The sequence below is a fragment of the Oryzias latipes genome, chromosome 16 (assembly GCF_002234675.1).
Source record: "Oryzias latipes chromosome 16, ASM223467v1".
Lineage (NCBI taxonomy): Eukaryota > Metazoa > Chordata > Actinopteri > Beloniformes > Adrianichthyidae > Oryzias > Oryzias latipes.
The window spans coordinates 5,782,216-5,904,111 of NC_019874.2; the positions used below are offsets into that span (position 1 = coordinate 5,782,216).

The 121,896-nt window shown below is 41.2% G+C and overlaps 4 protein-coding genes across 14 annotated transcripts; 3 read left to right on the top strand and 1 right to left on the bottom strand.

Moving 5' to 3' along the window:
* Positions 1–13,270: 13,270 nt before the first annotated feature.
* On the top strand, positions 13,271–85,148 carry LOC101162865 (neurocalcin-delta A). Of its 7 annotated transcripts, XM_020709932.2 has the most exons (7): positions 41,914–42,162; positions 44,974–45,096; positions 55,770–55,903; positions 73,862–74,272; positions 82,301–82,406; positions 82,764–82,883; positions 83,650–85,148. In XM_020709932.2, exons 4-6 carry the CDS (start codon positions 73,895–73,897, stop codon positions 82,859–82,861), a joined length of 582 nt encoding a protein of 193 aa, XP_020565591.1. In that variant the 5' UTR covers positions 41,914–42,162; positions 44,974–45,096; positions 55,770–55,903; positions 73,862–73,894; the 3' UTR covers positions 82,862–82,883; positions 83,650–85,148. The 7 variants fall into 7 exon arrangements, with proteins under 7 accessions (XP_011483179.1, XP_011483181.1, XP_023819862.1 ...); XM_011484877.3 differs by lacking the exons at positions 41,914–42,162; positions 44,974–45,096 and adding an exon at positions 13,271–13,379; XM_011484879.3 differs by lacking the exons at positions 41,914–42,162; positions 44,974–45,096 and adding an exon at positions 13,343–13,591.
* Positions 85,149–89,313: 4,165 nt separating this feature from the next.
* Positions 89,314–103,665, bottom strand: LOC101162866 (grainyhead-like protein 2 homolog). Of its 3 annotated transcripts, none has more exons than XM_011484881.3 (15): positions 103,345–103,665; positions 102,686–102,872; positions 102,159–102,602; positions 101,983–102,038; positions 100,791–101,040; positions 100,601–100,712; positions 99,688–99,782; positions 92,004–92,162; positions 91,857–91,914; positions 91,487–91,626; positions 91,368–91,405; positions 91,116–91,198; positions 90,951–91,036; positions 90,740–90,804; positions 89,314–90,447 (listed from the first exon to the last, which is right to left on the bottom strand). In XM_011484881.3, exons 1-15 carry the CDS (start codon positions 103,356–103,358, stop codon positions 90,333–90,335), a joined length of 1,902 nt encoding a protein of 633 aa, XP_011483183.1. In that variant the 5' UTR covers positions 103,359–103,665; the 3' UTR covers positions 89,314–90,332. The 3 variants fall into 3 exon arrangements, with proteins under 3 accessions (XP_011483183.1, XP_020565596.1, XP_011483182.1); XM_020709937.2 differs by having other exon boundaries at positions 91,116–91,195; positions 102,686–102,875; XM_011484880.3 differs by having other exon boundaries at positions 102,686–102,875.
* Positions 103,666–103,756: 91 nt separating this feature from the next.
* On the top strand, positions 103,757–108,003 carry LOC101163270 (zinc finger protein 706). 3 transcript variants are annotated; one of them, XM_023963845.1, is made up of 3 exons: positions 103,757–104,059; positions 105,435–105,583; positions 106,882–108,003. In XM_023963845.1, the coding sequence occupies exons 2-3, from the start codon at positions 105,449–105,451 to the stop codon at positions 106,975–106,977; spliced, it is 231 nt and encodes a 76-aa protein (XP_023819613.1). In that variant the 5' UTR covers positions 103,757–104,059; positions 105,435–105,448; the 3' UTR covers positions 106,978–108,003. The 3 variants fall into 3 exon arrangements, with proteins under 3 accessions (XP_023819613.1, XP_004077663.2, XP_020565598.1); XM_004077615.3 differs by lacking the exon at positions 103,757–104,059 and adding an exon at positions 104,593–104,721; XM_020709939.1 differs by lacking the exon at positions 103,757–104,059 and adding an exon at positions 104,631–104,739.
* A 6,783-nt stretch (positions 108,004–114,786) lies between these two features.
* LOC101163516 (14-3-3 protein zeta) lies at positions 114,787–121,694 on the top strand. Its single transcript, XM_004077616.2, has 6 exons — positions 114,787–114,939; positions 116,309–116,623; positions 118,973–119,096; positions 119,995–120,158; positions 120,311–120,406; positions 120,687–121,694. Exons 2-6 carry the CDS (start codon positions 116,321–116,323, stop codon positions 120,741–120,743), a joined length of 744 nt encoding a protein of 247 aa, XP_004077664.1. The 5' UTR covers positions 114,787–114,939; positions 116,309–116,320; the 3' UTR covers positions 120,744–121,694.
* Positions 121,695–121,896: the final 202 nt, after the last annotated feature.

The window sequence follows — 121,896 nt, forward strand, 5'->3', positions numbered from 1 at the left end:
TCTATGTTTCCATGTTTACTTTCATGCATATCTAGCTTGTCTCTGTCAGCTGCAGAGATAAACTCCTCTGCTGAAGCGTGTGAAGCTGAACTGGATAGGTACGCAGCATTTTCTAGAGGAGCTGAAGATATGTTTGTGCGATTTGCAGCAACAAAGATCTTGATATTTTGAGGTGCATATAATAATAATGGATTGAATCTAGCCACAGGGGTTGCAAGCCAGTTGCCTCTGTGCCGGTCCCAAGCCCGGATAAATAGAGAGGGTTGCGTCAGGAAGGGCATCCGGCGTAAAAATTGCCAAAATAACCATGCGAATCATCCACAACACTTTAGACATACCGGATCAGTCGGGGCCCGGGTTAACAACGACCGCCACCGATGCTGTTAACCTACAGGGTGTCGGTGGAAATTTGACTACTGTTGGTCGAAGAAAGAGGGGAGGCAGAAGGGTCCGTGGCCAGAGAGAGAAGGGAAAAGGCAGGAACATAGGTTTGAGAATAGGGACTCTTAACGTTGGCACAATGACAGGGAAAGGCAGAGAACTGGCAGACATGATGGAGAGAAGGAAGGTAGATGTACTGTGTGTGCAGGAGACAAGGTGGAAGGGCAGCAAGGCACGTAGTATTGGAGGAGGATACAAACTGTTCTATCATGGTGTTGATAGGAAGAGAAACGGGGTAGGTGTGATTCTGAAGGGGGAGTTTGTAAACAGTGTTCTAGAGGTGAAAAGAGTCTCAGACAGGATGATGAGCCTAAAGTTAGAAATTGAAGGGGTGATGGTGAATGTAGTCAGTGGGTATGCGCCACAGGTTGGCTGTGAGTTAGAAGTGAAGGAGAGATTCTGGAGTGAGTTGGATGAGGTCATAGAGAGTTTTCCCAGAGGAGAGAGAGTTGTTATTGGAGCAGACTTTAATGGCCATGTTGGTGAGGGCAACAGAGGTGATGAGGAGGTGATGGGCAGGTTTGGTGTGAAGGAAAGGAATCTGGAGGGACAGATGGTGGTGGACTTTGCGAAGAGGATGGAAATGGCTGTAGTCAACACTTACTTCCAGAAGAGAGAGGAACATAGAGTGACATACAGAAGTGGAGGTAGGAGTACTCAGGTGGACTACATCCTATGTAGACGAGGTCATTTGAGAGAGGTTAAAGACTGCAAAGTGGTGGTAGGAGAGAGTGTAGCCAGACAGCACCGCATGGTGGTGTGTAAGATGACTCTGGAGGTCAGGAAGAAGAAGAGAGGGAAAACAGAAAAGAAGACCAAGTGGTGGAAGCTACAGAATGAAGAAACTTGTGAGGAATTTAGGCAGAAGTTGAGACAGGTTCTGGGTGGTCAGGATGAGCTTCCAGATGACTGGGAAACTACAGCAGAGATTATCAGGGAAACAGGTAGGAAGGTGCTTGGTGTGTCATCTGGAAAGAGGAAAGACGGTAAAGACACTTGGTGGTGGAATGAGGAAATACAGGAATGCGTCCAGAGGAAGAGGTTGGCTAAAAGGAAGTGGGATGTAGAAAGGACTGAGGAAGGTAGACAGGAGTACAAGGAAGCGCAGCGTAGAGTGAAGAGAGAGGTGGCAAAGGCCAAACAGAAAGCTTACGATGAGCTATATGACAGGTTAGACACAAAGGAAGGAGAAAAGGACTTGTTCAGGCTAGCCAGACAGAGAGACAGAGATGGGAAGGACGTGCAACAGATAAGGGTGATTAAGGACAGAGATGGAAAGGTGCTAACAACCCAGGAGAGTGTACAGAAAAGATGGAAGGAGTATTTTGAGGAGCTGATGAACGTGGAAAATGACAGGGAAAGAAGGGAGGAAGATGTGGTTGTTGTGGAGCAGGAAGTAGCAGAGATTGGAAAGGAGGAGGTTAGGAAGGCTCTGAAAAGGATGAAGAGCGGAAAGGCCGTTGGTCCTGATGACGTACCTGTGGAGGTATGGAAGTGCTTAGGAGAGACAGCAGTGGAATTTCTAACGAAGTTGTTCAATAGGATTCTAGAGAGTAAGAAGATGCCTGAGGAATGGAGGAGAAGCGTTCTGGTTCCGATCTTTAAGAACAAGGGTGACACGCAGTACTGCAGCAACTATAGAGGAATAAAGTTGATGAGCTACACAATGAAGCTGTGGGAAAGAGTAGTGGAAGCCAGGCTTAGGAAGAAGGTGGAGATCTGTGAGCAGCAGTATGGTTTCATGCCCCGTAAGAGCACCACTGATGCCATTTTTGCTTTGAGAATGTTGATGGAAAAGTACAGAGAAGGTCAGAAGGAGCTGCATTGTGTGTTCGTAGATTTAGAGAAGGCGTATGACAGGGTGCCGAGGGAGGAGCTGTGGTACTGTATGAGGTCGTCTGGAGTGGCAGAGAAGTATGTCAGAGTAATTCAGGACATGTATGAGAGAAGTATGACGGTGGTGAGATGTGCTGTAGGTCAGACAGAGGAGTTCAAGGTGGAGGTGGGACTACACCAAGGATCAGCTTTGAGTCCTTTTTTGTTTGCTATGCTGATGGACAGGCTGACAGACGAGGTAAGACAGGAATCTCCCTGGACAATAATGTTTGCGGATGACATTGTAATTTGCAGTGAGAGTAGAGAGCAGGTGGAGGAACAGCTAGAGAGGTGGAGGTTTGCTCTGGAAAGAAGAGGCATGAAGGCCAGTCGTAGTAAGACAGAATACATGTGTCTGAACGAGAGGGATCAAGGTAGAAGCGTTATGTTACAGGGGGCTGAGGTGAAGAAGGTGCAGGAGTTTAAGTACTTGGGGTCAACAGTTCAGTGTGATGGGGAGTGTGGAAAAGAGGTGAAGAGGCGAGTGCAGGCAGGTTGGAGCGGGTGGAGGAAAGTGTCAGGAGTGTTGTGTGACAGAAGAGTGTCAGCAAGACTCAAAGGAAAGGTGTACAAGACAGTGGTGAGACCAGCTCTGCTCTATGGGTTAGAGACGGTAGCAGTGAGACAGAGACAAGAGGCTGAGATGGAGGTAGCGGAGATGAAGATGTTGAGGTTCTCCTTAGGAGTGACCAGGTTAGACAGGATAAGGAACGAGTACATCAGAGGGACGGCTCATGTTGCCTGTGTTAGCGACAAAGTCAGAGAAGCCAGACTGAGATGGTTTGGACATGTTCAGAGGAGGGATAGTGGATATATTGGTAGAAGGATGTTGGAGATGGAGCTGCCTGGCAGGAGGGCAAGAGGACGGCCAAAGAGGAGATACATGGATGTCTTAACAGAGGACATGAAGTTGGCTAATGTTAGGGTAGAAGATGTCCATGATAAAGTGAGGTGGAAAAGGATGATTCGCTGTGGCGACCCCTGATGGGAAAAGCCGAAAGAGAAAGAAGATAATAATAATGGATTGGATTTATCTGCGCTTTTCAAGACACCCAAAGCGCTTACATTGTGTCCATTATTCATTCACTCCTCATTCATACTTGGTGATGGTAAGCTACGGTTGTAGCCACAGCTGCCCTGGGGCAGACTGACAGAGGCGTGGCTGCCATTTCGCGCCTACGGCCCCTCTGACCATCACCGGGATCATTCATACACATTCACACACCAGTGGAGCCACTCTGGAGGCAAGTAGAGTGAAGTGTCTTGCAGGACACAACGACATTTTGGCTGGTGGGAGCGGGGATTGAACCGCCAACCCTTCGATCATTGGACGACCCGCTCAACCACCTGAGCCACTGTCGCCCCAAATATGATCTGTTAGGTGCAAATGTTGTTATTTTATTGTTTGGTATTTCAGTAACATTTGAATTTATTGGGAGTAAAAGGGCAGAAAATTACTTGGAAGTAGATCCAGTCACTAATTGGACCCATTTAAAAGCTAAATGAGAAATATAGACAAACATGGTAAATGACCTCATTTTTTACCACCTGTTGCAATGTTCACAAAAATGTTTTTCAGGTTTGTTGATTTATTTTTCTTCTCAACAGAGTCAAAGCTGTCTAAGGCTTGTCAAACAGCCACTACATTTTGCATGGAAATAAATTGGTCATACGTGAATATACGGGGGAAAAGTGAGAAAGTTGTGGTCTTTACGTGAAATTTTTTCAGATGCATCATGAATGAACACCGTTAAAACCACAGAAGAAGTAAGAATAAACCACGCAAAGAACCCGTAAATCAATGAACATGAACTGTGCATGGTTAAGGCACTGTTTATGAGCAATTCATTAGTGATTCGTGCCTCAATTACGTCATTTGAATGGAATATGTGCGCCGTAAACGCGTTACAAAGCATACATTGATGGTAAATGGATGAAAAGTCAGGTAGACATACGTGAGACGGTCGTGGAAAGCCGCAAATGTATGTATATGCATCTCCCAAAAAGATTTATGTAATAACTGCGTATAAACTATGCAACATACGCATAAACCGCATCATTCAAACATTTCCGAATTACGTATATCACGCATATATCACGAAAGACCGAAATTTTATCTGTGTAAAATTAACAAAATATACGTAGTGGCTTCTTTTCAAGTTACTCTGTAGAAAATAGTTTTTACAGTTTTTACAAAATATTTTATTATTTTTAGTCATGTTAGCAGGTTTGGCCTTCAAACATAAATGTCTGGTGCTGAAACAAAGAATAAAGCATTTGACTTACAAAACAACATTTAATTTCTTTACACATGAAGGAATATTTAACTTGTAACTATGTTTAACCCATTCAAGCCTGAACTTATTTCCATCATTTAAAAAACATTCTCCTGTGTTTTGTAACCCTTGTGCTATCTGAGATGACCCCACCCTTGCATTGACGTGTTCTCCCTACCATGACAAAGGTGGATAAAGGTGGAAAGATTTCATGTAATCCATGGACACCAGTGAAGATCACAAATAATTGAAGAAAAAAGGTTCAGAGCACTGTCTAGTGGGTCTAGATGACCCAACTCCCAATGTTAAAGTGCCTAGGATAGCACTGGTAGATACTGGTAAATTAAGTGGATTCAATGGAAAGTTGCAAATTGTTGACCTACGGCATGAAGGGGTTAAATGTTTGCGACTGAACCCTTCACTGGTTCCTGTGACTGGGTCAAGGGATTCACACTCTCCTGTGTGTGGGGAATACTGAAACTTGAAGTATCAACTTAATAACATGTTTGCATTCAAAGCTATTAGAAGTTATGTTTCATTTTAGCACAATCTTTTACCTTAAAAGCAAAAACAGGTAAGGAAACGTTGGGCTGAACAAGGAAGAAAAGGGTTTTGTGTTCTTTTGCATCCAGGTAGAAATATAGAGTCCAATTTAGGTTCTATTCAGTCTCCATAGCGCAGTCCACATCCACACACACTTACACACACTTACAAACACACACTTAGTCTGCACTTGTCCTCTGTGCTCCCCATGGGTCTCTGTTAAAATTGACCTTCTCTGCCTTTCATCACAGGAAAATATCACCCTGAAAGAATAATAAGGCCACCAGACACATTAATTAGAGAGCCTCTATTTAGATCGATGTCTGGGAGAAGAAAAAACACACAGAGAGGGAATCTACGGGAATTAAAAATATGCAATATGAAAATAACTGCTCACTATTTTTCTTAATCTTAGAGATGAGTCCTCTGTATATTGCATATGCATCTTACTTAGTGTGATCTTTCATTTTAGATGTTTGTGTGTGGGGGGGGAGGGTCTTTTAACATCTTCACCTGCAAATGCAGTATTTTTTTTTCTTCATCTCAGGACAAAGACGATGATTTTTGAGGCGGCTGCTTTGGTTTGTCTGTCCTCCCTGCTTCCCGTCTTCTCCCTGTCAGAACAGTCTAAGGTTCTGTTTGATCGTTGGCTCTCTCCTGCAGCGACACTTTACCAGATCAGTTTCAGGAAGCTCAGTCAGCTTCTGTCAGGAGGTCCTAAAGTGACTCCTCATCTGCAGGCCGAGCATAAACCACAGCAGGTGATCCCCTTCCCCTGGTTTGGTTTGGTTGTCTGCTTCTCTTCTAGTCAGAGGTTAAAAATGTCACACAGGTTTGATTTAATCTTTAAAGCACATTTTTGGAAAAAAGGTTTTGGAGTTTTTTGAACATTCCTCAGAATCCGGACAACGTTTTTGTTTTTGCATGGTGTGTACATGTGTGTAACACATAGACAGTAACATAATGGTTACCAAGGCTACAGACAGTTGTGTTTTACTGCAGAGAACAACCGACTTCATCAACCCTAAAACCCTGCAGGCTCAATGGGGTCCAGCATCTTCCGGATTTCCCTCCTTCTTCTGCCAAACACAGATACGTAACTCAGCCGCTCAGACAAGCTCCTTCTGAACCTTAATAGGTCTTTAGTTCACAGCAACATTGACTGTCTGCAGGTTGTTTTAGGTGTTTGCAGCTGCAAGATGACATGTTTTACGATTGTTCCTGATGTGTATCCAAGTAAAAGTCGCAATAAAGAGAATGCAGCAGAAACCTCCACCAACAAGAAGCTGCAAACAACAGGTTGGTGTAGCCTCAAGACCAAGACTCTGAAGACTTTGATGTTCTGAGCAGGAGGATCATTCTGTGGTAAAACATCCACAAGTTAACAGCCAACGAAAGCTTGAACCGCATATTTTAACAGCTAAACCTTTGATTTTCCTGTCTGTGTTTATGACTATGAATAATCCATCTTCATCTCTCAGGGTCACTGGAGCCAACCAGCTCCTGTTGGGTAAAGGCGGGGTACACCATGAACAGGTCACCAGTCACACACATGCTCGCTTAGGGACACATTAGAGTCACCAATTAACCTAGGAAGCCATTTTTAAGCAGAGGGAGGAAAACCAGAGTGGCTGGAGAAAACCCTCACATACACAAAGAGAACATGTAAACTCCACAGAGAAAGAATGTAGACAAAATTTGAACCAGCACCACCACACCACTGTGAGGCGAAAGCACTACCCACCACACCGCCATGCAGCCCACCATGATTATGGTCCAGAAATAAACATCTACATGGCACTCCTGTTGTTATAAATAAAGTAGAGTTGAAGTAAAGCTGATGTACTTCAATTTGTTGAGCAGCAGTTCTAAGTTCTAGTTTGCTTTAGACACAAAAAACAAAATCAGTCATCACAGCTAAAAATAATGTTTAACAGCAGAACAAAACCTTCAGAGGAAAACTGCAGGTTATATTAAAACCGTCTTTAACCAATGTTTGTCAAAAAACAATTAAGGCATGTGTCGAATTCACACACACACAAAAAGAAACTGTCCTCGGATCCATTAAACACCCTCCACTTGAGGAGAAGCAAAGCAGCAGCTGATGTTTGAGGCCTTTCTGCCAATCCATGGTTAAAGATCTGCTGTTGTGTGGACTCCTCTCTGATTATTAATAATAATAATATTAATGGATTAGATTTATCTGCGCAATTCCAGATGCTCAAAGCGGCATTATTCTTTCCCTCCTCAATCATGCTTAGTGATGACAGTTCACACCTCTGACCGTCACCGGGACATTCGTGCACATTTACACACCAGTGGAGCCACACTGGTTGGGGGGTTGTGCTGTTCAAGCTTATTAAGAAAAGTCCAAAGTAGTGGACCACAATCTCCCTTTAATCTCGGGTGCCAGATGGTATTCTGCTGTTCACCTTTTTGGCATATCAGGGGTCGCCACAGGTGGTTTGGCAGAGAGATTCACAACCCTGTCTTTCATCCGGGTTGGTAACCTGCACAGGGAAGCCAGACTTGGGTGAGGCAGTAGAGTGAAGGTGTGTGTTTAACAGGGATGTGCTTTGTTTTTTATCATCAGAACATGGGTGGGGTATCCACTCCAGTTATTAGATGGAAATGAAGGTGCATCACAGTTTAAAAGGGTTTTCTTTGTGTTTGTTTCAGCAATTCTGCAATGTTAGAAAATGGCTGATTATTCCACTTAATCACAATTTTACCTACAAATTCCCCTTATTGGTCCACCTTTTTACAGTGACTAAGACAGAAAAGTAAACAGTCAAAGTAAAGGATTACAAAAAGGTTGAAGGTTTTAAAATATGAGATTGTTCCCGACAAATTTAAATCAGTAAAAGAAAATCTTCTCCCGAGAAAAAAAAATAAGAAACCCTTAGAAAGACTTTAGACTTTCACACACACCTGTCTGAAGAATACTGGCATTCTGAAAAGTGTCTGTACATTCGAATTTTCATTAAAAATAATTCTTTTTAACCAGCAAATGGTCCACAAAGGCAGATACTTGCTTTTATTTCTTGTCTGTTCCTTAGTTCTCTTTATCCAGTGTCATACCATAAAAGACCCGTTTGCTCAGATGTGTAATGTGTTGGATTTTCAGAGGCAGAGGCGTCTAAATTCAGACTGTGTTTCCCGCCTGGCTTTGACATTTTCCTTCATGGAAAACAAAGGACAGGAGCTGCTCAGCCTCAGATCTGTGTGTCACTCACTCACGGCGCGATTACAGCAGGAATTATCCTATTTACAAAAGACCTTTCCATGATGAAGCTCAATCTTTTGTGCTTCAGAGTTTGATAAAACCCAACATTGACAAGATGCCGTCAATAAATGTCAAAACCCATTTGACGGACAGGGGAACGATTCCAAAGCAAGTTAGGAACTGAAATAAAAAAGGTCAAAGCACACGTGATCCTGGGCTTCCATCTTTGATGGAAAACAAACTCGTTAGAACAGCTGCCTAGCACTTTTCATGACTTTTTTCTTCAGATCCAGAAAGCTTTTTAAATATGTTAATGAGGAAGTTGTGTGTTTGACAGGAAACAGGAGGTTAAAGTGTACCTCGGCTCTCATTTATCTCTTTACCGTGAAGACTGAGGGAACGTTTAACAAGCCATCCTCTGGTTTGGACCTTTTCCTGGCTCCGTGCCTCGCGAGTGTAATTTGGATGAGTACAGCTTGCTTGCCTTTGGGCTCATTAACAGCAATATAAACAGTAATTACTGTGATCACCTAATTATTTCATTTAAGAATGGTGCAGCGCCTAAAAGGCAAATCATTTCTAAAGATTACAACATTACAGAGAATTTGTTGTCATAATTAGTCATTTCATGTTCCTAAACCCGGCCCGAATGATGAAAACTTTATTTGTCTTGCACATTTATGCTTTTAATATTGCAGTTGTTTTGCCCCCCTCCCTGTCTGATGACATCTCTGCTGCAGTTGGGCTCTGCTGTCCTGATAAACCTAATCCTCCCCTCTGGACACAACCGCTTCATCGCTCTGCATTTGATCACCAAGCGCTCCTCCATAATGGAATTCTCTGCCGTCATTCTGCACGTTTTGTTAGGGCGCAGAAATGTCATTTGGTCCTCAATTGTCCATTAATTGTATCTGTGCTATTGTCCATTTAACTGTGATTAACAGTAATTAAGACCGAACTGACAGAAAGTGGATTTATTGTCACTCCGGACAAAAGAGCTGGTGAATTGTGAAATTTCTGCTTTTCCTTTTTCCAGCGCGTCCCACAGCGAAAGCCTTCCAAAATACAGTCCAACAGAGAGCACCAGCTGTGTCTCAGGATAACTGCTGGCTATTGTTTTTACCCGATTAGATCCAGTTCTACAGATAACTTACAGCCAAAGTCCCTCAATTGGATGCCCCTTTACGCATAGATTCACTTCAACTTTTTCATGTCACATTTGACCTTTATTCATGCTTACACAGCCTCTTTGTCTTCTGTTTTTGACCCTCATTTTATTAAACTAAAACTATTTCAACCGGTGACAAAAAATAAATAATTTTTCTTTTTGTATTTCAAAGCAGTGCAGCTCATGTTTAAAGAGTCTCAGAGTTAAAAACTATTGTTGTTACGTTTTCAAATCAAAAGTCTATTTTTACAATTAAAATAAAATATAATATAATATAATATTTTACTAATACACCAACAGTGTGTAAAAAGAAAGATTCATCCATATTTCTATGGACAATTTGCAATTTTTTCTGCATATTGATGACTTATGAACAGGAATTATAGTTGTTGTGTTTTAAATCTAATGAAACAGTTGGAGTTAGAGTAAGAAAAAAACAGTATTTACAAAGCTTATTAAAATGATGCAAAAAGGGCTTTTCAGAAAAAGAGAAGTAAAACAGACCTGAGAGTTTAAATGTCTGAACAGAAGAGCAGAAATGGCCACAGATTTCTGTCACATTAGTAATTTCTGCTCTAAAAATCCAAAAAATATTTGAAGCACTGCAGATTTCTGTTGACTTGTACCTTTCCTGTGCCATCATCACTTTCAGCAAAAAGAAAGCCTGTCAGTACGAACCTGTTTTTCTGAGCAAACCACAGACAGAAGACACGCAGAGATGCATTCAGGGGACAGGGCTCTGTCGCCACCTAGTGGTGTCCCACAAAAGAAAGACCAGACAGGTTGAACTCATCAATAGATCACTAAAAAGTAATTGGTAATTATATAGCCCTTTTATGACTTCTTTGAAGGTCTTTGGGCCTTCTAAGACCTATTCTCCCATGCACACATACATTCACACACTGATGGCGGCTCCACTGGAAAACTCTGGAGCCAACCAGGATTATATAAGTTCGCTTCCTTCCACTCCCTTTCAAGCAATACTTAATTTTACGTCTAATTATACTAAGTTTGATTAGTTATTGTATGAATGTATAACTGATGATTGTATTGTTTTTGAGTATTATTCCTATTTGATTGCTTGAAATAAACCATTTCAAATAAAAAAAAAATTCAAATCAAATGTGGGGTTCAGTGTCTTGCCCAAGGACACTTGGACACATGGGCGGAAAAAGGCGGGAACCAAACCTGCAATCTTCCAACCAGGGGTCAACAGTGAACCAAATCCCTGCAGTCCAGGACACAGTAAACATCTAAAACAAGAGCACACAGCTGAGATGGAAGGTTTGAGCGGAACGTCTGCGTTTTGCATCATCTCAGAAACTCCCAGCAACGATTTCTGACATGAAGCTGTCAGAAGCGTCAAAACGTTTTCACCCCAAATATGTCATTTTTAAAAAGAGCTCCCACACAAACAGCACTGGCAGACTAAGAATTGTTAGAGACATGAATAATGAACATGGTCCACTTTATTTACAGACTCAAACTTTGAACCAATTAAAACTTGCTGCGAGCCGCATGAACCAAATATCAAGATATAAAGGTCTGGATATTTACTAAACACAAATGCACCTTGAGTTGTGCTGTGACAAAAACTTCTTCTACTTGTTTCCTTCGATAAAATTGGATTAAAACTGTTTCGTATAGACTGGTTTCAACAAAACTAAGCATTGTCAGGGAAACAGGATGGTCAACAGCACCCACTGAACGTGGGTTAAGGACCCACTCCAATGAAAATTGTTCTTTTGACGTTTTTAACATGTTCTTGTGGCTTTTTTCTGATGATGGAGAACATATACAGTACAGACCAAAGGTTTGGACACACCTTCCCATTCTGGGAAGGTGTGGGAGAGCGTGTAAACAAAGGGTTGATGGAAAATGGACGCAGGCTTCCTTTCCACCAGCAGTCCCGCCCACAACTCAGAGGTGAATTTCTAATGAACTCCTGCCGCTCTCCAGAAACTATGTCCTAGAAAATGACAAAGGTCTTTTATTTTTGCAAATTAATTGCATAATTATAATTAAAAGACCACTGGGAACACTTGAAAATGAATCAAAAGATGATACAAGTGGATCTTTAACTTAACACAAACATCTGTTTGGCCTCCTAAAGTTCCTTTGGTAGGAAGAATGTTCCTTAATGACCAAAAGAATTTGCAGTTCAAGTCCAAGCAAACAGAACGCCATTGGGGGACCTTTCTGTGTGGAGTTTGCATGTTCTCCCCGTGCATTTGTGGGTTTTCTCCGGGGACTCCAGCTTCCTCCCACCATCATAAACATGCTAGGATAGAATGTGACTTGTGTGGCCCTGCGACAGACTGGCGACCTGTCCAGGATGTACCCTGCCCTCGCCCACGAGTGGCCAGGATAGGCTCCAGTAGCACTGGAAAGGGACTAAATGGGTTTAGAAGATGAATGAATAACTGTAGTTGACATGTATAACTTTATGAGCATTTAATAATGAATAATATTTGACCTTTTATGTTAAGCTAGATTAAATGTTGACAGAGGTTTTCTTTTCCCAGACAGGCATTTTTTCATTTTATTTCTGGTCTTCAAATGCAAATTTAACAGTACTTCATCTTCTAAATCCATTTTGTCCGTTTTGGGGTCACGGGGCTGCTGGAGCCTATCCCACTTGTGCGCGAAGGCACGGGACCTCCTGGACAGGTCGCCAGTCTGTAGCAGGGCCACAATCACACACCCATTCACACTCACACTCACACCTAGAAACAATTTAGAATAACCAATAAACCTATGAAGCATGTTTTTAGACGGTGGGAGGAAGCTGGAGTCCCCAGGAAAAAAACATGCATGCACAGGAAGAACATGCAAACTCCACACAGAAAAGTCCCCCATTGGTGTTCTTTGAACTGGCAAGAGCGCTAACCACTGCTCCACTGTGCAGCCCATTCACAGTATTGTTGTTTTAACCCTTGTGCTATCTTAGATGACCCCACCCTTACTTTGACGTGTTATTCTTACCATGACAAAGGTGGATAAAGGTGGAAAGAGTTCATGTAATCCATGGACACCAGTGAAGATCACAAATCACTAAATAAAAAGGGTCAGGGCACTGTCTAGTGGGTCTAGATGACCCAACTCCCAACGTTAAATTGCCTATGATAGCACAAGGGTTACAAAGAGAAAAAAAGGTCTTTGGATATATTTATGAAATATGTAAAGAAATGAAAAAGTATGCTATTGCAAAAAAAAATCAATTAAATAATTATTTGCATTTAATATCATTATCAGGGTTCAAAGAACGCAGGCTGAATGCTGGCCCCACACATTTACACATCACTAAATCTGGTCTTCTTTGCCAAAAGTTAGAACACCTCTGATGTAGAGACTCTGCCTGTCTGACTGTTTTATTACCACTTACTTTATTTTACATCCAGAAATGGCATTTTTATCATCTGTCCACTGGGCGGCGCAAAGAATCAACGGTAGAAAATAACGTCACGCAGATCGTGCCTGAAGAAGAGCATCAGACAGAGCCTCACTCTGCTTTTTATTCCAGCCAACTACAATTTATGTGAACACGAAAACATATATTAATAACCCCAAAAAATCTAAGCTCTGACAGACAAATAAAAAAGGAGTTTTGTTATCTAATAATGCAAATGTTACGGATAATGGGTATTCGTTGTCGCTGTTTTTCTTGTTTGAGCAGTAACGCATTTTTTAAACACGAGTCACCCCTCTTCCCGCGCAGAACGTTTACTGTGCGTTCCTCTGCACGCACTGACACTTGTGGGTGCGTGAAGCGTAGCGCTGGTCATCAGTTTGCTGATTTCCAGGTGAACGAAGAGCCGCGGCGTCCTCCCCGACAGGCAAACGGCTGCAGGTGAGCAGCGTGTCTCCGTCCGAACCGCTATTGTCGCATTTACGGCTGCTGGGACAAACCAGTGTCGAACCACTTGAAGAAGTTGCAACTGTAAAACGAAAGCGGCCGTAAAAACACGGTTGTTGGTTGATTCCGTCTACCCTGACAGACAGAGCATCCTGGTGGACAGCCGTCAACTTCCACTAACCCTGCACGTGAGCTGACGAAGCCAGGTGTGTTTTACTTTAACACACCGTGGTAATACATGTTACTACACTGACACATTTGCACACATTTGGCTCGTTCTTCAGAGCTTTGGTGAATTCACCTCTGAAAGCATCGAGTCTTTGAGAGGCATTTTCTGCTGGGTGAAGGTGGAGGGGGTTTGCAGGTAAAGCCCGAGGTCCCAGGTCATCCCTGCAGCCAGATGTTGAGCCTGAGGTCACAGGTCATTCCTGCAGCCAGATGTTGAGCTTAAGGTCACAGGTCATCCCTGCAGGCAGATGTTGAGCCTGAGGTCACAGGTCATTCCTGCAGCCAGATGTTGAGCTTAAGGTCACAGGTCATCCCTGCAGCCAGATGTTGAGCCTGAGGTCACAGGTCTTTCCTGCAGCCAGATGTTGAGCTTAAGGTCACAGGTCATCCCTGCAGGCAGATGTTGAGCTTAAGGTCACAGGTCATCCCTGCAGGCAGATGTTGAGCTTAAGGTCACAGGTCATCCCTGCAGCCAGATGTTGAGCCTGAGGTCACAGGTCTTTCCTGCAGCCAGATGTTGAGCTTAAGGTCACAGGTCATCCCTGCAGGCAGATGTTGAGCCTGAGGTCACAGGTCATTCCTGCAGCCAGATGTTGAGCTTAAGGTCACAGGTCATCCCTGCAGCCAGATGTTGAGCCTGAGGTCACAGGTCTTTCCTGCAGCCAGATGTTGAGCTTAAGGTCACAGGTCATCCCTGCAGGCAGATGTTGAGCTTAAGGTCACAGGTCATCCCTGCAGCCAGATGTTGAGCCTGAGGTCACAGGTCTTTCCTGCAGCCAGATGTTGAGCTTAAGGTCACAGGTCATCCCTGCAGGCAGATGTTGAGCCTGAGGTCACAGGTCATTCCTGCAGCCAGATGTTGAGCTTAAGGTCACAGGTCATCCCTGCAGCCAGATGTTGAGCCTGAGGTCACAGGTCTTTCCTGCAGCCAGATGTTGAGCTTAAGGTCACAGGTCATCCCTGCAGGCAGATGTTGAGCTTAAGGTCACAGGTCATCCCTGCAGGCAGATGTTGAGCTTAAGGTCACAGGTCATCCCTGCAGCCAGATGTTGAGCCTGAGGTCACAGGTCTTTCCTGCAGCCAGATGTTGAGCTTAAGGTCACAGGTCATCCCTGCAGGCAGATGTTGAGCTTAAGGTCACAGGTCATCCCTGCAGCCAGATGTTGAGCCTGAGTTCACAGGTCATCCCTGCAGGCAGATGTTGAGCCTGAGGTCACAGGTCATTCCTGCAGCCAGATGTTGAGCCTGAGGTCACAGGTCATCCCTGCAGCCAGATGCAGAAATGTCACATTTGTTCTCTTTACACAGACAGATACAGCTGCAGCAGGTAGACTCCAGTCAACAATAGAGGAAGTACAGAAGAATCTGCTCTGACCACCAGGGAGCACTGACAGCTCAGAAAGTCCAGACCTCTTTGGGTTCATCTGGTTGCTACAGCATTAGCCAGAGGAAAAACGTAAACTTACTGTTGTGGATAAAATGATCAGAACTGATTAAACCTAAGAAATCACAATAAAACTTATTGTCCTGCTGTCAAACAGATTATTGATATGATCATTTTCATCAACGTTATTCAGAATAGATTTGCAGGATTCATTTCATCTTAAATTGACTTCGACAATAGCTTGCTGTCATTTGTTTTTTTAAATATTATTTTTTTAAACGTTTAATCAGGATTGTGTAGCCTTGCTACAGACTGCTGACCTGTCCAGAGTGTACCCCACCCTCGCCCAACAGTAGCCGGGATAGGCTCCGGCATCCCCGTGACCCCTAAAGAGATACAGTGAGTTAAGAAAATTGATAGATGGAACATTTAATCAGACAAGCATCTCCAACTCTGATAGAAGTTGAGAGGAAATAATACATTTGTTATGTGACAGCAGGAGAGTTTTTGTGAAATGTCCCTGTTCTTTTCACCTCTCGATCTGGTACTGGCTGCTCGGTGACAGCTGGCTTAGCATCATCGGAGCGAGCAGGGAAGCTCTCGTGCTGACGGCCTGCTTTGGGTTCCTCAGTGAAGCGTGTGTGATTGGTCCGTTACCTGCTCCTGTCAGCAGACAGGCAGGTCAACAAGTAAGACGAATTTTGAAAATGTAATGCCTGCTTAAAGTACTTTAATCTTTTTTCAGGATAAACTTTATTTATGCAGCAAGAACAGAAAAACCTGACTTTTAGCTTGTGTGCCAGAAGCAATATTAATATCAGGGGCGGAGCTACAGGGGGAGACAAAAAGCGTTGCCCCCCCCCCATTTTGAGTCACTAATAGTATCAGCATTTTATTTTACCAAAAAAGACTTCATCACTATCAGAAATGGTCTAAGAAGCTCTCAGATCAAAAAAAAGTTGCAAGAGGAACCGCATAAATGTACCTGCTGATAAGAGCAGTGTATCTGTATGTATATCTTAACATCAATGTATTGTTGAGATGAATAACTAACAAAAATCCAGATCAGCTGGATCTCTGCCTAACAGTTACAGAAGCAGACCTCCCTCTGTCACATTTGGTGTCACAGACATGAGGTCTGATAAGCTATTGCTCCACCCAGTTACACCCCAAGCCCCACCCTCTGTTCTCCAGTTGGAAGTTAACCTTGAAATATCAAATGTTACAGTTTCTCAAGTGGCCACTGGAGGCTGGTTCCAAAGTTAGGCAGTTTCTCCTCAGCTGTCATGTTAAAAGTCCAGTTTTACAGCAAAAGGACCCCCATTCACAACCCAGACCTTATTTTCAATTCAATTTGAAATTGTATAGCCCAAATTCACAACAACAGTCGGCTTCGTATAAATTAAAAAGTTAAACATAAAATCAAAAGGATCATGAATACATAGAATATAATAGGTAAATACTAAATTAAACAAACAAACGGACTATACTAAACTGGACATCCCTGCCCTTAGACCCCCCTTCGCGGTAAGGAAAAACTAAAAAAAATGGATCCCGAAAAAAACCAAGAAACCTCAGGGGTGCCCACATGAAGGAGGGATCCTCCCCCAGGACGGACGGGCGATTTACCAGAACTCATAGAGAAGAACTAACTCATCTAACCCTACAACTACAAAGTCCAGCAGACGAGCTTCATCCAGATGGAGTTGGGGGGACGGTCGGGGGCGCGAGTCGAGCCGGAGACAGGAACCACAGCCAGGTGTAGGAGCAGTAGTAGAGGCGAGCCAGAGACGAGGTACAGGAACACGGATGAGCCAACTGCAATCTGGAAGCACTCCCACGGTTGTGATGGAAACCATGGGTTGTGATGGAATCTTCACATTTTAGATTTTTCTGACTGTATTCACTTCTTATTCACAATTTTCTAGATTTTCAAAATGTCGTACTATATAAAGCAGCTCATGTCTGAAGTATGTGGTGGGAACTCTAATAAGCAGGTGTTGGGAGTGTTTGATTGGGGTTTGTGTGATTGACAGCTTTCTCTGATGATTGTGTAACCAATAGATAGTTGGTTTTCTTCTTTCTCTGGGATCTGACCGCAATAAGAAAGCTTCAAGAATAAGCAGATTATTACCTCTGAATTACCATTGTCCTAACAACAGACATTTTACACTTCAATCACAGCAAACAAAATCCTTTAGGATTACTGGACGGCCCAAATGTTAGTGCTGAGCAGAATGACAGCTGAAGTTCAACCAGGGTAGAAAGTAAAGAACCACTTGTGGGCTTGTTTGGTTGTTTTTTCTGTGTGTATGTGTGGCTCATCTTCCCTACCAAACACGAACACAGTGTGGGAAACAGTGTCTCTATTTGTCCTTCGGTTTTCCCAGGAAGGATAGACAGGATTGTTTGCATTCCTTGCTGAAACCAAGGACACCGCTTCAGCACAGCCTACTGAAGCCCCCACTCCCAGAAGAATGTGAGTGAGTCAAATTACTGGCAGATTTTTTTTGTTTTTTCACTCATCAATCAAAGCGTGTTCACTGGCACTGGCAGACTACCTACCTCAGGACATGACGTGATGGTCGGAACAATAACGGAGAACGATGATTGTTTGTCAGTGGTCAGCGAAGGATGAAATAACCTGAAATCCTTCATCCCTGACGCACAAACTTTCAGTCAAATGTAACATTCAGCCTCTAGTATTTACTGCTTCATGTGAATACCAGCGATCCTTCCCTCTCCGACTAAATATCCCTGTTTTCTACAGTCACCTGCTAAAGCAGGAGAATATCTTCAACTTCAGCTCTCTCTGGCCTGTGTGTTTATGTAGATGACAGAACTGCATCTACAGCTTTTGCAAAGGCTGCATTACAGTTAATGTAAGTAAAAAGACCTTTAAGTAAAAGTGCTGTGTATTGGACCTGAACTGGGCCTCTGAAGCTCAGTCAGCCTCTCAGACCAGGAAACTGCAGTCCTTGAAATACTGTTTCCTCAGATGACTGTGAATGAGGGACTTCTATTTTGAACTTGACAAACACTTAACAGTGGATGTGTGTAGTAAATCTCCTTCTTTGGTTTTGAACTAAAACTTTTTTGTGTGTACAAAAAGGTACTGATGATGGTGCTGGTTCTAAGGCAGACCAGAGTTATCTGTAGTTTTTTACACCCAGCCAGATAAAGCTGAAGGAAGCGTGGGGAGTGATGTGTGAGGAGAAGCTCTCCATTTGCAGATTGGTTTGATGCCACCATGACTCTTCATGGCTTTGCACCACCCATCTGCCTGAGGTGTTACATTATCTGAATGTGTAATGTGTTTCCCATAAAGCCTTTTGGATTTCTTTTAAAACCTCTTATTGATTACATCAGTATTTTTGTGCAAACTCTCCAGCTAGGTGATGTTGGCAGCAGTAGGAGCAGTATGAAATGTTTAACTTCATATCTTAATATTTATACTTTGTGATTGACATGGTTATTCTTTGTATAAATTTTACCTATCCTCTCAAGTTCATCATGTTTAATTTTAGATTTGGCTCTAAGTCTGTGATCTGTCCTTCAGTGGACCTATGCTAGAAGACTCAGTAGAGGTCGGGGTAAGGCTACTACTATATTTGATTTGCAATTTTATCCTCTACAGTCATGCCACAGTGCAATATTAATCGTGTAATATGATTAGAATGAGTCATAAAGCATTACAGCATTAAATTAAAACATAAACTGCTCTCCAGTACAGTATGAGTGAATGCACAATTCAGATACTAATAACAAAACAAAGTGTAATGCAGATTTTATCTTTGGGATCATGGTAATTCTGAGAGATTACACTCTGCTTTTACTGGAATAAGTCTAGTTAAATGTAACTGACACTGCCAATGTGTTCTATGACTAAATAAATGCATTAATAAAAAAATCCTAATAGTTTTTAATACAACAATGATATAAACTGGTCAATCTCAGTAATAAAATTGGCGGCTTGTAAATATCTTATTTTGTTAAAAAGGTTGAACTCCAGAACAACCCAGATGTTTAAGAAGGTTTCTAAACAATAACTTCATAATGTAACCACGTTTCTGTATTGTGACATCTTTACACACTGCTACTTTCAGATCTGACTAAAGAATTACAGAGCTGGGCATACCTAAGACAAGCATTACAACCAGTGTGGTTGCAACTGAGGCTGACCCATTGCTCCACTTCAAAGGACATGTCTCTAAGATGCGGTGCTTTGTTGTCTCGCTAAAAACCAACTGCAAATCACGATTAGCAAAGTTTATTTCCTGTGTTTTCCTGATTTAATCATCCTATGACAGGTTATGTGTCTTGAGGCAGGATGCAGAACCTCACTTAATGCTCTATAGTGTGGTAGTGGGTCAGGCAGTTTGTGTAAATGTATTACACCACTTATTTAGGGTTTGGGTAACGGGGGCTAATGTCTCAGTAAATAAGCTCAGAGGGAATACAAATGGCTTCCTAGGTCATCCAAGAGATATGACCTCTCCATCATGTCCTGGATCTGTTGCATGGATGTACCTCGGGGGGCATGTCCATAATGCCTGACTATGAAGAGATCTTTTCACTAAAGTCCTAAAGTCTTCTCCGTGTGGAAGATGTAGAAGTGTGAAAGATGTCTCACACTGCCCTGGGCCTTCAGGGGCCTCATCTGTAAGGGATTTGTTAGTTGCCCTGTGAAGCAACCCTCCTTTCCAACACCCACTATCTGATCTAGAAGTTTAACACCAGGTGATGAACACCAGAAAGCTTAGCCTACCCTTTCTTCACCTCATTCAACAGTGATGTGATGATGTGAATACAAAATCCATCCTTGAGCTGTAGACAAGAAAAAGATAGTTCTGGATCTTTTTGTGGGTTCTGATCATGGAGCCTGTTCCCCCCAATCACCCCGCTTGCCATGTGCCAGTTGTTGTGTGCAGTGAAGTCCCCCAGCAGAATGATAAAGTCTTCAGAGGGTGGACCCCACTTCAAACTAAAGTTAGCACCAAAACTAATGAATTAAATAGTCTCAGTCTGGTGTATGCTTCACAGTTTTCACATACCAGCAGGTCTTAACCTAAAATTAAAAAAGAGAGTAAAACGGAAAACAACCACAAGGATTTACTTGCATCTTATGTGTTTAAAGAAAAGTGAGAAGAAAAGCACCAATTCCATGTTCAACTTGGTAGCAGTTTCCCATCAGCAGGGAGCACATCACGACTGTCAGTGTGTTAGGCAGATGACTGAGGACTTGTGTGACAAGTCCTGACAACTGTAGAGAAAAGACAGACTGAAACAGCCCAAGAGCAACAGAACAAGTTCAGGAATAGAACTGTAGCCACATGCTAGGAATGACCAACTACTGTCAAACGACACAGATAGGAAACGTTTCTAAAACCATCATTTATCTAACAAAAGTAAAGGTACAAGTGAAAAACTTAAAACAGTGCTTAATTTGTTAGATTATTGAAGGTCAGTTAAAGTTAGGGGTTGCCAATCAAAGTCCCTCAGTTTAAATTACCACCAACAGACTTTTATAAATGCAGGAGGCTCTGAAGCAAACTTTAGGGGTTAATGGGTTAATTAATGTTTTCTGAAATTTAAATGAGAACTATTTCATATCGATTGATTTGTTTGAGTCTACATCTATATATAATAAAAGAAGCACATTCTTACTGCGATGTTAAAATTTGGAGCCATTCCCCATTCCTGGGATGATTGAAACATGTTCAAGTTTGCAGAGAAGTGTGCAGGATAAAAGAACAGGTGGGAAGTTTTTTCTGCAAGGACAATCTTATGAAACAAACAGTCAGTGGGCTGCAAAGCGGGACAGCAAGAGGGACCAAGAACAGGGGCTTCATGTGGGAGTTTACCAAAGTAAATACGAAAGGAAGGTAACAGCAGCCTCAGACCAGTTTTATTGAGCAGATGAGCGAATGAGCAAGCAGGCATGTCTCTTCCAGACACCCACACTGCCTGGGCAGTTGTCCAAGGGTCACAGCAGAAAAGCATTGTTACGTCTTCGGCTGTTTTCTATCACAGCATTACCCTGTTTGTCTCAGTATTTCTTGAAACATTCAGTTCTGAGATGTTACATCAGTGTTCTTTGGTTTGCAAATATCTTTAGCCATTCCTGTGCAGCGAACAGCCCTTTACTTAAAATGATTCTGCAGTTTCTCGGGCTAGCTGCTGTTGGAGTATGACATTTATGTAAGTAGGGGCATTATTTCACCGATAATGGAGGAGCTGAGTGACCTGATGATTAACTTGATTTTAACTGGTCAGACATACAACACATAATTGTGGCTTGTTTCAGAGAGGGTATTTGTGAGTCAGGCCCTTTGAAATATAACTATTTACATTGAATTCCAGATTGATCTACAAAAAACCTGTCGTAAGAGCAGTGTTTACTGGTTGCATAGATTTGTCTTTTGATTCAACAGCAGAAGGCTTATTTACCTTTAAAGTGACACAGTCTAAGAATATCTAGAAATATGTCTAACAGGTCAGTGGAGAAAAGTCCAACAGTCAATTTTAAAAATTAAATCCAGAGAGAGACTAAGAGGACAGATTTATGAAAGGAAAATTCCTTCTAACTAATTAGTGAATATTATAAATGAGCCAATTAAACAATGTTTCCTTCTGTTTATTGTTGGTTTGTTTTGCGGGAGCAAAGAGCTTTAGAAAAAGTGTTGTATCATCACAGATGTAACAGGAAATGATTCCTGATAAAATGTGAATCTGCGAGTTACACAATCAACCTGCTTATTTAAAACGGGTTACATGACATCTACAAAGCCACAATACACAAACAATACAGATGTTGAATCTCACTCTGGTTTTGCTGAGTTATATTTGAATCTCCTGCCTTTTCCTACCTATAATATTATGGAATTGCGTTGCCATGGCACCAGTGAAGGGTTTAGGTTTCCCTTGTGTGACATTTTATTCAGAGGCAGCATGGGCTCTACAGACTCAATGTCTGTCAGTATCTCTCTGCATGCATTTGCTTTGTCCCCTCCTTTCTCTGCTGCACTCAGACTGAAGCCATGTGTCTCCACAGGGGGGTTGCCACTTCTTCAGAGCCTTTCAGACACTGAAAACTCCCATGCTGCATTCTTTATTAAAAGTCTAAAAGTATTAAACATAAAGGCAACAATCCTACAAAGTAAAAAAACTACTGTTGTCAGTTGCTGTTGGCCCGTTTCAATGAGTCTGAGATGATGTCATTTGATGGAATGAAATTTCTACAAGGGCTGGCTTCAGTCAAGTTTTTTTTTTGTTCTATTATTAGTTTTGTTGTAGCAATTTTCTCCTTATTCGAGTAACTTTTAAGCCAGAATTTGCATTCCATGTATGGTCAACAGACAGGCCAACCACTAGGTCATTAATATTTGTTTTGGTCACAAGTGGTGTGTGAAATATGCTCAGGCCTAGGACAGTCTGTGGTGTCACTCTTCGTACAGTGTTGTCTGTGGGAGAATGAAAACACCATCGTGCGTAAACACCAGTGCTTCTGCTTTCACTCACGGGGCTATAAAAATTCAGCCGAGCCGGAGCCGCTCTCACCGACCAGGAACAAAGCAGCCCCCTTTAATTAAAAGGCGTACGTTGTTGTACTGTCATTGTTAAAAATATACACTTATGATCAGCCAAAACAACAATTTGGTTTTTGGAATGGAGGTGTTATTAGTGTTTTGATATTTAAAGTCCCACTCCGATCATCTTGTGATCTATTGTCAAAGCATTCCCAGTGGTCTTTTAGTTATGATTATGCCGGTTTGAGGCAAAATTAAAAAATAATGTCATTTTCCTGGACATAGTTTCTGCAGAGCGGCAGGAGTATATCAGAAATTCCCCTCTGAGTTGTTGGCGTCGATTAAGCCAGCGCTCATTTCCCATAATGCCTTTGTTTACACACTCTTCTGCTAACTTACAACCAACATTACCAATACCAGAGCTACCAGACGTACAGTTTTGAACCGGATACCAGTTGAGACGAGAAAAACAAAGACGTTCATAGATTTATGTGTCTGAAAGTGGATGATCAGAATGGAGCAGAGCAGGGAGCCTGTGGCCTGCTGTTTGTAGTTTGCACATAACAAACTACAATCCGTTTGCACATTATTCCATTCTTTCCGGCATTATTTTTTCATCTGCTCCTGATTCACAACAATTTGAATAAAGAATTACTCAGAGGCAAAAAAAATAATCTGAATTTTTTTATATATGTCCTTCATCGTGAGAAATATGCTACAAGAACATGTTAAAAACAACAAAAACACAATTTCCAAAGTGGGTCTTTGACTGAATTGTGTTGATTTGTAAATAAATTTGAGTAATAAGACCTCTTATGAGAAAAACAAAAATACTGTGAAAAGATAATATGCACGTGATGTTTGTTTATTGCTTGGTAATGTTTGCAGTACAACTTTGAATGTTACGTTTCGTTCGCAGTTTTGAAGAGGGAGAGGAAGGTTTCAGACTGCAAACGAAATTCAGCCTGAATAAACTAAATATCAGTGAAAAAACAAATGAGAAGTTTTGAGTATTTGAGAAAAAGTTAATATAGTTGGCAAAACTGGCAGAAGACCAGAGCAAGGAGGAGACAAAACTGAAAGAAAAAGGAAAATTGTTTTTCATTAACCAAAGAAGACAGGCAGTGCAACAGAAAATAAATCCCTATGATCCAATATTGAAAAAGATGCCCCCAAAACTTTAGGGTTTGACCTGCAAGAGCTGATTACAGAGCAAGATTTCTTCTTAAAAAAACCTGAAAAACACACATACTGTATAAATATATATCTCATCCAAACATTTGCTCAGTGAGGCCTATTTATGATAACAAAGATTTATTGGCATCTTTAAACTTAAGACATTCCCATATATAAAAAATACTTAAAAGAAGAATTTATTTTATTTTAAATTCTGACACTGTGTCCCCTGCTGCAGTAAAGCCCCCTCTCCCTGGGGACAGACAGAGCGGCGGCTTTCTCCTGCCACAGTGCCGGACAGTAAGTCTTCAAACTGGATCACAGAGACATGGATGTAGTGCTGAGAGCACCTGCCATTCACACACTGAATGATCTCATGAACTCAGACACGGAGACGTGCGCAGCTCATCGAGTCTTTTGTAGATCTCTTTAAAGTAAATAAACCTAAAGTCCCTTCATCCGTGTCCTTCATGATGAGGTTGAGAAAATCCTTTGACTGTAGCTCCTCCCCCACGCGGTGGTAGCGTAAGGTCCATTAAAACACTTATGAACCAGCCTCAAGCAGCAGCTTAGACACATCTTAAAACATAGACAATGGACATGGTTGTGACGCGCAAATCGCGTTTGGTGTGAATGCAAAATTGTAAAGGAGTTGTGCTGTAAACTTGGTTTGCAGTTTGTTTTATTGTGGTTGTTGTTATACGTCAAGCTGTTTAGAACAATTATAGTGCACACACAGGATTTTACCTAAATACTGAAATGTTTAGCAATTACACCAAATGCGTTCTGGACCACTATAAGAAAAAATGTTGAAAAAACGCTAATGCAGGCCAGTTCTTTGATCAGCCTCTTTGTTTGTGCAGATAAAGTGATCCCTCGCTATAACACGGGTTAATCTGATTGTGACTGTAAAGTGCTTTTGGCCTTCTTAGATGGTAGTAAAGTGCTATAAAAAATACACTACTTTGTGCTGGGCGATATAGAATTTTCTATCACAACGTAGGTTTGTCATATCAGGCAAAAATATATATCACAATGTAATCCCAATAACTATATTTGTCCGATTTGAACACTTTGCTCATAATAGTAATGTGTAATCATCAGCAGGTTGTTTAGATTGAAATATTTATTATCTATCATACTTTAAACATAACAGATGCACTGATGGAACATAATGCACGTTTTTTCAGATGACTGAGAAAAGGAATTTATTGACAAACTAAACAGACAATTAAAGCAAAAGCTTTTAAGTTTCAAGAGAACATAAATAAAAGAGAACACTAAACTGTTTGATCAGATCCATTTAAAAACAAAACATTAAAACCACAGATAAATTCTATTTTCAAGTTTTCCAGGACAAACAGAAAATTGAGAAACAGTTTTGTCAGCATCCTGTGAATAATCCAGGAACTAAAAGCAGATTCTCAGCATTTCTGCTGGTAGTTTTGACTGTTGCTGCTGACCTTTGTTGTTTTTGCTGGAGAATCATCCTTTATTTCAGTCTGAGATTGAACATGTTCGGAGGCTCTCAAATATTGTGATTAGCATCTTTATAAATCTTGAACCAATGTGTATTTATATATTTTACACATTGTTTTTGGTGCTACAGTTGTGCAATTTAGCTTTGCTACTGAACATTCTGAAACATTTTTGTTAGGTTTTGACTAATCAAAAAGTGTGTTTGTATCTTTTTTCATTGCTCTGCAGGACAATTTGAGCCTGAATTAAGTTTTCTCTGTGGTAGTTTTCTCACAGGACCTGGTCTGAAATGGAATTTTATCATATTTTGTAAGTGTTATTTTTGTCTTGAATGAGACTTCAAAAATCAGAAAAAACTCCACAAATTAAAAATTTCGTCTTGTTGAATCTTTCTTATCTAAAATTTATAGAGACACTTACATTTTCTTTTTACACTGGATTTTGCAAGGACCATGTTAGTGTGATAAACAGATTTTCCTTTAACTTTCCTACAAAGTCAAGATGAAAGCTAAAAATATCAACAAGGAAATATTTTTAGACATTAAACTGGATGCAGATTGAATCCACACAGCTACAACAAAATGTTGAGTAAATAGGCAGAGTCCAGCTAGTGTGAAAATCAAAGACACTGTAGAGTATGATGCTCTTTAAGGATATCCAATCTTAATCTGATTGGATATCAGTTAAAAAACCCAGTTTTCATAAATTTACAATGTTCAGGGACAGAATCCAAGGCTGCAGTAAACAAGGATTCTACTATGTTTGCAACAGTGAACCTGCTGTTCTTGAACACGACACACAAGCACCACCACCTTTTTGCTTCAGCAAGTTTTCTGTCTGGTTGGACGTGAACAAAGCAGTGATCCTCAGTGACAGTGTCAGGGATGTTGGTGTTGATGGAAAGGTCCGCTTGGTGATGGTTAAATATCGAGATCAACTTGACATTATAGAGAAACGGATTTGGAAATATCAGACTGAGTGCCGGGCATTTTATTAGTCCAGCTTCTACTCACTGTGCCTCTGCTGCTGTAAATTCTTGAGCCCGTTGGGTCCACTGGAATGAAAACAGCATCTGAGTATGCTGTACGAGCACCTGTCTGTAAAATAGCAGCCAGGCAGGACTGCATGTTACTGTATGTGTTTTTACAGCACACACCCTAGGCACTAAATTACACACAAACACACAATTGGAGCAAGACAAGATGCTGCATCTTTTGGGATAACTGTTGAGGCAGAATAACAATAAATAACAAATAACAATGATCTTGAATCTTGAATATTCACAAGTATCTAATATAAAACAAATTCATGTGGGTTGTGTAGGCTTTGTGCTGCTTTTGCTATGCAATAAATATGATGCAGCGTCTCACAATGACCTTTTGGAATCTTCTAGCTCTAAATAACAAATGTCAGGATGACCAATGTGAATGGTGGTCATCCATAAACTCACAGAACTGTAGTTATGTAATGTAACCCAGATCCATCTTTTTGCTTCAATAACATAAAATGTTTGTCCCTACGTTTCTTTCTCCTCTGTGTTCAGTGATGGACTTTTTAGCCTCTCCTTGGGTTCTTCTCCTTACAGAGTTTAACCTTCACCGTTGTTTCCTCCATATATAATGGTTTACCTTTTTTCACTGCATGCAATTTCTCCAGTTTAATCTTTATGCTTTTTTTTTAAACTGCACACAGTGTCGTGTGTCTTGATTGGCTGTAGAATATTGTCAATCAAGCTCCTCCGTGCCATGTTTCCTGTATACAGAATGCGTTCAGAGTTACCGTACATAAATCTTCATCTCAATCATATATTTGTTTTCATTCTGTAATCCTGGACTTATTTTTCTATGAAGGTTTGAAAACTGAAAAATGTTCATTACTCTATGAGAAAAGTTTATAAAATGTGTAGTGAAAAGTTTTAAAGTTTTCAAACAACAAAGTAATCCTACTTTGTGGCTTTCACCTATGGCAGGTTAATTTTAGAAAATAAATGCACTGAAAAAAGTTTGGAGTGGCATTTACTTAAAAAAGCCAGGACATTTTTCCACACAATAAGGGATTTTTTTACAGAGCACTCCAGGTGCCAGTGGTTAAAAAGGAAAAATATCTGATTAACCGTGCGCATGGTTAACTAATCTGTGCAAAAGATGTTTCTTTGTGGATCTTACTCATTTTTGTGTGTTATATTTTATGTAATTATTAGGTAATATTTTTAAATGATATATTAGTTAACATGAATTGGATTAAGTAAACATTTTTTGCTGTTCTATTAACTGATAATTCCATATTTTCCACCCAAAAATACTTGCAGCTTAAGTAATATTTGACAGACATTTTTGTTTAACATTAGAAATTGACTGCATGGATTACACCGATGTGTAGGAGGCAAGCATTTGTCACACTTCTGCAGTCCTCCAGAACTTCTGTCCCCTCAATGATGACTGACACGTACACAGGATCTGGGTTGTCTTGTGTCACATTGGGATGACCACGGGAATCTTCATCAAGTGATTACTGCAGTCCTCTTTCCCTGCTCGATGGCTGACATCCTGAGAAAATAAATAATCTGCAATTAGAAATATTTTTTTGTAGGATTTATATAGATAATTGAAATAATCATTACAGGGCCAAAAAAATCTTCTTTTTTTTTCAGTGTGGCAATGAACAAGGGAACCCTGTATATGCTTAGCACTCATTTGCCCTCTCCTTTTCTTGTATCATTGTCCGGTGGGAGAGAAGCTGAAACTGGCAGCTAACACCGTTATCTTGTGTTTTTCTTTTAAAATACAGTACCAGATCCACAATAAATTGAGTTTGTCTCCAAGTGTTCAACCTTTACCCAGCAAGACAGCTGTTGTTTGAACAGTGTTTAGTCCTTATGACTTACTGAACCTGTGTAAAGAAGTGACTGCCAGCACAAGAGCTGTCATCAAAGTAAAAAGTCTAAAGGTAGTCCCTTCCATGGGCTCAAAAGGCAAACTGCCCAAATATTAAAAAACTGACCTGTAAAACTCCAGCAACATTTGTGATGGGAATAGAAGACGGATGAATAGATGGACAGTTGTTGAAGAGTGTTCTTCTATAGTACCCATCTTCCATTTAACAGGATTTTCTTAATTGACGCCCTATAGCCAGCTAAGGGTGGTCCAGCTCCTTGAAGTGTTATATGCACAGCTAGATTTGTTCAAGAGACATCAGTAGAAGAAGGTTCCCTTTAGGACTGAGGAATATGTTTCAGGGGCAAGAACTCTTAGAGTCCTACTGGAGAGCTTGCCTGGATATTGGTGAAAATACATACAGAAGAACCCCTTCTGGCCAATTGACTAAAATACTTGATGCTATAAAACATCTGAAGAATTACATGTCTGTCTGTGAGTTAGAGCGAGAATTCCAAATTAGAAGATTAGAGTTAGTTTGGGTGAAATCAAGGGGGGGGGGGGCAAGAAAAATTATTTGTTGATCCCCTGGAGGGATTTAATCCAAATCATGCTTCGATGCATCACACATGGATGCCAGAGTCCCTGGAATGATGGGCAGCTCCCATCAGGTCTGCCCAAGCCTACTTCCTACTACACAGAAGCTTCAGGAGAAGATGTCACTCCACGAAGTGTAGAAAGTGATATGTAAAAATATCAAATTAGACTTGTGGCCAGATATTATTGCTATGAATCCACAAGTTTTCTGGAACAGCAGATGAAGGGCTGGGTATTGAGTTTGATACTTTTAAAAGCACCAAACTAATCCCCTTGGTATTATCAAGTATTGAAAGAATAATCATTTAATATCAAATTTTAACACACAGGGAAATCATTTTGTCAATGTAAGCGGAGTAGGAACAACAGCATGGTTGATTTAGGTGATGTTTAGTGGCAGGATGCCTCAAATAGACAACATTATTTTGGACTCTTTGGATTTAATTAAACCTGTGTGCACGGATATATTACTTTGGTAACACTTTGTCTCTTTTCTATCTGTTTCTTTGTGATATTGGTTCAAGGGAGAAGCCTGTGAAAAGAATTAAATCTTCAAAAAATAAAATGTGTTTTTTTTCTAAATGTTGACAACATTTCTGCAAAAAAGATAAAGTTGCATCTAACTAAGGGTATTGTAGTTCCCCCCTTACTGTATGTGATACCCAGTGGAATGTTTCATTGGGAGCTTGCAGCTCACTAATAGTGTTATTATTGGTTGATGTTGTTTCCCATGACTCTGAGATGAGCGGGAGGAAGCCCATTTTGATGTCCACACAGTTCCCAGGCCCTTAAATCCCTTCAAACTGCTGGACACAGTCAAACACGCACATGTACACTCACACACAAAAACATTCTCATATGTCATCCCCAAATATGTCTGTTTGGATTACAAATATTAAAGAGATACAGTAAATGGTTTGAACATCCCCTGCCCTTTGATTCCTGTGTTTTCTCTTAGTCATGAACAAGAACACAGGGATGGCATACTTTTAAACAATGTTCAGCTGCAGCTTGTCGAGTTTGAGAGATCCACCATATAAAACAAGGACACATTGCAACTGAATCATAATACAGGACTCATTTTAATAAACACAGTTTACATCAGTCTGAGGCTGTAAAACAATTAAACCTTCAAATAATAATATTTATTTCACAAAGTTTTTTGTTAAAAATTGTTGCCTAAAATACATCCTTGAACCGAAAATGTTTATCAAAATCACAACGATAGAAAATCACAGTCTGATTAAGCTACCACACAAACAATGTGTTTTTATTGAACATAACATACACAACTTCACAGGGCAGTAAAGCAAGTGATGATTGTTCCAGCCGTTTATCAGTTTTTGAGTCTCAGTTTTGGGTTCACTGAGCTACTGGAGCTGCAACAGCTACTGTTGGGCAAAGGCAGGGTACACACTGACCAGGTCACTAATGATTAGTCAAAGAAAAAAACCACAGCGCACCAACAACAGAACCTATTCTCAACTGTGAAATGTGGTGGAAGGGTCATCATGGTTTCTGGCTGCTTTGGCGTAAATGGTAAATGACGTATACTTATATAGCACTTTTCTACCTGCAAGGCCTAAAGCGCTTCACAGTCACAGACCCATTAACCCAGTCACACACACATTCACTCACATATTCACACACTGGTGGCGGCTCCGCTGCCAAACACAGGCGCCCGCCTACCACCTGAGGCAAGGTGGGGTTCAGTGTCTTTCCCAAGGACACATCGACTCATGGGCGTGCAAGGCGGGAATTGAACCTACAATGTTACGGTCATGGGGCAACTGCCCTACCTCTGCACCACGGCCTCAAGACCTGGATGAATTGCTGTCATTGCTGGAAAAATTAATTTCAAAGCTTATCAGGACATTTTGGAGGAAACTTAAAGCTATCTCTCTGCCAACCAAGGCTAAAAAGAAGATGGGTGATGTAAAAAGATAATGACTCAAAGCACAGCAAGAAGTCAACAGAAAAAGGGCTTCAGCAGAACAAATATAGAAAAATGAAAAATAAATTTAAAAAAATAGAGTGGCCCAGTTTGGAGTTCTGACCTCAGCCTGGTTGAGATGCTGTGGCATCACCTCAAGACAGCGATTCACACCAGACATCCTCAGAATCTTGCTGAAGTGAAACAGTTTTGCGAGAAGGAATGGTCTAAAATTCCTCCTGACCATTGTGCAGGTCTGAATTACAACTACGGGAAATGGTTGGTTAAAGTTATTGCTAAAAAAGGATGGTCAACAATTTATTAGCCTATCGAGTTGCTTATTTTACCCACCCTGCACAATGCAGAGTCACCAGTCTGTTGCTGGGCCATATAATTACTCCCACTTTAGAGATCCTAAATAATCTTTGAAGAATGTTTTTGGACTATGGTAAGAAGCCGGAATCCCTGGAGAACCCCCACGCACATGAGGAGAACATGCAAACTCCACATAGAAAAGTCCCAACTGGGGCTCGACCCAGGGCCTTCTCACTGTGAGGCGAGAGACTGCTTAAGGCTTAAGCATATTCTTAAAAGTAAATTCAGTTTTTCTTATTTTTTAATAAATATGTTTTTCTTTTTTTTTCTTATTACTTTTTAAAGTAAAAAATGGAAACAACAAAAATAATGCATTAACACTCGTGCCAAAAAAATCAAAACAACAGGCATAGCTATAAACATAGATAATGGCTATGAATACTACTGTATTGATGCAGCTGTAGTACCAGTAATAGAAAGAGCGAGTCATTGATTGAGTGAGTCATTGGTGAGGTGAAGATGCGTTTCCTTTGCCTCACATTTCCAACTCAGCTACTTAAAAAGATGTATAGTGGAAGAGAGTGGGCTTCGGTTAATCCTCTTAGTGAATTCAGCCAACCATCTGCCATAAAAAAACAACAGGCTGAGGCAGACTGGTCATTAGTCTTGTCTTATGCTTTCTGTTTATAGTTCTTGAATAACTGAGAAGAGAGTGGGCTGTAATACTGTTAAGTAACTTTTAAGACAGTTTGCCAGTCGTATAATTATGATTATTTTGTTGGCAATTTACAGTTTTTTACAAAGTCCTCCTTATTAAATTTAAAAGGAATGGATTTAAAAACATCTTCCTTTTATTAATGTGATTTGTAACAGAGACAGAAATTGTTACTGCTTAGGTTCACTAAAGGAGAGGACAGTTGGTGGCCATTTGTTCTGGTGCACCGGGGTTAATTTGGACAGTCACTGTCACATTTGCGACTATAACTGAAAATAAATGAGTCATGCTTTTCATCTAGAATTTAGTCTGATCTTCCTTCACTGTGATTAACATGAGTAGTGGACTTCTGGAGATGTCTGATAGTGCTCTGTGATTTCACCCAAATGGCTTTACTCAAAAGAAAAAGCAAATTGATCTGAAAAAAAACGACCTTTTGGTCTCGCTCTGTACAAAACATATGGTATGGGATGTCATGTGTCCTGACTGAAAATACCTCTAGTCATGTTTTGTGAAAGACTTCCTTAAATTTTCAAGTTTATGGTGCCCACCTACCAAAATACCCCCATCATGTCAGTCATCCTTTGGTCTTTTTGCTCTTCTCCTCGCTAAGAACACTATGGTCAGTTAGAGCTAACTATGCTGATGATGGTTTGTTCTGTTTGACAATGCTAGCTAGCTCACAGTAAATTCCAGTGGTCTTGTTCGTATTAGTCAGTGCTTTTGTTGGTGTCGGTAACTCTTGCCTTTGTTTGTAGTGTGTTGTGGAATGTTGATTCTTAGCTTAGTGCTGTCTGCAAACGTTTTCTCTCACTGTGGAAAGAAAAAAAAAGGTTGTTTGGACGTATAGTTCTACTTAACTCTGATCTGGACTTCTGACTGTAACAGAATTAGGTTGCCATCCAGACCATGGCAACCGGAAGCAGCTTAATGCACCATTACATACAAATACACCTGGACTACAGACAGCTTGTGAAGTGTAAGGGATTAGCCTACTAATACCTGGTGTTACCCTTTGGTCTCTCTCTAGCTCCCCAGACTGTTGCAAAGTGATTCAAGAACTCATTTGCTTTATCAGGGAGTGAGGAATTCCCATTCAGGGTTTGTTGGCTCTAAATGCCTGTGAACTTCAGATAAAAGGTGCAGCACTTCTATCTCTGATTGTGTCTCACATGCAGTCCTTGAGGTCTAGTGAATTTCTGAAGAGGTTATCAAAACCCTTGTTAACAGATGTCATTTCTTGATGTTGTATGTTTGCTCTTGATAGGCTGTGTTTCCTGGCTGCTATATTTCTTTAAAGTTGGGACACAGACTGTAGCAGTTGATGGGAATAATGGCTTTTACTATAACTGTAGTTTTCCCTGAGAAGCTCTGTCCGATAACAGTTGTGAAGGGGGTGTAGACAGCTGTGCAACACAAGCGTCACATCACTCAGCTGCAGCTGTTGGTGGTCTTCTGACACAATCAAACTAATTGATATAATGACTTTTTCATACAAATTTCTCTACTTCAAGTTCCTACTTTGTTAAATGTAACGTTGCTGTGGCAGTGGGTTCAAATGTGTGATGTTCAGCCAAAAGCTGTTAGGTAGCCTTGATCTGGGAACTACTTTAATGATGTTTTATGCCCCATAAACGAAACATTAAGGCTTAAACACACCTCTAAACTAATAGACTTGTGCAGCAAACATGTGCAGGCCCTATATGGTCCACTACAGATGCAGATGGAGGTACTGAGCAACCTGTCCTGTGTTGTTTTTAGTTTTACTTTAAAAATGAATCCAGAAAAGGTTTACTTTTTCTCTCTCAAATTCCAATCTGTACATTAGGATTTTTCACAAATTATACATTTAATTTGATTTCATTATGACTGCATTTAAAGCAGCTGTACTACAGAAAAAGTGCATATTATTGGGCTTATTTCTTTTACTATACATGTAATAAGAACTAAAACACTGATGGGTAAAGGAATTGGTTTTACTTCTGCACTGACTGCAGATGGGAAAACCTTCTTGGTTGTGAGTCTGTGGGTATTTAAGGTATTTCCTGTGAGTCTTTAGGGTTGAGGAGGGGGCCTACGGTGGCTTTTTTTTGCTTGCCATAAATAATCAGAATGATTTTGCTTAAAAAAACAAACCCAACAGAGTAGTTAGAGGAGAATGAAAATGTCACAAAGTTTCAATACTTCTCCAAATCTGAAAGACAGACTAGAACAAAAGCTGTTGATGTGGGTCGAATGTTCTCCAACAAAACATTTAAAGTTTTAAAAAACAAAATCAGTTTTATAGACTTAATTTTTGTAGAAGTAGTTTTCCTGTCATACCTTTTCATTGTACTGTATTTTTTAAAATAATTTTGAGTTTCCATTCAGTGTTCCAACCTTTTTCATTTCAAAACAGGGAGCTTGGAGATGCGGTTGTAGCTGGTTTTGGAGCAGAATGTGGTTTGATGGATTAGCTTCTTCGTTGAGGTGCATCTGGTCACTGCAGTTATGTAACACACTGCACAGATTTGCTCATTCATTTCAGAGATTTCTGATGTTAACCGTTGGCACACAACGGAAACTTTCTGGATTAACTGAGGGTGACCTGATGTTGACTCTGTGGCTCCAGCTGCTGTTGTCAAGAACGAGGTGCAGATGGAGGGAGAACAAGGGAAGAGGCAGCTGAAAAAAGAGTAAAAGCACAGCTGAGACATGAAAAAAAAAACACTGAACTCCAAAGAAACTCAAAAATTGAAGTAACTTAACAAGCAGGATCTCAAAGCGAAAGAAGCAAACCAAGGACTGTCAGCACTGAGAACTTGTTGGCACTGACACAAATAAACAACTCTAGTTGTGTAACACCAACATCTGTGTTACTGTTGTCATCACAAGTCATGTTTATTCCATGATCCCAGAAGCTCCCTGTATTTTTCCACAAGTTTCTTTTAGGGACAGTTATCAATTATGTAATAAAATGTAAAATAATTCAGGTGTTAACGGACTGATAAGTTCAAGAGCTATTTTGTGTGTTTGGCAAAACAAGTCTTAAAAAACATTGATTGAAATTTATTATATTTTTTATTGACAAATTCAAAATTGAAGGTGTAAACACAAAAGGATGAAGTTATGCTTATGAGACACAACACAGGGCAAACCAATAATGTTAACAGGGCGGCCATGGTACAGACGTAGAGTGGTCAGCATCTAATTGGAATTGCACAGTTTGGTTTCCTGGCTTTCCCATCCATGTCGCAAAGTGTCCTTGGGCAAGACACTGGACCTCACATTGCTTCTGTCCTGGTGGTTTTATGTTGGCCCCAGCAGAGCCACTATCAGTGGGTGAATAGGTGTGTGTACTTCAAGGAAGGTAGAAAAGCGCTATACAAGTATAAAACATTTACGTAATTTACGCTGCAGCATTCAAATTATTTTATTGTAAATGTTTTTAGTGCCATAGGACTCTTTTTGCTGGGGCACAGTTTGTTTTTAAACTTTCTTTCCAAAGAGTGCTGTTAAATTCTCTATATGAGTAAATCAAAAATAAAAATCATCTTTAATGCATGTATAATCTGTTTATTCGTTAACTGAACCAATTTTTGACCATTTAAATTCTTTCACGTTTTTTATTTAAAATTATTAGCAAGAAGACACATCTGTAGTCCCTGTCAATAGAGACATATGAGGGAAGTGGAACATGTGACGCTGCCATGTGCTGCTCAGCTTAACCAACTGCAAAAACTGCATCATCACCACATATGACAGAACCATTAGTCGTACTTGTTTCATAACCACAAGAAGCCTGTTTTTAGACTTTGTTGATACTTCTTAGTTATACTATTAAAGTTTGTGGACTAATGCAGCTGTAGATGTTTATTTTCTCGTAGCTACCACACACGTAATGGCTCACAAAAAAATCAACATGAGTTAACATTTCAACAGAGCCAAAGTATACCTTCAAAAGCATCCTGTTCAAAACTCTTCAAATAGAAATGATATATGCTGGTTCTGATGATGAGTACTTTTTGGATCCATTATTAGGTATGTGGTCTTAGTGTGAACATCATGAACCGGGGTAGTAGGGGGTAAAAAAAACACGTTTGGTCTTCGTTCTCATTTTGTCATGTTTAAAAAAAAAGCCACAATGTGTCTGTGCCACAGACTTTCCCTTTATGTGCTATGAACTGTTTGTGAAAAGAGTTACAACTGGAGTTTGCCTTGATATTGATGCGGTTGAAGCTGCAGAGGTAGACAGGGGCCGTCAATAAAGTATGCAAAAACACCTCAGAAAAGCATCAGTTTTCGAGTCCATTCCTTTTATCAGTTTCTCAGTAACTCACCATAAATAACCTCAAAAAACATCATGAATACTCATTATTGTTAAAAGGACTACAACTGATCTCAAAAAACAGAAGAAATGATATTGAAAGTTGGGTTTTCTGAAAAACAAAACAGTTGTATTAAAAATTGTACAATGTACAATTGTTAATACAACTAAAGATATAAAGATTTGTTTCAATTGTGGTTAAACTTAAAATGTGACTTATGAAACGGTCTTTTTGCACGCGCATGTGCACGCACACATGTACAATTGTACAATTTTATCAAAACATGTCTTTAAAAAAACCCAGACTTCGCTGCTTTGTGCCCAATATTCATTTTGAGATTGACTAACACACAAAGTAAATAAACAGTACATACTGGTCAATGTGACGGACACGTTGTGGCTTTTCAACTTTTAATTCCAGCTCATCTTATAGTTTTCATGAGCAGATGAGGTTAGTGCCCAGCCTGTTTAGTTTTTTGCTTTTGTACTTTCTAAAAATATTAAAACAAAAATCACAGAAATAAATTTTAAATTTTTATTTTTTTTATTATTTTTTAATACATAAATAGTAAGAACAAAGTTATATTTTATTGAATGCAATATGATTCGATGAGGTCTAAACCTTTTTAGCCCTGTGGCACTGGATGTTCCGTTTGTAATCTGTTGTTATCTAATACATCCAATCCAGATGTAGGGATTAAAATCCCAGCTCTCTGCACATAAGCCTACAGCTGTCACAAGTCCCTTTCATAGCCCTGTAAGAGAGATCCCGCTTTGCTCCTTCTCTTGTCATTCATGCTGGACCCTTAGATGACATCAAATGCCACCCTTGCCTGCTCGTTCATAGATCTGATATATATCTGAGAAAAAACAAGCACATTTTAAAACTTGTGCAAAATCTGGTTACAGTTAACTTACTTATTTGCGTCAGTGAAACGGGCATATTTTGCCTAACCCACAAAGAGGAGTAGTAGATGCAAATAGGTACATTTTATTTATTAAACATGATTGAGTATTGCAGTGGCTGTTGTGTCTATATCGTGCATGTCTGAAAAGTGTGTGCACACTGACTTGACACAGAAATGGCTGCAGTCAGTGTTACAAGGAGGAAGCTGTGAGACCACAAAAGATGACTGAAAGAAGAAGACATCTTCTCTGGTCAAGAAAATATTCTGAAATACCAGAGGGAAAGATTACGAACACATACTGTAAGGTATCACATGTCCATCATTGCCGGATTGTTTGTCTTCTGGATGACCTGGGCTGATATGGAACCAGTTAACTAAGGCGGACAGTTATATTATATTGCCAATGTCACATATGTAAAGGGTGTTTTTGTGCACAGTGCACTCCTCTCCGCCACCTCTCCTGCGCTCCTCTTCCTCTCCTGGCCTTAGCTGCTGGGCCCAGAGGTCAGCAAACATTCACACCCCTGTTGCTCCTAACTATCTTTTTTCAGAAATATTTTTAAATCATCCAGCAAAGCAGGCTCACGCACATATGCAATGTTCTCACATTTACCATGTTTAATGTTTAAAATTTGAAGACCCACCTTCATGAAAATTGTTTTTTTGATGTTTTTAATATGTTCTTGTGTTCTTATAATAGAAAACATATATAAAGAAAAATTAACCTTTGCTCAACTCTGATGCATCCACCTGCAGACAAATAAATCCATGAACGTCTTTGTTTTCCTCGTCTAAGCTGGAATCTGGATCAGAACTGTACGTCTGTATAGCTCCAATATTAGTCGCCATTTTTGTTGCTCCAGTGATATTAGGTTGGGGTTGTGAGGGGCTGTGAGCTAGTGGGAGAATGTCAAGAACGGGTTGATCAGCTCAGGCTTACACTGTGCCAGCAGACCCGCCCACAACTAAGAGGTGAATTTTTAATGGACTCCTGCCGCTCTGCAGAAACTATGTCTCAAAAAAATGTCTTTTTTTTTGGGCTAAAAACAGCATCATCATAATTAAAAGACCACTGATAAAACTTTCAGAATAGATCTAGAGAGGACTTTAATGAGTGGGACTTGTTTACAAGTTGTATTAACTTTAGAAATTTCAGAAAACTGTCACTATCTGGAGAATTTTATAACAGAACATCCTTACAGCATATTTTGTCTTCAGAGTGTGATGTTTAGCTCTTCCTTGTATGTCCCTCCTCTGCTTTCTGCAAAATATTTTCTTTTAATTTTTCAGCTTTGGATATAAACAGGTGTAAATTCAGAAAGGTCCCACCAGGCGTTTATATTGTTTGACAGTCATAAGTCAGGTGTCTAAAATGTGATCTTCATGGACATCAGGAGGTTATTTTCACTTTAGGGTATTGGGTAAAGCGCTGCATTGGCACGTCACCCCAAAAACAAATAATTTAGAAGTAACAACTTCATTTGACCACACGTTTTATTTTGTAAATAAATAAGCTTCCAAAAAGGATTCTGTTAAAATAGTTCATCGCAAAAAAACTCACTGCAGAGCTTGTTCTGTTTCATTATAGAGTTTCTGCAGTTTTTGAATATTTGACTTGTTTTAAGTCGCAGAATGTCCTGCCAGATTGTTGACTATTGAAAGATCTTAAATGGCAGTGGTGGACCTTGCATTGACTACCCGGGCTTTCAGTAGTGCTACGTCTGAATCCTTAACCCCTCATTAAACATTTTATAATGCATAAACGAGCTTTGCGTTGCACTTTGAAATTCCTGTAGCCAATATAAATCTAAATAAATGGAATGAACAAAACATTAAACAAATCTCGTTATGCAACTTCAGCCAGCAAAAAACACTGAAAATAACCACATACATTTGGAACAGTATTTATTATGATATTTATCATTTCACTTATCCAAAAATCAGATTGTTTGAAGATAAAATCCATCCTCCTCTCTTCCCTTAAAAACAGTTCGAACACCCTGTCATGTAGATCATGGTCTTCAGTTCCATCAAGAAGTCCTTTTCTATTCCATCAAGGCCAGTGCTGAGACTCGAGTCTGTCCAGTTGTGATTCTGCGTAGGTTTGAATTCACTTTAGAGCCAAAAATGTCCGCTTGACAGATGCAGTGGACACAGGGACGGTCAGAGCCAAACACACAAATCTGTACAGCTGCTTCATGATTCACTCAGATTTTTCTGAGGAAGGAAGTCAAGGAGATCAGTGGGAGATTTTCCTGCTAATTCATCCATGGCGGACATTACAGTCAGCTGTTTTCAACTGAGACAGATCAAAAAGTGCTCAGTGGCCCTGTGTCAAACTGTAGTCCTGAAACTTCTGTCCAATAAGAAGGACTGAATACTGTGACGTTGCCTAAGCCTGCTAGAAGGCCCTGCTGACACCAACTCGAAATCTGATTGGTTGAAAAAAATGAATGACCGACAATGATTTTGCATCACAAGACCTTCAGAACGGACAGTGCCTTCCTGGCAAATAAGGACAAAATATACTTAACACATGATTCAGATATTTTTAGGCTTTCAGAGAAGGCCTTGAAGGCCCTGATGGGCCACCACTGTCAAAAGGTCATCATCTTCAGTGGAACTGCACAAGCCGCACTCCACTGCGTGTGGCACTTTTCCCTCTTGAGTTGCATTTGTTACAACTCTGGCTTAAGTCCTTTTGCAGGACGTGTTTGTTTTTCAGAACAGCTTCTAAGGGGTTTCCTTGGACGACCAGCTTGTTTTCACTTCAATCCGTGCGGCTGCTTCCCAAGTTTTCAGGAGGAAGGAATTCCCTCTGATACCACTTACCCACCCTGCATCCTAGGAAAAAGTCTCACAATGCATGAGCTTGTTGAGTCAAATGCACTGACTCACCCCACACAAATGAGAAGGAGGATGTTTATGTTTTTACTTATTCATTATTTCATAATTTTCATTTTCACCAGGATCTCCAATGTTTTTCCTACTGAAAGCCAGTCACTGTGAAGTCCAGGTAATTAAAATTTAGTAGAGTAGTTATAAATTGGCTGACTGTTTAAAAATAAAAAATAAAAAAAAAGGAAAGAAACAGATGACATAATTATCAACCAGATGTCTCCTCCCTCTCTGATCTGTTCAATAATCCTTACCGGACTGCTGAGTCACCTAACCACCAGCTTTTCTGTCAATGCAACATCCTTGCTTGTTATATTTTTCTGCCCTCCTTTCTGATATCTCCGTTGTTATCTCAGCATTTATAATGATATTTATTTCAGCTACAAACTTCATCAAATGACTTTTTCCTGCACTTTGCCTTTGCCATCTGCCTTCGTGGTTCCTCCCACACTGTTCCACATACCCTTATTCACTGTGGTCTTGTGGGGGTGAGGGGGATTTTCACATGAGTGACCTAGCCCCCACTTCCCTCTCTGGGCCCCTCTGTGCCCCATTCAGCTGGCCAACAGATGCTTTTGAGATTTATACGAGCAGACTGCATCTGCAGCGCTGAGTGAGGGTGTGGAGGATGGGGCAGTGCCTCTGTGGCAGTGTTTCCCTCCCCCTGAGCACACCCCAGCCTCATGCAGGAAGTCTTCCCCAAAACGTCATTCAGCTGAAGTTCAGATCAAATTGTGTTTGGGTTCGTCTGATGGTTGCCAGCCTCGACACGGACTTTGGAGTGTCTTCCAGAGTGGAAGCCAAAGGCTGATGTGAACCATAAGAACTGGTTTTCTGTGTCCCTGAAGTCGTGTTTTAATCCTCACTCTCTCTTTGTTTTTTGTTAACTCATAGATATACATATCTTTTGATAGAATTGATGTTGTTTTGAACTCTTTGCATTATTTGGGCTAATGAAAATAAACACAATAAGATTACAAAAGATCACAAACATTTAGCCTTACAGTATTATTATTGTTTTTCCACCTGGAGCTTGTGCACATTCACACACGGATGGCCCCCCTATAACTTCATAATCATAATTAAAACACCACTGGGATTTTTTTTTTAAATTGTCATAGAGGGATTTTAAAGTCCCACTCCAGTCATATTTTGATCTATTATAAAAGCGTTGTTGTCACGCAGTGACCTGAACTTTATTTTCCATCAAGCTTTTGTTTACACACTCTCCTGCTAGCTTTCTCGCAACCCCAACCTAACATTAGCAGTGCAACAAAATTAGTGAGCAATAGTGGAGCTATCCATCCGTACAGTTTAGATCCAGATTCCAGCTCAGATGAGGAAAACAAAGACAAACATAGATCTATTTATCTGCAGGTAGAAGCATCTGAATACAAGAACAAAACACCATTTTCATTGGAGTGGGTCTTTAAACTGAGACCTGTGGCATCCTTCCTAGAAACATATACTGACCATGTGTTGTATTATTATTATTATTGACCCTTAACAATTCATGTTAACCACAACGTTTGTAGACTTGACTTTAAATTAGAGCTAAAAACTTCAGATTTGATTTCGGTTTATTTTGTATCCTCAAGTTTTTTGTTCACTTTGTGTTAACATCAGATGGAGGAAACTCCTAGAGAGTTGTTGTTGTTGTGTGAAAACCCCCTTTCTGACAGGACAGTGTCATGATAAGGTTTTGGTTTTAACATAGGTAATAAAAAAGATCCTTGTAGCACAGTGAGAGGACACCCTCAATAGGAAACCATGCAACATCTGGTGTATGGGTTGCAACCACAAGTTCAAAGGAGCAGATTGTCTCCTGCAAATTTGTTTTCTGATTGCACATGCTGCCTGTGAGGGAACAAACACAGGAAGCAGGAGCCGCTTTGCTCCCTCAGACCAGGTCTGTCGAAGTAGATGATGAGCTTGCCTCTTGACAGTGTCTTCACATAAAAATCCATGTGTGTTTGTCAGTTGACCTGTTGAAATGGTTGTGGTGCAGTGCCTGTTACCATGGCAACACTGGCTTCTCTGTCTCTGTTAGCGCCCCCCCTCTCGCTGTCTCGCCTCCACTCTTATTTCCCACACACAGAAAGAGCAAGATCATGTGACTCTGCTGACGTCATGTTGGAGGGAAGCAGGCAGGCGGAGTAGCGAGTTCTAAATACCCCCCCCCCCCCCCCCTGCTCAGACTATTAGAAATTGGGACCCTGTCAGCTGCAGCCAGCTCTCTTTTAGTGGTCACCCACTTGTGCTTCTCCCCCCACCCCCCCTGGGGTGTTCTTTCTTCCTCCCGCTCTTCCTCTAATCATTGTGTTTTGCTGCTGTCCCACTATTCTCGCCTGTTGCTTGTCCTGGTGCTGCTAACTTTGTTCAGAGGAACGCTGTGTGATGGGCTGCTGAGCCGCTTGTTGGTCGCTGCAAAGTGAGGTAAGCCTCCGGGGTTTTTCTTTGTGTGTGTGTGTGTTTTTGTGAGTGTGTTGTGGGCTTCAGCAGCCAGTGAATGTCTGTAACAAGTTCAAGCTGGATTGAGCGAGGCTTATATCATGTTTGGACCTCATAGTTGTGCAGGCAGAAATGGTTCAGGGCTTTTTTAATCCAAACTCTTCAACAATGCAGCACATTGGAATAAATCTAGCTGATAAGTGTAGCGATTTTTGTGGGAGGGTTTCGATGTTAGCCTCTTTTCAGAAGGAGCATTGCTTCATTGGTTTCAAACCCTCCACAGGAAGTAAGTGCATGGTGCAAAAGAAAAGAAGCAAAAACGCCCACAGTTTGGTGTGGTCTGTGATGTGTTGTGTAGCTCCACATGGCTTTTTCTCCCGAAGCATAGCTAATGCTGGAGGCAGCAGTGTGGGCAGGAGCTGCTGGCTCTGTTGGCTGGAGGGTTGTGGTCAGGAAGGGGGGCAGAGCAGCCACCACCTGCTCCCCTCAGAGGAGATGGGAAAGCTTCAGAGGTATGCACTGCACATTCTTAGTCTTGCCGTATCAAGATTTTTCCAACAAGTGAGTGTCTGGCTTCGCCTTTTCCTCCTTCCATGCCTTAGACAAAATTCCTCATCAGAACTTTCTCATTCCTCCCTCTTCCCGTTTTTTCTTCCTCCCTCCTCCGACTTGGTAAAAAGACAGGACAATGACATTCTCCAGGTCTCTGCCACAGATCAGAGCTCCTTTTTGGCATCATCCTCACAAAAGATTCTTACTATCAGATAAAAACAGAAAGCATCTATAGCTGGGTTTTCATGGACTATGAAATTGCGCTGATTGGATTTTCAATGATAAAATCGCCCAATCGGGTCGTGGCAGAAATTTGAATGTATTGTTCACATCTGTCGCCGTGTTTTTTATTGAAAAATCGCATACGTTGGTTTGTGTTTATTCGCATAATTATAATTTAATGGAAACAGTGTAATCAGGAACTTGTGGGGCGGTTTTTTATTTCTAGAATTTTGATGAAGTTTTCTGCATTTGTGTAGTAAAAACACAGCTTATGAGAGGTTCCTTTAACTCCTTCAGCATAGAAAACACAGAACAATCCTGTGTTGAGGGAGTGGAGCTCATTGTTACTCACAGAAGTCCCAGTGTTTAAAAATGAGCAAAATTGAGTTTATTTGGTGAACCAAACATACATATTTTATGATGTTAGTCACAAATGTTTAAGAGTTTTAAACATGAAGGTTTCATTCTGGACCAAATAGAAAGAAGGTTCTGGTCTAAAGAGACACGTTAGTGAAGAGTGTACTTAGCTAGTTTTGAATAAGCAGAATGGTCTTCCAAGCTGATTTATTCCATACCCAGAATATTTTCACCCTTTTTTATATATTATACATCTCTCTCACTGGGGGGATTGAGTTAAAAAATGAGAACAAAGCATGTTACATTCTGTGTTTAAATGTGTCTAGATTGGGGATTTGCATAAAACTTTGCATGGTCATTTTTTGTAGTTACATTACTCCTAATACAGTTGGAAAGCCTTTTATTTTCTTTTAATTAGTGTCACATTTGTAAGAAACATAAATTTGTTGAATAAAGAACTATTGTTGCGTGTTGCAACTTAAAGAAATTATCGAACTTTCTCTGCCAATGCCAAAAAGATGATGCCTAGTCACACTGCTCTTATGGGTGGAGTCAGGCTGTCTGCGGGTGAAAAATGAGCCAACCTGTATGGGGCACACAGGTGGCTCACATGAGATTTTATGACTGGTGACCACTCAGTAAGCCTGTAGAGCGAAAATGTACTTTTTTTTTCAGGTATGCTGACAGGTCGTAGAGAACACTTAAACAACACGTAAGGGTATAGTTGGTGAGACGTATGTCGTATCAATTTTTCTTTTCGTCACGCCCCCCCCCCCCCCCCCCCCCCCCAAAACACTGCACACTCTGCTAGGAGCCTTAATGCTCACATTCGCACACACATTGCTCGCTCTGATTCGACAATCATTGTAGTTTGTGCAGGGACCCTACGGGTGTCCTGCAGGCACCTATGTATCACCTGCACACCCGTGCGTAAAGCATTAGTGCACAGTCAGTAAGGATATAGTGCGCAAACCTTACTATTATACCATGGTTAGGGTGAATACTCGATTCTGATTGGCTGCTGGGTGTGCATTAAAAAGTGATATACCACAGGATAACCGCACGGTGAAAGAAGAAGTTCCGGTCACCTAGCTTAAATGTTTTGTATCACTGCGCCGGCTTCTTTACAACAACCTTTTACTTCATCATTTGGACAAAAACAAGCGGTAAGAGGTGAACTTTCTCTCTGAACTGATGCTTTATTCAACCCATCGGAAAGATCAGCATATATATATAATCTTATATAATCTCGATCCAAGTCAGAAAAAAAAAACAAGAATTAAGGACTAAAAACTGGTTAATATGTATTGCTTTTGTAAGTGACCATGGTATAATCGGGTTAATGGCCTTCGAAGTGTGCATTATCACTTTTTAATTACTTCCCGGAAGCAACTGTGTCGGACTGTTCAGGTTTCCACGGCTTGCGTTAAAAAGTGATAATGCTCACTTCATCGGCCATTAACCCTTACATGACTAATGAGTGCGGCTGAGTGCGTGCCACTTACATTATCCTTACAAATACTTCAAGATACATTTACCACATGCACAACAATGGTATGTTCCATTTTGTATGATGTGCCTTAAGGTGGCCGCACAAGCCTTAAAGGAACTGCAAGACACGTGCGTTCACCTTATGCAGCTTCTCCTCTCTTTGACCCTCAAAAGGTCTGGACAACCCAAAGACCCACATCACTTGTATGGATCAACCCACATACGGGCGCATCTAACTGAGGAATTATGTTGAGGCGGGCAGCAAAAGTGAGCGTTCTTTGTCATCACTTTTGTTAGGTAGGTTGTCTTCTTCAGATTTGCAGAACAATATGGCCGACAATGCTCTGCTTATAGACTTTAGAACAGACAGATTGCTGTCAGCCTCCAGGCTCTCAGTACTGTAGGAAGGCCTGCTATGACTGCCGTTTGTTTCTGTTGGTCCAGCAATGCGTGCGCTGGAACCTGAAAAATGGAAGTTCATGTTTCAGCTACGTATGAGTCAAGATTTTACTTTCAGCAACTGGACTGTAGCCTCAGTGTAGAGAAGACATACAGATAGCTCTGCTGACCAATGCACTGGAACTGTTTTTGCTGGAGACAACAATTACACAAAACATCTTTGAAAAATGTGGGAGTATCTAGTATAGAGTCTTGTGGTTGTTCCACTGGTGCTTCATTGAATGACCTTGAGTTACCTCAAGCTTCCTCCTATTGTGCATCAACAGTGTGTTTGCCGTTGAAGGTAAGTATGTGGCACATCACTGCTGCACTGTGTAATACAATGTTGTGATGATGGCATTAAAAAAACGTGTTGTTCCTACAACAGTTTGATGTGATAGTCTTAGTCGTCTGACATATTTGCTTGTTGTCGTCTGGTTTATGAGAGATTTTAATGAATCTGTCCCCTCCTTTACTCAGCAGTGTTTTTCAATAAGGAAGAGCAAACATCAGACCAGGAGATAGTGGGATTCTGACACACCCAGCAGTCACCTCCAGATATCTACTTACTCTAACTAATTACATGTTCACTGTTGTTCATAACATCAGGGCTCAGATTAGAAACTGTAAATTAGATTGTCATTTAGCTTTTTAATGTTTTTCTAATGAATGCCAGAATGGTCCATTTGGAACCAATAAAAGATTGAAAAGAATCAAGACAATGGTTTACAACTTTCCGCTTTTGTAAAGTCTGATGTGAAAATTTTGTTTGGTTTTTATTCAACTTTTTAACTTTTCAGATAAATGAATAAGCAGCTGACTGCCTTTGGAACAGGTAGAATGCAGAAAAGGTATCATTTAGACAAACACATTTTAGAGATCACTCAGCTTGTGTCTCTGGAGCACCCATTTCTTTCTGTAAAACTATTGATTAACATAAGGGGTGGTTATGTGGGCAGCATTTATCTAATACAGATCATGGAACGACAACAGAGCAAAGGGTCAAGTGTTTCAGACTCTTGGTGAATGGCCTTTATGGTAGCAGTGCAAAGGATATCTAATATTTCTCTCATTTAAAACGTTTTCTTTACAAATCTATTTATTAAAGAGTGGACTGGTGCTTTTTATATTTATTTATTTATCGGTAATCTTTGTTATTCCAGGAAGTCCCTTGAGATAAAATGTTTTTTTTTTTTTAGAGAGACCTTGCCAAGCGGCATTGGCACACACAAAAACAAACATGAAACATGAAATAAAACTAATGTAATATCAGCTCAAGAATAACATGTACACTCTTCAGTTACACTCTCAAAAAGCATTGTTTTAAGCAACTTAGAGAGATGTGTTCCTGCAGTCCCAGAGAGTTTTGAGCACTGTTCCATGACATAGTGTCTGTGGGCTGTGTCCTTCCTATCGTGTACTAATTGTGATCAGGGTGGTGTCACTTTATCTCATCATAGAATTTCTGCTCTTCACAGCAACGGAACATCCATTTGGGAGAAGTTTTGTTGTGACCTCTTCAATTCTAACTTCAGGGTGGGGGGTCAACTTGCTATTGAGTTAAAACTTTAAAGTTAATTTGCTCTGAGACAATACTGTGATGAGATCCTTGAATAGATGAGAATTTTCAAGACATACAATAGTGTCTCATGAAATGCTCAGGACTGGCCTCAAATATCCAGCAGCGTTTCCTGGATGCAGCAACAGTGCAGTAAAATGTCTTCCAACCCTATGATGACTCACTCCAATGAAAATCGTGTTTTTGTTGTTTTTAACATGTTCTTGTTGCATTTTTCTCATGACGGAAGACACATATAAAGAATTTCAGATTAAAATTAAATAAAGTATTTCTGTTTTCAAACTGTGGAAAATCAGGAGAAGATTAAAAAAATGCTGTTTGAAAAAGCTCTCAGTAGTGATAAAACAACTGAAAGAAGTGGACCACAAGCTCCCTGCTCTGCTCCATTCTGATGCATCCATTTACAGACAAATAGATTCATGTACATCTTTGTTTTCCTCGTCTGAACTGGTATCTTACTCAAAACTGTATGGCTGGATAGCTCCAATATTGCTCACCATTTATGTTGCACTGATAATGTTAGCCTGGGCTTGTGAGGGGCTTTAAGCTAGCGGTAGAGAAAGTCAACAAAGGGATGATGTGATATCACTCCTCAAAAGTGATTGTGAACATATATAGTTGTTTGTCTCTACATGTGGTCCTGTCGTGGAAAGACAAACTTTTCCGACTACCTTGCATTACCTTAACACTGCATCTTACATACGTTAGCTCTGTAATATATAATTGGACAGATCCTGTGTGATGTCACTCATAGAAAATGTCTTGCTTCCAGTTTCAAGTAAATAAAGTCAATTTTCCCAGATATGTCCTTCGCTGTATTGGAACCAGTCATCCTCAGTAATTGGTCCGTGTTGGTCTTGTCTACATTTCTATGGAAACCACTCTCTCCAATCAGAAGTGAGCATGTAAGAAAGCCACACCTACCACTTAAAGCGTGCTTCGGAGAATCTGTCAGTCAAACACTTTGAAAGTTCAATGCAAGACCACTTACTTTTATTGAGGCCTCTGACTGGTCAGTTTTTAACTTGAAAAACTTGCGCTACGGCAAAAATATCATGAAAAAAAATAGGATCAACTAGAAGATGTTAATAAAAGCTATGTTCTGACGAACATAATAACTGAGTAATAGCTGTTTATTTCTCTATAGACGTCTACGGGATTTTGGCCTTTTGGGACCAGCGGGTAGTTCCTATTTGGAATGCCGGGGAAAAAGGTTGTTCAGACCAGTTCATTATATACTGTCAATAGTATGTACTGTCTGCACATGTCCTTTCCCTAAAAGTTTGCTTTTATATAATAGGGACTTTATGTCAGCAACACTTTTAGATGAATATTACAGTTTCTGTTCCATTTCCCGCCTTTTTTCAAAGTCTTGGTCACATGCACATGTATGAGAGTTACCTGTACAGGTGCTGTGGGTTTTTGGAAGATCCAGGCTATGGAAAATTGTCGCTTAAGGCTTGTATAAAAATGTACTGTACCATTGTCATGTGGTAAGAGTATCATAAAGTATTTAGAAAGTGTTGCACACACTTATGGTGTACGGGTGATGCTATAGTACGGTGTTCTTACGACACACTCTAGTCGCTAGTAAGGCAGGAGTACTGGCTCCTTGCTAACTGTCTGCAAATGTTGCACGGACGGGGTTTGTAGGTGATAAGTAAGTACCCGTAGGATGTCCACACAAACTATACTGTTTCATTTCCTTTTTTCTAACAGTCAGGCTGCACGCAAAAAACACAAAAGGAGCATGCACTTATTACGTGAACAGCACTAACGGGCTCTGTTCCATTCCTCCTTGTGCAATGTGGAGGTTTCTGGAGGGGGGACGATAAAATAAATGAAGAATCGGTAATATCTGCCTGCGTCTCACCTACAGCAGCCTTACTTTACTCTCACTTGTTATTTACTGATGGACTGGAATGATGGACTGATCATTTTTTGCTGCATCACGTGTGTTGTTCACTGTGATGACACTTGGTCGTTTTTTCCAATTGGTATTTTCCAAGATCAATTAAAGCCAATTTGTTTCATTTTAACATAATTTTATAATGGTTTAGTTGGATTGATCTGGTTGGATTCTTCGATTAATCATTATACCCCCTGTATCCCCCCATCAGGGCAGTTGTTGCTGTGGCTTAAGAAAGCAAACAGTTTTGGCCTGTCATTGCTGCATGAACATTTTGTCATGGGAACATTTCTGAGTGTGTGTGCAATAGCCCACAGGCCCACACATGCTGACATTATTGTACTGGGCTGACATGCTCATTCCTTCATTTTCTGTGGTCTCACGTAACGCAGGTGAAAACTAACCTGAGGGTAGTTCATGTGAGGATGGATTTGTGGCCAAAGATTGAGATAAATAAAAGACTGGGTTGAAGTGAGAAATATATTCAGAACTGAGAAAAGACAGGCGCAGGCAGCTGATAGTGGTGGAGCACATTTGTTATCAGCTGTTGGAGCACTGAACTCCTTTATAAATTTTCTACTGAAATGTGGGAGGAAGATATTTCTTCTTTGTAGATACTAAGCTATTATCAGTAATTTTCTATGATGTAGGTATTAAATGGTTTCAACAGCTGGGTTTCGTCCAAACCTGGCATCCTTCCACAGCTCCACTCATGGTCAGGAGTGTTGAGGAGTTTGTTCATGTAGCTAAATAAAAATGCGTAGTATGATTCACAGTCTTTGTGGCAAGTGGTTCAATTTGAGATTGAAACTATGTAAGCTGATTCACATAAACACCAAGGTGTCAGTGTGAGTGCCACTCACATTTACTCACAGAGGTGGTAAACACTCTAAAAACCTGGCAGTTGAGTTGGGTTGAAAGGTATAACAAGTGAAGCATTCTAACTTATTTCAAATAGGCTCTCAGAACGGACAGAGTACATTTCTAAGCTTCACTTCTAGGCAGATGCTAAAACATGCATACAGAGAAGTGGAACAACTATGCATATTTTTAGCTGTAATAAAATAAAAAGACACACACTTGTAAATAGAAAAGAATGAGAAATGTACATCACAGACAGTTTCAACACTTAATTTTGGGAAGAATTTTTTGCGTTGAATTTCTTGACACAAGAGTCAACGGAGTATTGCTCTCATTAGAAACAAGCCCTCAATGATCTTTAGAGGAACTGCAACATTAGCAACCTTCAGGTTGGCTTCAAATCCGAGAAGGGAATGTTGGCACTTTGTACAACTGGTCCTGAAGAAGGAAGTGGTAAGAAGGGAAATGCTGCAACCAACATAATGCATGTTTTAAATTATGTTCAGTTAAATAAATTATTTCAGCACCAATTCACGATTAAAGGTGTCTCAAGTCTGATAGAACCCTGTTATATTTAAACATATATATTTATAAATTTTCAGAACATTTTATACCATTGATGTAACCTATGGCTATAACATTGATTAACATTATTTACATAAAATAATATACTTTGCTTATATTGATATAACCCATTGATATAACAATGTTACAAAGTAACATTTAAATATTTTTGGACAGTATAGACTGCGAATAACTTCGTTTTTATGGATTTCTATTTTAGAAACAAACCAAAAGGAAAGCTGACAATAAGAGCTTTCCAGATACAGCAGCATTTGCAAATACAAATTAACAAAAAGTATTTATTGAGTTTTGCTCTTGGATAGATATATCATAATTATTTATGTTTTTTGCTTTTACCATTACAGTGTGCCAAAAATGGTTTCAAATAGATCAAAAATGATTGGAGTGGACAAAGATAAATAAAATAGATCACATTTTCCTTTTGATTTTTCTAATTTATACACATCTTTTGACTCTGATAAACCTTCATAGTCCCTGGATTTCTGTTGAAATCAAAAACCCTCTTAATGTGGAACAGTTCCACAGTCTTTGGCTTTTTGGGTGCTTTTTATTTCTTTTTATAAAACAATGTGGTATCACAGGTTAAACAATTCAAAGCTAATTTGAGAATTGACAGTTTTCTGTATTAATCAATCTAGATATTTGAAATTTTTATTTTCACCAGTGAATCTGATTCCTGCTCATTTGCTACATGTGTGCTTGGAACTGAAGCCATTTTCTATTGTATTGATGCAAATGTATTTTGTTTGTGACTTAAAGGAAATAAATTGGTAGGAATAAAGCTATAGAAGGAAAATCCATCAGGAGGGTATTATTATTTCTCATCATAGATTTGTCATTGAACAAACTGCAGTGCTCCGAGTTGTTTTCTCCGGCTTGGCACTTGGAAGAGGACTGTCAAACAGTCGGCTTTATTTGGTCAACATGCAGAAGATCAAAACAGCGTGTCTGCTTTTTGCTTTAAGCAATCGTTTATTTGCAAATCACTAAACTCAATAATTGTGCAGCAAACACAGGAAGAACTCAAATTGTAAATAATATTGAGCTTCGGAATACAAACGTCATTTTCTATTGGCTTCCTCCACATGAATGTTCTGGAAGCTATGGCTGACGATTGCTCAGCATTTTCTATTATTCTGCTGCGATGTTAAAGAAGGGCTTCAGGTCTTGACGCATTGCTCCCCCTTCACTAAGGAACTCCAAAGAACTGCCTGCAGCTAAAAGGCTGTGCATAAAGTGACAGTCTGTGGTCTTTTTAAACAGAGGCTTGCCTGCAGACTCCCATGCATCGGTTTGGAGCAGTTATGAGAAACAGATGTTCTATTTTTAGTCGCAGGCTGGAATGCACACACGCTTTCATATCATGCTGGACAGTTCAGAAAAAGGAAGTCTTTTTCTGCTGCTTCCTGCTTTCTGGAGAACACGGCTGCAATAACTTGATTGACAGTCATGTATGATGGTCTTCATATTACTTTTGTTCACAGTCCTGTGAAACATGAGGTACAATTTATCATAAAGATGTTTAAACCTCTAAACAAGTATTTAATTTTTCTGTATCTTTAGTTTAAAGTAAATGCATGAATATATGAATGTCACTCCCAAGATACTCTTTTTTTTCTAATGATCCTTTTTCATTTCTAAACATTTTTCACGCCTTTAGAGTGCAAATACAAAATGTAATTTATTTTGGCAGATCTTTGACTTGTTTGAATAATGTACGCAGTTGCGCTAAGGCTCAATCATATTTGCCTCTTGTTTTGAGAGAATTACCTAAATAGTTCTGGGTTTCTTTTGCCAATGATGCCACTTGGAAAAAACACACAGTTGTTTGTTAATTTACACAAGATATCATTATCAATAAACAAAATGTGTCCAAAATAACTTTAGTCAAAGAGTAAAACATTTTTAAAACAAATAAAAACGTGCTCCAAAATTTCTTTATTCATTCCCGTGGTCCCGTCTGTGTTATAATGGAAAGTATTTTGAAAAAAATGAAATGTTCACTTGAAGCAGATCTGCTTAATGCAGCGCCAAACATTCATAGTAAACTTTCATAGTTTTTCATCACACAGAGGGCTGTTTGGATCCACATTTAACTACAGCTAACCAGCTTAGAATTCCTCAGAATTCCTTAGAGGTCTCTGACAAACAGGATGCATGTTTTTAGAGTGCAAGGAGACCAACTAGAAGTCACTTCTATTAATCATCCGTGAGCTGGAACTTCCTCTTGGAAACAGCAATCATACTTATCGCATACATATTTGTGTGTTTACAGCAACTGTTCTCAGCACCGAGAAGTTTCCCATCCACACAGATCTGGGCGTGAGGCGACACTGAAGCTGTTTTTACTGTTGTGTAGTTTTTTAAGGGTCTATATCACGTTTTTCTTTCAGAATAAACTATATTTATCATAATATATGTCAGGCGTCGGGGTCGTCCCCGCACACCTGCGTGATGATCCGGTCTTGCACACCTGTTCAACATCCAATCAGGGACCCTATTTAGTCCATCTGGCCCTCCAGCCATTGTCGGTTCGTCTGCCCTAATGAAGGACTCGCCGATCCAAGCCAAAGCCAAACTAAAGCCTACGCCAAAGCCCTCGCCAAGGCCAAAGCCGAAGTCTACGCTAAAATCTACGCCGAAACCCAAGCCAAATCCAAAGCCAAGCCAAGTCAAGCCAAAGCCAACGCCCACAGTCCACACCAAGCCAAGCCGACGCCCAAGCCAACGCCAAAGCCAACGTCCACTCCAAAGCCACCAGAACCGAAGCCACAAGAACCCAAGCCTCCAGATCAAAATTTCGCAAGAAACTCTGAATCCTCCTCCAAAGAACAAAAACCCAAAAGAACCAACACCAACACCAAAAATCCAACGCCCAACATCATCTGTTTCATCCTACAATAAAACTCACTAAATCAAACCAAGTCCTCGTCTGCCTTTTTGGGTCCAGCAACTCCAAACCTAACAATATATTGCTTTTGGCAGACTAAACAATTTTTTTAATGAAATGTCAGTTATTTTTCAAGTTTATTTCCAACCCAGAAATAAGACGACTCCATCTCCGAGGCTCCGCCTTTTTCCCCGTGAGGGTGCCTCCCATTTCATGACATCAACTCAGGCCTTGGCGGCGTGTCTGCGTTTCATCCACGAAAGCAAACTACGTCTGAACTTTAACAAAGCTGGATGTGCACATTGTTCATATAAAATGAAAGCGTTTGGCCGATCTCCACTAGCTCCATGGAGAAAGTTTGTTTGTGCGTTATCCTGGGGGCGGTGCTGGCAGCACAGACTCTTCCTGGAAGAAGCTGTTCTCACTGTTCTACCTCACAATGTGAGAACCCGCTCGTTTTAGTGGATTGGAAGGAGCTGGTGCTCAGAGTGCAGGTTTTTTTTTAAAATGCACCTATAAGCTCAAACAAGTTGATTTTCCATGATAATAGCCCTTAAAAACTGTTAATTACAGAAAGAAAGAGAAGATTTCCATTAGAAGGATCAGCGTAAGGGCCCAGCTGTGTCTGGGTGAATCTTGACTTTGTTATCAGGTAGAGCATTAGCAAACAATGTGTACTTGTGCACAAACTGTTGGTTTCCTGATTTCTTGTTTGTCTGACTGTTTGTTACACTAAAATGTTTTAGATCATCAAACACAGTCCTGGTTACCCCAGTCAAAGTACCCTGAATCCTTAATTGCTTCACACAGTGGTGTGTGAATGTGTGTGTGTTTGTGTGGGGAAATGTGCAGATGTGAGGCAGTGTGATAGCTTTTTGAACACAGATAGATAAAAAAGCGCACAACCTGTCCAAGCATGTAAATGGTGTTTATGATCAACTTTAGTGGTTGCCCTGTATATAATTAGCATTGGTTGTAATTAAACTATCATCAGACCCGGGACTGAGTCCACAGCATCTCCATTCTTGAATTCTCCTTAATGTTTCTTTGATTAAAAGCAGAATTGTATTCCATTCATCACTGCAGGTTTTCTGGCTACTGAAGCATAAAAACACTGAAACGCCACCACTAATATATTTGACTGACTGTCCGTGAAATGTTCTTCTTCCGAAATTATTTCTTTTAAGCACTTTTCAAAATGTTTGACTTGTTAGTCTATAGTCCGTCCCCCCACCCCCTCCAGAAAATCTTCAGAATCCTGAAGACGTATTCAAACCTTGCATGTCCAGTTTCTTTCCAATGGTAGATTGGCCTCCAGGCCTTTGGTTGTTGCTGTGGGGTCTTTTTTAACCTCTTGGATGAGTCATCACTGAAATCTTAAGGTCATTTTAGTCAGCTGATGCCTTCTGGGAAGATTCACTACTAGGTTTTGTCTTTTGTAGATAATGACTCTGCAATCTGCTGGAATCCAAAAACCTTGTAAAGATAGATCATTTTTTCCTGCCTGATTGATCACAGTTACTTTCTTACTTGTTCATCAATTCATCATCTTTTGATCAGCTTTACTGACTCATGCAGGCACAAATTAAAGGATTTCTTGTTTAATTACGGCAGTTGGTGTAGCCGGAGAAATTGACCTCAACTCTCCAACCGTGTGATAAAGTATAGATTCATGTTTTTGCTTTATCACGGTTAGGTTTTGCTTTTGTAATTTCCTCCTTCAGTTCTCTTCCTCACGTGTTGTGGTGCTGTTTATGAAGGACAGCAGATGGCCGTCCTTTTTGAGTCATGGTTCTGCTGAGGCTTTCTTCCCCTAAGGTTTTTCCCTCCATTTAGAGGGCGTTTTCCTCTCAGCTTTGCCTTCTGTTTGTTCAGTACAGGGATTTTAGCCAAAATCCTTTCATGTAATCTCTTGGTCACTTGTATACGTCATTAGTGCACAATTAGAATAATCTGTCTTTATGGGAATTATCTGCGCTTATATAGATTAGAAAATCATGATTAACAAAGCTTTGTCTGACATGTTCTTATTTTTTGCGTTTTGCTTTTTAGTTCCACTTTTACTTCCTGTCTTTTCTATTGTAAAGCTGAATATCTTTGTATGAATGTACTATAGATGTACTCGTAATATTAAATGGAAAACAATTTACTAACACCTTTTAGAGAGAATTGTTCTCCAAGACAGCAATGTAAAAACCTTTTAGTCATAGTCACTAAAATGTGTTCCTTACAATAAAATGATCACAAATGAGGAAGAAATTCCTTAAAACCAAGCCACAAAAAGGGCACACTTCTAAAGCTACTGTCACAAGTTAGATCATTAAACTGAATTTCAGATAATGGAGTTAAAGTAGTGTTCATTAAACTCAAACTTGTGGAAAGTTGGACATGTTTCTTTTGTTCATTGAGCTGCTGATTAAATTAGTACTTTTTGAAGGGGGTGCATTCATTTATGCTGAGCACTGTCGGCCCTTGATGTTGACGCTTGGGGGGTCGTAGTATTGTGTGTCCAGCAAAGCCCCACGCCTCACAGTGGGCCCTTCAGAGCTTCGTTAGCCTCTCAGGGGACCATCCGCTTCAAAAGAACCATTTGCTTAGTGGACTCTGATGTTGACGTCAAGTCTCATAAACTTCTGAACAGTTTTTGAAGTGGAGGAATGTGTCAGCTTATTGCCTTTCATAGAGAAATGTATTTTCTTGTGCTGCAGGTTGTAACCATCGTCTGAAGGCCCGCGCACACCGCACACAGACTGGCATGAGGCGTCATCTGAAGCTGGTCATCAGACGCCTGTAACACAGACACCACAAGCAGCACACATTTAGAGCTGAACTGTATTAATAGGTGAGTCATCTGTTTTATTTAGATTATAGATTCAAAAGAAAAATCTTTCTTTAAAATCATTTCAAAGTTTGGTTCATGATCGTTCAGGTTCAAGTTTTACTTCTTTTAGGGGTGTATTGGCCTTTTAATGCTAATGTCTTAAATCTATTGGGGGAAGGCTGAATATGTATCACTGAAATACTGGTAATACTTGGTGGTAACGAAAAGGCTGGAGGTAAAACACTGAAAAATCTTGATGCATCCATAAAACATTATATTATTATTATGCTGTGATAAATGTCAAGTGTCCGCTCTCCCCTTCAGCTGCAGCAAATGGACAGAAGTACAAAAAATGACAGTAAAACTGTGCTGTTAAATACAATGTGGTTAACTATCTTGATCCTCTTCAATGCTGCTGCACTTAAAACAAGATAAATTAGGCACATCGGGGAAACTATCTACGAAAAACATCTACAGCACTGGTCAGTGTGACGGCCACATCAAGCTTAACTATTGCCTTTTTGAATGCTGTGAATGAAGTCACAGATCACAGATTGCGTCTGCATCTTATTAGGAATTGAAGTAAAAATGCTGTTGGTCTCATTAGAATGACTATTTTCTTCCTAAAATGCTTTAATTAGTTGTAAGAATGAGAAGAAAAGAAATGTTGTGCTCACAGTGATGAAAAAGAGTAACCTTTAAGAAATATAGATTCTATTTTATGTTACATACAGTGATTTGGCCCTACAATAACATGACATGATTGGCTCATTGTTGATTTAAGTTTGAGACCCTTCTTCTAAATATTAGTCCTTTAGTACAAATTATGAATGACAATAAAAACTATAGAATATCAATAGAAACTAAGAAATAGAAATTGTAGTACATGTGAAATAACTTGTTTACAGCAGAAGCCTCCCAGTGTTTACTTGGTGTAATTACTTGTCTCTGGTCAGTTACACTGAACGAGCTTCAACCCTGAAGTCTAACCGTTTAGCTTTGGTTCTTTTTGTCATGTGACATTTATCCTGCTGTTATTTGATTTTCATTTTGTGGGATTTCTGTTGGAGCTGCACAGTGGCGTAGTGGTTAGCAGTCTCACCTCACTGTAAGAAAGTCCTGGTTCAAATCCTGTCTGAATTTTAACCAGGGCTACAAAAAGAGCTTTTATTTACACCACCAAAGCTGGGTTAAGACAATACTAAATGAAGATCACTGGAAACTCTTGTCTGAAAAAATGTGCAAATCAAAGACGTCTAGAAAATAATTACAAAGTAAATGTACACTCATTACACAGCCTTTTCTGTGAGGAGTTTGGATGGTCTCTTCATGGATGGTCTCTTCGGTTTTTTTCCAGACACTCTGGTTTCCTCCCACAGTCCAAAAAAATGCTTCGTAGGTTAATCAGTGACTCTAAAATGTCAGTGTGTGTTGTTGTGTATCTGTGTGACAGACTTGTGACCTGTTAGTGGTGGATCTTACCTTTGCCCAACAGTAGCTGGGATAGGCTCTAGCAGCCTTGTGACCCTGAAAGGGATTAAGCGTGTTCTGAAGTTGGATGGATGGAGAGAGATCTCGATTTTAAGGCTCAAGAACCTATTTTGTCATTGACAGCTGTGACTTCCATTTAAATTGACATTTGTCTTTGTTCTGCAGCTCCTCTGCTCAGTTCAGACTTATATTTGATTCAGTTAGCATTCTTAAAAATGAGAAAATTCATGCAGGATAAAATATTTCTAGCTAAAAATCATTTAATAATCAAAATACAAATACAGATGAGGAATAAGAGTTCAGCCTATGATGTGTGTTAAAGTTGATGAATGGCATGTCAGTTGATGTGTTGCCCATGTTTATGATATTGTTGTAACTTGGGCCAGCTCGGGAAGTTACTCATTCATGTTGTTTATATGTCTTTATTTTTAAGTTTGAACTCTGACTTTTCATCAAATTCCAGAACATTGGTTCCATCATGACCCCTGCAGTGCAATTTCTCTTTTTCCATGATGTTACTTCCTGTCTCTATATTTTGCTTTTGCCACGGTAATCATCTTGAGCTTATTTTTGTTCATCCCAGAGGTGTTTACCAGGCAGAAGCAGCTCTTCTGAAATCCCACATCATAGCTCATTTCTCCATGATTTCTACTTGGTATCATTTTTCCGTCTTCTACAGCTCGTCATTGTAAAGATTGTGCAGTTTTTGCAGCTGCTCTTACATTTTGCATTTAGTTTATGATCTACTTCTGCCAGAATTTACCAAGATCACGTGTCATTTTTCTGTGGAAATTCACATATCCAGTAGACACCACGTGTGAAGTTTGAAAGTCATGTAAAGTTTCCTTCTCTAAAATCAGTTCATTTAACATTTCTTCTTTAAAAATGCTTCTTTTCTTTATATTGCTATTTTATGCAAAAGTGAGAAAATCGTGTTTTTGTTGGAGTTGTGCAACAAAAATAAGAGTTCCGTTCTGGAGCAGATCAGTGTAGATCCTAGAGCTCAGCAGATGACAGCCTCCTTGGGATTTGCTGGAGATCAGCAGAAGGAGTTTTAGCAGCAGATTACAGAAACATAATAACTGCAATACGAGAGGCAGACATCTATTCTGTCTGCCCTGTTGGGAACCAGGAGTTAATAATTCAACCACTTATGCTGCTCCAGTGATCAAATGCCAAGCAGACAGAGCTCCCACCAGCGCAGCACAGACTGGGAGCAAAACAAATTAGACGCAATCTTAAGGGCATGTGGGGGTCATTTCTGTGGACAAAGAGGGCCAGAGATGTTGCTTGATCCACAGAGCTTTTAACATGATTGTGTTTGAGTCTTTAAAAATAAGGAAAAGATAAGGCATTGAAGCTCATTTGGTCGCATTCTGCAGCCGTGTAAGGAGCCATTATGAGCATGCATGCAGAAAATTTTACAGAGAAGGTCAATATTTGGATTTGTCACCTTTGAAGAGCAACAGTTGTAAAACTAGTTTGGTGCAGCATGTCGTTGCTGTGGCACAAACAGTCAAAATGACAATAAAATCCAACTTAAACCTCTTAAAAATGTCCTCCTAAGTTGGATAAATATCCAATTAATTTCCCCCCAACCTTAGTCTGCAGCAAAGATCGTATTTGGTCACAAACACTGTTTAAATTACACCAACTGAAACAAAGCTTTGCAGGTCTGTTGTTGTCCTCTGTTCTAAATGTTGGCTTTTCTCAAAAGGAGGATGTAGCTTAACTTGAAGATTCCCAGTACAGCTGAGGGTTTATAAGTCACCTGACCAACAAGGGCCCGCCTGCATCTTTACGATATAATAATGACAACATTTTAAGGTTTGCAGTAACTTTTCAGACTGTTGTACTGAAAAGTCAAAAGTCTTGTTCGTGTTAGAAGTTGCATAGTAGTTACTGGTTGTAGGGGTGGGCATACCGATCTAAAAGGTGAAGTATTGGTACTAGCGTGATGAAATCAATACTTTTGATACTTTCAATACTATTGGCACAGTTTTTCTGTACAGTAAAGAGCTTGAATTTGCTTACGGAGTTCATGCAAGAACCGTGTCTATCTGTCTGAAATCTTGCCAGGTTGGGCAAAAATAAAGGCCCAATTTGAGCAAAAAACCCGCCCCGTCTGTCTGCGTAAATATCACGCCCCACCCCTATGCTGCTTACACCTTGCCCCTCCCCTCCTTGCTTCATCAGAGAGAGTCATTAAAGAGGTCATGGATACATGACCTGGTGTGTTGCCCTGATGGACAGAAGCTGCCCATGAACCCTCTTCTATGGGGTGTAAGGACCTGTAATGTCTCCCAGAATGCCTTAACCTGGAAAAATGGATCTGAGGAGAAAGGGCTTGTTTTGGTTAAAATAAAGGTAACAAAAGTCCTATTGATGGTAGAGTTAGCCAATATTATTAGAGGATTTGTTTCTGATGCACTGTGGTCTTATGTGAGTGACAGTCCACATCACCAAACGGTGCTGAACTTAAAAAAAGGGCCTGACCTTCGATATCTTGAGTAGTCTTAAAAAAAAAAAGCATTATTGGCTGATTTTTTTTTGATAAAATAGTGCAATTATGGTGGAATTTCCAAAAGCAAAAACATGTGTGCCTAAGGTCTGAAGGCCCCTGTTAGGGTTATTGGTTCAGAGGTAATGTAGATTTACGGGTCAGTATGCTGGGGAAATCAGTTAAAAGTTCTCTTGGTCTGATGAGTGTTGTTGTCACAATAATGGCTTTGTTACAACTGCCCTTACAGGTAGATACGGGCTGTCTGTGGGTGAAACATGGTCTTGTCTACACAGGGCACACAGGTGGCCCACACGAAACATCAAAGTCGTAGACCACTCTGTAAGCTCATAGAGCGAAAATGTTCATGCACATTTCTTTCACGGACATGTCGCGAGTGACTGGTCGCAGTGAGCACTTAAAAACACGCATACATTATTTTTACAAATACTTCAAGGTGTACTTACTGCACACACAACAATGGTACGTTCCATTGTCATGAGATCCCCTAAGGTAGCCGTATGAGTCTCAAGGGAACTGCAGAACACACCTGCACCCTCCTTAAGATGCTGCTGCTCTTCTCTACGACCCTCCACAGGTCATAACCCCAAAAACCTGCAGCACCCTTACATGTGACTTAAGTGACTGCCTGGAGGACCTGCTTATGGTAGTAAGATCAATGTCAACCAGCAGAGATCAGCTGTAGACCCTCTGTCTGCAGCATGTCTTACAACAACAAAACAGCTCATCAAGAGGATTCAGGGATGAAAAAATATTATGAAATATCCAATGCTTCTCACTTCTTCACAGTTTTTCTCCTGAATCAATAGCAACTACTTGTGGCTCTTTTTTATTGGATCTGTTACTATAGCAACCTAAAATAAGGCTACATAGGCCATTTAAATGTATTAGGGCTGAAACAAGAGTTGTGGGCAGCCAGCAGACATGCACTAATGATTGGAGTCTAAGACCTTGGATGCTCTGTATCTTGGGGCTGATTTGAAGTTAACAAGCTTTCCTCCAAAATGAGCAGGCAGGAAACAGCGGGGTCAGACACTCGAGAAGCAGCTTTTACTGGCAGTCACAGCCTCATCCACTCCCACAAACAGTCATCTTTGGCCGCACTTACACAACCCCCACTAGAAAAGGACGCAAAATACTAATAAATGTGTGTATTTAAAGACCCACTCTGATGAAATGGTCTTTTTGTTGTTTTTAACGTGTTCTTGTGGCATTTTTCTGCTGATGTAGGACACATAAAAAAAATGAAGTGTAAAAAAAAACATATCTGAGTATTTATTTATTCAAATCCTGATGAATCAGGAACAGACCAAAAAAAGGCAGTTTGAAAAATATCATATTTGTGATGTAGAAAATACGCTGGGTGGTCCCATAATGGACAGCTCAACCCCTCCCCTTCTCGTGCTCAAAAATAGGAAGTAGTCTGCAGTTTCAAGAAGCCAAAATCCCAAAGACTTCTATTGAGAAATATACATTTATTACTCAGTTATTTTATTTGTCAGAGTCTTGCTCTGATACCTTCTTCTTAGCATTTTCTTTCTAAACCATTTTTTTAAAGATTTCTTTTCTTTATCACAAATTATTCAAGTTAACTGACCAAGCAGATGCCTCAGTAAAAGCATGTGGGTCTGACATTGAACGTCTGCGGTGTTTGACAGATTTTAGGTAGCCAGTGACAGCAGACTTCATCTATGCGGTCTGTGAAGGCCTTTTCCTTCTCATTTTGCAATTCTTTAAAAAAATGTCCCGTCTCTCTCGGGCTCAACGCGGATGAACCATGTCAGGTGTCGAGGTCGCCCTCGCACACCTGCCTAAGGTTCTCGCACCTATTCTGCATCTAATTAGTCTGCCTTTATTAGTCCTTCACTCCCTCCGACCATTGTCGGTTCGTCGGTTTTTCCCTATGGAAGAGACCACTGATCTCCGCTGGTTGAAGCCAAGCCAAGCCAAGCTAAACTAAGTCCTGCTCCTTAAGCAAAGCTGTCAACCCTTGTCTGTCTCGTTCTGGATTCATTCCCTCTTCACCATCTAAAGTAGATCTCTGGATCTACTGCCAGTTGGCTCTCCTGAAGATCACCATCCTCTTTTCAATAAACTGCTATTATTCCAGTCTGCATTTGGGTCCAGCTTAATCAAAACCTGACAAACCAGGAGTGAAAACTATAAAGATGAGACTAAAAGTGAACAAATGCAAAATTATGTTCGCAGATTCACATGTTCGAATGGTTCTCTCTCAATGGCTTGTACCATTCTTTCATTATTGACTGTATAAAGGGAAAGCTCCATGTCTCCATGTTTGGTTTCATGAGATCATTCAGTCTCCCGCTGCAAAAAGATCTTTCTGCCGCTACTTTTGTGCCTCTGTGACCCATATTAGTTCAAGAGGGGAGAAATAAAAACATGAATCAAACCAGAGGATCTTTTTAAAATTGCCCTGATGCATCCACTTGCAGACAAAAAGATCCATGAATCTCTTTGTTTTCCTCATCTGAGCTGGAATCTGGGTCTAAACTGTACGGCTGGAAAGCTCCAAGATTGCTCATCATTTTTGTCGTTAATGTTAGGTTGGGGGTGCGTGGGGCTGTAAGCTAGCGGTAGAGTGTGTAAACAGATAGGTGATGGGTGGAGGGGGCGTAGTTGCTCTGCACCAACGGTGCTGCCCACAATCTAGTAGTGAAAGCCTAGTACAGTACTCAGGCAGCAGCATGTGTCATCATCTGCATCTTCAGCATGTGCTCTATCTCATCAGCTTGGTCCAATCTTGAACATTGTTCTGCAGACTCAACTTGAGAAACATCAAATTAGGCTTAACCCTCAGAAAAATTTAAAGTGGAGTTCAAAATTGTATTTGTTTCTATCCTTTTTATTTGTATTTCCACTTCACATGAAAAACAAATGTTATCTGGTTCAACGTCCACATCCCTCACTGTAGTGCCCATTATTTGTTGGTTAATCTGAAAACTCTTCTCCATAAATTTACTGTTTGGTTTAATACCCAATTGATTGGATCCATTTTCTGTTTTCTTTATCCAAGAGCCAAACAGAGATTTGCTCTGCACAGGATGAATCAATACCCTGTGACAGGATTTAGGAAGATCTCAGAGGGTCTAGACCCTGCTTCGGCACCAGCACAGCTGCAGTCTTTACTCTTTTAATAACACATTTTGTAGAAACATAGTTTGACTAGAAAAGCAAGACCTTTGACTTTTCAAACAAAAAAAACTGTGCATCACCTTTTGACTGGACTGGAAACAGACCTACACGACTAGAGAAACAGTCAAGAGTTTACCTTTATTAGAAAGAAAAACAAACATAAGGTTTCCAGGCTGAACCCCGCCTTCAGCCTGATATAGACCTCATGACCCTGTGCAGGACAAAGCAGGAAAAGGAGATTGATGGATGACTGTATGCATGTTTTTTACTGGTGGGCACACTATAAAGAGAAACTAATGAAGGGGAAATACCATTTTGAGGATGACTTTAAAGTAGCCCAGTTGAGATAATGAAAGGATTAGGTAAGGCCCCTATTTTCTTTGCTTCTCAGATATTTGCAGTTGAGACACAATGTTGGCAGAAAAATCAAAGCCATTAAGGAATGCACAGACCTACCTAAATAAAATCTTCAGTGACTCCTGCAAAGGAAGCACTCAAGATGTAGATATTTCATTTTTTTTGCTAGCAGACATAAACCTCTCTGAACTATTTGTCGAAGCAAGATGTGAAACGGAAGCAGGAGTTACAGTAACTGATGACAGACGATCAAACATATGCAGAAGTTCAGGTTCACATGTGAGGCCAGTGCATGAAAGAGAAACATCACACATTTTTATTATTCCAAAGATCAAATGTTCACAGGCTGAAAGGCTGAGAGGAGGGTCTGTTGGAGGAAGTGTGGTTGTGTGGCTGCAGAGCGCCTCACATCTTAAGGGAGTGTGAAAAGATCCAACTCTATTAGGCAAGAGGGATGAAAACAGTTCAACTGATAATAAGTTGGGCCTGAGAATCTGATTCCACTACCTGAAGGACTAAGAAAATGACTTCAAATACTGATGCTGTTATCAGGAGCAAAGGAAGCCATAGCCTGCCTGTATGGTTGCGATCACTCAGCAGTAACTTCAGATTTGATTTGTCGTGGCAGCTGCTTAACGGGAGCAATATTGAGGAAATTGTGATTCTTTATTTGGAACTAAAGGTATTTACCCTTTATCTTCATTTTACTTACAATTTTAACTACAAAAACTTAGCTAAAGCTATTTTTAAAGTGATGAGTCTTTTCTCAGATGGATGCTCTGAATGTTTTTTTAGGTTAGCTATTTTTGAAATTTCTGTAATATAAGACACATTTATATTATATTATATTATATTATATTATATTATATTATATTATATTATATTATATTATATTATATTATATTATATTATATTATATTATATTATATTATATTATATTATATTATATTATATTATATTATATTATATTATATTATATGCTGGGTGTGAATTAAAAAGTGATAATGTACATCTAAAAAAGAAGTTCCGGTTAGCTTAAATGTTCTATATCACTGCGCTGGCTTCTTAAAAACAAACCTTTTCTTCAAAGTTTGGACAATGACAAGCGGTAAGAGGCGAACTTTCTTTCTGAACTGATGCTTTATTTAACCCATCGTCACGATGGGTTAATGAGCAAACCTGCAGCTTTCATTTGCTGCTGCTGTCAAGGTTAGAGAGGGCTCAGCCGTTACCATGACAACGTGCTGCACCACGTATGAAATAGTCCACTCTTTATGAAAAAGCTATTTAAACCACTAGAGGAATAAAGTACAAAAAACAGATTGAATATTTATTTATTTTGTAAGTGACCATGGATGGTATAATCCGGATAATTCAAAGTGTCCATTATCATAAATTAACACACGCCGTGGAAGCCTGAACCGTCCTCCGCATCGGGCTTCCACGGCGTGTGTTAATTTATGATACTGCACACTTAGCCAGCCATTAGCAGTTACTGAACGGACTTCACAAAAGCGACTGTCGTCCGCTTAGCATCGGCCGGTTTAGGCTTCCGTATCGTCCGCCAATTTCTGATAATTGACACCTCTGCAGCCATTATCCCTTACTTAAATTAAATGATACAGAAAACTGTTGTCTTTCACAGCATAATAAATTAATTGCATGATTGAAATTGCAGATGTGAAGGAAAATGTTTTCCTGCATTTTGTTTTTTTTATTGTGAAATTAATTCCTTGCTATTGAAAACATTTTTTTCTGCTTCTCACAGAGTGGAAACTCAGTTTCATATCATATAATCTACACACTGTCAGCAGCTGTTGGTTTATACATTTTCTCCAACGGAATTTGTCTGTCTTTGACTCAGCAGCTGATGTACAAACTGTTTTATAACCTGTATAAAACATGGTTGTTCTGAACAGATGTAATCTATAGTTGGCAATAGATTAATAAAGTATGTATATGACTCACTGCACAAACAGAAATTGAATCATTGAAACAGACAATGATTTTCCATGCTTGCAATAGTCAGAAAAATGCTAAACATTGACCCCTTCCATAACCAAGTTTGTGGCCAAATATAAAATATCTTTTTTAAAAGCTGCTTCAGGTGATTCCTACAGCTAAAACATTTTTTACAATTTTAAATTAGACTGCATCACGTGTCACAAAGTTTTGTACTTTATCTTAAAGTTGTTTTGCATAAAAGAGCCAAACGACTGAATGTAAATGTGTTTGCAGGGTTTCAGTCTGGCTGCAGACCACATCATGGCACTGAGGACTTATAAATTTAAAACAGTCCTCATCACTTTCATTCATTTTCTGGTTGTTTACTGGACTTGATAGATGGTCTTCAGGCTTGCTTGGTCCCATACTTTATTAGTATTACATGGAAAATGTCATTATTGTGCTAATAAACACAGAAAAAGCCAGATATAGAAGCCTGGTTGATTTATCATGCTCTTTCACTAAATTCAGATTAGCCTGTGGTAGTTCTTTTGAACATGATTTTCTGCATCCAGTTCTATGTGAAACCTTGCAGTTAATTTAGAACAACACATGTTTAAATTATGGCTGCTAGAACTGATTTTTTTCAAAGCACAATATAAAATTAGAGACAACTTATATCAAAGGGAATTGCTAAAACAAAGGAATCCCACAGTTCACACAGCTTTAGCAGGTCAAAAATGCACAAGTAGCCCCAAAAGATCACACTATAGTGTTAAAAATATGGCTAAAGATACAGTTTTTTCTAATGTCTTCAAAAGGTTAACTTTCTGTTTTTTTCAACTGATCATTTCACTTTAGGACAGCAGCTAAAGCTTTGGTCACATTCAACCGAATACGGGTTGACCAATTGGTGAGGCAACATACATTTACCTTATGCATAGTACACTTACCACACAGGCAACAATGGTACATTCCATTTTCATGACGTCCCTTAAGGTGGCCATAGGAGCCTCAAAGTAACTTCAGGACACACCTGCACTTCCCTTAAGATGCAGCTGCTCCTCTCTATGACCTTCCACAGGCCCGGACGATCCCAAAACCCACAGCATCCATACAGGTCAACCACCCACGAATGTATGTGATTTAGGGCCAGTTTATACTTCAAAGCGATTTGTAATCGCTCTGGTTATATTGGTCAAAGATGTGACCCGCTGATGACATCATCCGCCACTTGAATTTTACGCCCATGGTACAATTGTGTGCAAACCGCATCCTTTAACCTGTATGTTTTAATTTTGAGTGATTAGAGGACGCGATCATGGAGCAAACTCTGTCCAGACAAATGTCTTTTTAAAACTGCTGCTGATGAAAACTTAATCGAAGAAGTTAGGAAATACCTAACTTCACACACACAGAGCCGACAACAAGAGATCTCATATCCTGTATCTTGCAGCACTCAACAAATCAATTATTTTTTTTAATTATTATTTATTTTATTTATTTTTGCCTCTGTATTGCCTGCTTCTGCTTAGTGGACGAACACACCACTTCCTCCTCTGCCTCATCATGGCAAGTGTATAATCAAGATGTCCTTCACGTCAAACTAAACCCCGGAGACAATTGCGTTGCTTGAAAAATATCAAAATATCAACGCCACTAAGAAGTTCATCGCAGTTCACCGTGCAATAGTGGATACGATTGATACCATAGCTGATCGCTGTGAAGTACAAACCGGCCTTAAGGCTTTAACTGCTGCTATGACTAGTAGTAGGACTAGCTGTTCTTGTACAGCTCTCCGTACTTTGCTCTTTTGTTCTCCACTTTTATTTACATATAACATTTTGCAGTAGTTAGTTGCACAGTGGTGAAGTGCTCACTTGCCTCACAGGCAGACGACACTGATTTAAATCCCAGCTGGGTCCTTTGTGTGTGGGGTTTGCATGTTTGGATTTTCCCCCCTCATTCCAAAAAACGTCCTTCATAGGTAATTTGGTGACTCTATAAATTATTGCTAGATTGTCATGTAAGTGTGTGGCCCTGCAGCAGACTGCCGACCTGTTCAAGGGTGTCCCCGGCTTCACCCAACAGTAGCTGGATAGGCTCCAGCAGCCCCGTGATCCTGAAAAAGTCATTGTGGGTTCTGAAGATGGATGGATGGATTTTGCAGTCGCTTGTTTGTCTTGGCATTTATTCTTGTCTTATTTATCACTTGCAACCAACCCATGCAGATGGCTGCTCACAAGTCTTTTCTGCTGTTGGTTTCCTCTTTTGAAGGAGAATCAGTTCTCCCCACTATCACTTCTCATGTATTCAAAACAGGGGATTTTTACCCAAATCTATTGTTCTCTTACCTTTTTTTAGACATGGTCATATTTTGGCCTGGATGAAAATAGAATCAACAGTCTGTATCTACAAGACATTGAGATTATTTTAATGACCCTAAGTAACTATCAACTCATGTGAATCATGTGAAGAACATTGCAACAGAAGTTGGGTTCCAATGCAACAAAACAATGATTATGAAACCTGTTTTGCTTCAGGATTTGTTCTCATTATCCCTCTGAACTGTTGTTTGTTTGCTGTGAATCACAAATGGCTGCTTTCTGCTCACCTCGATTTCCTGCACCCACACAGCTCTCATACACCTGCATGCACCGCACAGTCACGAATTGTTCTGTTAGTTAGACAGATATGTGAGAACCCATTCTGTACCATTCTGCAAAGGGTTACCATGGTAACAGTAGGGAAATTGCTTCATAAAAAAAAGCTGGTCATGTGTAGGCTGAAATAAAGGTGGAGGGGTACTGCAAATTGGAGCAAGGCAGAAGAATGATGGTAAATTTATGAATGGCTGCATTTGTTAGGAAGTTTGAACAACAGAAAAAATGTCTGAACAGAGAAAAGATGCATGTAAGTTACTAACAGAAAGAAATGCTAGTGTTCAGGGTGTACCCTGTCTCCCACCTGATGTCATTAAGCTTCACATGCCACACAAGCCTGAACAGGCTGCGATTCTGTCCGTGCACCTCTCCTGTTACATAAATGTGATAACAGCAGCACAGCCTTACATCTGACAGAAGTCTCATTATTTACTTCAACCTGCTTCATCCATAAAACAAAGTGTCTGCAGCGTTGCTGGCGTGTGGAGCGATTGAATACCAAACATTCAACCTGCTGCTTAAGTGCACTCCCCATACACAAACAAAACATGAAAAAAAAACAGCATTTGAATTAACGATCTGCTGGACTGATGTGTCTTAGAGCAGCTTTCAGTAGCAAAGGAAGCATCTGCTCCGACGCTTTCATGACTGACTCAGAAGGAATTAGCACAACCTTTTCTACAATCTAAAGTGTCACAGGTCAGCTTAGAAAACGGATGTAATTGCACAGCATGAATACGGAATAGTTGGTGATGAATAACCAAATGGCTGTGGTTAATGAAGCAGCTGCTGTTGAGTATGAAAGAATTTCTCTTAATTCATGACACCCACAGACTTGACATCCGCACTCTCAGTCTTTTGTGCTCTCGTTTTATCCCAATTTCTTGTTTTTTATTTGAAAAGAACTCATTATGCGGTTTCCTGTTCGGTTTTAAATCCAGTTTGTTCATACGTGTCAGTTCGTCTGCTTCCCCGCCCACAGCAACCGCTCAGGGTTGCACTTCATGCTTTCCATCCACAGAGGGTTTGATGTTTTGTGCCCCACATCATCTGATTTGTCAATACATTCTGGTATATTTCAAAAACAGTCAAAGAGATTTATTAGGTTTCTTTCAATAGCTTCCAAGTTAGTTTGAGAAACCAGCATTAGACCCAGACATAAGAAACCTGACAGAAGTCCTTTGAAGTTGGAAAATCCTTCATTGCTTTTGGTCTGGAATGGTATGAAACATAACATGAACATGCTAAAATGAGCCTTAAAAGGTCCAGTAAATCCACGGCTGTGAAAGGTTTGAATGTGTCGACCTGCTGGACTGGTAGAAAACAGAGGGAGCGTTGTGCTGGTGTTGCCTCTTCTTCACAGCAACCATATAAACAATATAAAATACTTGTCATTATCTGTTAGCAGAGAGGAGTTTATTGAAAACAATTGTATTCTGTGATGTTGTTTTTCCAAAATACTGACCATAAGAAGGAAAATCCTACAAATGTTTCTCACAGCATTCAGTGTCCCCGTGTGAGACCAAAGAACAGCTTCTGTTGTTGAGCAAACCATCTGCTTGTAAACTGGCACCATGTTGCTCCATCTTATCCCATAAATAAACATAAAGATCTGCAAAGTTATTCCTGCATCGGAGGCCTTTCCACCATGCTTTTCCAGAAGCTTTGCTATGTTGTTCCTCGTGCTTTAGTCACATGCATCTGTAGGGGGGCTGAACTATATGAGTGCTGCAGGTTTTTGGGTTGTCCAGGCCCATGGAGGGTCGGTCAGAGGAGCGGCCACATCTCAAGGGGGGTACAGGTGTGACTTGCAGTTCCATTTTGGCTCCCGCTGTCACCTTAAGGGCTGTCATAAAAATTCAACGTGCTGTTGTTGTGCACGTGAAAAGTGTATTGTGAAATGACATTTAGGGCCCCTTGGTGTGGAGGGTGAGGGGACATCACTGTGAGTAATCAGGAGATGTCCCCTTAGTGCCCTACTCGCCAATTTTAACTGCACCCCCCTTAGTACACACACCCCTCCCCCTTCAATATATACATTCAAACATAAACACACACACATGCACACAAACACCCTCTCAAACACCCATACACGCACACACATTTTACAAGGAAGGTGGGACCTGGGTCCATCTGTCCCCTACCCCTTCCCTGGTGGGGGGTGCGGGCCCCTTGGCGATGGCGGCCGTGTCCCTTGGGTGCTGGCTCCCTGGGCCCGGCGGTGCTCTCTCCGCACGGTGGGGGGGTTCATATTACACCTGAGCCGGGGGTGTTCGTGTCCCTGGGGGGTGGGTCCTGGTCCTTGCCCCTGGGCGCTGGGCCCCGCCAAACTTCCAACATGGCCGAGCCTGGTCGGGCCATATTTATAACATCCCTTGTGGGCCGCCCTTTTTTCCCCGGGGTTCCCCCCTCCTGGGCGGGGGCGGCGGGCCCCTGCCTTGCTCCTACCTGGACCAACCGTGGGCCGGGTGGGTGGCTGCCTGGAGTGCGGAGCGGGTCTCCCTTGGGGGGTCCTGGCTCGTACCTGGGGTCGGGGCGGGGGGATGCCCGGAACTCCTGGGTGGTGGTGGGGTGCTCGTCTGGGGCTGTGGGCGTCCCTCTCCGGTGGGGCCCTGCGTTGGGCTCTTCCGGCGCGGCGGGGGGCTGCTTTCCTGGCTGGGCTGGGGCGGCGCTCTCTTTCCCTCTGCGCCTCCCTGCTCTCTGGCTCTGGGGGCCTCGCGGCGGTCCGGCTGGCCCTGGCCTGGGTGGCGGTCTTGGTCGCCCGGGGGGCGGTTGTTCCCTGCCTGTTCCCGTGTGGCGTTGGGGGAATTCCGGCTGCCGCTGCTGCTGCGGCGGGGGTATGGGTGTGGGGGTGGCTGGGCGCTCCTCCTCCTTCTTTTCACATTCCACCATCCATTTTAGAAGAACATATACACTCACCTTAGCACAGGTGTTAGCTCACCTTTGCACTAATAGTTTGCATGATTGAATGAATGAAAGATTTCACACTAGTTGGTTTAAAGGCATAGGTATGCGTTCGTGAACACTATCTGTTTTGTGTGCATGTTGACATGTGGACATTTTTGCGGCTAGCAGGTGTGTTGATAATATTTGAGTGTGTGTGAACAGGCCCCGCCCTTTTTGTACTACATTTGAACCGTACCGTAACGATAAACAACCAGTAAACCTGTCTGCTCTATGCTGCTTCCCCTCCTATTATCACCCTCCTACCCCCCCCCCTCTCTCTAACGTCCCTCTCTCTTCTTCCCCTCTTTCCTTTTCCGTCCGGTCCAACACCAAAGATTTTCAAACATGATTGAAATTAATAAATTTTGGCCTCAATTACAAAAGGGGTTTATTCAGACATACCTTTGGTTTGTCTGAAGATGAATAACCCCTCTTGTTAAAATAAAATATGTCCAACACAAGAGGCCCTCAGCTCTCATCTGTTTGCCTAGCTGTTGGACAGGACAAGTTAAAAAAAAAAAAAAAAAAAAAAAAAAAAAGTGTATTGTGAAGGTACACTGTCATACCGTGACCGCGTGCAAGTGTGGCACACATGGGGTGAACAGGTGATATGTAAGGGCACATAGGACACCTGTGCATTCACACAAGCTACACTGATCATCTAATTTCATTATTTATAATTGACAGGCTGCCCACAAGGGGTGTGCACTTATCATTGAACAGCACTAGCAGGCTCCTTGAGGGGGGTCAGGGGGGGTTCAAGAAATGAGAAATTTGTACAGCGTCCCTGCATCTTTTCTGTTTCACCCATACTTACCCTTGTGTTTTCTAAAAGTCCTTGCACAGCCTGTCGCTCGTGGCCTGCCTGTAGAACAAATATGCATGAACATTTTCCTTCATCGGACTCACCAAGGCGGTCAACAACTTTGATATTTCCTGTGGGCCACCTGCGTATCCAGTACAGGTTTGGCCATCTTTCGCCTGCACTTGAACAATTTCGAGTCACGAATTAACCTTTGAAGCAGGTTTTTGGACTGTGGGCAGAACATGAAAACTCCACACAGGAAGCTCCCAGGGGCTTCTCACTGTGAGGGGAGGGTGCCAGTGACTGTGCAGCCCCCACACACAACTACATTTCTTTTCTGCTGGGGGAACACTGAGCTCCAGTCACATCCGCTTGCAGGAACCACACTGGTCCTTTCACCCTCCCTCCAATTCAACTTTTTAAGGACATTCACACCCTTCTGTCACAGACGCAAACTCTGTCAGGATGAGAATACACTCTCCACAAGATTGGTCACTTCCTGTTGGGTAACAAATATGAATAAGACACTTTTGGTTACTGCTGTCTATTTTCACTGCTCTCTTATCATTTTGCTTTTCATCAGTAAAAGCTCTTATTTCTTCCTCCTGCTGTAATCTACAGGTAATGCTGTCGTTTTTCAGCTTTAAGACTTCATAACAGACATTGAGCAAACAGATACCTTTATGAGCACTGGTGCTTTATTGTCAGAATACTATGTCCCTTCTTTCCAGCTGAAATGCTTGAAGATAATGAGTCATCACTGCGACTGTTTCTGTGTTTTATTCCTCATTTAACGTTTCAATTGAGTGCAAACACTGCAGGGAGGATTATAAAGGTTTATCTGCTCATAAAGCTGAGCATTACAAACATGATTAGGTGATTCTAGGAGGAGTTGCAGCACATCGTCTGTCAGGTGGGGATGAATCTGGAGTTTTGATCAGACACGTCATTTCACAGGTCATTTGACCAAAGCAGGTTTCCTTCCCAAGCGTCTGAGGCTCGTTTAGTGTGCGCAAGGAGATTTTACTGAGTAATAAAAGCCATGCTGGGCATATGGCTCTGTGTGTGCTCAAAGTCAACAGCTCTTTTTCCATGGAAAGTTTCATTAGTTTTGAAAGGGAGTCGTTTTAAACCCTGGGATGGTTAAGCTGCTCTCAGTTTTACTTTTTAGGCAAGCAAAGATACTTAATGAATCACAAGCTACGTGTTGATTTGCTGATTCACACAGAGGTTTGAGTGTGCTGTGGATCTATATAGCTTGGACTTGATATATCTTTTGTATCTATTTGATAATGGAAACAACAAATAACATGATTCTTTGAAAAAACTCAAATAAAAATGAATTGAATAAGGCTAAACTCTTCCATCGTTTATCATGGGGGTTACGTTTTTAAAATAACCCACGATAAGTGAAACCCACACAGTAGGATTACAGATGTTTTAAGGTTGTAAAAGCCCTCATTATTCACTTTATACACTTTTCTCAGACAGACGTGAACATTTTCACACTTTATCTCTTGTTTAAACTCTCAGTTTGAACCTTCATTGAAAAACGAGTCCAGGATTACAGTATAGAAAGAAAACAAGGATCTGATTTCAATCAAAGACTTATCTGGCAAACTGAATTCATTCTGTACAGGAGATGCCACACAGATGAAGTTAATTAGCAAGGTCTACAGCCAGTCAGAACTCAGAACAGAGTGCACTGTGAAAAAATGGCATACACTGAAAGAAATCTGCAAAACAGCGAGATTGCAAAAGGTGAACCACGATACTCCGAGGAAAGGCTGCAACATGAAGACACAACTAAAAGCAATAAAAACAATTTCAGAGGACAGGCTTGTTCTGGCTGTAAGGCAGGGTTTTAAAAATTGGGTTTTAGGATTTGCTTCAGGTTTTGCAGGTTCAGTTTCCCCACGTGTATCAAAGTGTCCTTAGGCAAGAGACTGAATTCCGTGTCTCTCCCAATGGCCTACCTGGTGTTTTGTGGGGTTCATGAATGTACACGTGAACGAGGCTGTGTGCACTTTATGTGGAAAGGTGCTCCATAGGTGAACACCCTCTACCGTTTCTTTCACGAACCTCTTTCTTCTCTGCAGGTTTAGGTAAAGTGGTTGACAAGACAGATCAACATGGGGAAGCAGAACAGCAAGCTCCGACCTGAGGTGATGCAAGACCTGCTGGAGAGCACCGACTTCACCGAGCATGAGATCCAGGAGTGGTACAAGGGCTTCCTGAGGGACTGCCCCAGCGGGAACCTCTCCATGGAGGAGTTCAAAAAGATCTACGGAAACTTCTTTCCCTACGGAGACGCTTCAAAGTTTGCTGAACACGTCTTTCGCACTTTTGATGCCAACGGCGACGGGACAATAGATTTCAGGGAGTTTATCATTGCGCTGAGCGTGACATCACGTGGGAAGCTGGAGCAGAAGCTGAAATGGGCCTTCAGTATGTACGACCTGGACGGGAATGGCTACATCAGTAAAGCTGAAATGCTGGAGATTGTACAGGTTAGTGGATTCAAATGTGCCCAATCCAATATCAAAGATTCATTCATTCATTCATCATTCATTCTATTATAGACCTATCCTAGTGTCAACACAGACAGCTTGATTTTAATTGAACTCCTATAGGTGAAGCGTTGAAGGATGCTGTTTGGTAACATGCAACTGTCTTGTCTTTAACATAGAGTTCTGATCTTTCTTAAGATTTTTTTTTTCTGTTATTCCTTTACTGATATTGGAATCAGTAAAGGTTTGTTTTGCTGTCTTTTCACAAAGGTTTGACCTAAACTGACCAGTAGGAAGGGCCCCTGACAGAAGAAGTGTTCCTAGCTCCTGTTTCTAACTTTTAAAACCAGTCAAAATGCAGAAAAAGTTCTCAGTTTGCCAAACAAAGCAGATGAAATAATAATAATAATAATAATGGATTAGATTTATCTGTGCTTTTCAAGACACTCAAAGCGCTTACATTGTGTCCATTATTCATTCACTCCTCATTCATACTTGGTGATGGTAAGCTACGGTTGTAGCCACAGCCGCCCTGGGGCAGACTGACAGAGGCGTGGCTGCCAGTTCGCGCCTACGGCCCCTCTGACCATCACCGGGAACATGCATGCACATTCACACACCAGTGGAGCCACACTGGAGCCAAGGAGGGTGGAGTGTCTTGCCCAAGGACACAACGACATCCTGTTTGAAATGGTCCTTAGGTGTCAGTCACATGTACCTGTACGTAGGGTTGACCTGTACAGGTTTTTGGGTTGTCCATGACCGTGGAGGGTTGAAGAGAGGGGGGCATCTTCTGTTTTTTGTAGTTCCCTTGAGGCTCGTACGGCCTTCTTAAGGGATGTCATGAAAGTGAAATGTACAATTGACGTGTGTGTGGTAAATGTGTCAAGAAGAATACATAAGGTTAATGTAAGTTACACACACTTAGGATGTGAAAGTGATGCGGTCGTACAATGACCTTACGTCACACTCTAGTCATTAGTAAGGTGCGAGTACTGGCACTGCACATGGGTGTGCAGGTAATACGGAAATGTGTGTAGGATGCCTGTATGATGTCCACACAAACTACACTCTGTACTATTTCCTCATTTTTACTAGTCAGGCTGGACAAATGTGCGCACACTTTCACTAGAATAGCACTAATGGGCTCCTTGCTCTGTGCACAAAGTTTAGGGGGTTTCAAAAATGAAAATTCTATGCAACATGGCTATGTCAAACCTACTTCGCCCTTACTTACCTTTGAATGAAGTTTAAGTGTTCACTGTGACCTGTCGCCCACGGCATGCGTGTAGAAAAAATGTGAATGAACCATTCTGCTCTACAGGTTCACAGAGCGGTCTACAACCTTAACATTTTCTGTGAGTCACCTGCGTGTCCCACACAGGTGTGCCCGTTTTTCGCCCGTATCAATGTGTAAGGGCAGTTGTGACTAAGGCTTAGAATCAGATGTTTACCACAGCTTTGTCAGTGACTCCTTAATGCTGTTCTGCTAGCATTTCTGCCACTGTATTCTTAACGCAGCATTTATTAGACTTCCATAGGAGGTCATTCAAGAAGAATGACCTCGCTTTCACAGCAGCTTTCATGCTGGCACAGATGATAAAACACTAAAAGCAGTTTTGTAAAAAGCATAAGGCTTGTTTGCTATTTTCTTATTTAAATGTGGCTTGGATCAGAACGAAGATGAGAGAGGTGGAGTTTTTCCATCTGCTTCACAGACATCAGAGAATCTCAGGCTAATCCCTGAGTATCAAATCACCTGCTTGATGAGGCTCCGGACTGAAACTGATGATCTCTTGGGTTAGATTCAAACGTAACAGTCAGAAGATTATGAAGAAAAAAGAATTGAATTGATCAAAAAAAGGTTGTATTCAGTTATTTTGTAGCATCCTGCTTTGTTGGTTTTGTCCCATTAGATCTAATTTGGAGCATCTGATTTCTTTCTCTGATGAGAAAGAAATGAGAACAGAGGACAGAAACAGGACCAGGAGAAGCCATTTCCTGCACAAAAGCTCTCCAAGTAAACAAACAATTACTGGAACAAACAGGCGCATGTGTGTATGTGTGTGTCGCATTACAGTTTTTTTTAAACTTCCCCCACACTTACGTGACAGCAGTTCTTTCTGCTCCAAGTTTGTCTCTTGATATCCTCCCGTTGGACAGGAAACTCTTCCCGTCTTTGGAATGGGGGTCATGTCTTGACGCAGGAAGTCTGCATCATGCTCATTAGGATACTGCAGTAACATGAGTCTTTCTACTTGGAAAGTCGCTGCATATTATCAGGAAAAAGGTAGCTTCAAGGAAGTGAAGTCCCTTTTTTACTCCAGGAAAAACTTCATGCTGCAGCTTCTTCCTGGTTCCTGTTAAAGTTTGTCATCTGTGGCTGTTTTGACACAACAGCAATGGCTTTAAACCTGTTTGAACATTGTCAGCTTCCAGGACCGCTTGTCTTAGTCGCCACATGAAACTAAAGTGCAATGCTCCACTTTCTGTCTTTGATTCAAAGCGACAGCGGTCTGCCAGCCTCTAGACAGTCACGATTCAGACCTCCCTCTGACGCTTTTTTTTCTCAATCCTGACAACTCTGCTGCCTCTGCCCACTTCCACAGACGTGAGGCTGAACAAAAAGCAGTGACTCAGACGCTTTCGCCTGCTGCTCACAGGTTCAGTGTTGAAGCAGCTGGTGTGAGCGCAAATAAATTACTGCTATTAAGGATCTGCTCCAATTATGGGGCAGTTGTTTTGTTGTTAAACCATGAACACTAGAATCATGGGTGTAGCAGAAACTCTAATGCAGATGAAGCAGGGGTCTGTGCTGAATCGTTTCAGCATTGGGGGGCTGGTCGCCGGGTCCATCTCAGGGCCATCTCCAGCTTCTCCCTGTCTTCTGAAACGCTTCTTCTGTGTCGAGGTATCTTCACTCCAGGTTGGAAATCTTCCTCTGCACACGGAAAACTTGAAAAGTTAAAAGACAAGTTTCCTGTCTTCGATGAATTGCCTCTGCAGGCTAATGCAATCTCAGAATGTCCTATGAGAGCATGGGGGGGCAGACCGGGCCGCCGCATCGCATCGACCCGTCCATCTGTGACGAGGCTGAACTGATAAACACTTGAGACTGACAGCTCCCACTGTCAGCGCTGCAGACTCACAAAGACATGGAGCACATGAAACCTGCACATTAAGAACTGAAACCACCAACACAGGCAGACCAGAGGCAGCCGTGTTTTCACCGCCGTCTCAGAAAAAGTGACAAATCTCCACACTGATCGGAGGTGGGTCATCCTGCGGAGAGCTGTTGGAGCTGCACGTCTGGGGCCTCTCCGTTCATACACACTCTCTCTCTTTATTTCATTCACGCATGACACACTTCATCTGTTTTATCCTCTGAGATTTACAAAAGTGTTGAACCTTGATTGTGGTTCAGTGAGCTGCAACTTAAAATCCTTTCTGTCTCGTTTAGGAGGACATTTGCTGTTTTATGGTTGATTTATTTTTTACGTTTTTGCATCAGTTTGAAATAAACCCATGTAAAATAAGCTGAAAGTCGTCATATTTCTCAGTTTCCCTCTGTCCACTTGGGTGATGCCCCACCCACTGCTCAGGAACCCACACATTTACCTGTGAGGAGAGCATTCAAACTCTACAGAAAGGGACCAGCTGGGGTTTGAACCAGGACCCTCTCCCTGTGAGGGAACAGTGTTAACCATCACACAAAGTGCAGCTCCAAAACCTTTTCCATTTCTTTATTTAAAAAAACCTTAATTCTACTATTAAAAGGTACATGTTTGTTTAGTTTAAATTACTGTAAAAAAATCTTAACCAAACAAGACAGTTATTTATTTAAACCCCTTCCTCTAAGGCCCAAAGTGCTTCACAGTCACACATGTGCACACACATTCACACACTCCACTGCTGAACACTGTTGCCAACCTAAAACCACTGGAGCAAAGTGGGGTTCAGTGTCTTGCCCAAGGAAACTTTAGCACACGAGCTTAGAACCAAACCTGAGAGAGAAACTTTGGTCAGAGGTCGACCCTCTGCACCACAGTTTCATCCTGTGCGTGTGTGATTGTCACAACCCCCACCGTGGTTGTAGAAACTAAATAAATAGAGTGAAAGCTGTTCCACTGGCGTTGTAAGGCAGAATCACATCTGAGGTGTGGCGTTTGATTCCCTGTCAGGAGCAGTTCTCTGGAGGAGAGTGCTTCCTTTCCTCCAGAGGTCAGGCGTGAATGAACCGACAAAGAAAGGCAACAATGACTCTGGGAAACACTTCTAGTATTCACAACCTGTGAAAGCAGCAAAGCCATCTGCCGTCAGCTGGGATGAGGAAGCTGAAGCTCACAGACTGAGAAAAGGCGCATTTGAAAGCATCACTTTTCTGTGTGTCTGTTTGAGCTAAGCCCACTGCTGTTCATTTCTGCCTGTTGTCACCATGAGTTGTGTTCGCACTTGCCTCCGTTTCCCAGTGTGGCAGAGGGCTGCGACTCGCTCCAGCTAGTTAATGTTCACTCCTGCAGAGAGTGTGTAAAAGCCGCTGATGCTCATAATTAGCCTCGCTGTGGCAGTAATTGACCGGGACAGATCACAGGCAGCTCGGCTCTTCTTCAGATGATAGCCTGAACGCAGACTCGGTGATGAAACTGCCTCCTGCGCTCATCGGGGGCGGATACATAAGCTCGCCTGCCGCTGATTGGAGGTGCGGGCAGAGCTGTCGGCAGAGCAGATGAGCCCAGAGGGCGAGGAGAAGGGAGGAAGCGTGGAGTACGGTGGCCCTGAAGTGCACATCAACACCAACAAATCACTCGACATTTTAAAGATCACAACAATTTAAAAAAGCGAAACAAATAATGAAATACTTAAGTTTTATTTTGGAAATCAAATCAAAATTACTGAAACCAAAACACAATTCCAAAAGCAATAAATGTTTCGGAAAATAAATTTCCAGAAGTCAAAATGAAATTTTATAATAACAGAGCACATTAAGGAAACGTAAAAGGTTGGTACTATAGGACATCACTGATTGGATGATGACACATTGACCTTTTTCAAATGCGTCTTCAGTGTCTGCAGATAATAAACGTTTTATGATCAGTACGGAGCAAATCCATTATCGCTTCATGCCAAATAACTTTCGGATGAAATGATGGACAAACACCATCATCCAATCGGCGATGTCCCATTGTACCCATTTCTTCCTGTTTCTTTATTGTGTTTCATTTTTTTGACATTTTATTTTGATTTTTGGTAATTACTTTTGTTTTTAAAAGAGAATGTTTTGATGTCATTTTTGAATTCTCTTTTCCCTTTTCAAATTGCACTTCAGGGCCACCGTAGAGGAGTGATGAACAGACCACTGCTGTGAGCAGAAGCAGACGCGTTTGTGAAGCGCTTAGCTGAGTGAGAGTTGTTAGTGTCTGCTTTTCTGCACAGCAACTAAAACGGTGCTCAGCTGGTCATGGTTGCAGAGAAATGAATGACCTGTCTGTCTGTTTTCTCTGCATAGAAGGAGGTGACAGACTCAACATGAAGCTTTTCTTTCTCTTCTGCGCCACATGGCTCTGCAGTCATGAGCCGTGTTTGTTTTATGAGTGGGACCTGGGCCGCGTCACAGGAGACAATGGTGGGCTCCTGTTTGGGGGGGTTCCTGCAGGGAAGGCATGACAGTCCCTTCATAGACTCAGACCGACTCCGACCAATCCCTGCGTTCTGACGGTCCAACATTGCGGTGTCCCTATCTCGAAAAAATGAATTCATTTGGTTTGAGCTGGAATTAACCCATAAGTGATGTCACACTCACTCACTCCAGTCCTCATATACAGTCAATAGTTCTGATTGGTCATATGTGTCTGTCTTGAATGGGTTTTAGTGTTTCTTTGCAGCAGACAGACTGCTGGTCTTTGCTGCTCTGTCCATTCAGAGTGGGACTCGGACCCGGCAGGACACCACCTGTCAGCAGGAGGCAGAACTGAGGTGGAGAATTACTGATCTGTGTGGCACGGCATGTGGAATGGCTTAAAGGGTTCGTTCGAAGAAAATCTGTTTTTCATGTGGAGAATCTGATGATCTGGGCTGCATGGTGGCACAGTGGTTAGCGCTCTTGCCTCACACAGAAAGAAGACGCCTGGTTCAAGTCCTGGCTGGAGGACCTGAACCACAACATCAATGGGGGACCTTTCTGTGTGGAGTTTGCATGTTCTCCCCGTGCATGCGTGGGTTCTCTCCGGGGTCTCTGGCTTCCTCCCACCGTCCAAAAACATGCTCCAATTGGCAACTCTAAATTTTCCATGGGTGTGTGATATGTGGCCCTGCGACAGACTTACGACCTGTCCAGGGTGTCCTGTGCCTTTGCTTGTAAGTGGCCGGGATAGGCTCCAGCAGCCCCGTGAGCCCGTAAGGGACAAAACGCGAGAAGAGAAATGAATCTGATGATCCCTTCAGTTTGACAGAATCCTTCAAGTGGAAGACTTAAGAGTCAGGCTGGTGTGTGTTTCAGGACGCGGGTCAGCTGATGGCAGATGCTGAACAATTCTTTTTGAGCTGCACTCTGATTTTTGTCCAAAAAGATTCAACACCGCAAAGTGTGGTGACGGGTGATTTACTGTCACCTGTCAGTGTTTGCTGGTACCTGCTGTACTCAATTTGTAAAAAAAAAAGAAAAGAAAAGAACAAACTGCTCAGATGAGCTTTAATGGGGAGTTTAGAATAATATCCAACCACCTTCAGAAACTTCTGATTTCTTAATTTTTTCGGTTTTCTTCATCTAAAAAGGAGTATTTACTGTAATTAGTTTGTGGTTTTGTTTAGATCTAATGTAACCTTAAATAAATGTAATTTAAAAAACGTCTGCATACAATTCTTTTGTTTAATGTGAACGATTATTGTCTTTTCTCTTCTGTTTACCTGTTGACACTGTTGACCTCTTGCTAGGTCGCCTCTGAATCTGAGATCTTGATCTTAATGTGTCTTTGTCTGGTTAGATAATAGTTAAATAGGATCACGCTCGGTTTAGTTTGAGGTAAACGGTGTTTCAAATGCAGTGTTGGTTAACGCTCAGTCAGATCGGTGTGCAGAGTTTTGGGACACAGCTGAAGTGCCGCTGTGTCTCGCCCCTCGGCTCCGCTGAGCTCTGCCGTCCTGCTGCTGGGTAATAGGCAGCATAATCAGCACCTGTACAGAGCTCTGGCTGCACTGTAATCACCATCGGCCCTGCTGTGTTCACATGTCAGCTCCCATCCCCTCAATACGCCTCCTTATTACAGGGAGCGCGCCGTTATCCACGGTTTCCCGAACAACAGCAGGGCAGACTGACAACACTGACGGGCTGTATGCGTATATCTGTGTGTGATTGTATTTGTGTGAAAGGATGCGTAGTACATGCATGTGTTTGAGTCTGCAAATGTGCATGTGCGCCTGTTTGAGTGTGTGCATGTGTTTGTGTCCTTGTGTGTATGTGCGTGTGTCTTTCAGCAGTCGCAGTAAGGAGGTCTTCATTCATCTGGGAGCTTCTCTGCAGATAAACTCATTTGTCTTTCATCCGTATGACTTTTTTAAAAATGATCAACTGAAAAAGAGCCTCCAGTGTAGTTTGTGTTATTCCTTCCAAACTACATGTTATGAAGGCCTGTGGTCCTCAACTCTGCTGGTCTGATTCTCCTCCTTGAGCAGCAGCAGTGATGGTGCAACAGAAGTTCTGCAGACCTGACAGCAGACTGGAGCTCAGGTGGCAGAGTTCTCACTCTGGAACAAACATGAGTTGTGCCTGTGTGCAGCCCTAAGGCCCTGCGGTGTTATGAGCAGCGAAAAAACAAAAGCTATGATGCAACCAATCGTTATGTAAACACACCCTAAACCCACATTTTCACACACAAATTTAGAGATGGCTTTGCATTTTGAAAAATCTGTGTGATCTTTCTTCTTCCTTTGCATAAATCTCCATCAGAACATTCTGAGCGGAACTATTCTTCAGCATCTCCAAAAGGCTTACTCTACTTTTACTTTATCCTGTGAACGTGTGTATGTGTGCAGGCGATATACAAGATGGTGTCCTCTGTGATGAAAATGCCTGAGGACGAGTCAACGCCTGAGAAGAGGACAGAGAAGATCTTCAGGCAGATGGACACCAACAGGGACGGTAGGACGACCCGAACAGATGGTGAAGAACGGAAACTTCACCGTTTGGATCTAGGAGTAAACGGCCCTGTTGTCATATTCCCAGCTATCTACACAGTTATAGCCAAACAGATTATCATAGTGTTATTATTATTTAATAAAAAGAAACACTTCAATTTAAAGGCGGAGAGGCAGAACCCAGCTTTTAGAATAAGTGCCTCAATACTGCCACCTGTTGGTGAGAGTGAGCATCATAAAGGAAACTCATCCTCTGAACGTGTTGAATATCGTGGATGATCGTCTTAGTTCTTATTTAACACCTCTTTTGTTTTTCGCTGAAGAGCGTGGATTGACTGTCTCCTGACTCTGTGTGCTTCAGGCAAGCTCTCTCTGGAAGAGTTCATCAAAGGAGCAAAGAGTGACCCGTCCATTGTCCGCCTGCTGCAGTGCGACCCCAGCAGCGCCGGTCAGTTCTGAACCTGAGGCACCCACACAGTCGGTAAGACCCACACTCGGATACAAATGTGCTGAACTTTGATGAAGTTGTTGCAGAAAAGCCGTGCGACTGCAGGAGTGCAGTCAGTGTCTGCTTTGTTTCTTCTTCTCTCTGGTGGAGGCGCGGGCCAGGCCTCGGCACCTCTGTAGTGTTGGAGGAGGTGGCTGGTATTACGGAGCTGATGAGTCCGTGGTTACTCCACTCGTCCCTTTTCTGATGATGGAATTATTCTGTTGACTTTTCAAGAGTTTACGTGTGAAAATGAGTAGAAAAATAGAGATTCCAAAAAAGAACGAGGAGCTTACCGTTCCTTGTTTTTCTGCAGCTTCACAACCAGAAAATCTAAATGGCAGAAGCCACACCTGGCTTCAGTGTCTGTCTCGATTAGAACGTTACCCATCCACATGGCATCACTTACCACCTGAAACCTGTATGCTGGTATTTACTGTTACCATGGCAGTCCTGCTGACAAATCTCGCTTTGGAATATTAAAAGTTATACTTTCACACGCAGACAAGAACATTTCAACAGAACAGAGTCATTCTTTGTGAAGACAGAGGATGCTGTGGATCCACAGGCCTTAAAAAATCCGATCTCCTCTGATACACCTGTCATTAAGAAGGGTTGTGTCTATGCAGTTGCCGTGACGATGTCCCACCCTCACAGTTTCGGCTCTGCATTGCCACGCACCTACAGAAGCTAAAGTTGCTGGTTGATGATCACAGCAGCTGGCTGTTCCTCTCCTGACTCTGGCTCTTTGCTTCCTCAGCGCTTCTCTGGCCGACGCTGAAGATGTGAACCTCTCCAGCTTGGAGCAGATTGATGAGAAAGAAAGACCAGATGAAGATGATAAAGATGTCAGGACTTTAACGTGTGCTGAGGGCTTTTAAAAGAAGGGCACAGGAGCCGCATTGTCCATTTACCCCCCCCATTCATTACATTTTGTTCATACACTTTCCAAGCTCCAGTAAAGCCCCTCCCCCATTAGGCTCGTGTAAATAAGCAGAATGACCTGTACTCTTTGTGGTGTACCTGGGGGCCTCCGTCACTCTACTTTGGAGGGTGTTTGAGGCACACGGTGGTGAAGAGGAGCAGAGAAGACCCGCCCTTCACTCTCAATGCGTTCCCTCATCCATGCTGTGACACGGTGTTTGTGTTTCTGCAAACGTCTGGACTGTTGGATACGCTGCGCTGGGACGGAGCAAACATGTGTGCTGCTATGCATATGTGCCCCACTCAATGGTGTGGTTGTGTCTCCTTATGTAATGAAGGAAGAGGAGAGTCCCCTTTCCCCATCATCTGTTCCTGTGTTTTGTTTTTCATATCAGCAGAGGAGGTGTTTTTGTGCTCAAGCTCAGTCTGGGAAAGTAGTTTTTTGCAGCAATCTGACGTTAGTGTAGATATTTGAAAGTGCACATCCTGAATACTCAGTACAGACCAAATGTTGTGAAATAATTATGATGGTATTAGAAATAGAACATGTTTGTATATTTATGCCAGATGTCACGCATGCAAACCGTTTTTTTTTCCCCAGCATTTTTGGGAACTCCTCTTCACTCCTACTTTTTGACGTTTTGAAATGCTGCATGTTGATCCGGTTGCTGGCTGCAGGGGCATGCCGGCCAACAAAACACAATGCATGTGACTTCTGCGCATGTTAGTGTTTTCCATGTAAATGCATCAACACCAACCAGCCGGCGGAATGGCACACAGGCTGGCGTCGGCTTCTTGCAAACATTCGTGACCCCGACTTTTGGTGAATTCTTCAGACGGATAAAGTGAAGTTACATTTTTAGGAAGGATCAGCTCTGAATGTAATCCCACAGCTAAAGCTGTTCACATCACTGCGTCGGTTTTAGATCAACTCTTAAATTTGAAAAAATAAAAAATGCTGGTGTTTTAATCGTTTTTGATATAAAATAAAAGATCCAGAACCAGGTAATATGATTCTGTCACAGTGTGTTGCTTATATTGTATATCTTTTTATATACAGTCTAAATGGATCACCTTTTCTTATTCAAAGAAATGTTTCAGGTGTAATATTTCTGTCAAAGCACAAATTAGCAAATTGTGATCAAGTGCCAAATTAAAACAAACCAGTATTGTGTAAATTTACACTGCATAATTGTTATCTGTTGAACAACATGTTTGTAATTGTTGCATTTTGTAGCTTTTGTAAAGTATCCTGTGTGTAGTGACTGCAGTTTTAGAACACGGGATGCTGTTTTTTGGTCAATAAAAAGCCAAAATGAAGTTCTTGTGTGCAAATATCCCTCCGTTTGTCTGCTTATTGTGACTCTGAGGAACAAATACTGTAAATCATTTCACAAATATTTACAACAAAAAGCATTCTGGCAATGAAAGTAAGGAAACTGAGCCCTGTTTTGTAACCCTTGTGCTATCCTAGGCACTTTAACGTTGGGAGTTGGGTCATCTAGACCCACTAGACAGTGCTCTGAACCTTTTTTCTTCAATGATTTGTGATCTTCACTGGTGTCCATGGATTACATGAAATCCTCTTCACCTTTATCCACCTTTGTCATGGTAGGGAGAACACGTCAATGTAAGGCTGGGGTCATCTAAGATAACACAAGGGTTAAATAATCCCAACAGCTCTCTTCAGATTAACAACTGGGTAGTTTGGTTGGTAATGTGCGGGCTACCATGCAGGAATCCAGGGTTTGATTCCTGGAGGGGAATGAACAAAGGTGCTGGGGCAATGCTCCCATCCTCATGCGGAGAACAAATTTCCCACACCTGAAAACCCAAACAGTTCTGTAATCAACTGGATTTCTAATGAGTCCAAAGAACCTCCATAACCATCATTCCTACACACCATGGAATGGAATTGGTTGATAGGGGGCCTCAGCATCAGATGCATCACTGCAGGGCAGAAAAACTCCAAACTACACATGTTTTTCATTTCTGTGTAAATGTGAGCATTCAAAATAAAATTCTGAAAACTTTAGTCTGCAGGCTTTTTATGGATCACAGATGAAAGCCCTTCATAATCCGCCTGCAGTCGTTTCTACTCTGATTGAAAGAAAAAAACACTCATGAATTTCTAAAAAGGAGCTGTGAACGTGAGCAGCTGCAGTCTGAGAAATGGTTTCCTCCAAACCACCTCAAAGAGCTGAGATGTTTTCAGAGGAATTCAGATTAAGCAAAGCTGCCATGAAAATTGCATTTCATCGGATCGATGTTAGAAAAGCTTTCTGAACAGAGAGACGTGATCCGGACCCTGTGGATTCACTAAGGCAGTGTTTTTCAAAAAGAATTTTGCCAGGCCCCCCCCCCTAGGAAAAAGAAAATGTTTCGCACCCCCCCCAACCCCCATAACCTCTCCCCCCATCCAGACCCATACACACACTTGCACGGTGACAATATATTAGGTTAGTATCTATAAACGTTGTGTCCATTTCAATAAATATTAACTTAATTTAGCCACACAGAAACCCTGTTCTAGTCTAGAACAGAAAAGAAGCTTAAAGTTCCTGAAATAAAAAAAATCTGTCATTCCTAACATTTTTGACCAACTGAACCATTTGATGCTGAGAAAAATAATTCAATCAATAAATAATATTAAATGTAAATTGATCTGAAACATTAACACAGCAGCACCAACATATTTAATGTTTTTAGTCTGAAGAAATAGATAAAAACATTGTGTTGATTTTTTTTCTAAATGATGGATTGTTTATTTATGATCTCATAAAGTGCAGCTGTTTTCCTGCATTACCTGTCTGTCAAATACTGACACCAACTAAACAACAGGCAGACAAATAATACGTTTATGGAAAATACAGACACGTCATAAAAATGTCTACAATAGTTCATAAAGAATGACTTTATTAGCATGAGCTGAGGCATCTAAATGATCCTGATGTTGCGCAATCCAGGCAGCGCTTGCAGCTCTTGTCGTCCCCCGTTTCACCTGGCAGCCTGAGCCCACTACCCCTCCCCTTTCATTCTCACACACGCAGCTGCGTGTGACAGGAGTCGGGAGCAGCTGCAGGGACGGGAATTCACAGTTTCAGGCTGTCATAAACTCTGTGATATAACAATAGTAATAATAATAATAATAATAATAATGGATTGGATTTTTCTGCGCTTTTCCAGACGCTTACATTGTGTCCATTATTCATTCACTCCTAATTCATACTTAGTGATAGTAGCTACTGATGTAGCCTCAGCTGCCCTGGGGCAGACTGACAGAGGCGTGGCTGCCAGTTCGCGCCTACGGCCCCTCTGACCATCACCGGGACATTCATTGCAGATTTTTTTCCAAGCACTGAGCCGCTGTCACCGCCGCCCCCACGTTAAATTTGCACCCCGGACCTGTGCCTAAAACCGCCACTACCGCGCGCCCCCCACTATTTGAGAAGCACTGCATTAAGGCTAACTCACTGAACAGTTGGGTAAAAACCAAGAGGATGACAGTTCACATGTTTATTCTTTCAACTAAAAGAGCAGTAAGTGATTCTGAATCTATAGGAGGCAGACTCCTCAAAGTGTTCAGAACATGTGTCAGGAGAAAAGGTGGCGATATCAGTTTGACTGACAGAGATCATGCTGTGTTAACTGAGAAAGAGGCCTGGACTGAAGGATGGATTGGGAAACAGGTTCAGGTTGGGTCAGCACTGCCAGCCAGAATAAAACACAGCTTGTCCTCAAATTGGACGAAGCTCGGCGTGCAGCTCAGAGCCCAGTGACCTGCAGTACAGAGCTCCAGTCTCTGCCGGCTCCTGATGGAAAATGACTTCAGACTTCTTCACTGCCCTCTGATTCCTTAGTCAGAGCTGGTTTCCTACTACTGGAAGCATGCTTTTATGAAAGGTGCTGCTGACAGCTTGTCATCAGAAAGATGGCCTGTCCACCCCCCACACCCACAGGTGTGAGTAGAAATAGAGTCAAGACACACAAAGGTGTCATTTCCCAAAGTGTAGCTCACTGAGTGGGGATTCCATAGAGGGTTCTTCCTGATTTACTGATAAATGGAGTTGTCTTGTCCACGGTTACCTTATGTTGGTTCAGTTTGAGGGTTACATAGAAAACCCTTCATGGTCACCTGTTGGTCACTCATGCAGGCTGTTGTAAAAATACCCCAACCACCATCTGAAATCGTTCAGAGTCCCTGGCATTCTGGAGCCCACCCAGACGCCGTTGGGTGAAGGTGAGGTACGCCCTGGACAGGGCCACACAAAGACAAACACTCACAGTAGAGGGAAGATTTACTTCACTAAAGCATGTTCTAGGAGTCGGGGGGAAGCCAGAGAAAAGCCATGCACACAAACTCCACAGTCCCAGCTCAGATTGGATCCAGGACTTTTTGCTGTGAGAAGACAGTGCTGACCTCTACACCACTGGGTCAAGACAATCTGACTTTACTATAATGATATGAACTGATTATCCCGTGTGCTATCCTATGGGGTTTAGGTGACCCATTCCTTACATTGACGTGTTATTCCTACCATGACAAAGGTGGATAAAGGAGGAAAGATTTCATGTAATCCATGGACACCAGTGAAGATCACAAATCATTGAAGAAAAAAGGTTCAGAGCACTGTCTAGTGGGTCTAGATGACCCAACTCCCAATGTTAACGTGCCTAGGATAGCACAAGGGTTACATGACTGTAATGAATCCAGTTGTTTGATTCTGTTTTGAATGTTGTGACTTTAGTGTTTTATTAGTGCATTTACATTATTTATGAACACAGCTGTGAAAAACAGGGAAGAATACTAGCTTTCTAGACAACTGGAAGATTCATAACCATCAGCCAGGCCAAACCCAACCCAGAAGCACTTCCACTTCCTCTAATCACATTTTTTTGGCCTCACTGCAGTCAGTAACCTTTAACATTCAAAACAGGAAATGCCTGAAATATTTATAGCCTTTTTATAGAAAGCATATTGTCAAAACAGTTTTATAATAAAACAGTTTCTTCAGATATCTATGGGGTAGACAACTCAAAGAGTTCTACTCCACCCACTGCAGTCGAGCGGCCTAATGAACAACTTCTCTGTGCAACACTTGTGTTTTTGTGGCTTTTTTGTCTGTTTGGTGAATTTTGTTTTTTATTACTCCTGAGGTGCCATGACAGGTAAACTTCTCCTCTGTGCATTTACTAAAGTTCAATTCAGTCTTCAACTATTCAACCACGCAGTGTTCTTGGTGACCTGTAACTCTTTATCCAGACCAGGAGAGCTGCCAGTTTAATAGTCCTAATCAGGCAAATCTCTACTCTAAACACAAATTCTACAGCGAAGAATAAAAAAGTTGAGACATGGATCTCAGTTGTGTGGAGAGAACATTCAATCTGTCTCTAATTCCAGATGAAACCATTAACCAATCATATTTGTGAAAGAAGTAAATCTGTTTTGGTTCAGGCTATCAGCCGGCCTTTTGTGAGGCAAGGATTTGAGGCTCCTGGCTTTTGCTGGAAATATGGGGTTTTATTAAGATTTACAGTAAAAACAGAAACAGATGCCTTATTTTACCAAGGCTTCAATGCAGACAAAACCAAAGCTTTAAACTTTGCCAGGAGAAGTGACTGCATTTCAATTTACATTTATTGATTCATCTACACAACTGTACATTACAGGAAGTAAAAAACTGAAAGATTAAGACAAAGTCGGTGAAATCCAGGCGGATGCAGGAAGGATACTGGAACAGAAAATTACATTAAGCCTCCCAACATTATATAAACACAATTTTTCAAAACTAAAGTCATAAATACTAATACCTGCAGCATAAAAACAATAAAGATCAGTGAACACGGAGAGAAAGGAAGCAAGTTTACCGGTCTCCAGGAGAAAAAGAGTCCAGTTTTCCATTAATGCAGCTGAAACTAAAGAGAATTCATTCCACCTGCAACATTTAGAAATAAACCAAAACCATTATCCCCTCCAAAAAAAAAAACCAGAAATCCAAGAATGTTTACAGAAATGTATAAAAAAAATGAAGCCCAACCATGAACCCCGGCATGTCAGAAACATCCACATGAGTGAGTGCACCTGCAGCCTTTCACAATAAAAGGCAAGTGATGAGTTCCTCCAATGATTTCCAGCTTCAGCGGCCAGCACAGAAAACAGGAGGAGTGCAGGGAGCAAAGATGAGGCCAGCACCAGCGCCCCCTGCTGTTGGTCCAGTGCTTCAGAGGGTGGGCTGGAAAATGTATGGATGTGAACTCCTGCTACTAATGGAAAAAGTCAGAGGGTGTTTGTATCCATCTGTCAGATAATGATGGCGTTGATGCCAAAGAAATTAAACCCTTTTCTGACTTTCTAAAACCTGAGCTTCAACTCTGCTAACATGCTAGTTGCATGTGAGTTTTACTTGCTGGGAGGAGCTCGTTTAAAATGCAGGGACCCTTGTTGAGGATGAGAGCCCACTTTGAAGAGCGGCCCTCGAAAAGTTCATGGAAAGGTTTGGACAGCGAGTCGGAGGGCCGTCAGATCTCTGACAGAGTCACTCGAAAGCAGTCTGTGGAGCTGTCGATGGTCAGGATAAACGTGTCCTCGTTTGAATAGTGCTGGATGATGTTGTCGTCCATGTTTACCAGAACCCTAAAAGAATGAGAAAAATCATGTAACAGGCTTCCAGAGGATCTTCAGACAATACTTTGAAGATTCATCAAGATTCATGTCATATTCTGACAGTTACATTTCTAAAAAGCTTCTGTATCCATAGATTTTTGTCACATTTACTTCCTTTTTAACTCTTTCTGACACAGAAACTTCTAATATATTTGAGATGTCGACTCTGCCATATGTAAGAGAAAATGGCAGCATACATTTGAATTAGCATGTTCAAACAAGAGCAAGGCCCTGTTACCCCCCCCAGGGAGGACTTTCTTACCCTTTTTTACTTTTTTGGTAAACTTTAATTGCCTTGTCCACTGGCAGCGAGTACTTTTCAGAGATCTAGAAAGATAAAATCCATGTAAACCACCTTAAATCCAGCCCAGGATCCACTCACAACCACAAAGAACCAGCAGCTGTCATCACAGCTCAAAAAGACTTCAGCTCTACTGAACTGTTTCATGTAGTGGATTTTCAGAAGCACTCACCGAATCCAACAGAGCTTTAAGGGTGGGGGCCCGCAGCATTAGAGCATCAAAGACTTCGTCACACTCTTTTCTCACATACAGCAAGACTGACAAAGCGTACAACAGAAACCATTATTCATTCGGTGCAGCAAAAAGCAGAAAACACGAAGAGACCGGTGAGGTTACCTTTCTTCTCCTGCTCCACTTTAGACTTCTTGGTCTGAGGCAGAACTGCATCCTGACCTGACATCCTCTTTGTCGCAACACTTCTGAGGAGCACACAAACATACACCAGATCAGAGGAACCTTAGTGGACGTCTGGTTTAGAAATGTCTAGCTGAATGAAAAAAAAATGACTTATTTCTATTCCCCAAAAGGCAGGGGAAATATCTTTTTTTTTATAAACAAAGAAGTGTTCTGGTTCTAGAATATGCTCACCTGTCTCTGACTGAGTCTTCAGTGTTGAAAGCAAACACCTGCAAAAATGAGGGAAGATTAGCATAAAGGCAGGAAAAGCCCCTGCCCTGTGTGTGTGTGGTAGAGGGGGGTTCCCTCACCTGTCCGGCCCTCTGCAGGTTTCCAAAGTGAACGTCTGGGATGAAGAGAACCGGCTGGGATTCCAGGTCAAACATGCTTTTGAACAGCGTGCTTTCTGCTCTCTCAGCATGAGGGGTCAGACTCGAGCTGACGGCTTTCCCTAATCAAAGAAAGTGTGAGCACTCTCCATCTGTTGCTAAGCAACACCTACAGGTAAAGCTCCGAAAGGGGGCATTCTCCCCCCCCCCTTCAGTTCTTTTCACTTCATCAGAAAAATATTCCAAATCATTTAAAATGAAGTTAAATGTATGAAGGTTAAATGTATTTAAATAAATAAATAAGAAATCTCCCCTTGGCTTTTATTATCAGGGGATTTCAAACAAACTGTACCTTTTGTTCTCTTCCTGAGCTGTTTCCTCTCTTCATCCCGAAGCTTCCTCTCAGCTCCCTAAAGCAGGAACACAGAAAAAAATGCTGTAAATGTTCTTCAGATGCAAGCAACGTTAATCCCAATGAGCTGGTTTTGTCATCGCTCACCTTGTCACAGAAGACCTTAATCTGAGCATAAGCTCTGTGGATGGGCCGGCTGTTGCAGCTGTTGTAGCTGTAGGTGTCAATCTGGATTATGAGAGGCATTCCCTTCACCCCCTTCTGCGAGGAGAAGTCTGTGCTGAGGCAGTTCACCGAGATGAAGACCTGAGAAGCAGAAGAACAACAGATGTGGGTCCTGAAGCCAGTCTGTTGCCCACAGAGAGGACAGTTCTACTCTTAAACTGTTTTTTTTGGTCTTTTGAGCAGATCAATACTCCGAATCATCTTGTAGAAGAGCACATACAAGGAGTTTGACTTGTGCTCTCACGTAAAAGGACAAAGCAAACACATTTTAAGCATAAACAGCTATAAAAAATAAAAAAATTGGAAGAAAAATACAGATATTTGCAACATTTAAATTGGTATAAAAATTCTCTTGTGTGGTTTTGTACTCTGCTGCTGATCAGAGTTCATCGGGGTGACAGCTCGAGGGAAGAAGAGGTCTTTGTGGTGGGGGGTTTTGGTGTACAGAGCTCTAAAGTGTCGGCCTAAGGGGAGCAGTCTAAACGGACTGTGTCGGTGGTGTGAGGGGTCTTTGGAATTTTTACCAGCCTGTTTCCTAACCCTGGACCGCTACAAATACTGGATGGAGTGATGGTTAGAACCAGTGATCGTGATGGTTCTCTGCAGTCTGTCCCTGTTGTGTCTGGTTGCCGATGCAAACCAGATTGTGACGGGTGTGGCCGGGACAGACTGGATTAATGGAGTGTAGAAGATGGTCCACAGCTCCTGCCTGAGGCAGGTTGAATGTTGACGCAAGAACCTCTGCTGGGCCTTCTTCTGGAGGGAGTCTATGCGGGAGGTCTATTCAGTAACACTTAAAGCTGAAATAGAATTGAGACAGATCTCCGTGTTGAGGTTCGGATCCACATCAGGACTGAGGTAAAAAGAGCTGAATGTAATTGAGCTTGACCAATAGTCATAATTCTCACAGAAAACACACAAAACCAGAAGACCCCTGGAGGCTCCAGCAGTCCCATAAGGTGGACACCTGAGGTTAGGACCAGTTTCTGATCTTCTAGACATCAGGTTTGTCAGTCAGGAGGTAATATTCTTTTTATAATGTTTGTCTCCCTCAGAAGGATCAGAAATTTAATCAAACGACAGAACTGCACACAGATAACGGATGAATGTTTCCTGTATCAAAGGGCAGACAACTGTTCAAACCTGCCTGTGGAAAGGTAATTGCCCGCCCCACCCCCACACAACTGATGAATGAACTGTGATCAACCTCAGCTTTTTGGGAAAGCCAAATTCAGTTTGACTTGCCACACCTAGTCCTGAACAAACAAAATCCCGCTGTGTGAACGCTCCAAAAACCTGCAGAGGATCATCCGCTGTTTGATTAAACTGAACAGCTCGATCTTTAACACCCATGGAGACCTGGACCAAATCCACGTGATCCACTGCAGCTGCTTCTGTCGCCCGCTTTAAAAAGCTTTTCACTCAGATTCATAAACCCGGCCTCGTCCTGTGCTGCTGTAGTGACACGAAGGCTCCTAGATGCGTCTTCTTCACAACAAACATCCAAAAAGATCTCACAATCCTGAGCGGCTCCTCTGGAGGAGCGCTCCTGAAAACATTCACAGTGAAACTCTTTGCTTTGACCGTTTCAGGTGTATGAGGTGGAGGATGATCATGATAGCGCACAGGTAAAGACAGGAAAGTCCATTAAACGTATCTGGGCAAGTAGTGATTCAAATGGGATGAGATCCAAACTTAAAAAACATTTCACAAAGTCCCTCCTGTTCTTCACTGATCTTTTTTTTTAGTCTGATCTCCGTAGAAACTGGATCGGAGTGTTTAGTGACAACAGAGTCAGACGGTCGTCACACAGCAGAAAACGGCAGACAAACCGCATGGAAAATACTGTGAGCAACACAGACATGCAGGAAACTTGGAGTCCTTCCTCCAAAACTGTGGTGGGTCCAGATTGTTCTGGATTAGTAATTTTAGCAGAACGTGGCTCTGATCCAAACTTTGTCTCCTAAAGCTAAATGATGTAAGAGAGCCAAGCTTTCTGCTTGTGCAAGAAAAACAGGCCCCCTTATCCGAATCACAGCACAGTCCCTGTTACCCTGTACCGTGTAAACACTCCCCCATTATCTCATACATTTTAATTGTAAAGCAGATTCCCATCATTTGTGCCAAGTAGCATAAATCAGCACAAGTCCTGTTGAATTTTCCAGTTAAACAGGACTGACTGATTGAGCAACAGGTCGACAGACACGAATAACGGTGAGATTCCTGCAGCTATTTTCCCACTACGCCGCTTCTGCAGCATCGTGCCTGGACCTGCAGAGGTGAGGTCCTGAAGCAGAATTGAGCCTCCCACACACCCCACAGACTCACACCTCCACACACACACAGCCGAGCCGTTTGCGTTTCCACAAAAGCGCCACATGCGTTCCTGCGAGCATCTGTGGCGGCGTGAGTGGGAGGCATCTTTCATTCAAATGCCTCCATAGAAAGCCGACGTGGGCACAGTGTGCGACCCACTCCACCAGTCCCAAACAAACAAACAAACACAGAGGCGGAGCTGTTGACGCAGGAAGTTTCATGTTAAAATGACGATGCTGCTTGTTACCTGGCAACCACTTTAACATTTGCACCTCAAAGATTAAACTTGAGAAAAAGAGCACAAAACTTGTAGGAGATGCTGCACAAATGAAGCTTAAAATGTACGGACTCTTCCCATCAACCAAAAAGAGAGAGCAGCGAGGCGTCACACCTCCCCACAATCCCAGTTCTATTCTCGCTCAGCCTCCCAGCTCTGCTCCTGTGCTGGAGCCTTGGAGTCCACGTGCAGAAGGACACCCGATAATCATCTGTGCAGCTGAGATGGAGGCAACGTGATCCATTCACAAGCAACAAAACCGCACCTCTAACGCAGGAGCATTGTCGTCTCTCAGTTTAACGCTGTGGAAGAATTTACCACCCCAGTGTCTTCCTCCTGTTTAGGGTTTAAATGAGTGCGACGATTATAATCTCATGATGACATTGGAACCGGAGGAACGTCACCCTACTGGGGAAAAAAATGCAGATCTGTTGCTTGCATGACGATGTGAAGTCTAAACAGAGACATAAGATAAAGAGGATTTCACATTTTGCTCAGACTGTTCAAATAATTCCTTATTCCTGTGTTAACCTAAGCGTAAAACCAAACAGGGGGGTGGGGGGTGTTTCAAAGGCTTTTAAGAAAAACAACGGATATGCACACCCATCCCATCTAATACAACATATTAAACACCAAAAATGAAGTCCTATGCACATAAAATGACATTTGAAACTGTTAGAATGTATATAGTCATATGTACGGTATGTAAATGTTAGCCAGTAAAGGTTCTGTGTGAAGCTCTAGTTCCCCAAAAAAAGATTGTATACATTCATTTATAAAAAAAAAACATGCTTCATATTTTTTATCAGAATGTATTAGATTCTAGTAAGAACAATTATTATGACCAGATTATTTTCACAATTATTCTCTCTTATTGCAAGTTTGAGGAAAAAGTTTCACCTAATATCCATTGTAAATGAACTGACGAGTCAAAAGGGGGCAGCGGGGGCGAGGAAGGGTAGTGCCTGGTGACCATACAACACTGCTTGCAGCTTTAATTTGTCCTTTTTTTATTATTTGGCAATAAAAACATCTAAAATATTCTCAATCTTTATAAAATATTCTTCATTGTCTTTCAGCTGTTCCTTTTAGGGGTCGCCTCACTGAATCCTCCTCCTCCATCTAACCCTCTGCATCGTCCTCACTCACACCAACCTTCCACATGTCCTCTTCTACATCCATGAACTTCCTCTTTGGTCTTCCTCTAATCCTCTTTCCTGGTAGCTCCAACCTCAGCATCCTTTTACCAGCAACCTCCCCTGTTCCAAACATCTCCATCTGCTTCCCTGCATTTATCTCTAAAACATCTACCACTGTCTGCTCCTTTGCTGTCCTCATTCCTGATCCATCCTAGTCTCTCCTAAAGAGAACCTCAGCATCTTCATCTCTGCTACCTCCAGCTCTGCCTCCTGTCTCTGCATCAAAGTCTGTAAACCAACAACATGGCTGTTCTCAGCACAGTCCTCTACACCTTTCATTTCATTCTGGATGATAGTTTTTGGTCACACATCACACCTGACATTTGCCTCCTCCCATTCCAACCTGCCTGAACATGCCTCTTCCCCGCTTTCCTATGTTGTGTTGTTCTGGACTGCTGTTCCTCTCATTTACACACAGATCTCTGTCTTACTGCAGATGACTTTCATTCTAATAAATTCCAGTTCAAACCTTAAACTCTCTAAATGTTAATCCTTGAGTATGGATTTCTAAACTAAGCTTCTAGCTTCTGTTTGATTAAATACTCAAACCCTGGCAAAGAAAAGATTACAGAAACAGAGAAGCTTCTAAATATATATGATCACCAAGTTCATGTTTAAAGTTTGAAAAAATTTAATTGTTGAACTTATGCATTTATATATTTAACTTTAACTTATTAAATTATTATTATTTTGGCACTACTTCTTTGGCTTTTGGACAAACTCAATGCATTTCTGCACCTACTGCCCCCTACAGGTGGAGTACCATTTCTCACTGAGGATTGCTTGAAGACCTACACCTAAAACTTTTCCAGGATTAAATCTTTCAAACCAAATGCAGCATTGGTCTACAGCGCTCCTTTCTGCTGTCAGAGGATGCAGCAGACGCCTCTCCTGACTTCATCTCTGATTTAAAAATATCAAATTACAGAAAAAGCGCTGGAAAACACTGCTAGAAAAGTGAATGTTTCAATTATCTGGTTTAAAGTCTTCCTCAAATCATATTTTGTTGGATTTAAACTGAACAAAGATGAAACTGTGTTAGAAAAATTTGAAATTGTAACATTAAAAACAAACTGAAAGCAGTGAGCAAGAATTTACTTTACAGGAAAATTGATTCATGGGCCTGAACTGAAATGGAGTTCACAAATTTCTGATCAATTTAAAATAGTTTATTCTTTAGGCTCCGCCCTAACAGAGAACAGCAATAAGTGACATGATGGAATTAAAAAAGAAACGTAGCCATTATAATTGTTCAGATCAGTATGTTTATGTTTAAGGTACCCACACCTCCAAATACAACCTGCTGTTGTAATCCTCTTTGTAGTTTTTTTTTAAGTAAATTTTAGAAAATACATTTTCCATTTGACCAGCCATTTTCAAGATTTCCAGATGCATTTTAGCTCTGCTCCGTCCGTCCTCATCCTCAGCAGCTAATAGGTTGTTTTGCAACCCTTGTGTTATCTTAGATGACCCCACCCTACCATGACAAAGGTGGATAAAGGTGGAAAGATTTTATGTAATCCATGGACACCAGTGAAGATCACAAATCATTGAAGAAAAAAGGTTCAGAGCACTGTCTAGTGGGTCTAGATGACCCAGAAGTCCTGGGATCTCTGTTGTGGTCGCTGGGTTTTAGAACACAGCCTAAGTGGATCTTTCACTTCAGGATTGATCTTTCTACAATATCTTATTTGAAGGTTTAAGGTGGAACTGCGTAGCCAAAACAGAACTGGATGAATAATCAATGTATGATCCAAATTCCCAACAGAGCAGCAGGAATCTTCTCTGAATTGAACCTCCGTTTTTTCTAACAATTCATCACAATTTCACGCTGCGTGAAGTTAAACCATTGAGTCCCTCTTTCACAGCTTCTCTCTTTACTAAACAGAAAATTTAGCAGTTCTTTCCCACTAAACTCTGCAACAAGGGAGTGCAACCAAACTACTGCCCCCAACATTAGGTGATGACAATGACAGATACCCAGGGGTTGACATAGCCCAGAAATTTGCACTGGCCCACAGGGCCAGTAGTTTTTGAAACTTACTGGCCCTGCCTGAAAGTTACTGGCCCGACACCGCGCATAGCGGGACCCGCCGCTCCGCAGGTGCTTGCAACTTTAGGGGGGTCCGGGGGCATGCCCCCACGGAAACTTTTAATATGGTGCAATTTGGTGCATTCTGGTGACATCACTTATCTCTACACTTTTCAATGACTGAAAATAGACCATATCAAATTTAAATCTGCTCTAGTCTGTTTCAGATGTTTTGAAGAGAGCACTGCAGTGTAGTAGGTAACACTAGTTCAGAAGTTTTCATGGTGCTTCTAACGGCAAATATCGCAATAAATCATAAACCTTAAATGTGTTAAAACAATCTAATGGCAGCTTGAACCATTTAACGAATCAAATAAATCCCTTAATGCATTTGACCAATCGGATGGACGCCTTCACATTGTTGACCAATCAGATGGAGCCCTGTTATGTTAGATGTTTGTAACCTATGTCAACGTGGGTCATTTGGAGTATAATTTTTAAACTGGGAATGGTTATTTGGTTATTTTGCTGTTTGTTTACAAATTATATCGTTATCGCAATTTTAATCTCTGATATCGCATATCGCGAGTTTTCCTCATATTGTGCAGGTCTAACTGAGATCATTCAGCTAACTAGAAATACTTACTGCTTACAGTGTTGTAAAGAAAAACAAAATTAAGTAGTTTAACATTTTACTGCATTTGAGTCTGAGATTCAGGTATTTGGAGTTGCCTTTGATTCTTTGACATTCATCTTAAAGCTTAGTGCATACAATTTCATCTTCAATGCATTCATTAAATATCTTGCTGTCCATACTAATTCCACCCATTACTCCATCTAACATATTCCTATCTATTCCTGCCATGTCTTCCACATCTCTGACATGCTTCAGTCTCTCTTCAGTGACGGTGTCGGATTTATAATCAAATGTAATAATAACCCACTGGCTTGTGCCTTCGTTGTTGCTGTTTAACATTGTTTTGTATTGAATTGTTACATTCAATAAAGTTTGAAAAAAAAAAGTAGTGAGCGCGTGCCGCGTGGTGCTCTGCAGTGAAAGCCGCGCGCGCGCAGGCAGGAGAGAAGGAGAAGTGATCAAAGGTTTCCCATAGAAACCCTTGAAGTCTGAACACAGGACTAGCAGAAAAACTAAATTATGAAGACGAGGTAAATCTACGCGTTTTCGCAAAATTTACTTTATTGAAAAAGGTGAAGAATATATAAACCGTTAGATATTTTAGTGGCCCGAGCGGACAAGTGAAAAGTAAAGTCTTGTGGTCCGCACTGCTCGAAAAACAGGACCGGGCCAGCGGACAAAATGGCTATGTCGAGCCCTGATACCATAAGGGGGCTCTGAGGAGCATCGGTCACACCTGCATTCTCACATCACACTTCATTGTGATGAAGGTGTGTGCCAAACGCTCAATATTTACCTTCAGACCTGCAGAGCTGCAATTACCTGTCTTTCTGTGCAGTTGTCATTAGGATTTTATGAAACCTGCAGGGTTAGCTCTTTTCTGAGTGGGAGCACTTGCATGACGTTGTTTCCTAAGGGGAATTCTGAGCTAGTTTATTTGAAGAGACTGTCTCCATCAGGTCTGCTGCAGCTTTTTGAAGCTGAAGAATAATGTAGGTTCCTAGTTTTTAAACTATGAACCATCAACAATCCACTGGCAAAGAAAAACCTAGATGTGGCTTCATGAGAAACCTTCAGAAAAGGCAGAGAATCTGATCAATTCCAACAATCTCATTTGTCCACTTTGCCTTTTCTGCTTCTCTTACCTTTGCCTCTTCACTGACATCCCAGGTGAAAGACACGGCATTGTAGGCAATCTCCTCCACGTTTCCAATTGTGCTGAAGCTCTCCTTGTAGTCGGCTGTACGAGGAGACGAACAGCAGGAGGAAACTTAGAGCTTTCAAGGCCTTTACACAACAAGCTGACCAAAAATACTGGCCTCCATCTTTACAGCCGCACACCATCAGCAGAGATACAGATCTTCTCTGTATTTTACCTTCTAAGAACCAGAATTCCTTAAAGTTGTATTCAGAGCATTTTTTTAAGCTTTCTGGAAATATTGTAGTTTTTGTGTGGACTTTTTGTGAGGCTTCTTCTTCTACACTCACTTTTTGTCCGCCGTGTCCCTGAGCATCTCTTGTGTTTCACTTAAACACAACTCTGGTTACTGCTCACGTTTAGCCGTCTTCTAATGTTTGATACATTTATTAGTCAGGGGAATTGGTTACACTGGGACTAAATGAAATCTACCAGCAAATAGATAAAAGAAGAAGTACTATTTACACAGATTTGAGAGACGGTGCACTCACTTTTCACGGGAGTGTTCTTTCCGATGCACCTTGGTCCTATAAAAAGTTCAGCTGCATACAATTTCTACAGCAAGCCCATGCCAGTACCACTGATGCCATTAACTTGCCAAACACAAATGGAGTGTGACGCTGGCTGTTCATTCCTCTGAGTCTAAAGCGGCAGGTTGAGGCCCGTCAACTCCAGATCACTGTAGGATAAGGCCATAGCCCAGGCCCCCACCCATGTCTCCTAATAACGTCTATGCAAATGTGTTTCCTCCTCACAGTCTCCTGTGGGAATCGAGGACAGACTCTGGTCCATAGTGAATCGGGTCTGCCCGTGGGAACATGCTGCAGGCACCCTCTCACAGTGACAAAACCAGCACTCACCAATGTCCAGGACTCTCTGTTTAGCGGTGTGCTGACGGGAATGCCAGTATTTCCAATTCCGCAGCTGCTCATCTCTGCCCTTGTCTTCCCCAAACACCACCATGATGACACTCTGCAGTGAAAGCAAATCCCCCGCTGTCTCAGAACGCTCTTGTTTCCTAAAACGCAGGTCTTTGAATGGTCACCTCACCTGAACAATACTGTCCTGCTGCAGCTCAGAGCCCCCCACGGTACTTTTTAATGCTTTCCCATCAGGTCTGCGTGACGGCGCTCCCCCACCCGCCCACAGTTTGCTGCTGTGCGGAGCAGGAGAGGCTCTGACGGCAGCCCTCGACAGCGTCAGAGAATAAAACTGACCCCGGTTCAGGTAAGCCATGGGTCCCTCTCCTTGGCGCGGCCTGAGCGACATGCTGGCGTCCAGAGAGTATCTGAAAGCGTCTCTGTGATAAAGCAGAAACAAGTGTCAGCCCTTAGGAAGATCCACAGTAGGAGGAAAACTTGCAATGTACAATATTAGTGATCAATATTGTAATGACGATATGACATGCAACACATGAACAAATAGCAAAACAAAAAACAACTAATACATAATTTCACTGCAACAGTTCTATTTAAATAAAGTCAGCAAAGCAAATTATTCTCTAAATGTCCCTGATCTACATAGGATCTAACATAACAGGACTCTATTGGATTAGTCAACAACGTCAATCCGATTGGTCAACCACGTAAATGGCTGTATTTGATTTGTTAAATACTTCAAGGTGCCATGAGTTTGTTTTAGCAGCATGTGTTTAAACATTTAAGGCAACCATTCATCACAGTCTATGCGTCTTTTGCGATATGCGTGTCGCACAGGTTGATATTGTGAAATTATACATTTTTAATTTGTTGTGCACTTTAGCAAAACATTTCGTTTACATGAAGAAAATCAGCAAAATGTGACATATAAGTTAAAAAAAACTGTCAGATTTGGTTTCCAGTATGGAGAGTTGGGGAAATTTTGAATATTTTAACCCCACTTTGATTTAGCTGTGGATTCCAGTGTGAACCTAACAGGAACCTATGAATGGGAGCATCTCAATCTCTAAACTAAAGCTTACTAATAATACATATTTAGTCCTTATTTCTACAAATTCCTTTAAGGTGAAGCATAAATACATTTCTTTACCTTATCTATAAACAGAAAGAAGACCAAAAGAAATGAACCACATATAGCTTTTAGGTTTTCTTAAAAGTGGTGAGACTTTTTTTTTTTTAGGTCTGATCCAATGTCAGCTTAAGACTATGAATCAACAAAACATAGAGAGGAGATGGCACTGTCGTCCTCCTCATCAAAACATTGTTTGCGCCATTAACCCCTTTGTGTGGGACTGTGAACTCACACAGGCGAGCTGCAGTGGAACGCCTCTGCTGCTGAGGAGGGGCTTCTCTGGAACATCTGTGAAGGATGACAGCTCATGAGTTTCATAACCAGCCCGCCCAGATCTCAGCGCAAAAAGAAGACATTTGCTGCACGAGCTAGAAACACCTCCTCCCCAACACCCCTCAGGAATCTGACCTCTCCTTCCACTGCTTCCTCGTACATGCAGTCCAGAGCGCTGCCCTTCAGGAAACCAGCAAGAGGCAAATCATGGCGACTCCTCTGTGGAACTGTCCTTAGCTGCTCTTTGGATTCTGAGTGGAAGGAGCCATCAGAATATGAAACCGGAATGGACGTCTGCCTTTCAGATTTGACCAAAGCAAGTGGTGCACTGCTTCCACTTTTATCACCACCACCTCCTCCTCCTCCTCTTCTGGAATCTCCTGAGAGGTTCACAGCACTAGGCTTGGAGCTGTGAACGTCAACGCCAGTGCTGTTTAGGGAGAGGTTGACAGGCATAGATCTCAGGGTCTGACAGCTGGGATTGACCATTTCCAGGCTCCCGTGGTTATTAGCTGGCACAACTGCAGGAAGGTTTGAGGGGTTACCCCCATTGGAGAGGCGTTTTGTCTCTCTGGGAACCTAATGGACCAAAAACATGGGAAAAGTCACGACAAAGTACCTTGAAATTCCTTTTTTTAACCACTTTGGAAATAATTTCCCACCTTGTAGTAATCATACAGCAGCCCCAGAGCTGCTGCGCTGTCTTCATCGCCATTGATGCTCATCATGGCCTTGGTGGCAGCTGTCAGAGGGTTCTCCAGGTAGCTCCTCCACGCCTCATCCTCGCTGTTGAACACCCTTCTGGAGGCCATCGACAGCTCGTTTGGTACCAGCACCACCAACCGCTTACTGCTGAAGTCAACACGAAAGAGGAAACACACAGCAAAGGTTTAAAAACAGGCGCTCGCTGCCAAGCCCACAGGTACGCCTCGGGCTGTTTCTCACCGACATTCAGTTAAATGACTCGCTCCACATGAGGAGAGAGCAGGCAAGTTCACACCAGAGGAGGGAACTGAAGCTCATTTAGAAGTCAACTGATTTCCTGTAAAACGACAAAGCCTTTATTCCCAGATCCCATGCTGACAGCATTTTAGGATTTCGTTTTTCCCAAATTAAAAAAAAACAAAAGAAATCTCAATGAGTGTTGCTTTTGTGCCTCTATAATAAAACACCAGAGCTTGTTCTTTATTTCCCTTTTTCCACAGAGACAGACACCACTTGATTTCACTTTGACTTAAATGTGTTGATGCACAAGTTAAAGAAATAACGAGATTCCAAATTCAATCAGGAATAAAACACACATGCAGGTATTTCCTCTTACCTGTCCAGATCCATCTTGGCTCCACAGGACAGAACTTTTCTTGGGCTTGAGGAGGGTTAGCTCTCGGGATGGTGGTCAGTGATCGTGGGACAGTGAAGGCTCACTACAAATCCAGGTGAGCGCTGCTGTAAAAAATAATCTTCAACTTTACTGATTTCAAGTTAGGTTGGCGTTTTCCGTTCCAGGTGAGATGAGAGCCGCGCTGGCAGGACCAGAGCGTCGCATTTCAGCACGTGCTGTCTTTGTGCAATGTTTGAAGAATATTTATTTTCTGTTTGGAGTCCTCGCGGAGGTAAAACGTGCAGCACCTGAAGAGGTAGAATAAACAAGGAAGCGAAAGGCTGCCTGGTGATTGGTTGGTTGTTTTTTTTTTTGTTTTAAAGGAGGCGTTAAAAATCAAGCTCTCGTTTGTGAATTCTGAATTAAAAAACATGGCCAGCTCTTACAAAACTGAGGTTTCTTGTTAAATTTTCTTAAAAGTTTGGAGAAAGTATATTTAAAATAGAAAAATATCAATACATAGCCGTTATTACTGAGGAGATTTTAAAAAAATCAATGCATCCTTAAAACATTGGGTTGATAGAGAACTAAAATAACTCTTATCCTTTTGCTCGGTTTATTTATACAACAGAGTAAATACTTTTTCTTGGCCTCATTCTTGATGTACCGTGTTAATAGGAAAGACACGCCAAGAGTTACAGTGGGACATCTTGTGGTAAGAATTTGTTCTTGCACCTCCAGAAAAGGTTTGTCACGTGGTAAAATTTAAACCTGACCATACACAATGAATTATATATATATATACACATATAATTCTAATAATAATATTTATATAATAATTATATATATTCATATAATAATTATATATATTTATATAACAATTATATATATAGTTTTTAATCTAATTTTTTATATTAGTTGACATTTTTGTTTTTGTGTTCTTGTAGTTAGTGTTGTTGTCCGTTTGTTGGCATAAAAGAAGGTATACATCGACATAAGCACGAATGAAGCGGACGACTCATGATACCTTTGGGTGCAGTCAGGAAATTGGCAATTAACTGGTTGATGTGTCGGCAAACCCCAGAGACAGTCACTGATGTAACGCTGATGTAACATATTTTGGAACGTATAACTTTACCCTATTATTTTTATGTAAAAACGTTATAGTCGAGTAATTAGTTTAAGCGTTTCCATGTCTCCGTTGAGTCACTGATTTTGCTGAATGTCCGTGAAAGCATCACAATTTGAGGGCCACGCGCATGCGCATCAGAGCAGGAAGAGCTGAATTCCGTTGGACCCGGGTGCTGAGGAGCTACTCTGTGTCGCTTCTTCCGTTTTGTTTTGTGATTTTCTTCAGTTACACGCATTGTTTTGCAGGTGAAGAATTCACATAATGCAAGTTTATTAATTTTTTGCTTCATTATTATCGTCTGCGTCTTCGTTTTATATTCTGGACAGCGATAGCAGCCGGCTAACGAAATACAATACTATAATAATTATAATCTTCAAACTAGAAAGAAGATAAGCTAGTATATGTTGAAAGATTTTCTTTTTATATATTCGCTGCTAATAAAATATTAATTTATCTACGAAATATTGTTAGGATTATAACATGATTTCAGAGATTGGCCTGTTGTTGTTAATCAAATCATGTCATTTCTTTTTAGCAGCTAACCTTTATCTATTGTATAACATTCATTTAAAACGTGCCTGACTTGGCCACAGACACTGACCCAGCTTCATGATCCGTACGGAGGTAGTAACTTCAGTATTTGCAGAATCTCAGTTATTTGGGGAAATGTCATTCATTGGCCCTAACAGGCTTCCATTATTAGCCTATTTCTGAGAGGTGTGTGTCACTGCTTAACCTCTACCACAGCTTTGCGATTGTGCTGAACAATAATGGAAATATTTAGAGCTAATGTCATCCAATCTACAGCAGATGTGACTCACGGGTGATGTAAGAAGATGGCTCTGTTCCTTATATTAACTGTCCAGAGTTCCCTGTCATAGCCCAGCCCATCCCATTCATGGCTGGATAACATCTTTGTGGGGGGGTTTCTGAATAGATTACTGTCTCATTTCTTCAGGTGTGACAACAGACATGGCCCGGGGGCACCAGAAGTTTCAGTCCCAACAAAAAAATGCCAAAAAGCAGGCGGAGATTAAGAAGACCAAAGGGCATGACCAGAAAGCGGCAGCGAAGGCTGCTTTGGTGTACACCTGCGCCGTATGCCGGGTATGTTGGCGGAACCCTTTTAGAGCAGGGAGGGGTCGCAGCATGATCAGGGCTGAGGACCACCACTAAACTAAACCTGCGCTCACATTTATGTTTGATTTCTGATTCAACTTGGTTTAATCCTATTAGTTGAACTGATTAATTTGCTAAAGTTTCATTTGTCTGAATTTGTAGGTGTTAAATTAAAATGAAGGGCCAGTAGAAAAGCTATTTTTTGAATTAATTTGAATGTGATGAATCATTATGCAGCCCTGGTTATGATTGTACTGTAAGTCATGTTGCCCCTGTTGTAAATATCCTCAGCGTGTCAACCATGTAGTTTGTGGTTCTTAATGAATTTAGTGAGCTGATCGTTGGTAGCCAAAAAATTAAAAAACAAAATCAGAATCAGATTTTAATGTCAGAGTTGGCAAAACAAACTCAAACAAAGACATGTTTTATAGGACAGCAGGTTTTTGTTCTTAAATAACATCATATGAAGCTAAGATGCTAAAATATAGCACACATATATTTTATCAGTCAGTACAGGCAAGCAATTGTTTTAAACAGAAAATCCTTTTTTATTTGTTCTTTAAGTTTACTTTGTACATGAATGTAAACATTTGAGGGCTCTGGAAAACGGGTGAAAACACTGAGTCACCTTTACATGGTTGTCATTCTAAGGATTATAATTCAAAACGTGTGTGTTGTGGTGACACGGTTGAGTAAATGTGAGCACGATGTTCCCTCGTTTATCACGGCGGTTATGTTCTAAAAGAAACCTGCAATAGGGGAAATCCGCAAAGTAGGATTCCAGGTGTTTAAAGGCAGTTCCTCACTACACACTTTACCCACGTTTCTCAGACAGACATGAACATTTTCACATTTTTCTGTCTTGTTTGAGTCTCAAAGTACATACCGTCATAGAAAAATAAGTCTAGTGTTTATAGAATGAAATCAAAGATCTGATCGCACGGATTTATGTCAACTCGGCAAACTGAACGCATTCTGATTCAGGAGACTGGACAGGGGAGATTCATTGACAAGGTCAACAGCCAATCAGGACGCAGTACTGGAAAAAAGAAAAGCATGCAAAATGACACTGAAAAGACTCAGTGAAACAGCGAGACCCTGAAAGGTGAAGCACAACATAGCGAGGGACCACAGTACTGGTGGTGAGAACATGATCTGTCCTGTGGTTCTTTGTCTGGGATGAGTCTGCCCTGTTTTGACTCAGTTTGCTGTTTTCAGGCAGGGTGGGATGAGGATGCCAGCACATGTTGTATTTTCTAATTTGACCTTTTCCTCTCTTAATTTAGACCCAAATGCCAGACCCGAAAACCTTCAAGCAGCACTTTGAAAGCAAACATCCGAAGTCTCCCCTGCCGCCAGAGTTGGCAGGTGTAGAGGCGTGATGGCTCCTCCCCTTTCTCTGTAAGGCAGTTGAAGCTAATTCAGGATCTTTTGGTTGCTGATGTTTAGTGTTTAGTATCTCCAGGTGACTGATTGACCTGTGTGGGGTTTTCTGGCATGGTACATGTGGAATTTTTTAAATTCAAATTGTTTATTTTTTATTTTCCCTGGCTTCCCAGGATATGAAGGAGTGTGGACCACCACCCTGTCAAATTGCACAAAAATTGTTAATACTCCATTATAGGGTGGCTGCAGTATTTATAAAGTTTGATCATTCCGAATATTAAATGTGCACATTTCAAGTCTTCCCCCACAGCAGATCAAGCTTAAGTTGGCAAATGCTGCATCTCTGAATGACTCTCTGTAACAAGAAGTCATTCAGATCCAGAGTTCTGGATGTTGAGCAGTAATTTATTAGCCAGGTTTGATATGGAAAGAATGGCTGAGTCCCAATAGGTTTGGAACAGCACTTGGAAAAACAAATATTTTCTTTTTGGATTAAGCTCTGTTCACTTCTGTTCTGCACTGACTTTCCAGAGAAAGGTTCTTTACCTACCATGCTCCTCACTCCAACCCCTTCATGATTTCTTTAGGACGGTTCTGTCTGGTGAAATTGGTTCTGTGGGTTAAATATAATGGTTTCAAGTGGCTGTGGTCTGTGTGCCGTCGCTGTACACCACCCCAGTTCTGAATAGGATTCAGTTCAGATTCCCCCTCGTGCCATTGTAACAGTCCTGACTGTAGTCCCTTGTCTAACTCTGTGGTGCAGTGTTTCTACTCTGAACCTGCAATAATCTAGAATCAGTTTATATTTTTGTACAAGTTTCTTATCATAGCATGCTAACAGACATATTTAATGGATAAAAGCCACTATTTTTTCAATATGCTTGGACCTCCTGGTCTTGAACCACTGACATTGTATCGTTGTGCTAACTCTGGACTGACGACCAGCCATGTTTTTACTTTTGTAATGATCATATCTTTGTCTGCACAATGTAACTTGTTTTAATAAAGATATTTTATATTTACGCATTTGTTTATGGAGGTTTAATTTGTTGGTGAAAATGGGTTAACCTGCTTGGTGGACATTCATGGTTCTAATGATTAGTCAGTAATATTGTTAAACGGGGCAAGAGGGTGGAGAACTAGACCACATTTCCTCAAGCTTATCTTTTCTATTTCAGTCGGTTCAGTTGGAGCCCAAAGCCCTGCCTGACCTCATCCTGGTAATCAGTTCATAAGCCTCTCACTTCTATCTTGTTGAGACTTGAAAATGCTGCGCTCAGTTAAAGGAACCATGAAACCTAATTTAAATATGTTGCTTTAGATCCTGAGGAAATTTGACACAAACTTTTAGGTTGATGTTTTATTTCAGACATATGCTTTAAAGGAGAAATTGGACAAGTTAATATGTGTAGATATTTTGTGAGTGTGGGGGGGGTTACATTTCTTCATTACAGGTCAGAGTGATAAAATAAGAGGTTTTATGAATGATCAATTGAAGAAAAATCTTTTTCCTATCTGAAAATGTCAAATGTTCTTGTGAAAGTGTGTTTCCCGCGTCAGTTCAGCTTCTCCAAACATGCACACGTGTTTGCACATGTACACATGAAAAGACCCACACTTGATCTGTTTGTAAATAGGGCCTCAGCGTGATGTATGACTTGACCGACAGGTTCTGTGAGCAGGACCCACCGAAAGTCCATTTAACCCTAAAAACAAGAAATGCTTGTTTACCACCCCTGGAAAATTTTAGAAAAGTGGGAGTGATGCCTTTGTAGATCTTTGTGTTTCCATTAAACCTTTTGGTTCTCAGTGGTCACCAACCTTGTTCCTTATACGCGTCTGCCCTGCTTGATTTGCAGCCAACGCTGCTTCAGTAATTCCTGGTCACCTGGATCAGGTGTGTTCAGACAGTCAGAAACTGGGTTCACTCAATCCAACTAATAAGCAATTACTGAAGCTGCAAAACAAGGGACGCGGGGCAGTAGCTCACGAGGAACGGGGTTGGATGAAGCTGCCGTTTGTGTCGGTTTCAGCCAAAGGGGACGGAATCGCTCCACCAGTTTAAGGAGGTCCTGGCTCAAAGAGAGCCATGCAAAGTGGAAAAACTGTCCAACTCCTAATTTATTTCATTTATAAATGGAAAGAAAAGAAAATGGAAAAAAAATTCACTCTTGAAAACTGTATCTCAAACTGAGTCAAACTCGAAAAGAACGCTCAAAAGACGATGAGCAGTACAAAGGACAGACAGACAAAAGAGAACACAAGAAAACAAGTAAAGAACTACGTTTCTGAAAAGAAAATCTACAATTGTTTGACCCCGACACCAAAAAAGAGTTTGGGAAGTTAAGTTTAATAAGAAAAGCTTTGATTTAGATTACTAGAAATTATAGAGGAACTCAAAAGACTAATGAAAAACGTTAGCAACACAGAAGCTTCTTTATTGCTAATTTTAAAAACTGAAGGAAAAAACGGTTTCAAATGTTCATTAAGTTCATGTTCGCCTAAGTCCAGATTTAAATAATATCTGCCATAATAGGATAAACCAGACAGAGTGATTAATAAAGTAGCTAAGAAAGAAACTGTGGGGATCCTGGAGTATTCTGACAACTGAACCAATCAGTTCAGAAACTTAATTGTTGAGAGCTAACTCTAACCCTGAATCTCTGAGATTACAGGTTTCAAGTCACATCAGAAGCTCTTTAAATGGACCCCAGCAAAAGGCTCTTAGCTTCAGAGATACAGAGCAGCATTTTCCCCTTTTCTCCTCCTAACCAATTATGAGACTGTTTGTGTCAGTTGGAGATGCAGCTGTTAGGTTTTCCAGACTTTGCTTTCACTCGCAGACTCTTGTGGTATCTGGAGTGCTAATTTATTCCTGCATTCCCAGGATTCCTGTCACACCCTCTCTCAGTTGTTCATCTACCTCCTAGCAATCATCAACCAAGCTAGCTTCACCTGCCCTCTCACTTTCAATGAGTGAAATTTACTGAGCCTGTTGGGAGTGAATTCCTTTTTTAAATCTCCAAGACAGTGGTGAGGGGTAACAGAGGAATTCAGGGTGGAGGGGGGGTTACATCGGGGGATCAGCTATTAGTCCGTTTGCAATGGGGACAGACAGGCTGACAGATGAGGTTAGATAGGAATCAACATGGACTATGATGTTTGCAGATGACATTGTGATTTGTAGTGAGAGCAGGGAGCGGGTGGAGGAGAAGCTAGAGAGGTGGATGTTTGCCCTAGAAAGAAGAAGAATGAAGGTGAGCTGCAGCAAAACAGAGAACATCTGTGTGAATGAGAGGGAGGACTTGTTACAGGGAGAAGAGATAAAGAAGGTGGAGGATTGGAAGTATCTATGGTCAACAGTCCAGAGTAATGGAGAGTGTGGAAAAGAAGTGAATAAGTGAGTCTAGGCAGGTTGGAATGAGTGGAGGAAAGGGTCAAGTGGGATGTGTGATAGAAGAGTTTCAGCTCAAATGAAAGGAAAGGTGTAGAAAACTGTGGTGAGACCAGCTGTGTTGTTCTGCCTAGAGGCAGCGGCACTGAGGAAAAGACAGGAAGCAGAGCTGGAGGTAGCAGAGATGCTGAGGTTCTCTTTGGGAGTGACCAGGATGGATCAGGGATGAGGACATCAGAGGGACGGCTTTAGAGATAAAGTCAGAGAGGCCAGACTGAGATTGTTTGGACATGAATACAGGGAAGGCAATGATTATAAGAAGGATGCAGAGTCTAGAGCTGCCAGGCAAGAGGAAAACCAAAGACCATGTTTATGAAGGCAGTGAATGGAGATGTTATTGTCATTTTCTCCTGTGACCCATGTTTTTCCCTTATAGTGACAATGGACAAAGATAATGTACATCTAAAAAAGAAGTTAAATGCTTAAATGTTCTATATCACTGCACTGGCTTCTTTAAAACAAACTTTTGCTTCATCATCTGGAAAAAAACAAGCACTAATAGGGGTACTTTCACTCTGAACTGATGACGAGGTCTGTGCCGGCTCAATTGTTACCGTGACAAAGCGCCGTACTACATATCAAACAGTCCACTTTTTGTGAAAAAAGGATTTAAACCAAAAAAAAATAACAAGAATAAAGTATTAAAAATAGAGGGGAAATCAAATTTTATTTTGTAAGTGACCATGGTAAAAGTGGGATAATGGCCATCGCCAAAGCAACCGTCCACCGCTTCATGACAGACGGTTTTGGCTTCTGCATCGTCTGTTGATTTCTGATAATGGACACCTCTCAGCCATTATCCCTAATGTAAGTCCCTGCCCAAATCATTTGACCAACTCACAACTTAAAAACTTAGTAGTTTTAATTCCTAAAATGCAGAGATGATCTGGGTTTTGCTGAAAACAGAAAATAAGCAAAGTAACAGAAAGACACACCAAAGGTAATAAGCCACCATTTTATATTTTGTCTTTTTCTACAAACCTCAAATGTCATAGCATCACACTTTCATTTACTCCTGTCCAAACCAAGAAATTGATAGATATATTATTTTTTAATACACCTCACTATTTCAGCATAATCACAGAGGAAAGATGCATTCAAGCCTTTCCCTGGCAGCTAGTTGGCAGGTTATTTAACTACCGGTAAGTGGCATTTATCATAATCTTAAGATTTCAGGAACTTGTTTTTAAGTGTGTCTTCTCTCTTTCCTACTTTTGCGTTATGCTTTATGACTGCCAATGCATCGGCACTGCAGGCACCCATTATGGCCTTCATGACTGCTGTGCTTTCAACTTTTCTGTGACAAGGATCACATCATGACATCATTTAGTGACTTCTTTTTGTAAGGCCTGGTTAATGCTCATTGAGTAAATTCGATGTTTTATTACCAGAAATATGCGACTGATAAATATTGGTGGGGGGGGGGTAACAAAATTATTAACGTATTAATTTTATTTTTAGATCTTTTACACAAAAAATTGCCTAGAGACATTAATGCCAGAATTACAATCTTGTTGTTAAATATATTTATCAGTTTAGCTTTTGAGAACAGCACTTCTCCTGTTCATTACTAACCTTCTAAGATTGATTTATGAGGAATGCTTCTTCCTCACATTGGTTAGCCCCCGCCCACAGTGAGAATGCTCTGGTTCAAATCCAGGCTGAGACCTTTCTGTGTGGAGTTTGCATGTTCGCCTCATGCCTGTGTGGGTAACTCCAGCTTCCTCACGCAGTCCAAAGATATGTCTCATAGGTTCATTGGTTACTCTAAGTTTCCTTAGGTGTGTGTGTGTCTGTGCGTGCGTGTGTGTTTGTGTGTGTGTGTGTGTGTGTGTGTGGCGACCTGTCCTTTGCCCATCAGTAGCCTGGACAGGCTCCATCAACCCTGCAACCCTGAAAGGGACATGGCTGGTTAAGAAGATGGATAGATGCTTTCTTCCTCTGTTTTGCTCTCTGCAGTTGGCTTTTCCAATCCTGGATAGTTTGGGCCTTTATCTGTAAAAAACCTGACTAGAATCGGTGATCAGCATTGATTAGAGTCTTACAAAGCTTACTAGAATAAAGGCAAAGTTGTGATTAAAGTGAATCATTCATAGAATTGCATTCCAGGAGCTAATATGAATTCTGTTTTGAGATTTTCATAGGCCCAAATGTGCTTAAGAAACTAAATGCCCATGTATTCATTAATAAATATAGGAGTACATTCATTTATCTTCTAAACCATATGTTTCCTTTCGGGGTCACTGGGCTGCTGGAGCCTATCCCGGCCTCTCGTGGGCGAAGACAGGGAACAGGTTGCCAGTCTGTTGTAGGGCCACAATCACACACCCATGCACTCACATTCACACCTATGGGCAATTTAGAGTCACCAATTGACCTATGAGGCATGTTTTTGGACGGTGGGAGGAAGCCGGAGACCCTGGAGTAAACACACGCATGCACGGTGAGAACATGCCAACTCCACACAGAAAGGTCCCCTGTTGGTGTTCTGTTCCAGGTCCTCCGGGGGCCTTCTCGCTGTGAGGCGCTAACCACTGCACCACCGTGCAGCTGAAATATAAATAAATATAAGAGTTGTGTCATAAACTTCTCATATTACAGCTTGAAACGTGCTTCAAACTGTTGGAAACAGGACACTTTGGGCATTGTTGAGCAGTAAAAGCCATGAAAGATAAAGTAATGTTACTTTACTTTGAACTGTCAAAGTCAACACATGACCGATTTGAAAGAAGTCAAGAATCTGGGAAGCATTAGGGTTACTTACGGAAAGATCTAATTTGTAAATGTCTGAGAACATCATCAAAATGTTAAAGTGCAAATGGGACTGAGACAAAATTGTACATAGCACAAAACTTTAAGGACGATTGGGTTTATTTATTTGTGGTTAGGATACTTGTTGGAAATAAATCTGTTTATTACACTTTAAATGAACATGAATTTTTGGGATATATACAGCAAATATGAGTTTGCTAGTTACTCCCATGAATATTTGCTAACTATTTTCTGCTGACACAAAAGAGGAAAGTTTGGGCGTTTGCAGTCTGTTCCAGCTTGTTGGGGCAGAGCCATCGGGCCTATTGTCCCGCAAACCTTGACTGCCAATCTGTGGGAAATAACCTACGACATCTAAGTGTAGACAGGGTGAAGACATGGGCTTCTTGGGACCAGCTCTGTTAAACTGGCTCCACCTGAAGATCTTGGCCGACAGCTGCCTTATAGAATGTGATAGAATGTGACTAATGTGAATAGAATAGAATCGAATAGAATGGTATTTTGTCATTGTGTAGATCAAATAAAATCCTACTCCTACAATTACAACTTGTGAAACGTTTACAGAAGCACATAAAAAAGGGATTACAAAAGGAACTAAGCACTTTGTGTTATGTTCTACACAAAAAGTCCTATATCAATAAAGTTTGATTTTATTTGGTTTGATTTGATGGCATAATTGTGATAGCAGCATTAAAATAAACAATGCTTTAGGATTCTGGTATATATTATTGAACATGACACAATAAAAATATCTTTTCAGTGTACTTTTTTCTATCATTGTGCACATACTTCAATTATGATTTGGAAAAAGGGATTGCTGGTGTTGGATTTGCTTGGTTTGTCATCATCAGAAATGGACATCCCTAATAGACTTGTGTCAGGCCTACATGTTGTTCTTCTCTCATGTCCGTTCAACGAAAAAAAAAACTTCTATAACAGGATTTTTTGATATTTTAAAGTATTTTTGCTGCCTTTGTTTGCATGGAAATTGTTGGGATTTTCACACATTTTGAATTACCGTTTGACAGATCACATTCTTGTCTTTTTCCTGCCTACATTTTTACAGCCAACACTCTGATCTGTCCCTAATTAGGTTACAAGCTAGAAATCTTTGCCCAGGGGGAAACATGTGACCAGGCAAAAATAGCTCCACTCTCTCCCTCTGGAAACTAACCAGAATGCAGAAATAGTGCTTTCTATTAGGCAAGATGAACCGTCTGTGTTCCAGTTTGTGATGCCCTCAGCATCTTCACCAAATACTCCATTGCAGCCATTTCTGATGCTGGTAGGAGACAGGTCATGGCTATGACTGGGAAGTTTATTTTTATAAATCGTTCATGCTTATTTTTCAGTTTATCAATAACCCCTTAAAATCAAGGTTAATCTGAAAAAATGCCATGACTGTAATGTTTGTTTACTTAACGCAGCCCGGTGAACCTTTTTTATTTATTTATTTTTTTATTTTACAATATAACCTGCAATATACATGTATATTTGACATAAGAGTTAAAAGGCAGATTGGTAATTTTAAAGACAAGTAAAGTTCACGTAAACTGCCGTTCCCAGAGTTCTTTGCGTTTGGTTGCTACGGTAACCCGTGACGTCAGTACTCCCAAGCTCGGGCCGTGTCTTGGTCCGGTGTGATTGGAAGGAAAACCCGTGCACTGCCTTCACTTCCACGGGCTCAAAGAATCAGCTGCACCTTGGTACGCCGACATCTGTCAGCACCCAGGTAGGATAAGATTTATAGATTTCAAACAAAACTTTTTAGCTATTATTTTATATAATCGTGTGATTCATATTCCGAGTTTCTATTAAAAAAGCTTGATAGTTTCAACTTCCCGGTGGAGTTCCGTGTAGCGATTCAGGCAAACTAAAGAACAATGGCTAGCTTGGCTAACATAACCGTTTGGGATGTGTCTAATGGCTGGTTTGAAAGAAAACCGGGCTGATTGTAAGATGAAGGCGTGCCACTGTCGTAAAGAGAAGCCCCAGCACGACTAGCTACTACCTTTAAGTCAGTTGAACCGCTTTTATGTTTGTTGAGTCTGAGTACAGAGGAAAATCACAAACGTAGCGTTTGGTCCCATTAAGACTGCTGCAACTGAGATTACCGTCAAAATACTGTAAATGCTCTTTCGTGGAAACGTAGCGCAGTTGTGAAGTGATTTGACACGTTAGTTAATTGGCGTTTTAACTTGTAATGCATAAACTGAGGAAAATTGAAATCCTCAAAACCAAAAGGGCCGCTTGCCAAGTCAAACGGTGCACCCCATTTTCAGGGTGTGGCGTTACGTAAGCGCGCTTACATTAGAACAGAATGGCAAAAGTTTCAGAAAAAAACAGAATAACTTCTAGCTGTTTTTTCAAAAACTGTCTGGACTCCTATTTCAGGAAATAGTTGGCGCCATAATGAAAACTAGTCCTGAGGGCCTAGCTTAATAGCTGTCGCTTTTTCGACATTTTTTCATCGAAGCGCACCTCCATAAGTAGCACTTTCGAGTTATTTTAAAGGCTGTTCTGTCAGAAGTATCTTTTTGTTGCGTCCAAATGGGTGTTTTCGTTCAGTTTCCGCTAAATTAAGGCGAGCCGCAGGTAGACGGATGGGTGTGGTGAGAGTGAGAAGAGGGGCACGCTCGTGCGGAGGTTAGCATGCTATGCTAGCTCAGGTATGACTGCTGCACTGCACACTGACTGTCTGAAACATGTTAGAACTAACACGCCCATGCATCTCAAGAGGAATTCAAATTCTATTTAAACACTTTTAACGTTTTACCAGCTTTTCATAAACACGTTTTTTTTGTGTAGGAATTGTTACCACACCTGGAAGTTATTTTTGTCATCACATCTGGTTGAGTTTAATTAAAATTTCTTATAAAAACAAAGATGAGCCAATTTTAGATACTTTAGAGCAAAAAATAACTTAATTATGTGTGTTTAGTTAGCTTTTGCACTTATTGTAGCTCTGAAGTATAATTGGGTGTACACATTTTAGTTGCATGATGCATAGGTGTAGTTTTTTTTTTGATAAATGTGTAGCAAAACTTGTCAAACTTTTCTCCTCTGATTTCCATCCCACTTTTTCATGTCGCATTCTTTAGAAAACAGTCATCATGAGTGAGGCACCTCAGAAAGATCTGGTACAAAAGGCCAAGCTTGCCGAGCAGGCTGAGCGCTACGACGACATGGCCACTGCCATGAAAACGGTGACGGAGGACAGCGAGCAGCTCTCAAACGAGGAGCGCAACTTGCTGTCAGTGGCTTACAAGAACGTGGTTGGTGCCCGTCGCTCGTCCTGGCGTGTGGTTTCCAGCATCGAGCAGAAAGCTGAAGGCAGTGATAGAAAGAAGGCCATGGCCCAGGAGTACCGGGAGAAGATTGAGCAAGAACTCAAAGACATCTGCAATGATGTTCTGGTGAGAGTTTTCTGTTTTAATTTCATTGTTTTATTTTTCGCAACTTTTTTTTCCCCACATTCCTAAAGTACTTTTTCCCCTCCATGTTAAGTCATAGGTATGCAGGTTAAATTACAATAACAAATATTTTCTGTCTAGTGCATAAAAGAAAAGTTTTTGATCTGTTTTTGTTCAAAAATGTAGAAATGAAAAACACGCATGAATAAAAAATGTTTTGTACATTGATGCAAATAACCCAACTGCATTTTAGGAATGAGTGGTGACCTGTGGATAAACCTGGTTAAGCTGCAGTGACTCAGTCATGCCTCACAGGAAACACAACTTTCTGATAAATAAAGGCTCTGTATTTCTACTTTCAGTCAATCTAGTTAAGATGGAAAGCCTCAGTGCCTTGCACTACATCCCACAAAGTACCTGGTCATCTGATTTAGTAATAAATGACTTTTCATAATGGCTTTGCTAACGTCTGCAGGTAAGATGCCAGAAAGTGCCTCTACCCCAAAGAGCCATTCTTTAAGTTATACACAAAGGAGAACTTTGTAGATTTTTGGTTGACTTTGAGGTTTTAACTAGAAAAGATTACAATCATAAAAAGTTCCAATACATTTTAGTGATTTATTTAGATGTTTTAAAATGTGCTTAAGTATTGGTGCTTGTAGGTGATTTAGTAACCCTGCAGAAATGACTTTAAACTAGAGACTCCTTAAATGTTATCTGTACTCCTCCAACAGAGACAAAATTGTATAACTTATTTTAAAAGTGACGTTTAAAGTTATAATGTAAATCAGTTTCTTTTTTAGTAGTTTAATCATTGATTTTTCTTTATGATTGCAGCATATGACATTCCTATTCATAGATAATCAGTTCAGCTATGGGGTTGTTCACACTTAGAGTATTATACATCGTCTGATGACTCAAAGTATTAATCCTATAATGAGCATCAAGCTCTCTGCATAACTGATCTCCACTTCAGCCAACAATACAAGTGGTTGTGAAGCGACCAGATAAATATTAAAGGGTAAATCTGCTGAAAAATAACTTGTTTTTAATTTCAATCAGTACAAATTATGGGTTTGTATTTCTCCTGAAAAGATGCTGTCAGAAATATCCAGTTAAGAATGGAAACGAGTATAAACACAATCGCATTCTTTCATTCTCCTCAGTGACTGACTGTGGTGTGGGGTGCTTTGTTTCTGTCCTTGCAGGCATGAACTTTTTACTGCAGTGGTGCTTTGGCGTGAATGGAGGCAGTCTTTCCAGATAGATTCAGAAACAATGTTTTGACATTTCAGCCAGATATTTTAGTGGGGGGAGGCAATTCAGATCAGAGACTGGTCTTTTAGAGCTTTTTCAGATTTGTAACAGAATCACTGACTCAATATTGTTAGAATTTTAGCCTTACCGACAGTTTTAACCCAGTGTAGTTCTCTGTAGCTTTAAAGTTTATGCGGTCAAACTGGAATCCAACAGCCCCCTTCATTAGTTCTGTATATTGCATTGGTTGTAGTCTCCTTTTTAGCTGTGCCCTTGCCAGTGGCCCAGTTCTAGATTCAGATCCCAGCGGGCTTCCCCGGTCACATCCATCACAGCAGTTTAGGAGCATTCAGCAAATGCGAGCAGTTCAAAATCCTTTTGTTCATTTTATTTAAAAAACAAACAAACAGGGTTTTGTTTTACAGTCAAGAAATCTTTAAACTGCCTGATGTTTAACCCGGTCGTGGCTGCTCGTTGGCATGGAAACCTCATGATAACAGAGTTAAGTCACAGAAATCAATAATTCACTTAAAATTGAGCATTGATGCATCAGTGGAGGTTTTGTTCCACCACTTTTGTTCTACAGAGAGCATCCACACATTAGAGTCATGGAAACTCCTAAAACATCAAACTCTTTGCAGTTACCTCGCTCAGATCCAGGCTCGTCTTTCAGCTACTGTTCAGACGACAGACGCTATGAAGTGTTGTAATGACCCCAGTGCCCTACTTCCTCGTTAGAGGTCAACAGTCTGATGTTCTACGCTCGGTCCCATCACCCCTTCATGATCCTCTCATCCATCCTTACTCTACTGTCCCCACCTCCTCCCCCATGCTGTCCACACAGACCCACTCCCCTTCAGTGGTCCCTGAAGCATCTGTGAAGGAGCTCAGCCAAACTGTTGGGCTGAAGCCCAGCGGCAGCTGGAAATCAACAGCTACACTGCTCAGACCTACAAAGAAACCGCGCCTTGAAATGCTGATTACCAGTTGGACATAAGCTCCGCCCCTGCAGTGAATGTGGCTGGCGTTTGTTGTAGCACATGAAAATACATGTCATTAATGCAACTCTGTTCTGTTTTTCTCTTGTAACCACAGGGATTGTTGGACAAGTTCCTCATTCCTAAAGCTTCTACAGCAGAGAGCAAAGTCTTTTATTTGAAAATGAAAGGGGATTACTACCGCTACCTGGCTGAAGTGGCCTCCAAGGAGGACAAGAAAGGTACTTCCCTTACTTTGAGATGTTTCAAATAAGCTCAGTTTTCCTGTTTCTGTTCATCTTGATATCAAAAAGACAGAATCTGAAAATGAGATGATTACCCAGCCAGGCCCCCCTTTCATCTGCTAAAAATGGTTTGGGATTTCAGAGATGGTAAGAGGCTAACAGAAGCCCAGAAGCAGCTGATTTTCCTTTGGAGCTGAGGTCTTTACACTCGTATATTAAAGAATTCATGTTTGTAATCACAAAAACAATTTCCTGAAGCCAGTGGTATAAAGTCTGTCCTTTTTAACATTTAAGAATTTCTGTTAGTTTTTACTGGAAGATCTAATTGTTGAAAGTTATCAGCCTTTCATTTTCAAGATTGTACTAATAATGACTGAACACAAACCGTATCGTCAGTCTGTGTAGAATTCGAGAATGCAAGAAATAACAGTAGTTCAATGAGCAGTTAGTTGAGAAATAATCTAGATTTTTAGCCAGCAACACCCCCCCCCCCCAATGTTCTTGACAACTTGAATCAAGTGTGGGATAATTTGTATTTGTCCTTCGTATCAGATTAGAGGTTGCCTTGAGTTTGAATCTGTTTGTGGATCAAACATCTGCAAATCCGACTCTTCATGTTTCAGTAATTCCTCTGTTACAAAGAAAACAGTCATTTTAGTCATTGTTACTTCATCTTCTTAGCTTTTCCTACGTGAAGTCCAGGGTGGGGGCACGGTGCCTTTAGAGGTGGTCCTTTGTGTTCCTTAGTCAGAATCCCGGTTGTTCAGTTGCCAGCTCCAGTCTGGACTAATGGACACGTTGCCTCTGCCCTTAAAAACAACAATTCATTGGAGATGCCCTGCTACCTTTTGTCAACATTCAGAGTTCTTCTAACCCTCTTCTTTTACATTCTCAGGAATTATCGGAGATTCGCAGGCGGCTTACAAAGAGGCCTTTGAAATCAGCAAAATGGAGATGCAGCCCACTCACCCCATCAGGCTCGGTCTCGCCCTCAACTATTCCGTCTTCTTTTACGAGATCCTGAACTCACCGGAAGAAGCTTGCCAGCTGGCCAAACAGGTGAGTCTGCAGCCTTTTTGCAAAGAGTTCTCCGGTCAAAAGAATGTTAATCCATACTGGTAACTTGGATGCAGGGTGGTGACGACACTTAAACAGAGTGAAGCAAAAAAGCCTTTTTTTTAATTGATACAAATGTCTTTTCAAACTTTTAGGCTTTTGATGACGCCATTGCAGAGCTGGACACTCTGAGTGAAGAATCGTACAAAGACAGCACACTAATTATGCAGCTTTTGAGAGACAACTTGACGGTACGTTTGCACACGCTATACATGCAGTAGATGAGAGATCATTTCAGAATTCGGTTCACATCTGTTGCACATGGTCAGTAGCAGAAATGCTAGAAACAGTTTCTTCATGAAGTAGATGTGAACAGAATTCTGTTATCTACTGCACATGGTCAGTACCAGAAATGTCAGGCAAGATTACACTCAGAATATATTGCAGAGGGATTTCTTAGTCGTCAGTTTCTTTAGCCTGGATATTTGTGTTCTTCTCCATCTGAGCTTCATGCTTTCACTTGTCTTTCAGCTGTGGACATCTGATAACCAGACTGAAGGAGACGACGCAGAAGAGGCCAGAGATTGAGCCAGACCGTTGTTGTCATTCCTGTCTGCCTGCCATCTCAGGTCATCTTCACCACGATCATCTTCACTTCGACCACTTCATTTTTGACATCAGACTGTCTGTTTTTTCTATCAAGGGGAGCAGCTTTCTCCCCCCTTTCAGTTTAGTCTTCTGTAGGAACTGGGAGCAGTGGGAGGGGTAGAGGGGGGAGGTTTCTACTGGGTGTAGCAGGACGGGTTCACATGAATGCACGGATGCTTGGCTGTTAATCTGTTTCTGAATATTAAGTTCTAATGGTGTTACATTAATAAGGTGCTGGGTGAACAGTTTTTCCACTCATGAAGCATGTAGCAAGTTGAGATTTTTAAGGATAAGTCATTTAGATCTGATTTATACTCGACTAACGAACAGCACTGTTTAGGTAAACCGCTTTTTGAGGAGGCATTGAATTCTCTCAGAAACGGCGTGCTCCTCAACCAAACAGAATGGCGCCCCAGGTCAATACGGTGGTGGTGGTGTTCTGCTGGAAATGAAGGGCAAATCTTAGAAAGGTTGCATTCCATTTACTGTTAGCTGTTCAACCTGCTTCTTCTTTGTGTTTTATTTCTGGAGGGAGGGGTTGCTTTTGTATTTCTATGTATCTATTTTGAGGTATGGAATATTTGAAGAACAAAGAGCACACAACCCCATATTGTTGCTGTTTTGTATAAACGCCTCATTAAAAAACATCCATCGTAGTTTGCTGCTTACTCCAACGGTTTTCTGCATTTTGTTTTTCCTCTTTTTATATCCATGTTTTCCTTAGAGCTTCGGTAAGGATTTGATTTTGAAGAAGCAAAGAGGTTTTTTTTGTGGGCGGGTTAGCTTTGTTTGTCTTTGGCATTTTCATACCGAACACCAAATCATAGCCGTTATTTGGGAGGAAATGTCTTCTTTCATGTAAGTGGAATAAAAAATAAAGTAAAAACGTTGCTCTTGTCTGTTTGTGATGCTGTAATCCTCTTCAGGAATGTTTTCTGAAGTGGACTTCCAAGTGGAAAAGAGTCCAATGACTTTGCTAAAATCTTTCAGTTTTGTGTTTGAATAACTAGACAAACTGAGCATGTTTCTCGTGTGCAACTTCCAAGTGTCATCTGTCTGTTGGCTCATCTCTATTTTTGACTTGAGCCGTCAA

Coding starts and splice junctions, on each gene's coding strand:
- LOC101163270 (XM_004077615.3), top strand. CDS start 104,604: ATGCGCATCAGAGCAGGAAGAGCTGAATTCCGTTGGACCCGGGTGCTG. Junction 104,722..105,434: donor TTACACGCATTGTTTTGCAG/GTGAAGAATTCA, acceptor TCATTTCTTCAG/GTGTGACAACAGACATGGCC. Junction 105,584..106,881: donor ACACCTGCGCCGTATGCCGG/GTATGTTGGCGG, acceptor CTCTTAATTTAG/ACCCAAATGCCAGACCCGAA.
- LOC101163516 (XM_004077616.2), top strand. CDS start 116,321: ATGAGTGAGGCACCTCAGAAAGATCTGGTACAAAAGGCCAAGCTTGCC. Junction 120,159..120,310: donor CTTGCCAGCTGGCCAAACAG/GTGAGTCTGCAG, acceptor TCAAACTTTTAG/GCTTTTGATGACGCCATTGC. Junction 120,407..120,686: donor TTTTGAGAGACAACTTGACG/GTACGTTTGCAC, acceptor CTTGTCTTTCAG/CTGTGGACATCTGATAACCA.
- LOC101162865 (XM_011484877.3), top strand. CDS start 73,895: ATGGGGAAGCAGAACAGCAAGCTCCGACCTGAGGTGATGCAAGACCTG. Junction 74,273..82,300: donor AAATGCTGGAGATTGTACAG/GTTAGTGGATTC, acceptor GTATGTGTGCAG/GCGATATACAAGATGGTGTC. Junction 82,407..82,763: donor GATGGACACCAACAGGGACG/GTAGGACGACCC, acceptor TGTGTGCTTCAG/GCAAGCTCTCTCTGGAAGAG.
- LOC101162866 (XM_011484880.3), bottom strand. Junction 102,603..102,685: donor TGCTGTATGATTACTACAAG/GTGGGAAATTAT, acceptor TTGGTCCATTAG/GTTCCCAGAGAGACAAAACG. Junction 91,406..91,486: donor ACCTGCAGAGGGCCGGACAG/GTGAGGGAACCC, acceptor TCATTTTTGCAG/GTGTTTGCTTTCAACACTGA.